Genomic DNA, 144,179 nt, shown 5'->3' with positions numbered 1-144,179 from the left:
AATGTTATAAAACAGAAGCTGATTCTCCTGTTCAAGGTTCCAACATTATTAACTGTTTCAGAGTAGCAGCCGTGTTAGTCTGTATTCACAAAAAGAAAAGAAGAACTTGTGGCACCTTAGTCTCTAAGGTGCCACAAGTACTCCTTTTATTATTAACTGTGAGATTCAATTTTGAGGGAGTTTTGGTTTGCCCAATTCTTTTTTAAGCTCATCTGATGCGAGAGACAGGCTTTGTCTTGGAATGTGTAATATGGCTGCTGACCTTTGAGTTTCCAAGGACTGGCAATTATTTTACAAAATATTTACCATTTCTCTTCTGCACATTCATATAGCCGGGTATTACTTAGAGACAGAATTAAAAACTGAGTCTGAGGTGTACTCATGACAGCAACACACACAGCTTTAGGAGACAAACTCTATACTGATGTCAAATAGTAAGAAGCCTTTTAATTAACTTGAAATTATTATATTTCTTTGATAACATTTTTAACCTGGGAGTCTGATAAGTAAATTTGAAAATGGATTCTTATTTTTCCACTATGAAATCAACTACAGAAATGAGCCTTTTCCTAGCAAGAAAATTCAAAATGCTGAGAATAATAATGCTTACCAGTTACATGATGCAATTCTTCAAAACATTTTATTACCATTTATTTTTTTCAGTTTATGAAAGAGCACTTACTTCCTCAAAATTTAAATACAAAACTTAAAACATGCTACTGTTAACTCACAGGTTCATAGTATTCTCTAATATTAAATAAAGAATCTGATAAGAATACCCTCACCCCATGCAAAAAATAAATTTGTAACCCCCCCAACACCTCCAGAGGCTAAACTTGTGTGAACTGATGAACTAAACAACGTAACCTGAAGGTCAACAAACTCAGTTTATGTAGAGCTCATCACGAGTGCGTTTTTTTTCTTTCTAATCTTCACTAGCCTCTGGGAAGGAGAAGATCCTGTGATCATTGAAACACATGCAGCTGGTGGAGAAAAAAAAAAGGACAGCGGTATTTAAAAAGACACATTTTATAAAACAGTGGCTACAGTCTTTCAGGGTAAACCTTGCTGTTAACATTACATACATAGCACATTTGCTTTCGTTACAAGGTCGCATTTTGCCTCCCCCCACCGCGTAGCTACCCCCTCAACCTTCCCCCCTCCCTGTGGCTAACAGCAGGGAACATTAAATGTTCTGCCTTGAACCTCAAGAAGCTTTGAACTGTTGCCTAAAGTCCTAAACATATTGAATGGGAAACTATTTTGGGGGATTTGATAATCCAAGTGAATGAACTGGGCAAAACCATCCTTAAGACTAGAAGATGACCAGAAATAGATAAATAATGGAGGAGGGCAAATGATTTACCAGGTCTATGATTTATTGTTGTTCTATCTTTACAAGACTGATATTTTTATTAAGAAATAAGGGAAGAGCAAAGGAACATATATGTATTGTTTCTTTAAACCTATAGTAGGAAGCCAGGCAGAAGACTTTGGGGAAGTTCAAAGCAGAAATCCTACAGAAGAGGCAAGGAGAGAGAGAGAGAGAGAGAGAGAGAGAGAGAGCACACAACTTTAGGAACAATGGTATTTTCTGTTTAATAAATCCTTGCTGTTAAAGGACTGTATCTGTGATTCTTTATCATTGTCAAATGACAGCTTCAAGTCTGATCTCAGATGAAATGGGGAAACTAATCTTCCTCAATGATTTAATCTGAGCATTCTGGGCCACATCCTCAGGAAGTGTAAATCTGTGTAGCTATATTGAGTCCAGTGGAGCTACCCTGGTTTATATCAGTTTAAAGTTTGTCCTTCTATTTTGAATGATGATTTCAGTGGAGTTATCCAATGTAAATAAAAGCAGAATTTAGTTCCATTTGTCCTTTTCATGGATTTCATGCACCTGCTTTTTTAAAGCACCTTATGACCCTATTTTAGCTCCTTTCTAATCTTAATTGATTTTCCTTGATGCTTTCCATTGCTATGGTTGTTCTGATTAATTAACTTCCTAGCCTTTTCAAAGTAATCATGAAGATCCTATTAAAATGCCCTATCTAATCTCTTTACCTATGCTGTGACATACTGGGATGCAATCCAGACCAGCAAGGGCTGTCACCCCTGCCCAGCAACCTTGGGTGCCTTACAATACCTTGCTGGTAGTCGTCCCATCTGGACCTCTCAGAATCAGTCATCCAGCATGCAAGTCACACCCTGAACGTCTCTGTGTAACTGCAGCCTGCCAGTCACACTTGGGTTACAGTGTGGCTCTCACCAGCCAATAATGTGTAGGGTGCGAATACGGGGTGCTTTCTGTTACATGTATGACTTATTTTCTTTAATAAAGGTGTATTTTGTAAACAAATCCTGGCTAGGTGTATGCTAATTTGTGCCTGATCACTACTTCCTATAAATATAGATAGATGGATGGATTAAATTCTTTAGATTTATCATTTTAAGATAATAAACAAGTTTAGGCATATGATAGCCTCTACTTTTGATGCCAGTGTCCAGTTCTGACCTCAAGTATCTTCCCTTTACTGAGTTGTGCAGAATTTTAGGGGCTTTCCAGGTTTGTTTCTGGAGAAATCAGTGACATGGAGTCTGGGTACATCCCAAGTGTGACTTGTTCTATTTACACATTCATACACTAAATCAGGAAGGAGATGATCAAACATCATGGATCGGCATCCCTCCTTTCAGGAATTTCAGCCCAATGCCTATGCCCAATTCCCAGGGAGCAAGTCTGCCTCAAGAATTGACTCTAGTCAAGAGCACAAGGCAGACAACATAAGCAACTCTTGTTGCTAATACAGATTCCTCTGTCCCAAAATCTGTTGCGGCATCAAACTCTTGCATAACCCAAAACAACAACACAACCTGCCTCCCCGAGATTCAGAACCTGATCACATGCTAAGGACATGTGTGTGGAAGACTGTGTGTAGCAGTGCCATCTGATGACAGCTGCCATAACAGTTAATATATGTGGTGATAGTAACCAGGTGATTAAACTAAGGACAAATGTAGCAAGAAGTAATATCACATTATTATTTATATGTATATCACCACTTCTTTACCACCTCAGTTGCCACTAATTAGTTCTCCTAAATATGAAATTCTTCCCCCTCCCCTTCTTCGAAAATTAAATGTACCTAAGGCCCAGGATTGGCAATAATCAAGCCAACACTAGTAACTGTGTGCAAGGTACAGTATTCATTACTCTGCAAGTCTAGAAATGGGCACTTCTCAACTTCCTCGTGAGAGTCATAACAGTCTTTCCAATCTCTGGAAGGTTTTGTGATTTTGATCCTTAAAAATGACATTTTTATGTATAGTACAGCCACTTGAGGTTATTTTTAGTTACATTGTAGCGGTCTTGGAACCCTACATGTTTGGCTACAAAAGCACAGATTTGGCCACCTTTACTTCTGATGAGTAGTATCTTAATCTGTGTGCAATCTCATTGAAATTGTGAAGTAAAATAGTACTCACCATGAGCAAAGCAGGAGGGGGAGGAAGGCACAGTCTGGTCCATAATAACTAAGGCACATGGTTTTACTGGCAAAGGATGCTCCCAATAGAATATTTGAAAACTCTCTAAATCCACTGTATGTACGTATTTATTTATTTATTTGCTGTGAATATATGGCTGTGTAGTAGGGTATAAAGAATTTATCAGCACTCCTTTGGGACAGCTAGCACAACTATTTAATGGCTTCCTCATTCATAGATAATGTTTTTATCCCGAACTCATAACACCGCAGACCATGATATGCATATATTTCAATGCATATATTGTCTCAAAGAGCCTGCTCCACGATACAGGTGAAGCAAATATCTGATGACCCAAGAGGGATTATACTTCTTCACAGGATGGTGCAGGTTCATGCTCTTCCTTGTGTCTTGTCTAGAAACGTACAGTAGCTGTGCTCAGGGGAGTGTGATTTTGACTGTTCTTTGCATTGGGATCCAGGAACAATTTAGTTCAGTGGTGGGCAACCTGCAGCCAGTGGGCCGCATGTCAGTGGCTGCAGTTCGCCATTGCCGGCCAATGGGGAATTGCAGATGGCCATGCCTGCAGACACTCAATGTGCAGCCTGCGGGCTGCAGGTTGGCCACCACTGATCTAATTCATCATGTTTATTTCATTAGTATAAATTTCATATTAATAGATCTTTTACACAGACATATCTGATATGGAGCTGCATTGCAAAACTGTACTTAGTATTTCTGTCCTTTTTCACATAAAAATGTCTCTCAAGCATTATCAATTCAGTGAGAGGATGATTTCTATCTGCATATAATCATTCACAGTATTAATTTTTCCTTAATCTTAAATAGCTGTGATTCGGAAAGGAAGTTAACCAAAACTCTGAAAATATGTTTTGAATTTTATCTTCTTGACTTACAAAGCTAGGGTTTAAATATGCTTCTGAAAAAATATAATAAGGAAGGCATTGATATAACAATTATGGGATCAAATTATGAAGTTAATTCCATAAAACTATTTTGCTTCAGCCAGGTAAAATATTTGCTCATTATGATATATACTATTGTCACTTTCTTTCATTGTGTTACAGTGTCAGCACTTGTGTGATGCTGATAATTACTTACATTTATGTAGTATCGTTCATTGGAAAGAATCCCATGAACTTTACAAACTGATTTACAGGAATTGCTTCACCCACTGCTGGTACGGATCCCGCTCTGAAAGGTAGCATCAGTTGACTAGTATACAGCAGTGCAGGAGGAAGCAATCAAATCAAATAAAACAACCTTATCCAACTGAAACTATACTAGGAATTTTAGGTAGATGTGTGTCCTAAGAACACCCCCAATGCCAGAGGGCAGGGGGCTCCCCGGAATTTAGCAGTAAGCTCAGCTGGCCTGACTAGCTGAGTATAGCCCAACTCACTGTTATCATAAAATCTATCTAAAAGGTGTCATGTAAGGTAGCATATGTAAACTGGTAACATGCTGCTCACTATATTTTTGGGTGGTGCATGTATGGCTGATATATGAACAATTATAAATAGGTGCTTGAAATATGTTCTTAAAATGTGTTTAGCAGGGTGGCCTTAAGTCACCCCCCCAACAAAGGAACAAAGTCCCACCTGCTTGAATGTGTCTCTAATATAAAAAAAGAGGAAAGAGAGAGAGAGACAATAGAAGTACATTTACGTAAGAGGTAAACAAAGCCATCAAACTAGCGAGTGGGGGAGACAGTCACTTAAGTATCATGATGGGGGAAGGAGACTGCAAAAATTAACAGCGTTCACACCAAGCTGAGCCCCCAGGACGGCTTCTTGACTCTGAAAACAAAAATAAAATGTTGAAGACTTAAGCAGAGAGAGACAGCCATTTTGGCATCCTTCTCCTCAAGAGACCAAGAAACCAAGCATGTTGAGGTCTGTGTTGGATCATGTCTAAGAGCTGACCACCATGCTGGAAATAAAAAAAAATGTGGTGGGAAAAACTGCTTTGAATAAAAGGGTTTAAATTCAAGTAGAATTAATTAGAAGTGTATTTATACTTTTGTTTGTTTGTAAACACTTGTGTTCCAATTTTTCCGACTTGGTGTCATTTAAATATCTGTTCTTTGTTAATAAACTTAATCTTGTTTTATTACACAACTCTCTCAGTGCAGTGTTTCCAACTCAAGAATAAAATCCACAGCCAAATTATTTTTGCTTCAGCCTGGTGTTGTGTACTGTCTGTTTAAAGGAATAGGGTACTTGATAGAGCTTAGCGAGTGTAAAAGTGAGAAGGAGGGAACACTGCAGAGATGATGGTTTTCAATAGACTCAGGACTGAAGGTTCTTTTGGTGTCACCTTTCTAGGAGTCATCAGTCCGGTGGAAGCCAGGGAGAGGTTATTCTGCTGTAAGCAGACTGCTGGTGTCAGTGCTCTGAGCCAAAGCTGCACGGCACAGAAGTATCCGAGGTTACAGAACATGTGGTGACACAACCCCTTACTGGTATGGATGAAACCCCAAAGTGTCACCAGGTGTGAATGCAATTACCCCAAATTGATAACACTTCTATTCTGGCAAAAGATGCAAGGAGATCTTAAACAGTCATATGACAGGACCTCCGTTTAATATCTCTGGGGCCAACCAGAGCCAATCCTAAGGATTTTCAGAAAGAATATCTGACTGCAGGTGGCACCTTCTCGGCTTGTCATATGACTGGCTGCCATCAGTGGAAGTTGGGGCTAAATCTGATGCACTTTATCAGGCTTGCAGGAGCAACATGAAGATCCTATTACCTGGCTGCAGCCAAGAACAGAGAAAAATGGGTTACCTGGGCCCCTGAGTCACTTGTGAACTGGCCACTCCTGAAAGCCTCATAACCACAATGGAGGAGAGGGAGGAGAGGAAAGAGAGTTTTCCTGCCTCCAGGCCAGCCTGCCGACATTCAAGTTTGAGCTCAGGAGCTCCAATCTGTGTTGCCTTTGGTCTTCGTGCTGCATTTGCAAGCCAGTTTGAGTAAGTGGAGTGTGATTCAGAACTACCACTACTCACTCTGCCTGAGACTATGCTGGCAGGCTCCTTATGTCGGGTGTGTGTGTGAATGAGAATCATAGGACTGCCCCTCCCAGAAAGGAGCACTGAAACTTGAGCACCCATCACCCTGAGAATGAGGGTGGATATTTGGAGATGCTGTCCTTAATAGTGATGCAGCAACAAGAGGTGCTTTCTCCATCCAGCCTTGAACATAAGATTGTATGTACTTCTCTCCCCAGGTCTCGAAGTGGTGGAGATCAGATGCTGCTTCTCCCCTCCCTTCCCACACCAATTAAGTCTGAGGTATGGTATACTCAAGAACTGGTAGGTGTGTATATGTAAAATTGCCCCCAGTGGGGCCTGAACTCATGGTTAGAGAATGAGTGCTGAAGGTCCCTATGGTGGAAGTGGAATGAGAGGGGAGCAGCTGGATGAATGAGAAGAGGGCAAGTGATAGTCAATAGACATGTCTAGACTAGGAAAACAGGTATATTTTAAACATGTGTTGGCTAACATGAGTTAAAATAGTCAATTTTTCTTAGTGGAAACAAGTACCTTGGGAGTGAAATTGAGTGACTGAGGACAGTGACAATGGAAGGAGAGTGGATAGGAAGAAAGAGGGAGAGAGAATAGTTGATATCTGGAATTTGTTTTCCTGAAACATATTTCTGGATATACAAGAGAGAAGCTTGAGATAGATGGTGTCTACATAATGTTTTCAGTTTGTTGGCAATATGGATGTTGGGAAATCATATTTTAAATGGCTATCTTGCCAGATCTTGCCATTTCAGTGGAAAGAGTCCTTTTATATGTGTGATATTTGTGTCAGAGATAGTCCCATACTTTTGACAAGTAAATACAGCTTGACTGGAAGAGTGACTTCCAAATATTATGGTAAAAAGAAAAGGAGTACTTGTGGCACCTTAGAGACTAACAAATTTATTTGAGCATAAGCTTTCGTGAATCATAGAATCATAGAATATCAGGGTTGGAAGGGACCTCAGGAGGTCATCTAGTCCAACGCCCTGCTCAAAGCAGGACCAATCCCCAATCAAATCATCCCAGCCAGGGCTTTGTCAAGCCTGACCTTAAAAACTTCTAAGGAAGGGGATTCCACCACCTCCCTAGGTAACGCATTCCAGTGTTTCACCACCCTCCTAGTGAAAATGTTTTTCCTAATATCCAATCTAAACCTCCCCCACTGCAATTTGAGACCATTAGTCCTTGTCCTGTCCTCTTCTACCACTGAGAATAGTCTAGAACCATCCTCTCTGGAACCACCTCTCAGGTAGTTGAAAGCAGCTATCAAATCCCCCCTCATTCTTCTCTTCTGCAGACTAAACAATCCCAGTTCCCTCAGCCTCTCCTCATAAGCCATGTGTTCCAGACCCCTAATCATTTTTGTTGCCCTTCGCTGGACTCTCTCCAATTTATCCACATCCTTCTTGTAGTGTGGGGCCCAAAACTGGACACAATACTCCAGATGAGGCCTCACCAATGTCGAATAGAGGGGAACGATCACGTCCCTCGATCTGCTCGCTATGTCCCTACTTATACATCCCAAAATGCCATTGGCCTTCTTGGCAACAAGGGCACACTGCTGACTCATATCCAGCTTCTCGTCCACTGTAACCCCTAGGTCCTTTTCCGCAGAACTGCTGCCTAGCCATTCGGTCCCTAGTCTGTAGCTGTGCATTGGGTTCTTCCGTCCTAAGTGCAGGACCCTGCACTTATCCTTATTGAACCTCATCAGATTTCTTTTGGCCCAATCCTCCAATTTGTCTAGGTCCCTCTGTATCCTATCCCTGCCCTCCAGCATATCTACCACTCCTCCCAGTTTAGTATCATCCGCAAATTTGCTGAGAGTGCAATCCACACCATCCTCCAGATCATTTATGAAGATATTGAACAAAACCGGCCCCAGGACCGACCCCTGGGGCACTCCACTTGACACCGGCTGCCAACTAGACATGGAGCCATTGATCACTACCCGTTGACCCCGACAATCTAGCCAACTTTCTACCCACCTTATAGTGCATTCATCCAGCCCATACTTCTTTAACTTGCTGACAAGAATACTGTGGGAGTCCGTGTCAAAAGCTTTGCTAAAGTCAAGAAACAATACATCCACTGCTTTCCCTTCATCCACAGAACCAGTAATCTCATCATAAAAGGCGATTAGATTAGTCAGGCATGACCTACCCTTGATGAATCCATGCTGACTGTTCCTGATCACTTTCCTCTTGTGTAGGTGCTTCAGGATTGATTCCTTGAGGACCTGCTCCATGATTTTTCCGGGGACTGAGGTGAGGCTGACTGGCCTGTAGTTCCCAGGATCCTCCTTCTTCCCTTTTTTAAAAATTGGCACTACATTAGCCTTTTTCCAGTCATCTGGGACTTCCCCCGTTCGCCACGAGTTTTCAAAGATAATGGCCAATGGCTCTGCAATCACAGCCGCCAATTCCTTTAGCACTCTCGGATGCAACTCGTCTGGCCCCATGGACTTGTGCTCGTCCAGCTTTTCTAAATAGTCCCTAACCACCTCTTTCTCCACAAAGGGCTGGCCATCTACTCCCCATGTTGTGATGCTCAGCGCAGCAGTCTGGGTGCTGTCCTTGTTAGTGAAGACAGAGGCAAAAAAAGCATTGAGCACATTAGCTTTTTCCACATCCTCTGTCACTAGGTTGCCTCCCTCATTCAGTAAGGGGCCCACACTTTCCTTGGCTTTCTTCTTGTTGCCAACATACCTGAAGAAACCCTTTTTGTTACTCTTGACATCTCTTGCTAGCTGCAGCTCCAGGTGCGATTTGGCCCTCCTGATTTCATTCCTACATGCCCGAGCAATATTTTTATACTCTTCCCTGGTCATATGTCCAACCTTCCACTTCTTGTAAGCTTCTTTTTTATGTTTAAGATCCGCTAGGATTTCACCGTTAAGCCAAGATGGTCGCCTGCCATATTTACTATTCTTTCGACTCATCGGGATGGTTTGTCCCTGTAACCTCAACAGGGATTCCTTGAAATATAGCCAGCTCTCCTGGACTCCTTTCCCCTTCATGTTAGTCCCCCAGGGAATCCTACCCATCCGCTCCCTGAGGGAGTCGAAGTCTGCTTTCCTGAAGTCCAGGGTCCGTATCCTGCTGCTTACCTTTTTTCCCTGTGTCAGGATCCTGAACTCAACCAACTCGTGGTCACTGCCTCCCAGATTTCCGTCCACTTTTGCTTCCCCCACTAATTCTTCCCTGTTTGTGAGCAGCAGGTCAAGAAAAGCTCCCCCCCTAGTTGGCTCGTCTAGCACTTGCACCAGGAAATTGTCCCCTACGCTTTCCAAAAACTTCCTGGATTGTCTATGCACCGCTGTATTGCTCTCCCAGCAAATATCAGGAAAATTAAAGTCACCCATGAGAACCAGGGCGTGCGATCTAGTAGCTTCTGCGAGTTGCCGGAAGAAAGCCTCATCCACCTCATCCCCCTGGTCCGGTTGTCTATAGCAGACTCCCACCACTACATCACTCTTGTTGCTCACACTTCTAAACTTAATCCAGAGACACTCAGGTTTTTCTGCAGTTTCGTACCAGAGCAGTCATACTGCTCCCTTACATACAGTGCTACTCCCCCACATTTTCTGCCCTGCCTGTCCTTCCTGAACAGTTTATAACCATCCATGACAGTACTCCAGTCATGTGAGTTATCCCACCAAGTCTCTGTTATTCCAATCACGTCATAATTCCTTGACATCACCAGGACCTCCAGTTCTCCCTGCTTGTTTCCAAGGCTTTGTGCATTCGTATATAAGCACTTGAGATAACCTGCTGATTGCCCCTCATTCTCAGTATGAGGCAGGAGCCCTCCCCTCACAGACGTTCCTGCCTGTGCTTCCTCCCGGTATCCCGTTTTCCCACTTACCTCAGGGCTTTGGTCTCCTTCCCCGTGTGAACCTAGTTTAAAGCCCTCTTCACTAGGTTAGCCAGCCTGCTCCAAAGATGCTCTTCCCTCTCTTCGTAAGATGCAGCCCGTCTCTGCCCAGCACTCCTCCTTCATGGAACACCATCCCATGGTCAAAGAATCCAAAGCCTTCTCTCCGACACCACCTGCGTAGCCATTCGTTGACTTCCACGATTCGACGGTCCCTGCCCCGGCCTTTTCCTTCCATGGGGAGGATGGACGAGAACACCACTTGCGCCTCAAAATCCTTTATCCTTCTTCTCAGAGCCACGTAGTCCGCAGTGATCCGCTCAAGGTCATTCTTGGCAGTATCATTGGTGCCCACGTGGAGAAGCAGGAAGGGGTAGCAATCCGAGGGCTTGATGAGTCTCGGCAGTCTCTCCGTCACATCGCGAATCTTAGCCCCTGGCAAGCAGCAGACTTCTTGGTTTTCCCGGTCAGGGCGGCAGATAGATGACTCAGTCCCCCTGCGGAGAGAGTCCCCGACCACCACCACCCGCCTCCTTCTCTTGGGAGTGGTGGTCGTGGAACCCCCCATCTCAGGACAGTGCATCTCATGCCTTCCAACCAGCGGAGTCTCCTTCTGCTCCCCTCCCTCAGACGTATCATCTGGTCCACTCTCCGCATTAGTACCTGTGGAGAGAACATGAAAACGGTTAGTTACCTGTGTCCGTGTTGCTGAAACCTGGACATTCCCCCTTCTTCCTCTGGAGGTCACATGTTGCCAAGCTTCTTCACTGGCCTCTTGACTCCTCTGTGCAACCTGCTCTAACTCTTTAGAGCTTTGTGCCCGTAGCTACAGCTCACTTCATTGGATGCATGCAGTGGAAAATACAGTGGGGAGATTTATATACACAGAGAACATGAAACAATGGGTGTTACCATACACACTGTAACAAGAGTGATCAGGTAAGGTGAGCTATTACCAGCAGGAGAGCGGGGTGGAAAAAACCTTTTGTAATGATAATCAAGGTGGGCCACTGCATGCATCCGATGAAGTGAGCTGTAGCTCACAAAAGCTTATGCTCAGATCAATTTGTTAGTCTCTAAGGTGCCACAAGTACTCCTTTTCTTTTTGTGGATACAGACTAACACGGTTGCTACTCTGAAACCTGTCATATATTATGGTAATGCCTAAACACTTCAACCAGGTTGTGGCCCATTGTGCCAGTTGCAATACAAGTATAATAAATGACAATCTATGATCCAAAGAGCTTACAGTCTAACAGAATGGATAAAACAGATGGATGAGACAAAAACAACAAAACTCAACCAAACAAAAAATGGTCTAAACTAGGATTAGGTGGGGGAGTAGTAGTGCTCACAGTTTTTCACCCACTTAGCCATTATCAGGTTGCAGTTTACAGTGTGCATTAGGTGGATGAGTTTTTAGGAGGGACCTCAATATGGAGAAGAGGATGGCTTTACAGATTTTGACTGGGATCTTTTTCTTCCATCATGAGTGGCTTGGGAGAAAGCTGTCTTCTCATAAGCAATTTCACACTATCAAGATGGGCATCATTGGAGGATCAAAGGCAGGATTCTGTCTTGCCATGATAATAGGTTACATTAGCTTTGTTATGTTAAAAGTATTCAAATGTGTGTAAGGTTTGTTTGTCGTTGGTTTGTTTAAGCTCCTCCTTCATATAATATATGTGGTGTGTCCATTAGTAGATTTGGGCAAGTCCATTCATGGTTGCCTCCTTTTGCACTCCAAAATCTGATGACAAGTCATTTTTTTTTTAAGACAAAAGTAATTCCATACTTGGGGGCGATGAGGAAGCCATTTCCAAGATAAACTACTTCTCTGTGCAACTAAAACAGTTATACCTACAATTCACTTTTGAACAGAGACTAGCCCCATGGAGAATTTCAGCCCCAAAAGTGAATGTCTTACACAGTTATAAACATCTAAAATAGTGTTTTATAAATTATTTTGTGTACTACAGGTACAGCTACAACTATTAGAAATAAGCACTAATCATATAGCAAATATTATCCCACGATAATAGCAATACCCACACACAGAAATACATTTATTGTAATCACCTAAAATAATCATTTTAGTTGTTTGCCTTTTAAATGTGTTAAGTGTGTTATGGTTATTCCTTAACTGTAAGTAAATAACATTTAATGAATGCATTATATAGTTACAATATAGTAAATTAGCAAACTAATTAATCCAAATCTCAGTAAAGAGGAAATTAAAATAAGAGCTAGAAGTGGATATTTTAAATAACAAGAAAATGTTTTCCTTTTTCATCAGACAAATGATGAATGGAGGCAGCCAGCTGACTTTAAATGGTTATCAACTGCAATTGCTGTTTCACATGAACATGGAAACAATGAGACAAGTCTCAAGGAAGGCAGATAGGTCACGTGGAACGCTGCCTCGGCTGCTCCCAGCTGAGATTTCTCTACTCCAGCCCCAGGAGGTATCTTCACTGCTCCAGGCACCATGAAAGCCATGAATACTGAGGTGAGCATACATGAACAGGCATCTTGAATGTATGAATAAAAAACCACTAACATTTGATTTAAAATAAAATTCCTGACTTTGGCCTTGATTTTGCAAAGACTTCAGTACATGCTTGACTTTTGTACTGAAATCAAAGAAGTGTAGGAATGGAAGGGACCTCAATAGGTCATACAGTCCAGTTCCCAGAGGTCAAGGCAGGACTAAGTAATAACTAAATCATGTATAAGTTTTGTGTTGAATCATTTATGTAGTAATGTAAGGCCCTAATGTAGCCACCCTCTCTGTATACAACTCCTACTGATTTCATGAGGGGTTGTCTGCTGATGGTTTGCAGGATGAGGCCTTTAAAGACCATGAGTTAAATTTTGACCAAACTGAGGTTGATGAGAGTTTTTCCACTTCAGTGGGGCCAGGATTTCACCATATATGTTTAGCTATGGTCCCTAAACCAATAGAAACTTTGTCATTTTAGTTTATCTGGTGTGAGGATGATGCAAGTTAATAATTTTACTTTATATTATCCAATAGGGTCAACAATGGCGCATGAAAAATCTATATAATTTCCATCTAAAGAATTACAAAGTATCACTACAGAATATCTCTACAGAAAATGAAGCTATGGTAAAATAATAATCTCTACAAGGAAATATTTCTTCTGGATTATAGAATCAGAAAAGATTAGGGTTGGAAGAGACCTCAGAAGGTCATCTAGTCTACCCCCCTGCTCAAAGCAGGACCAGGACCAACCCCAACTAAATCATCCCAGCCAGAGCTTTGTCAAGCCAGGCCTTAAAAACCTCTAAGGATGGAGATTCCCTAGGTAACTCATTCCAGTGCTTCACCACCCTCCTAGTGAAATAGTTTTTCCTAATATCCAACCTAGACCGCCCCCTCTGCAACTTGAGACCATTGCTCCTTGTTCTGCCATCTGGTACCACTGACAACAGACTAGCTCCATCCTCTTTGGAACCCCCCTTCAGATAGTTGAAGGCTGCTATCAAATCCCTCCACACTCTTCTCTTCTGCAGACTAAATAACCCCAGTTCCTTCAGCCTCTCCTCATAAGTCATGTGCCCCGGCCCCTAACCATTTTTGTTGCCCTCCGCTGGACTCTCTCCAATTTGTCCACATCCCTTCTATAGTGATGGGACCAAAACTGGACGCAGTACTCCACGTGTGGCCTCACCAGTGCTGAATAGTGGGAATAATCACTTTCCTCTATCTGCTGGCAATGCTCCTACCAATACAGCCCAATATGCCATTGGCCTTCTTGGCAACAAGGGTACACTGCTGACTCATATACAGCTTCTTGTCCACTGTAAGCCCAAGGTCCTTTTCTGCAGAACTGCTGCTTAGCCAGTCTGTCCCCAGCCTAGCAGTGCATGGGATTCTTCCGTTCTAAGTGCAGGACTCTGCACTTGTCCTTGTTGAACCTCATCAGATTTCTTTTGGCCCAATCCTCCAATTTGTCTAGGTCCCTCTGGACCCTATCCCTACCCTCCAGCATATCTACCTCTCCCACCAGCTTAGTGTCATCGGCAAACTTGCTCAGGGTGCAGTCCATCCCACCATCCAGATCATTAATGAAGATGTTGAACAAAACCAGCCCGAGGACCAACCCCTATGGCGCTCCGCTTGATACGCTGCCAGTTAGACATTGAGCCATTGATCACTACCTACTGAGCCTGATGATCTAGCCAGCTTTCTATCCACCTTATAGTCCATCCAAGCCATACTTCTTTAACTTGCTGGCAAGAATACTGTAGGAGACCATAATAAAAGCTTTGCTAAAGTCAAGGTATATCACATCCACCACTTTCCCCATATCCACAGAGTCAGTTATCTCATCATAGAAGGTGATCAGTTTGGTCAGGCATGACTTGCCCTTGGTATATCCGTGTTGACTGTTCTTGATCACCTTCCTCTCCTCCAAGTGCTTCAAAATGGATACCTTCAGGACCTGCTTCATGATTTTTCCAGGGACTGAGGTGAGGCTGACCAGTCTGTGGTTCCCCAGATTATCCTTCTTCCCTTTTTTAAAGATGGGCACTATATTTGCCTTTTTCCAGTTGTCCGGGACTTTCCCCGATCACCACAAGTTTTCAAAGATAATGGCCAATGGCTGTGCAATCACATCAGCCAACTCCCTCAGCACCCTAAGATGCATTGCATCTGGCCCCATGGATTTGTGGATGTTCAGCTTCTCTAAATAGTCCTTAACCTGTTCTTCCACACTGAGGGCTGCTCACCTCCTCCTCATGCTGTGCTGCCCAGTGCAGCAGTCTGGGAGCTGATCTTGTCTGTGAAGACCGAGGGGAAAAAAAAGCAAAAAAAAAAGCATTGAGTACTTCCGTTTTTCCACATCATCTGTCACTAGGTTGCCTCCCCCATTCAGTAAGGGTCCCACAGTTTCCCTGACCTTCTTCTTGTTGCTAACATACCTGTAGAAACCCTTCTTGTTACCCTTCACATGCCTTGCTAGCTGCAAATCCAATTATGTTTTGGCCTTCCTGATTACACCCCTGCGTGCTCGAGCAATATTTTTATACTCCTCCCTAGTCCTCTGTCCAAGTTTCCACTTCTTGCAAGCTTCCTTTTTGTGTTTAAGCTCACTGAAGATTTATGTTAAGTCAAGCTGGATGCCTGCCATATTTGCGATTCTTTCTGCACATTGGGATGGTTTGTTCGTGTCCCTGCAAGAAAGCTTCTTTAAAATATAGCCAGCTCTCCTGAACTGCTTTCCCCCTCATATTAACCTTCCAGGGGATCCTACCGATCAGTTCCCTGAGTCAAAGTCTGCTTTTCTGAAGTCCAGGGTCCGTATTCTGCTGCTGTCCTTTCTTCCTTTGTTAGGATCCTGACTTCTTTAGGATCAGTTCCCTAGGAAGTTTTTGATGGACATTTTAAAAGGAATTCCATTGAAAATATCTATGTTTGAAAGATATAATTACTAGTAATTTCCCCCCTCTCCTTAGAGAAAGACAGGGATTGTACAAACTGATATGGAGAGATAGAAGCTGTTTTATCTTTCCATGTGGAGGAAGTCGATACAATAAACACAATCATTATACCTAAATTGAATTACTTGCTAAATATATTACCCTTGATGATACTGGGATATTTTTTCACAATATTTAATTAAGCATGTATGGATTTCTTCCAAGAATGGCCAAAAAATCCCAAACAAAACAAACAAAACAAAAACCTCATAGTGAGGTTTCAAGCTGCCTATTCAATGATTGTATAGGCCTCCTTCTGTTGGGTTAGACTCTGCAATGGCATTCTAAAAAAAAAAATGAATGCTGGGCACCATCTGGAGTGAAGCCTGCTGAACCAATCCTTAATGATCATGAAAAAAACCTAGCATGTAGGGGAGTAGTAAAAGGTAATATCAGCCTAATCATTCAACAAAGCAAATGTCTTTGAGAGCTTGTTGATAGAGTAACCCATTCTAGTTCCAGAATTCCACTATTTCAATGAATCCCCTTCTTCATACTGCCAAATCTTTCTTTTGGCGGCATGGTATTTCTTGTGGTAATTCTTTTTCTTGTGAATGTCATAGGCAATATTGATCTTAAATCATTGAGAACCCAAATCCTATTATTTCTTAGACAAACTCATACTTACATTGAAGTTCCTTAATAGGCTACAATGAGATTTTGCGTAGCTCCTGCCCTATGCACCAAGAAAGCTTCAGTTGAAGAGCTGCCTATCTTACCTATAATTTTACCTGAGTGGAATGTACTTAATGGTTTTGCTCTCACAAGCAAGGAGGCAGCTAAATTAAGAATTAGTCAGAGATATTTTGCAGAAAAAACCTTCAGACAATCTCAGCCCTGTCCATAATATTAGTATAAGTTTAACAACAGTCCCATACACCTGCATATCAGGATCCGCAAAAAGAACAGGAGTACTTGTGGCACATTAGAGACTAACAAATTTATCTGAGCATAAGCTTTCGTGGGCTACAGCCCACTTCATCGGATGCATAGAATGGAACATATAGTAAGAAGGTGTATATATATATATACAGACACAGAGAACATGAAAAGGTGGAAGTAGCCATACCAGCTGTAAGAGGTATGGCTACCAACTGTAAGAGGCTAATTAATTAAGATGAGCTATTATCAGCAGGAGAAAAAAAACTTTTGTAGTGTTAATCAAGATGGCCCATTTAGACAATTGACAAGAAAGTGTGAGGATACTTAACTTAGGGAAATAGATTCAATATGTGTAAGAACCCAGCCATTCTCAGTCTCTATTCAAACCCAAGTTAATGGTATCTAGTTTGCATATTAATTCAAGCTCAGCAGTTTCTCATCGGAGTCTGTTTTTGAAGCTTTTCTGTTGCAAAATTGCCACCTTTAAGTCTGTTACTGAGTGGGCAGAGAGGTTGAAGTGTTCTGCTACCGGTTTTTGAATGTTATGATTCTTGATGTCAGATTTGTGTCCATTTATTCTTTTGCATAGAGACTGTCCGGTTTGGCCAATGTACATGGCAGAGGGGCATTGCTGGCACATGATGGCATATATCACATTGGTAGGTGTGCAGGTGAATGAGCCCCTGATGGTGTGGCTAATGTGATTATGTCCTATGATGGTGTCACTTGAATAAATATGTGGACAGAGTTGGCATCGGGCTTTGTTGCAAGGATAGGTTCCTGGGTTAGTGTTGTGTGGTGTGTGGTTTCTGGAGAGCATTTGCTTCAGGTTGGGGGGTGTCTGTAAGCGAGGACTGGTCTGTGTCCCAAGATCTGTGAGAGTGAGGGATCATTTATCAGGATAGGCTGTAGATCTTTGATGATGTGCTGGAGAGGTTTTAGTTGGAGGCTGAAGGTCACAGCTAGTGGCATTCTGTTATTTTCTTTGTTGGGTCTGTCCTGTAGTAGGTGACTTCTGGGTACTCTTCTGGCTTTGTCAATCTGTTTTTTCACTTCAGTAGGTGGGTATTGTAGTTTTAAGAATGCTTGATAGAGATCTTGTTGGTGTTTGTCTCTGTCTGAGGGATTGGAGCAAATGCAGTTGTATCTTAGAGCTTGGCTGTAGACAATGGATCGTGCGGTGTGTCCTGAATGGAAGCTGGAGACATGTAGGTAAGTATAGTAGTCAGTAGGTTTCCGGTATGTGGTGGTGTTTATGTGACCATCGCTTATTAGCACTATAGTGTCCAGGAAATTTGTCAGCTCCTTTGTCAGCATTTTTGATTATGATGTCAGAGTTGTTCCTGAGGGTGTTTATGGCGTTGGGTTCAACACGGCTGAGGTTATGGGGCAAGTGGTGCTGCTTTTCCACAATTTCAGCCCGTGCACGTCGGTGGAAGCACTCTTTATAGAAGTCCAGTCTGTTGTTTCGACCTTCAGGAGGAGTCCACCCAGAATCCTTCTTTTTGTAGTGTTGGTAGGAAGGATTCTGTGGGTTAGTATTCAGAGTAGCAGCCGTGTTAGTCTGTATTCACAAAAAGAAAAGGAGTACTTGTGGCACCTTAGAGACTAACCAATTTATTTGACCATAAGCTTTTGTGAGCTACAGCTCACTTCATCCGATGTGTAAAGTACTCCTTTTCTTTTTGTGGCTTAGTATGTTGTTCAGAGGTATGTTGGAAATATTCCTTGTGTCGGAGACGTCGAAAGTAGGATTCTAGGTCACTGCAGTACTGTATCGTGGGCCTGGAGGGACAAAAGGAGAGGCCCCGAGATAGGACAGACTCTTCTGCTGGGCTAAGAATATAGCTGGAAAGATTAACAATATTGTTAGGTGGGTTAAGGGAACTACTGTTGTGGCTTCTTGTGGCATGTAGCAGTTTAGATAGTTTAGCATCCTTTTTCCTTTGTAGAGAAGCAAAGTTTGTGTTGTAAATGGCTTGTCTAGTTTTTGTAAAATCTATCCATGAGGAAGTGTGTGTGGAAGGTTGGTTTACTATAACTTAATGAAAAGTGCTATAGGAGTATTCACGTGTTCTTGAGATGTCATGAAGAAAGACAGAATTATACTCATGGCTGCCTATAATGGTCCCTTTTTTGAGGGTGCTACTGGAAGAATGGTATTGACCTAGTGGATTAGCACAGCTTAGTTTCTGGTTACTTCGTACTTACATTCCCAAATGAGAAACAAAATGTTTCTGAATGGAACCAAAAATAATAGCCAAGGGGCAAAAACTAGGCACAGTGTGGAGCCCTAATGCACTGGGGGGATGCATATGAAGATATATATGGATAGACCTGTGCTCTTTGTGTGTCCCAAAATGTACCCAGTTCTCTAGACATTCACAAATCTAGAGGGCTGATCCCACACTACCCAATGGAACAATTACGAAGCCCAGTTTATAGAAATTTAAGGTATTTCCTGACCCATAGACAGCTGGTGTGTGTTTATAGGATGATCTGACTGGAAGACAGAGAGGAGATGAGTAGTTTGGCCAAAGCTACAAAGCAAGTCAATGGCACAGTTAAAATCAGAACTGAAGGCAAGAACAGGCTCTTCCCACATTTGTTTATCACAATCTTTGGACCACATTGTGGCCCTTATCCTAAAAGGGCCTTCTGGGAGCTCTCAGGGTGCAAATAAGAAAATATATATTAATCAGTAATGAATTCCTGGGTCTTGTTCTTTTGTTTCTTTCATTGTGCCTCTACATAGAGATAACAACCCAGGTCATTTATCTATTAACTATTGCATAAACTTAACTGAACAACCAGTATATTTAAAACTCATTGTCTTCTTATGATCCAGTGTTACAGAATTATTATACGATGTTCCAAAATATTTGGTTGATTTATATATTTGTGTATATATTTCATCAATTAAAGTTCTGTAGTAGTTTAATTTTAGAAAGTTACAGCCAAGGAAGAAATTGTTTAAAAATATTTTAGCATTTTTATTAAATTGGTACTTATTAAACAATCAGAAATGGAAATAAATTAACAAATAGCATAAGAATTACTTATGTACAAATTGTATTCAGTTTCCAGTTACATAAACAAAACAAAACCGTAAGTTATTGATGCTTTTCACACACTTAATTTAGAATGACTTCATTTAAAAAAATAATTAAATGTTGCAAAATATTAGTCTTCTGTGTGGACTACTACTATTGGATATATATCAAACAGAAGTTAAAAACCTGCAAAGACGTTTGGTCTCTACTGTTTTGCTACTTACTGACAGAGTATAATGAGTTAAGGATGGAGAGTCAGCCTTAGCTTTGGGTTTCCTTTGCTTTTGTTGGTTTGTGTTAAAGATTTAACATTACAGAAATGTGTTTTTGTGTATGTAAATATACAGTCTACTCCATAGCAATGTAATATCAGCTTAACATCAGCTGCTTGAGCTTAACATCAGTAATGAGAGCAATAAAGACCCTTCATGCATATCTTTTGATTCTAATGACACATGCCCAGCCAATCAGCATTGTGGGAATATCTGCATTAAATATCATGAAATTAGATAAACTGTATATCTTCTCTTACAGCTTTGAAGATGATATTAGAGACTGCATGGTTGAAGTAGATTTGCATGTAAATTTGCACAGCTTCAGTAATCGTATATGTGAAGTTGTTTAATGCTTATGAGAAGAAAAATAATGAGGTTTAGAAAATCAATTGGATATTCTGAAATCCAGTTTGAGGGGGTTTCAATTAAAAATAAATAATGTGCTTTGTTGGGGGAAACTTCAAGTTTATTTGCATGAACCGGCTATCTCTTTCATCTCTCTGTTTCATATCAAGGTTCATAAGAAACATATTGTGTGATCTGCATATGCTTGGTGGTAAAAGAAAAAAAAAAGGTCATCTGTGGCAGAAACCTGATTCTGCAAACAGTCACTCATACAAGTAGTCCTTAACTCATCTGAGCAGCCCAGTTAAATCCAATGGAGGAGTACTTAAGAACTAGATCATGCCTTCTCAAGGCACAGCCCTGAGAAAAAAGGGGGACATGCAGAGTTGCACTGTCCCGGAGTTCTGAGAAGCATTGTGCCTCCTGGAGCTCCTCAGTACACAGAGGAAGCATACCCAATACTCCACCCTTTATGGGTGCAGCTTGTGCCCCTTGCAAACCTGTTCCACTCTCCAGGAGAATGTACAGATGTAAGCTTTTTCCCCCCACTTTAGGATTCTGTGTACCTCCAAGGCAACAGGGACAGTGCAATTCCTACACTCCCTGATAAGCAGAGTGCACATGGGAAAGCTCTATGCCATTTCTGACAAACTATGCACCCATGTAAGGGCCAATTAGAATCTGGCTTTAGACAAGGAAGCATTCTTCCCACATGTGCAAACATTCAATATCGTGCCCTAGATCTTTTTGACCTTGCATGGTTTAGGTGACTCTTTACAGGCTTATTTCCACAAAAGGGATAGACCATTTCTGCTCAGAGTAGTACTGAAGGGCTTTTTTTACATAAAACATTTATTAAAATCCATCTACTATTCACCTCTTTTTAAATTAGCTACAGCTGAAAGATAGGTCTCAGAGAGACTTTTACATAGACTGTAGATTATTAGTAGGTACATTCTACTTCTTGGACTAATTTCCTTAAATTCTGTTAATTTAAAACAAATAAGAATTCTCATTCATGTTACTCTCCAATATATTACAACTATTTAAAAAGAAAAAATAAATTTTAAAAATAAATCCATCTTTGTACCAAAAAGAGCTCTGCAGGAGTAAGGCCTGCTACACAGACCCCAGTAGAAAAAGGTCTAAGGAATGTATTATGAGATCACTTCCCCTGCAGAACTCAGTGACTGCTAAGGGGAGTTGGGTGAGCTCTAAAACTGATCAACCTGGGTGACTGGTAATGAGAAGAGGCTTGCTTATACTGGAGATAAAGGGGAAAAAAGTAATTGGAAATCAAATCTGAGACAAAGATACTGATTAAAACAAAGATTGCAATGGCAAGAAATGTAGAGTGATAACTAAGAGAACTAGAGGAGTGCTTCAAATGTGAGGATACCGAGTGCGCTATGTGGTAAGGACCTGCTGTCTTCCCAGATTGTACATCACTGTCTAGTTCCTCCTAAAACAACAAGTTAAGGAGAACCCAATTTTGAAGGGAGATATTATAGAATTCCTTCCAGGTCTGAATAGGCAAGGCATCTTAAGAGTGGAACCATCTTTAAAAATCTATTGAATGCTAGGAACAGACTTTTTTAAAAATGAAGTCACCTTGAGAAAACTGAGTCAAATACTCCATTTTCGACCCGAGACTTTCCACTTAGTAACTAGCTGATTTAGTTTTCAGGAAGAAGGCAGCATTTGTGCTTTTTCAAATTATGTCAGTCAGAGGCAGGTTTTCACTAAAATGCACAGTGAGGAATATTTATTAATCCGTGCCCATACTCCCTCCATGTGATCTCTCCCTTCCATCAATACTTCCATTCCCTCCTTTTTCCCCACTATTACTAGTCATGTGGTCTACCATTAAGAAATGACATGGAAGGAGGTGTTTATTCATTTCAATGAAGGCCATCAATTCCACGATGCTATATTTTATGGAACCTGCTATGGTAAATTGCTGCTCAGAGTGAAGTTTTTAGAAGGACAGGTCAATCATTTTATTGTTAGAGCTGGGTGAAAAAAATTTCAGTTCAGCTGCAGTTCTGAGAAATCAGGGGGGAAATTGTTTTTGGTTGAACCATATCTGAAATTTTAAAGATTTTTTGGTGACTTGAAAATGTCTATTTGTCTGTTCCAGAGCAGAGTTTCAAACCTAGGTCTCCCACATGCCGGGAAGCACCCTAATTGCTAAGATAGGGGGAGCAGCAAGAGCACTTCCAACACTGCCTTCTTGAGCTGTTTTGGGATTGGCTGAATCGATTTGTGTAAGTTTTATGAATAATTTCTGGTGAACCAAAACAGCACCTTTTTTTCAAATAAACTATTTGTCCAAAAATGTCATGCTGTTCTATTTACAGCTCTGAAAGAGAACTGGGCAATATCCCTACTGAGATGGCAGTTCAGTGAAGGATTTGTATCTGCAGAAACAAGAATAATATTCTGCAGATATCCATCCATGTATATCAGAGCATATGTATGACCCCACAGCTGAGATAGGTGCTAGAATGCTTAATTTGAGAATCCTACTAGGGCTTTCCCTCCTGTGTTGCCTTTATTGGGCATTAGTGCCCATTAAAAGCATTTAGAGGTACAGATTTTTTGTAATGTAAACCACAGGCCAGAGACCTAGTTTGAAAATATTTCTGCACTTTTCCCAAGTGAGAGTAGACACCTACACGAGTATGCTTGAAATTACCAATTTGTTTGTGACAGTGATTGAGGTGAATGTTGATTACTGACAGAACACTGGTGATCCTTTCACTGAAATAGATGTTTTTGTGTATGACTCATTCATTGAATAATTTCCATTAATTTGTAAAAATAAAAATTTGTTTTTTACAAATTCACAGACAGAAAAAGGGCAAAATTCATTAAATAAATTATTAGCTACAAATAGCACACATCTAATTATAGTTAGAATATATGTCTTCACATAGCTCCGCTGGTTGTATCTAATTTCTGTTCTAGAGCATCTCTGCATTCACAGCCTTTGCCTTTCCTATACATAATGTTCATTGAAAGCTGGTTATTTTTCATGGGATATGCTGCAGATACAGGCAAATATTAAAACAGCAAGGCAATATCTTATAGGACTCATTTTGTATACCATTTCTCTTTAATCTTCATTACCTATCTACCTAATGTTCAGATGTCTTATATCTCTACCTTTCTTTTTGTTTGCCCCTCAGGAGGTCTTTTTCCTGAGTCTCTGTAACTAATACATGTCTACCTTAAAGAAATGTCTGTTTTAAATACACACAAAGAATAGTTCTCAAGGAATTTAGGGGGAAAAGGCAAAGATGATCAAATGATCAGATCCCTAATATCATTTGGATACTCTTCTTTAAGAATGCAATATACTAAAGGACTAACCAACTTTATTTGCTTTTAACACTTATTGGAATATTGGTCTCGTTGTGCAACCTTAACAAGCCAGCCAGGAACAGTAAGCCATTACCTTGATGAAAATATTCATTTCAGCTCTTCATAAGAATGAAACTGAGAGAATTCATCAGGTGAACAGCAGTGCTGTGAATATATATCCATGTGAATAGGTTCAAAGTCATGTGTTGCAGAGTCAAACTGCACAACTTGACAGGTATTGAAAGAGGCTAATTAATCACCTCCAGCATCTGTTAAGGCAAAATATATTTTCTTTAGTCTTTCAGCAGGGAGTTTCTGCTTCCTGCAGTCCTCCATATCATGCAGTGTTCATACTCATTAACATGACAATAGTCATAGCAATCCAGGGAAACAAAGAAGACGGATTACTACTGGATTTGGGGCCTCATCCAAAGCCCACTGAAGTCAATGACTTTAATGCACTTTGGATCTGGCCTTTGTTGTGGCTGCCTGTGCAGGGCCAATCTGGGGAAGACAGTACAGAGTATGTGCCGGAGGCAGTGTTCACTGAGTGCGATATGGGGATTGGCTTGCTCATTTGGCAGTGTTCTCTGTCCCACAATGGCTATTGTTGGTGATCAATTTCCTGTCTCTCTGCTAGAACTCAGAGACCAGTGATGGGGAAATGCACGCTACTCTTTTGATTTTATAGATGGACGTGCTGACGCTCAACATATTTCCTGACTCCCAAGCCATTGGTTTATGGTAGAATGTCTTAGGTCCCAGTGTTACTGAGAATATGATTTTACTGAAGGGTACACAAGTAGAATTTGACACGTGTTCTGTATTGCACTGTTAATGAGCAGACAACTGATTCTGAAGGGCTGGATGACCCCGCTATCCACATACACTCCCATTAGAAAAGTTGTCAGCTCTGGAAAATTTAAGATAGATCTTTCTTAATGACTCCAGGGACCATTTATTTCACACTCCTCAAGAAAACTTCACAAGGTGGTTGAAAGAGGCAATTGTAAAATGTTATCTGTTATGTGTGTGTTAATTAAGTATATTAATGTAATTTCATGGGTCTGTACTCTTCTTAACCCTCCAGTGCTTTGTACACATTAATTTTTAGTGCACTATGAATTTACCTATACATTAAAATAATATTGTAATGTATTCCTCCTTGGTGACTCTGGATTTTTTAATTCAACTTTTATTGTGTTTGTTTCCTTTTCTATGTTTATGAATTAAGATAGTAAGTATGTTAGCTTGGCTCTGTTTCTGTATATTTTAGAAACAAAAAACAAAACCCACGTTAGAGAGATGCAGCTTCCGTAGGATTTTTGTTCATTTTTAACTGAATGATTTTTTTTTAACAAAACTTAATTCTGAAACATAGAAATAAATTATGTTTCAACAGCACAGGTTGTGTCAAATTAAAATGGCAAATTGCCACTCTCAAACTGGAAGCCAGCCAAACACACCGTGAATGATAATCTTTACTACCCCTCATTACAAACAAATCACCTAAGCTTTGGGTCAGGATAGAATTCCTGATATTTTGGGCTATTAGCTACCAAGTAAAATTTGTCAACAGAAAGTCTAGTTGATGTGATTAGTTGTATAATAAAATAATGCTGTCCACTCTCAGAGAACCTTTCATCAGAGCTGTACTGAAATTGAAACAGTTAACCAATCTTTACAACACCAATGAGAGACAATTTCACAGATGGGTATACTGAGGAACATATAAGATACAGATACAGAAAGGAACACTCTTGCCCAAGGTCACTGTGAATAAATGATTGAGCCAGGAACAGAACAGAACCCAGGAATTCCAAATATCAGTCTCCTGCTCTGAAGCTTATCTGAATCTTTCACTGGTATAATAAAAATGGGATAAGGGGAATGTCCAAACCAAGGACAAACCAAGGACATAAAGCCAGAAAGATTTTTTTTTTTTTAAAATCTTTTTTCCATAAGTCAAATCCCTTTTTTCCAATGATGGACCGATGCACCTGTTATTCTAGAAAACTTACTCCCATGGAGAAATACTATGAGTTCCTGGATAAAGAACTTCTGGTGATCAAGACTGACTTTGAAGAGTGGCAACATTACTTAGTAGGATCTCATCACGTGGTCCACGTGTTTACCGACAATAAAAACCTGGAGTACTTTCTTAGGGCCACAGCCTGAAACAAAAGCAGCACCAGTGGGCCTTGTTCTTGTCACAATTCAACTTTACCATTACATACAGACCTAGGACCAAAAATGGCAAAACTGATGCCCTGTCTTAAAAGGGAGACTATAGTACAACCTGCAAGGCCTCCACCAGGAACTGACCCACATTCTCAAGATTGAAACTTCCTTAATGCAGCCTCCTACCAGAATCTATTCACATTAATCCATTCTGCCTCTGCCTCAGGCATTCTCCCCAGAGAGCTGGCCAACATAAACAAAGAGCCACATGATACCCAGGCAGGAATCACATTCAGGAATGACCATCTTTACATTCCCACATATCCTGCAAGAGTGACAGTCCTATAGGTATGTTATGACTCCCTACTGGTGGGACACTTCGTATGCTTTAAGACCCCATGGCTGCTGTCCCACTTCTTCTGATGGCCTCAAATGAAGCCCACAATACAAGCATTCATTGCTTCCTGTGATGTGTGCACCTGTGTCATGGCACAGTGCCGCAAACACTGCAGCCTTCTCCAACTTCTATAAACCCTGTCCAACCCTGGGTGGCTATCATGAAACTACTAAAATCCAACAGTCATGGGATCTTGACTGTGGTTGACCACTTTACAGAGATGGCCCACTTCATTCCCTGGTCATTCAGACTACCCTCAACTGAGGAAACCACCCAGCTATGGATAATCCAGATAGTCCATCTCCATGGGCTCCCAGATCATGTTGCCTACCATCAAAGGTCATGATTAATTTCCTGGTTCTGGCATGAAAACCCTATGCTTACTGGTGGTCTGCACACACGTCTCCTCCTACTACCAACCCCAGTTGAGCAGCCAGACAAAAAGAGTGAATCAGACCCTTGAACAGTACCTGTGCTATTTCAATAATTACCAGGCTGATTGGTTCTCACTTCTGTGTATAATAACGCAGACCAGGCATCCATGAGTCAAAGCCCTTTTTTCCCCAATGATGGTTACCACTCCCAGTTTCATCCAAAACTACCCACAAGCTCCTCTAACCTGACCACCTTAGATTGGCTACAATAAATCTATCAAATCAAAGCAAAAACAGACTACAGATAGTACATAGTTCAATGTTGTCAGCACAGCTGCACCTATTCAGTGGGGAAAAAAATATGGCTCAAGAGAGAGCATGGAAATACCCTCTCATAAACTTGTCTAACAATTCCTTGGCCCCTATCTAGTCCTGGCACAAATTAAACTGGTTACCTGCAAGCTCCACCTACCCGGATCCCTTAGAATTCACCAGGGTTCCAGATATCTCTTCTAAAACCATATTCAGAGAACTCATTGCCCCATAGGACCCAACTACCCCCTGCCAGTGCGGATACAGGACCATGAGGAATACGCCATTCACTAAGTCTTAGATTCCAAACTTAAACTAGGTACATGCTGATATTTAATTGGGCTATAGCCCAGAGGGGTGCACTTGGGATCTGGAAGAAAATGTACACACACCCAGGCTGGTACAAGCCTTCCATGAGAGCCATCCTGAGAAGCCCAGCCAGCACTCCTAGGGGAGAATGTGATATCAAGATCCATGGATCTTGAACCTGGGTCTGTATGGTTCCTGAGGGTGGGGACTGCTCCAATCCTCCTCCTGGTTAACATCAGTTAGAACCAGATTCCTTGAAGCCCAGCTCAGATAAGTAGGTTCAGCCTTGGGCCCTGACTGGTGAAGCACTAGATCGCCTGATTGGCCTGCTCCCCTTACTTAATCCAGAAGGAGGAACAGGCAACTGTCTGTACAACTGAGTTCCACCCTGCTTTGGACTGCTCACTCACCACTACCTAGTCTTGTCTCTTGATCCTAATTTCTGGTATCTGACGCTCAGTTTCTGCTCTCAGCTCATCTCCTGATTCTGACATCCTGGTTTCTTGAATCATCCTGATTCTTGGTATCTGACTCTCGGTTCCTGACCTTGTGGTTCTGAAACCCGCAGGCATGGGGACCCGGCCCTCCTCCCTATTCTAACCACTAGGTCTGACTGCCTAGGGCCCACCTCTAACAGTCATGTTTTGTCAATTTTCTCTTGAAGTCAGAAAGATCCTATGCAGAGAGAGAAATGGAGGCTAGTGGACGGTTTGAAGAGAGAGGAAAAGGTGGTGAAAAGATGGCTGAGATTGCTGGCATGAAATTCAACTAAACTGGAGAAGTAGAGTTGTCTCTGTGTATATCCTCGTGTAGGACACATTACTTCCGTTTAAGCTTGAAGTGACAAAAGTCTGGAAACCTGTATGAAGGTCTACACTAGAGAGAAAAGGTTGCACTCCACTCATCAGACAATATGAAAAACATTGTCTTTCTATCTCCTGAGAAGTTTCTCCTCATTCTTGGAGGACATAGATATCGATGTGAAGGTAAATGTGATCATAGAATTCTTTCCCATTTACTACATTCAGTACTCTCATCTAAAGTAGATTTCACTTGAAAAAAATACTGTATGTAGATCACTGAAGCTACTCAAGTTACTCAGCTATTTTGCTTTACCATCCTAAGCATCATGATCTTTCACAATTTGAAGGCTAAGTGACTGAGGCGAAAATCTCAATTCACTGCACATTGCAAAAAAGCTTAAAACTCCTTCTTATTCATTCCTCAACTCGTTACCCTTCACTTGAATAAGCAATAATTTAAATAGTACAATCAGCAGAATGAAATACATGCTGGTACATTCTGTATCTATCCCCTTCTCTGTATTATTGATGTTGCTAGAAGAAGTTTGCATTTTTATCCTCTACTCATTATTTCATTTGACTACACATCTAGTGTACTTTTCAATGTATTAATATTTACTTCTGCTAATGTTATGATCTTCCTATTAAATAACATTGAGTCAGACTTAATAAATACTTGTACACTTTTATGTAAAATTATCTTGCAAAACTCGTATAGGCTCCATTCTAGATTGCAATCTAGATTGCTCCAAAGACAATATAAATTCTCAGGGGGGATTCCTGGCTCAATTGAAGTTAATGGGAGTTTTGCCATTGAACTCAAACAAACTAGGATTTCACTTTCAGATATCAGGGGAGAAGCTGACCACAGTAGGATGGGGGTTAAGAATAAACTACCACTCTATGCAAGTAATTATCCACTATGGTGATCCTTCCTTTAGGTAATTGCTTTGTGTATTTTGGAACTCAACAAAATTGTCTCTAGTGTCATGAACACACCATATATTCTTACATAAACTCATAGGCAATAATAGCCTAGCCTAGGGCAAGATTTTGATATGCTTACTCCATTAACTTCAATTGGACTATTTGAGTAGTCAGATACTACTCAAGGTGAATAAGAGTGGCAAAAACTGGAAGTGAGCTGTTTGTATTGCAAACATTTGCTGCAGTTGGGGTCATTAAAATGTGTTAGTGAAATTGGAGCAATTTTGAGGGGAGAAAGGACTCAAACATAGAAGTGTTCAAAGCTTCAGCCAGGAGCATTCATGTGAAAATTCCTGTAGCAGCAGCAAGGGCAATCACCTTCTCCATCTCCACTGTCACTACATAGGCCATGTGCGCTGGAGGATTGCACACAATCCTGAGTTCCATTCCCAACTTCAACAGTCTTTTAATAATATTTCCCCCTATATCATAGTTGATAATTATAAGTCAGTTATGCTTCACAATACTTTTATGAAACAGGTACATTTATTCTTATTTTGCATATGGGGAAATGGAGTCTTGGAAAGAAGTACCTCGCCTTGTCCAGAAAGTCTAATACAGTCTGAGAATGCCAACTGACATGAACAGTTAATTTAACTTCCCCCACTATCAGAAAACTGAATCATTCTTACATATGCAAAAAGACACACAAGACAAAAAATGAAAACCCAAACTCTATATGATCAGGTATGTAGAAAACTCAGTTCAAGGAGAGATTAGAAATGATGGATAAAGGGGAATTACCACAATATCCAAAATAAACAGAACCTAAAGGTTTAAAGTCAGAACCGCACAGATCTTGTGTCATCTATTATGCATACCAGCTGTCTTTCCAATACTAGCAAAACAGATAGCTCAGCAATCTTGTCTCCTTCGGTTTCCCTGCCATTGCAGTATTGACTTCACTCACTTTTACACATTTCTCTTCCCCATGGTGCACAGTCAGTGACTGATTTTTTTCTTAGGCAATGCTGGAAAGAATAAAGTCCCTAATAATGACACAGCATATAGTCTTGCACATTTCCTAAATGGATTTACTGATCTGTAAGTTTCTGTCAGCACCATAGTTATTGTCACAAAGTAAGTGCATGTTCGTGAATATCTTTGGTCAGATCATTTTTGGGATTTTTCTACTTGTGTCTGTGCCGGGGTCTGGCAAGGAATTGGGGGATTCTGTAGCCCAGTTTTGTCAAGGAGTATCCCATCCCATAAAAATTCACCATTTTTGTTGTGAATACTCTGACACGCAAGCTTAAAATTAGCCTTCTATGAATATTTGTTCAAATAAAAACATGATCACTTGAACAGACATAGGAAGCAAACACCAAACGGGTTTTCTAGCACAATCAACATGAATTCATTGCTGTCATCAGTATTAACAGTCCTGGAATTACTTTTCCATTACTTCTCTATACTACTCCCTTACCTAAAATGTTCTCAATGCAGGATGATTATAATGCACCAAAGACATTTGTGTAAGTATAAGAGTTGAAACATCATTGGAATCCTCTATAGTGCCGTCATGTCAGTGTTCTAGCCTAGCCAATAACAGCATGTGATATCTAAAATGTAGATGATCAATCTAACAATATTAACAACGCAAATGCAACAGAATCAGATCAAATATTCGTACATTTTAATTAATGAAGTAATTATATGTAGCAATATATAAGATGAGACTGGAATTTATTATGCAAACTATGGTTAGCAAATTCAGTAAAAGGGTGTAAATGAAACCTACACTGATTTCCCACAGGTTATAAGTATTATCATCCAATCCTTTCCGAGATGTCACACAATTCTTACCAGTGAAAATAAAGTTTTGAATTGGGGAAGATGGTTAGGGAACCTTACTAGTTCAATTTTACATCAGTTAATTGTAAAGGTGGTGTCTGATTCCCCTGATATCTCAGCATTTAGTTCCATGTGAAGTGAATTACGATCAGATCAGTAGTCATCCATTCTGCTACGACAGCTGTGAGGATAAAGTCCATTAATATCTTGAGGCATTCAAATACAAGGTTGGTGATAACAATGTAAGTAAATAGCTAGATAAGGATAAATGGCTTTACAGGGTAAGTGGCAGCGGAGAATCAGGCCCAAGGAATTAAGTTCCTACTGGTGCAGTGATCCCAGGTCAATAGGACCACTCAGAAAAGCAATCTGTGCACCCAGAAATCACTGCATAAGCAATAGGTTTCTTTAAAAATGGCCATGCTCATCTAAGCAGACTGAATTAGTGATTATTGGTACTTTTATAAATTATTGTACCATGAATTATCCCAAGTCTACTTCCTGGGGTGACAGCCAGTATGATGTGTAGTTTAAATAGACCCAGATGGAGACTGAGGCTAAGTGAATCTGATTTAATCATACTTACTGTTGAAAAGTAATAAAATTGGATTAAGCGTGCCCCCTTTTTCCCCAGTGTTTGCACACTGGGTCATCTAATATTTTAAAATGGAAAGGAGTCACCCAGAGGACATTACTACATCATTTTTGGTCCACATTTCAATGAATTAAAGCAGTTAAAGGTTGGCATCTGTCATCAGGATGCTGTAGTCTACTCCATTCATGTTCTTTAGCAAAGTCAAAGGCCAAACATTGAATATACATTTTTTTTCTAATTGAATTTTAAAACTATACAGCTTAATGAAGTCACTGAAGTGCGTACAATCATATTATCTAGTGCTTCTGGAAAGCTTTAGCTCATTTGCCTTATAACTAAAGAAAAACTGTGTCGTCGTAGAAGTAATAAACATAGGTAATTATGCATAATTATGGAGATTAGGTTCCAATTAAGGTTCAAGTTCTGTAATAAGCGCATTGAAAAAATCTTTTTACGTTTTTAGTGGCACTAATGAATATCAAGGTAACTCAAGGTAGAGCATTCTTATGGTAATGGGCAGAACGATTTTTAGATCCAGGTGGTTTACATGCACTGTGGTGTTTTAGAAGCATTAAGACTATATCTACAATATGGAAATGATCGACAAAAGTTTTGCTGACAAAAGTGCTCGTGTAGACAAAGTCTAAGTTTTAAAGGGCATACTTCCTTTTGCTTCAGCATTTTTCCCATAGCGGCATCACAGAACAGAAAAAGAGTTTTTATATCATACAGCAACACTCTGTTAGCCACTTTGAAAGTGGCAAAAATAAATAAACAAGTAAAAAAAAATCTGTTTTGCATTTGATAGAAGAAATTGAAGTGTTTTTTTCCATTCCAGTCATTTGTACATTTGCCTGTTCTGCTATGCTAAAATTTGATTCTAAATCTTATTCTCCGTGAACTCCCTCCCATCATTTTACATACAATGTGGAAATTAACTTGAAATAGTTCACATTTTGCTTGATTAATACAAGAAATTGGTGTAATTCACCATGCTAAATGTCAGTTATCCTCCAGGGATTGGGCCGGGGCAGTAAGAATGTCAAGAGCACAGAAATACTAGCACACAATTCACAATTTCATAAACAAGCTCACTTTTTGCTATATGCTTGATATCAGCCACACACCGTGTATGCAATGTTTGAGTTAAAGATTTTGGGGAGGCGTAACTGAAAACACTTGTCCTCCTAAAACCTCTTCATCAAGCAACCCACTACACAGGGGCTGAATGTGCTGCACCCTCCTATAAGATGCTTCATTTAACTCCCTACCACGAGGACCCAAATGGGTAGAGGATAATATAAAGCAATATCATGTATCATACAGGGAACATAGATCAACATAGTTCAGCAAAGCTGGAAGCAATGGGTTTGCAGAAGTTTTTAGAGGCAGATTAGGGTAATTAACATATTAAGTTTATTGAATACAGCATAGTCAGAGAAACACAGAAAAAAGTGGAAACACGGACATGTAATTGTAATACAAGAAAAGTTTCAGTAAGTATGTATGCATGATTCACAGCTTTGTAGCCTATGAGCTTTAAAGCTGCTTTCATTTAAATCAAGGGAAAAATTACAGCCCAACCAGGTGAGAATTCATTCAGAAGCTAGGGTGTGGGGAAACCAATATTCAAATGGAATAATGAGCAGCTATATCATCAAGAACCTTCACCTACCCTACACACTACATGTCCAAAAGTTTGGAATCTTCCAACCAGTGTCTCTTATTGAAATTGATTACTAACCCTCAACGAACCATGATCAATAAATAGTTGTGTCATAAACAAGCTAGACTTTCATAAATGATCATTTATGGTTCAATTATTCATACATTAGCCATCTGCTATTTTACTGGCTTTATTCATTTCCAGGGCATCATGGACTAAAAGAGCTACTACTATTATGATGGCACTTTTCACATGAAAAGTGATTAATATCATATCATTTTCTGTCCACTCTGTATGAGAGGCTCACATTGCAAACAGAAGTTAAAATAAATAAACAGTGATCCCTGTAATATTAAACTATGCCCTGGCTCCCTCCATCCAGAATCACTGGTTTATTCTAAACCATGGTTTTCAACCTTTTTTTGGGGGGGGACCCAGCTGAAGAAAATTGTTGAAGCTCATGACCCAATGGAGCTGGGGATGAGGGGTTTGCAGGGTGGGAAGGGACTGGAGCAGAGGGTTGAGGTGCAAGGGTGAGGGCTGTGGGTGGGGTCAGGAATGAGGGGTTCAGGGTGTGGGAGGGGGCTGTGGGCTGGGGCAGGGGTGTGGGAGGGGGGCAGTGTGCTGGGCTGGGGCTAGGGATGAGGGTTTTGGGATACAGGATGGGGTCCAGGTTTGGGGGGGCTCAGGGCTGGCGCAGGGGGTTGGGGTGTGGTAGGGAATCAGGGATCTGGGATGGGGGTGCAGGCTCTGGGGTGGGATGGGGGGTTGAGGCGCAGGAAGGGGTTCCAGGTTTGGTGGGGCTCAGGGCTGGGGCAGGGGATTCGGGTGCGGGGTTGGGGAACAGACTTACCTCCGGTGGCTCCCGGTCAGCAGTGCAGCTGGGGTGCAGAGGCAGGCTTCCCCCCTGTACTGGCAGCGCAGACCACATTGTGCCCTGGAAGCAGCCAGCAACAGGTCCGGCTAGGACCTGGCCGCTTCCAGGGCGCAGAGTGGTCTGCGGTTTCAGGCCAATGGGAGTGCAGAGCCAGTGCTCGGTACGGGGGCAGTGTGCAGAGCCTCATGGCCCCCCTGCCTAGAAGCCGGACCCACTGCTGGCTGCTTCCAGGGTGCAGCACGGTGTCAGAAAAGGTAGTCACTCGCACTTTTAATGTCCCAGTCGGTGGTGCTGGCCAGAGCAAGGCGACCCAGTGCCTTACATGCCGTGACCCAGTACTGGGTCACGACCCACAGTTTTAAAAACACTGTTCTAAACAATGCTTATATCTATCTAACCTGTAGGACCATGTATTTGTTCTGCCATTCAGTGAAATCTCACTGCTAGATGTACCCAAAACCAGATTAAGGCACATAATGACATGGTGCTGTTCTAGCCCTGCCCACACACCGTGACAGGGAGCAGTATGCCCTTATCCTTCCTTCACCAGGAGTGGCAGCAGACCCTTACCAAGGAAATAGCAGGTGTGGCAGAAGCAAGCTCCCTCGAGCTCACTCTGCAGCTGGGGTGGGTGAGCCAAAATAAATGACACTGTTTCCCTTGCAACCACACAGAGCATTCTTTTGTTAGGATGGTATTGGTGGGGTTCCCAAGAGCAACGGGTCATGGTGTTAACACTCCAGTGAAATTCATGGCGTAGATCAGCCATCTCATTGCTATTATTGCAGGGTGTCTGCACACTCAGGCAGACAACTCTGCACTGGTTATGATTGAGTAACACTTTCAATTTTTGTTGTTGTTGTTGCAATCTTGGGGATTTTAATTTTTTTTTTAAATGAAAGCTGAGATTCTCTTGTAATCAAATGATTCCTGTTATTGAAGACCTGGACAGGCACCTGTAACTCCCATGCTTTAATCCAGACCTGAGTGATTAGAAGCAAGTTTGCCTTACTACCAAGAGGACTATGGGCCTGGAGACTTGGCCTTTACATAATGTTGGTGTGCTTGGGTGAAAATATCAAAGAGTCAAGTAATTTATTAGTGTATGGTCGTTTTAATTGACTATGGCCTCAATCATACCAAAGGGGTTCGCCTAAGTGGTGGGTGCAGCTTTGTGTCCTATTTTCAACATAAGCTAACAGGTTCTTTCTCTCACTTGTGTTTTCTCCTGAGAACATCATTGGGGCTTAGGTGAGAAGGAAACCACTCTGCTTGAGCCAGTTCCCACTGAACACATATGTGGCAACGTAAGTGGGGGAGAGAGACTGATGCAGTACAAGACCTTAGTTCTTTAATAGCCTTAAAGGGAGTCTGGTATGCAAGGACATTGACAGATATGAAGCACACTGGCAAAGAATGGTGTCCCTTGCTTTGTAGCTGAATTGAGAAACAAAGGGTAGCTGTTAAAATGTCAACCTCTGCTTTTCTTGCTTCTTTTTCTTCTACTTTATTATTCTTTCATTGTGTGATTTTCTTTTTTGCAGAAGAAACATGCCATGTATCATTATAACTGTTTTTTTCCCTGTATTTCATCTGTTATTTTTTTAGACTGTTTCATTAAGTCCATGCTTAATTTTAGGCATGTATGAATTTTAGTCCATTTGAACTCTGTGGAACTATGCACATACCTAAACTTAAGCATAAAAGTAAGTCTTTGCAGGCTCAGGGTCTAATTTTGGTGTATCGGTTTCTATAGAAGAGCCAACAGCAGGCCAATGTGACATGCCTGACAGGGGAGGACTTAGTATTGTGAGATAATTGTCGGTTATACTGGGACATACAGTACCAGGCAATAACCTGCCTGAAGCTCCCCCAAAAATGTTTTCCTCAGGGAATCCCACCATGTTAACAGCTACCATCTGTTTCTCATTTTCAGCTACAGAGCAAGGGATAGCAGCCTTTCTCAGACTGCTTCATATCTGTCAGTGTTCTCAGTGCAGATTTTCCCTTTATCTATTGGAGGCTGTGAAAAGGTCTTGTTCTCTGTACTGGCTCAGTCGCCAGATGACAGTATCTCAATGGTAGTGCAACACTGGGGTGGGCTAGAGTTCACTTCATTGCCCATCTCCAGAGGCTAAAAAAACCCAACTACCATAGAAAAGTAGCTGAAGTCCCAGAATTCAGTCTCTCTGAATTTTCAGCAAGGATTGCTCCCCACATTCAAGTCCCAAAAGGAACTAAAGAAATAAATTTAATTAACAATTATTAACATCTTATGAAAAAGAGACATAATTAATAATAAATAATAATAATTAATAACAATAACAATAATAATAAATCATAACTTAAGGTTTGCAACATAACATGGCTATTTTATAATCTATTTACATTATACAGTTACTCATAAACATAAATAAAGAAAACAAATTACATCTAAACACGTCAGTCCCCACAGAAACACAGTGAGAAGGAACTCAGAGTTCCCAAAGCTTAGGTTGAGTTCTCAACCTGAGTCTTAGTTAAGAGTTTTTGATCACCATATGTATCCAATCTGCTGAGTCAAAAACAACATCTTCCCTCCACTTGGTTGTAGGAATATTCAGTTAGAATCCATGCAGACTCTTCCTCTTCCTCTGCTGAAATCACAGTTAGACAGTTAGCTAACTGATTAACCAACCACTCAGTTAAATGTATAGATTTAAAAAAAAAACTGTTACAAGAAGTGCAAGAACTGAGAATAGCAAAATATAAATGACTCTTTCCCCATTACTACATTTAAAGAAAAGCTGGTGAATCAGACTAGTTAAGACAATTCAACTAAAACAGTTTGGCTAAAATCAAACAACATTCAAAGCATACAATTAAAATAGAAGAAATTATTTTTCCCTTCCAATTTCCCCTTTCTATAATTAATATTGGCCCTACATCCCTGTTGGCAGGTTACCAATATCACTAACCTGCTGCAAAATGCTTCAGAGTTAGGGAAGACAGCCTGCTTTCTACAGCTGGGCTCAGTTTCTCCCAACTCACACAGGGCACATGGCCCTTTTGTAAAGCAGCTGCCCTGACGGCTTGCCCTCATGGAGACTGACCCCAGCAACAGAGAACTTATTGGAGCAGACCCAAAACTACCAGACCCCAAAGCTTTTAAATCTAGAGAGCTAAATCTGACACAACTCACTCCTACCCTCCCCAATGGGTCTCTTAAAGAAATATCTCCCTATTAGGCACATGGGTTACAGTAACTGAGGAACGTTGCTGCTCTATATTGGGGCCTCTACTTCAGCTTAATTTCTGGTATGTCTTAGGGTACATCTACACTGCAATAAAAGACCTGCAGCTGTCCTGGGCTCATGGGGCCTGACCTGTGGAGCTATACAATTGCAGCCTCTTACATTTTGCATGGCAACTTCCACCTTCTCTGCATGTATATATATATATCTTCTTACTATATGTTCCATTCTATGCATCTGATGAAGTGCGCTGTAGCTCACGAAAGCTTATGCTCTAATAAATTTGTTAGTCTCTAAGGTGCCATAAGTACCCCTGTTCTTTTTGCGAATACAGACTAACACGGCTGCTACTCTGAAAATTGCAGTATAGATATTCAGGCTCAAGCCAGAGGCCATCTCTGAGACCCCATGAGGGAGAGGGTCTCAGAGCCCAGGCTACAGCCCAAACCTAAATGTCTACACTGCAATTTTATAGCCCAGCAAACCCAAGTCCCAAAGGCCAAACCAGCTGCCCTGGGCTAGATGCGGGTCTTTTATCAGAGTGCGAACATATCCTTAGTGCCTATGCTAGCTACTAAACTGCCTCCAGGGCCAGGTTTACACCTTTTGCACCCCTAGACACAGCATCTTCAGCACCCTCCACTCACCTACAGCTGACCTTCATGTTTTCTGTAAAAAAATGAAACTTTTCACCCACTTTTTACTTTTGCCTACTGTGCCTATTTGGAAATCTGGCCCTGACTGCCTCTGCCACCAGCAGCTATGCATGGTACAGTCCACTATGGAGTACTTGCTATGTTTGCTTTGTGTCCATTCTTTGCGTACGAGCCTGCACTTTCAGGGAGGTGTGACTTTGAAGCATGTTTGCACTTTTAAAAAAAATCATATGACTGTCGCAGTCTCTGTGCACTTATGTGGATGCATACTTACATTGTGGAAGATCAGCCTGTGGTGCAATATGGACACATTTGTATATCTGGGCACTGTGGCATATTGGGTTGTTCCTACCAATAGTCATCTTCATTTGTGCAAAAGCAAAATGGGCCATACATTTAAACTATTCAGACTTTTTTTCATTTAAGTCATTTTAACAGGAGCCAATGAATGTAATATGAGTTACAATACATACATATAATAAAATACATTAAAATAACATTATTGTAATTTAGAGACCTATGGTTGTCACTTAAGCCAACAAAAGGACTGAATCTTCTATTTCAGGAGCAAATTTTCAGTACAACAGGAGAGTGCAGGCTTATTGCCTTCACAATGGAGCCTTGGAATCAGGAGTTACAAGCTACACCTTACACTTCTGTGAATTTGTTGGTTTCTCTCAACCTGGAAGCTCCTTAAATGTGTGTTTTGGATGGTGATATTAAAAATAGGAAATAGTGGTAACCTGTGCTGTTATGTTTCAGAGTAGCAGCCGTGCTAGTCTAAGGTGCCACTAGTACTCCTTTTCTCTTTGCGAATACAGACTAACACGGCTGCTACTCTGAAACCTTCTCATTATGCAAGGCACTGCATTTAGCCATATGGAATGGAAATCTATCAGCTTCATGAAAAAACTCGCACAGATACAGACAGACATCATCTTCCTTTCCAAATATAAATTGGTTAGTCTCTAAGGTGCCACTAGTACTCCTTTTCTTTCTGTGCTGTTATAACTCTCTCATAGAAGCAAGTGGGGGACACTGCTGTCTTGACACTGGAACTGATCTATGGACTTTTCAGTTACAGGAAATGAACCAACTCACCAAACACTCAACCAAAACATGTTGGTTCGGTTCAACTTAAAACATTTATGTATGTATGTATCTATTTGTGGTGTTTGGTGTTTGCATCACTGTTCGACTGTTTTTCCTGGTTTTTTAATCAACTACATTTCTAAATAAAATGTCATTGTCAAACAGTCAAAATGTTTGATATTTCCCAATTTTATTTATTTATTTTGGGCTGAAACTATTAGCCAAATTTGACTCAAATATACTTTTGCTGAAAAAATTCTCCTAATTGTACCTGACACATTCAAAATTGAAATCAGCAAGAGTTCTACATGTGGAGGGTTCTGCACAGTGCAGAGCTCTATTGTTATAACACTTTTTCAAAGGTACTGTAACCTTTTCTACAATCTATATACAATGAACTGTAGAGGGATTCAAATGAAAGTTTGTTGTGTTTGTCATTATATGACCGCATACAGTACAGCCCCAAGCCTGCAAAGGACTACTTTGGTTTAAAAAAAAAATAAAAAAAACCAGGAATGCCTCAAGGCCGGGGCTACAGATGGTCAGCAACTGGAATTTCCATTCCACAGGAACCTATGATGTTTTGAAAATTTTGTTCATCCTGAAACAGAAAGAAAAGCTTAAATTTTAAATTTTCCTGTAAATTGAGATTTTTGAAAAATTGCTTTTAGTCATTTTGTTTTGATTTTGACATTTTTAATTTTGGTTTATTTCATTTTTATTTTCTCTTTTATTTTATTATTATATTTGTTTTAATTTACTATATATAAATATCTATTTATTTAACCTTATATTGCAAATGTATATTTTACTATATATATATCTATCCATCCAATGCTTCATAACATTTAGTTTTTTTAGATGAAATTTTAATAAAATCAATATTTTCCCATGGAACAGTTCAATTTTCATTAATTGGCATTTTTTGATGGAAAAATGTTGCACTGGTAAATTTTTGACCAGCTGTGGCAAAAAAGTCTTTTATAACATGATCATAAATAATATATGAGGTAAAAAATGCCATATGTGCATCCAAAGCTACAGAAAAAAATGTCATGTGATTTGTATTTTATTGTATTATTAGATTTCGAAATAACATTGCACATTGTCCAATTATCAGTTTGGTCTCAATCCTGCAGCTAAATCCATACCCTTATGCCATTGAGGACGATTGGAACCATAATGTACATGATCAACTAAAGAAAGAGTATTGGAGCCCACTTGCACAATGGAACAGAGTTAAGCCTGGCACTAGAGCTATAAGTGACTCTGCTTACTTTAGTGCAATGAAGAGCTCAGCTGTACAACTATATTGGCAGAGGGTGTTTATTTTGCTTACAGGGAAGAATATATTATAATTAAGAAAAAGTGTTATTTCTTGTTTCATTTACCAGTAATTTTCAGACTGGTATGAAAAATCAATTCTCTCCTCTTCCCCCATTTCCCTATTGCTGTCTCTTGTTGCCACTTTAGGATAAATCTCTTTTAAGAGACCATCAGCAGGAGATCAGTTCTTCCCTGACCTCTGCAAACTAATCATTCAGAAGAGGTCCCAGGTGGCATGTTGGTGCTCATCCGGAGTGCAACTCAGCCATTGTATGTCTCAGCAGATGGTTATATCAGTGTGCAGTGAATCATGACATTTCAACTGTGGGCTCTTTTTTGCTGTTCCCTCACTAGAGACCAGGTCAAGTTGGATCAGATGTGCCAATCAATCACTCTAGCCACTTACAGTAAAACGATAATGGTTATGATGGACTGAAATCAATTGCTGTCCTTCAAAGATGTTTATGATTTGACCTCACCCTTCAAAAATTACGCTTGCCCTAATATTGCTGGTAGCTTATTTTACTTGTGATTAAAATTCTCGGCCTATTACTTTTTATATAAATATGTATCATATCACTGTTGAAGGGAGTAATGAATCTACATTCAAATACTGATTCTTTTTATTGTAGGCCTGATGATTCTACTACAGAACTAAACCGTGTCTCTTATTGTGCATCAGGTGAAACTATCATAAAAAGAAGTGCTCATTTGAAGAAAAGAACCTGTGACTAAATATTGCTTCACAATAAAACACATCCTTCAAATGTTGAAGATGGGGAAAAAATCTAAAATATTTTTTCCATGTAACTAGGCTGATGGGGCTAAGTCTAATATTTAATTCATTTTTTACATGACAGAGCATGTGGGTTTGAAATGATGGGTTCACTCTCAAGTTCCTTACTAATTCTATGCATAGCCACCTATAAATCTGATTTCTTCAGAAAGAACAGGAAGTTTTCATGCCTTCTCACTCAAGAATCTTTAATACCTGCTATGTTTGCTTCTTTTCCATTTCTATAAACCCCTCATTGCTTGGGCTAGTATTGCAGCTCCTGTTTCCACACAGTCCAAAAAAGTTAGTTATTTAAGGCACTGATTCAGGAAAGCTTCCCTGTCTGGGAAGGGCTTTTAAACATGTGCTTCAATTTAGAGGCGCATGGACATACTTAACTGATTTGCAGGACCAAGGCCTGTGCAATGAATCTTATTCAGACATGTGACGGTGCACAAAGCCTACACCAGACTGGAAGGGTTAACAAGTTGTTATGTGTTCACATGGCCCCACCCCACCACACCTGCAAAGCATGTCAGATCAGGAGGAAGAGTTCAAAATGGTAGGAGCTCAGATCAGTAGTAGGCAGTTCTAGAAAGAGGACAGATCTCTCCAGGTCCTAGAGGGAGGCCTGACTGAGAATAGAGCCTGCTCCCATGCATATGGGCTATCCAAGCACCCTGAGAGAAGGTTGGGCTGGACTATAAATATCTGCCACATGACACTCTCTGGTCATTGGCCAGAGGACATAGACCTGGGCTGCAGCTTGCCAGATGCCCCTGAAAGAAGCTGCTTGCATAGGACTGGTTTTTTACTTCTTTTATTTTCTTCCTTGCTTCCATCTTTCTTTTTTTGTTTTCTCTCAACCTCAGAAGTGGAGAACCCCAGACAAATTCAGCTGGAGGGTGGAGTTTCTGTCTTCAGGCCAGTGATGCTAATCACTCCAACCTGGATGACTGGATCCTATGTGAGAGCCCATGATGGCATAACACCCCAAGGGAGCACTACAGAGGGACTACTAGACCCTTCACAAGACACTACAGTGCTGGGTGTCATATAAGTAGATATAGATAAATGTTTGCCCTTCTGAGATTTCACAAGCTCATTAGAAACTCTGAACCGAGGATGGGAATGGACTGTGGAAATTATGTGTGTGTGTATGATTAAATCAGCTTGCATAAAAATAGTTGTACTGGCTAGTGTTTATATGTGCTACTCTGTACATGGGACCAGAACTGCTCTGATGTGTATCATTTCCCTTATAGTGCTAGTAGAAATCCTACTTTAACTCAAGTGGATAGGCCTTCACTTTAGGGGCCCACTCTAGCAAACTGAGTAGCTTTTAGCATGTGAATAGTCTCACTGGCTTCAAAATTCCAGCCTTCTGTATATTCTAGTATCATTTCTATGAATAATATGTGCTGGCAAAAAGGTGTAACAAAACAGTAGAAGTAGGGAAAGACTTATTTCTAATGTATACTTGGGAATCAGAAAGTTCCAGAACTTTCTAATTAATTTTTCAGGTGTTCTGTTTTGTTTTTCATTTTTTCTTGCATTTTTATTAATTTTTATTCTCATAAATGAGTGCCAGATGAAATGATCCATATGCCAGTGGCATAGGGTAAACCCTTCTCAAGTTGTTCTGGTGGCCTATATCCAGTTCTCTGAATCTAACCTATGACTAAAGTATGCCTCCATGTTTACATTAGACCTCAGCGAGGGTGGAACTTATGCAAGACATTCATCCGATATAGGGTGTAAATTAAAATAGGTGTTAAATTTTTCATATTTCCTCCAGGCACTAGTCCTTAGTGCATTGATGTCATAGAAAGTGTAGACAAACAAGTTGCAGGGATAACTCAGTACATAAGTGATGTTAGAACTTGCTTGTGAGCACATTTTACAGTGAGTGGCAAACAGCAGGAAATCAGTATTTGGATCAGACATCTTGTCAGGGTCAGACTTTGTTCCCTTCCTTGTCTAACAAAATGGAATAAATATTTATTTATTGAGATTGATAACATGTAATAAGCCCCTGTCTGCTACTCTGGGGAGCTTTAGCCACCTGGGCAAAAAGAGGGCCTTGCACCGTGCCTTGAAGGTCAGTAATGCCTCACTATTTCAGATCAAAGGCAGATGCTTGTTCCCCAGCTCAAGGCCCCTCATGGAGAATGCTGGAGTGTCAGCCCCCTCTCTGTTAAATATGTTGCAAATGATTCTATGTGGCATTGACAAAGAGGGCCATTAGGCTTTTTCCCTGGACAATAATGCACGTGACAGGAACTCAGAAAATCAAACCAGCCGTCTAGAACCAAAACAAACTAGATGGCAGACTGGAAGGGTAGGCCAGTTCTATTTGCTTAGTCTATAGCACAGAAGCAGTTGCTGATGAAAGAGATAGATCAAACCGTATAGACACCAATAGTAATAGAGGGACCATAATGATTATAGAACACTGTTTTGAAGGTGTTTATCCTTTAAGGTTAAACTTGTTGACAAGTGACTGAATCATTTTATATCCTCTTTACCTATGTGGACAACTGCAATATTTTCGTTTCTGTCCAGTTTAATTATGATGCATTTTAAACATCTCTGATATCCTTATAGGCTCATTACAAACTGAGTCAAATTACTGTATTTAAGAGCAACAACATGGCAAGTCTGTAATGGCATATTAATGCCATGCACAAATGGCATAAGAAGTTAACTGCTCACATAGTGTTCTGAAGGAACGCACCAATAAATTCTGCTCTGACTTGTGGTGCAGCAATTGCTAAACATCCATGAATAAAACCAAGTGGCCTGTGCTGTGAGGCGCTGTCAAATAATAGTGGCTCCAGATGTCATGCACAGTTGTGCTTCCTGCTGCAATGTGGATACAGAGGTGATTGTGGGGAGAAGGAGGGAGGTACTTCAAATACTGCAATAAACCCAGAATACATTTTGTTTGCGAATACCTCCTGCAGACTGAACGGAAGACTCATCTCTAAGAGGATTCTGAACTGTTTTATTCTCTAGAACATTAATGTTTCACATTTAAATATGTTAGAGCAAATGCTTGGAAGCAGCCAGATTTCAGCTCCATAGGCTCTGGAAGTAATCCAGGAATCGGGCAACAGACCTTGAGTAGAAACAGGCTGAGGGCTACTGCACTGAAGCATAGCACTAAATCTCTTTCATGCCTGACATTACTAATGAAGAACTTCATTATCACTCAACATTTTGTAAGATCTGATTTGTTCCCAGTGAGTTATCACTGATATTCTGAACAGAACTGTGCATTAAGTCACAGAGTTTTGTTATCACAAACTGAACCCTGAAACTCAAAGTTCCAAGGGATTCCCCATCCCACCCCTCAAAGGATCTTCTCTGTGTCTCCCAATCATTCCTCAACCCACCTGTGACCAGACTCATCTGCTTAGTCTTCGGAGAGCTTCTGGCCTTTTCAGGCCACATGCATTTTTAGTGTGAGTGAACAGTGCTCTGCCATGTTTTCATCCTGGATCTTCATCACACCTCTTTGTGACAGGTTCGGTCATAGGGATCCCCTTGGGACTGTCACCTGATGTGCTGAAATTACCTCTGAGCCCATTTTCCTGCCAGCTTGGGACTTCCAGAACCCTGTCTTGTTGAGCCAGACACACTAGACTGCTGCAACACAGACCCAAGGTTTGGTCCATGCCCCCAGAGCTGCAGACTAAACTGGAAACAGCTTAGCATGTTACCTATCTCCAACACCCAGACACCCAGTTCCCAATGGGATCCAAACTCCAAATATATCTGTTTTATTCTGTATAAATTTATACAGGGTAATATAATATAATAATTTATACAGGGTAAATTTGTAAATTGTTCTCCCTCTATATCACTGATAGAGAGATATGCACAGCTGTTTGCTCCCCCAGGTATTAATCACTTACTCTTGGTTTATTAATAAACAAAAGTGATTTTATTAAGTATAAAAAGTAGAATTTAAGTGGTTTCAAGTAATAACAGACAGAACAAAGTAAGTCACCAAGCAAAATAAACCATGCAAATCTAAGCCGAATACATTAAGAAACTGATTACAGGTAATATCTCACCCTCAGAGACGTTCCAATAAGCTTCTTTCACAGACTAGACTCCACCCTAGTCTGGGCTCAATCCTTTCCCCTAGTACAGTCCTTGTTAGTTCCAGCAGACATCTCAGGTGGTAAGTAGGGGTTTTCTCATGACTGGCACTCTCTTTTCATAGAATCATAGAATAACAGAGTTGAAAGCGACCTCTGGAGGCCATCTAGTCCAACCCCCTGCCCAGAGCAGGACCAATCCCAACTAAATCATCCCAGCCAGGGCTTTGTCAAGCCTGACTTTAAAAACTTCTAAGGAAGGGGATTCCACCACCTCCCTAGGTAACACATTCCAGTGTTTCACCACCCTCCTAGTGAAAAAGTTTTTCCTAATATCCAACCTAAACCTCCCCCACTGCAACTCGAGATCATTACTCCTTGTCCTGTCATCTGCTATCACTGAGAATAGTCTAGATCCATCCTCTTTGGATCCACCTTTCAGGTAGTTAAAAGCAGCTATCAAATCCCCCCTCATTCTTCACTTCCGTAGACTAAACAATCCCAGTTCCCTCAGCCTCTCCTCATAACTCATGTGTTCCAGTCCCCTAATCATTTTTGTTGCCCTTCGCTGGACTCTCTCCGATTTCTCCACATCCTTCTTGTAGTGTGGAGCCCAAAACTGGACACAGTACTCCAGATGAGGCCTCACCAATGTCGAATAGAGGGGAACGATCACGTCCCTCGATCTGCTGGCAATGCCCCTACTTATACATCCCAAAATGCCATTGGCCTTCTTGGCAACAAGGGCACACTGTTGACTCATATCCAGCTTCTCATCCACTGTCACCCCTAGGTCCTTCTCTGCAGAACTGCTGCCTAGCCATTCGGTCCCTAGTCTGTAGCGGTGCATTGGATTCTTCCGTCCTAAGTGCAGGACTCTGCACTTGTCCTTGTTGAACCTCATCAGATTTCTTTTGGCCCAATCCTCCAATTTGTCTAGGTCCCTCTGTATCCTATCCCTACCCTCCAGCGTATCTACCACTCCTCCCAGTTTAGTGTCATCTGCAAACTTGCTGAGGGTGCAATCCACACCATCCTCCAGATCATTAAAGAAGATATTGAACAAAACCGGCCCCAGGACCAACCCTTGGGGCACTCCGCTAGATACCGGCTGCCAACTAGACATGGAGCCATTGATCACTACCCGTTGAGCCCGACAAACTAGCCAACTTTCTACCCACCTTGTAGTGCATCCATCCAGCCCATACTTCTTTAACTTGATGACAAGAATACTGTGGGAGACCGTGTCAAAAGCTTTGCTAAAGTCGAGGAATAACACGTCCACTGCTTTCCCTTCATCCACAGAACCAGTTATCTCATCATAGAAGGCAATTAGATTAGTCCGGCATGACTTTCTTTTGGTGAATCCATGCTGACTGTTCCTGATCACTTTCCTCTCGTCTAAGTGCTTCAGAATTGATTCCTTGAGGACATGCTCCATGATTTTTCCGGGGACTGAGGTGAGGCTGACCAGCCTGTAGTTCCCAGGATCATCCTTCTTCCCTTTTTTAAAGATTGGCACTACATTAGCCTTTTTCCAATCTTCTGGGACTTCCCCCGATCGCCATGAGTTTTCAAAGATAATGGCCAATGGCTCTGCAATCACATCCGCCAATTCCTTTAACACTCTCGGATGCAACGCATCCGGCCCCATGGACTTGTGCACGTCCAGTTTTTCTAAATAGTCCCGAACCACTTCTTCCTTCACAGAGGGCTGGCCACCTCCTCCCCATGCTGTGCTGCCCAGTGCAGTAGTCTGGGAGCTGACCTTGTTCATGAAGACAGAGGCAAAAAAACTGCAGTACATTAGCTTTTTCCACATCCTCTGTCACTAGGTTGCCTCCCTCATTTAGTAAGGGGCCCACACTTTCCTTGGCTTTCTTCTTATTGCCAACATACCTGAAGAAACCCTTCTTGTTACTCTTAACATCCCTCGCTAGCTGCAACTCCAGGTATGATTTAGCCTTCCTGATTCCATTCCTACATGCCCGAGCAATATTTATATACTCATCCCTGGTCATTTGTCCAATCTTCCACTTCTTGTAAGCCTCTTTTTTGTGTTTAAGATGAGCAAGGATTTCACTGTTAAGCCAAGCTGGTCGTCTGTCATTTTTACTATTCTTTCTACACATCGGGATGTTTTGTCCCTGTAACCTCAATAAGGATTCTTTAAAATACAGCCAGCTCTCCTGGACTCCTTTCCCCCTCATGTTATTCTCCTAGGGGATCTTGCCCATCAGTTCCCTGAGGGAGTCAAAGTCTGCTTTTCTGAAGTCCAGGGTCCGTATTCTGCTGCTTTCCTTTCTTCCTTGTGTCAGGATCCTGAACTCGACCATCTCATGGTCACTGCCTCCCAGGTTCCCATCCACTTTTGGTTCCCCTACTAATTCTTCCCGATTTGTGAGCAGCAGGTCAAGAAGAGCTCCACCCCTAGTTGGTTCCTCCAGCACTTGCACCAGGAAATTGTCCCCTACAGTTTCCAAAAACTTCCTGGATTGTCTGTGCACCGCTGTATTGCTCTCCCAGCAGATATCAGGATGATTGAAGTCGCCCATGAGGACCAGGGCATGTGATCTAGTAGCTTCTGTGACTTGCCGGAAGAAAGCCTCGTCCACCTCATCCCCCTGGTCCGGTGGTCTATAGCAGACTCCCACCACGACATCACCCTTGTTGCTCACACTTCTAAACTGAATCCAGAGACTCTCAGGTTTTTCTGCAGTTTCATACTTGAGCTCTGAGCAGTCATACTGCTCCCTTACATACAGTGCAACTCCCCCACCTTTTCTGGCCTCCCTGTCCTTCCTGAACAGTTTATATCCATCCATGACAGTACTCCAGTCATGCGAATTATCCCACCAAGTCTCCGTTATTCCAATCACATCATAATTCCCTGACTTTGCCAGGACCTCCAGTTCTCCCTGCTTGTTTCCCAGGCTTTGTGTATTTGTATATAGGCACTTGAGATAACCCGCTGATCGCCCCTTGTTCTCAGTATGAGGCAGGAGCCCTCCCCTCTCACACGCTCCTGCTCGTTCTTCCTCCCGGTATCCTGCTTCCCCACTTACCTCAGGGCTTTGGTCTCCTTCCCCGTGTGAACCTAGTTTAAAGCCCTCCGCACTAGGTTAGCCAGCCTGCTCGTGAAGATGCTCTTCCCTCTCTTCGTTAAGTGGAGCCCGTCTCTGCCTAGCACTCCTCCTTCTTGGAACACCATCCCATGGTCGAAGAATCCAGAGCCTTCTCTCTGACACCACCTGCGTAGCCATTCATTGACTTCCACAATTCGACGATCCCTACCCCGGCCTTTTCCTTCCACGGGGAGGATGGACGAGAACACCACTTGCACCTCATACTCCTTTATCTCCTTCCCAGAGCCACATAGTCTGCAGTGATCCGCTCAAGATCATTCTTGGCAGTATCATTGGTGCCCACATGGAGAAACAGGAAGGGGTAGCGGTCCGAGGGCTTGATGAGTCTCGGCAGACTCTCCGTCACATCGCGAATCTTAGCCCCTGGCAAGCAGCAGACTTCTCTGTTTTCCCGGTCAGGGCGGCAGATAGATGACTCAGTCCCCCTGAGCAGAGAGTCCCTGACCACCACCACCCGCCTCCCTCTCTTGGGAGTGGTGGTCGTGGAACCCCCAACCTTAGAACAGTGCATCTCATGCCTTTCAACTGGTGGAGTCTCCTTCTGCTCCCTTCCCCCAGAGGTATCATCTGGGCCACTCCCCGCAATGGTACCTGTGTAGAGAACATGAAAACGGTTACTTACCTGTGTCCGCATTGCTGGTACATGGACGTTCCCCCTTCTTCTTCTGGAGGTCACATGTTGCCAGATTTCTTCACCATCCTCCTGTCCGTGCTGTGCAGCCTGCTCTGAATCTTCAGAACCTTGTGCCTGTAGAAGCATATCCTGACGTCTGTCCAGGAAATCTTCAGTTTCTCTTATGCAACGCAGGGTCGATACCTGTTGCTCCAGACCTTGAACCTTCTCTTCCAATATGGAGACCAGGTTGTACTTTGTACAGACAAAGTCGCTTCTGCCCTCTGGAAGAAAGACAAACATGGCACATCCAGTGCAGGTCACAACAGTTGAACACTCCCCATCCATATTACCTTCCTACTAGGAGCTTCCTCAGGAGATGCAGTAATTATTCAGAGAAGTCGTTAGGGTGTAAGCCTCAGTGGGCTCACTCCAGGCGAACTCCCAGGCAAACTCCTGCTGTTTGCTTCTCTGCTGTCCCCCGCCGCTCAGCTGGTTCACGGAGCGCCGGCTTTTTTTAAACAGCCAGGCTTGCCTGAAACAAACACTCCCAACTCCCGCCCTTTTCAGCCAACCAATCAAGCACTTTTGTCCTGCTCCACCCCCTTTTATAGCTTTGGCACAAGGTGGGAATCTTTTGTCTGTGCCTGTCCCCACCCCCACCTCATCAATGGAAAAGTACAAGGATTAAGATGGATTCCAGTATCATGTGACATGGTCACATGTTCCGTGAGACTCTAGCCTCCATTCTTCCTGGGCTGTCCCAGGAAGGTTTGCAACTAAACAGAGCCATTTACAGTTCATTGATTCTGAAGCACACTTAATGGCTTCCACTTAATATGTTTCATCAGGAATATAAATTTATACCTTATGTTCCTAACTCCAGACATAGAAATAATACATGCAAACAAATATGATGAACACACTCAGTAGATTATAAGCTTTGTAATTATACCTTACAATATACCTTCTGCATAAAGCATATTCCAGTTACATCACATTCACACTCATAAACGTATTTCCATAAAACATATGGAGTGCAACGTCACATTCTTATCTGCAGTACTGTCTCCTCTGTCCTCATTTCTTCTCTTCCCACCAATTCCAACTCCCCTTTTATTGTATCCTCTTTCTACTTCTCCTGTTTGCACTATACACTTGACTCTCCTTCTCACCTCCACACTTTACAAGTCCATTCCCCTCCATTTTCTCCTAATCCCAAACCATTGCCTGGGTTGGGATATTAATATCTGACTTCTCTTCCATTCCAACTGACTCCAGCCCCTATCTCTTCACCTTCTCATTCATTCTCCTCCTTCAAACAGTGCTTCACCCAACTCTTCTACCCCTTCCACCTCTATGTTGATGTCTTCTACCTCCAAGGAACTTAAATCACTTTTGAAAATGGCTCTCTCTGGCCCAATGACTATTTAAGTATTTATACCAAGTGGCACAACTTCAACAGGAAGGATTGAGAAAGACCCATGCCAGAATGCCATGGTAGACCAGTAGTTAGGGCATTTCATGGAAGGTGAGCAGGGACTTGAACCCACGTCTTCCCGCTGACAGGGACTGGGGATCTGAACCATGGTCTCACATCCCAGATGAGCGCTCTAATCACTGCGGTATATGAGGAGGGCACCCCACCACCTCCTTCTCCTTAATCAGAAAAACTAGTGAAGTGACTTGGGAACCTAAGTGTGGGAGAGGGTTCACAGCTGAGAATCCTGAATGGAGAGTGGCACCTCCCTCCTGCCTAGTGTGAGAGGTGGCACTTAAGTAGGAAGTTCCCTGCTGATCATGGTGGCCCCTGTAAGCTTCTTTTTAGGTGCTTAGCTCTCCCCAGCATTGTATAGGGAGCCTGCACACCGAACTTTGGGTTCGGAATTCCACCAGCTGACAAACACCCCAAAGTTAGCAGCTTTTAGCCAAGCTCTACACTGATGGGCATACTTAAGTCCCAGATGTGTACATGTCCCTGCAGGCTCCCTCTGCCCCTTTCAGGTGTCCACATTATACTCTCCTGGATGGGAGTATTATGCTGTGTACATGTGTATACCTGCGTCCACACTGCCACTATCATTACAAGACATTAATACTGGCAGTATTAATGTCTTGTAATGTGCTCTGTGCATTATAGGGAAACACACTAGGAACCTCTTTCTGTGTGTTTTTGTACTGTCCTGTGCCTTCACACATTCGCCCATGGCAGTTCCTGCTCACATCTCTTTCCTGCCAAACTGGGTGGAAGATATGGAGCAAGTAGATGATCTGGTTCTGCACCTGCTCCTTACTGTGGGACAAATGTTTATGTGATGGAGTATGTGATTGTCAAGATGCTGGATCAAATTTGGGCAGAACTTTCTGACACATCAAAACTAGCTGAGTTTGAGGGTGAGTGTCAGGTCATTTGGCTCTCATGGTACAGATAGGGTGAATGCAGCAGGTATTGCCATGGTATGCCATGGTGGCCCATTGCTTCTTGTCCAGGAGAACCAGCATGGTGTGGTGGGTTCACATTGTTTTGGAAACCTGAGATGATTAGTAGTGGCTTCAGAACTTGCAAATGAAGAAACAGACCTTCATGGAGCAGTGTGAGGAGTTTGCACCAGAACACTTGATCCAGGGAAGCCCTATCAGTTTAGAAGCAGGTTCCTATTGCCCTGTGGAAGCTAACAACACCAAACAGGTATAGGTCCATTGCCTTTCAGAGTGGTAAGTCCACCATCAGAGTCATGGTTGTGTAAGTTGTGAGGCAATTAATACTATGATCTACGCATAGGTCGTTTCCATAAGATACATTCTAGAAATAATAGCTGCATTTCAGAAGATGGGGTGCTGCAGAGAAAGAGGTTGCACTTGAAGGGGGAAGAAACAATATTTTTCTGTATTTTATGCCTGTGCCAACTGTTATTTTGAGAGACCCTGCATGTTTGCTCCTAAATTGGCTTATGAAAATGTATCCTAACATCAATGATCCTGGAAAAAGGAATTCATTTACAAATTCAGTACCTTCAGTACGGTTGTGGAGTGAGTGTTTGGTAGACTGAAATCTCGGTGGCACTGCCTATGCACCCAGATGAATGGCAGTAAGGCAAGCCCCATTTGTGTAATTGTTGCTTACTACACACTACATAACATTTGGGCAAGTGTTCCATCACAAGTGAGTAAGGACAAATCTGGTTTACAAACTGTATACAGGCAGCAAAATCCCACCCATGTGCACACTGGTCCTGGTTCCCAGTAGGCAAGGGAAATCAGGGATGACATATTCCACACACAACAGCAGGGAGGCAGATGATGACATCTGCTTGTGCCAAGGGACACCTACACATCCTGTACAGCTGCTGGAATCATATTTGTGGAGCTATGTAGCTTGGTGAGAGTTTTGTTCCCCTGTATCCAAAGGACATTTGCTGTTCATTCCTGTGACATTGCACACAGTAAAGACACATATGACAGGCACCTCCACTAGGCTAGCACATTAGGGTTGTGTGGTGGCTGAGTTGTAATGTGGTCATTGTACTATGTTTTGTCTTCACTGTTCACACTTGCTTATAAACCTCTGTTAGTAGGAGCACTCAAGTTCTCTTAATGACCTTATGAAGATTTGCTTGTGGGGAGAGGGATATGCAGCTGTTTTTTTCCCCTAAACTTTTCATTCATTGTCAGATATGATAACTGTACTTAGTGGCTGTTATAGAGCACTAATTTCAACTATGGTTGAAACTGATTCAGGTTTTTTGGGGGAAGGTGGGAGCTGTTTATGCAGCAAAGTGGCAGATGCTGTCATTTCCTATATTGTAATTGGAATTGTGTATCAATTTTCTCACCTGAACTGAAGCATAAAGACATTGGTTGACTCCCTTTTGTGTTTTAGACTTTTGTTGAGTTGAAAACTAGCAGTGCTTTCTCAGAGCACATAGCACTAATTGCACTTTCCCCTTCCCTCCAGTGTATCCATGGGGCTTCAGATATTGCTGAAACTGGGGTGGTGGGGACAGACTGAAATGTGTTTGAATGGTGTGTTTCAGAGTAACAGCCGTGTTAGTCTGTATTCGCAAAAAGAAAAGGAGGACTTGTGGCACCTTAGAGACTAACCAATTTATTTGAGCATGAGCTTTCGTGAGCTACAGCTCACTTCATCGGATGCATACTGTGGAAATTGCAGAAGACATTATATACACAGACACCATGAAACAATACCTCCTCCCACCCCACTCTCCTGCTGGTAATAGCTTATCTAAAGTGATCATCAAGTTGGGCCATTTCCAGCACAAATCCAGGTTTTCTCACCCTCCGCCCCCCCACAGACAAACTCACTCTCTTGTTGGTAATAGCCCATCCAAAGTGACCACTGTCTTCACAGAACGCCACTAGCCGTCACCTTCAGCCCCCAACTAAAACCCCTCCAACGCATTATTAAGGATCTACAACCTATCCTGAAGGATGACCCAACACTCTCACAAATCTTGGGAGACAGGCCAGTCCTTGCCTACAGACAGCCCCCCAACCTGAAGCAAATACTCACCAGGAACCACATACCACACAACAGAACCACTAACCCAGGAACCTATCCTTGCAACAAAGCCCGTTGCCAACTGTGCCCACATATCTATTCAGGGGACACCATCACAGGGCCTAATAACATCAGCCACACTATCAGAGGCTCGTTCACCTGCACATCCACCAATGTGATATATGCCATCATGTGCCAGCAATGCCCCTCTGCCATGTACATTGGTCAAACTGGACAGTCTCTACGTAAAAGAATAAATGGACACAAATCAGATGTCAAGAATTATAACATTCATAAACCAGTCGGAGAACACTTCAATCTCTCTGGTCACGCAATCAGAGACATGAAAGTCGCTATCTTACAACAAAAAAACTTCAAATCCAGAGTCCAGCAAGAAACTGCTGAATTGGAATTCATTTGCAAATTGGATACTATTAATTTAGGCTTAAGTAGAGACTGGGAGTGGCTAAGTCATTATGCAAGGTAGCCTATTTCCCCTTGTTTTTTCCTACCTCCCCCACCCCCAGACGTTCTGGTTAAACTTGGATTTATGCTGGAAGTGGCCCACCTTGATTGTCATGCACAGTGTGGGGAGAGTGGTCAGTTTGGATGAGCTATTGCCAGCAGGAGAGTGAGTTTGTGTGTGTGTGTGTTGGGGGGGGGGGTGAGAAAACCTGGATTTGTGCTGGAAATGGCCCACCTTGATTATCATGCTCATTGTAGGGAGAGTGGTCACTTCGGATCAGCTATTACCAGCAGGAGAGTGAGTTTGTGTGTGTATGGGGGTGGGGGAGTGAGAAAACCTGGATTTGTGCTGGAAATGGCCCACTTTGATTTTCATGCAGGTTGTAAGGAGAGTGGCCACTTTGGATAGACTATTACCAGCAGGAGAGTGAGTTTGTGTGTGTGGTTTTTGGAGGGGGGTGAGGGGGTGAGAGAACCTGGATTTGTGCAGGAAATGGCCCACCTTGATTATCATACACATTGTGAAGACAGTGGTCACTTTGGATGGGCTATTACCAACAAGAGAGTGAGTTTGTCTGTGGAGGGGCGGAGGGTGAGAAAACCTGGATTTGTGCTGGAAATGGCCCAACTTGATGATCACTTTAGATAAGCTATTACCAGCAGGAGAGTGGGGTGGGAGGAGGTATTGTTTCATGGTGTCTGTGTATATAATGTCTTCTGCAATTTCCACAGTATGCATCTGATGAAGTGAGCTGTAGCTCACGAAAGCTCATGCTCAAATAAATTGGTTAGTCTCTAAGGTGCCACAAGTCCTCCTTTTTTTTTTTGAATGGTGTGTAACTGCCTAGCACCATGATATTATAATTTCATGTGCTGTAACTTCTGGGCCTTGATCCTGAGAACCATCTTCAGTTCATCATACTTAGGGAGGAAGAGGAGCCACATACAAGTCAAGGAAACTATAACATTTATTAAAAGTACTAGATGGAACATATAATTGAAATAATTTTTAAAAGAAAGCTCAATCAGAAATCTTTTAAAAATTGAAGGAGCATAATTAGGAACACCAGCCAAATGTTGTTGCCTCTATACATATCTCCTTGCCCTTCTCTTGACAAGGGGGAAAATCACACTTGGGAAAACTCAAGGATGCCTCCTGCAAGGGACATGGGGGATGAGCACTGAGTGGGGTTCTAGGGCTCCCGTAGGCACACCATTCCCCTCGTGGACACTTTGGGATGTCCCCCTGTGAGGGGTTTTGGGTGCCAGTGGTGAGTGAGGTCCTGGCTTCAGGCTCTATGTTTTCCTTCTTGTCACTTGGTGAGGGAGTGGGGGGTCCTTGAAAGAGGCTTCTTCAGCACACCAGCACCCTGGGCAGCAGCTGTGGGAGGAAGAGGTGGCAGTTCATGGACAGGTTCGGTGGCCTGAGCAGCAGGTGGAAACCAAACTCAGGTAAATGAGCCTCTCCATTAGGGAATGCTCTTTTTCCCCAGGGTGTGTCTCATGCTCCATTAAGAGCCATATTATGTGCCCTGAGGAATTCAAACTCGTCCTGGTTTTCTCTGTCCATCTGTAGAAACAGCTCTTCTAGGTCCTTCTCCATCTGCCTCTGCTGTCTCCTGGATGCTGTTCCTGTCCTCCTGGCAAAATTTCTGGTTTCCCTCTGTCAGGACCAGGGGGATGAGTTTCCTTACCAGAGTCCGGGGCTCACTGGTTCAACCTTCAGGCAGGCTAATGTGCCCCGCTGTGCTTTGGCCGAATCATCTGATTGGCCAACCTTCTTGATTGGCTGCAAGGAGCCAAAAGGACTGCATTTAAGCTCAGGAGCAGCAGGTCACTGGCTGTTCAACATGCCTGCATCTGCAATTGTTCTTGTGGCTGCCTTGTTTCCAGCTTTGTTCCTGTCCTGCTTCAGTCCATCCCAGCCATGTTCCCTTGCCTGGTTTCTGATTCCTAGCTCTCAATACTGACTTCTGATTCCAGCTCTGCCATTGGCTCTGGTTATTGGCTTCTAACTCCAGATCAGACCCCTGGCTCTGGCTACTGACTCCTGATGCCAGCTCTGGTACATGGGTCTGGCTCCTGGTTTCCATCCTCCAGCTCTAACTACTAGGCTGGGCTCCAGCACTAACAACTAGGTGAGACCGCTACATTGCAGTCTTACACCTTCTCAGGAGCCAAAGGTCTTGCCAATTAAGAGAGAAGGACAGCAATATATATATATTTTTGATGTTGTTTGGAAGAAGCAGAGAAATCTCCCCCTATAATATAAGTTTGCTGTAGACGACCACAATTTTGATAGTTTTCAGTATTCCAGGAATGCGACCATTAAAGTATACTTAATTCTCAGACAACGTTTACAGCCCATGAGGAAGGAGCAGAAGCTACTGAAAAATGTACTATTTTTAAAAATTAAATGTTCTTAACGGGGGAATGGCAGTTCATTTGTGGGCCTATGTTACCAGTTTGCAATATCTTCCTTAAAGGCTGACCAACATTTGGATAACATAAGAGTTTTCAAGGTACCAGAAGAGAAAGAGAGGTGGCTTTCTAGTCCTGTGGAGGAGAGCTGGCAATCTATGCCGGAGAGATGTTTCTGATAATGGTCACTCCTCTACATATTACTGAATGGAAGTATTTGTTCAGCTATGACAGTGACCAAGCAGATTTGCACTGCTATTAAACTTCAAGATGCAGCTAGAGATTCTGCTACACCAGAAATTTGCTTACTGGTATGGGAAGCAATTCAACTGGAAATTGAGTATACTTTCGGCTAGCATACAGTGCTTCCATACAAAGGGAGATGTCAACCACCAACACACCTCCTCCCCCAGTATCACTAGAAAATCCTGCTCCAGTGCCTGCCTAATAATGATGAAATTAACAGGGAAAGAATGATCCACACCACAACCTTATTTGGCTCCCTGAAATTTCAGATCAGTCCTTCACCCATCCACTGCAAAGGAACACCACACAGTGTTTATTCAAATGCCAGACCAGATCATTCTTCCACCCCATTTCTCCAGGCTTCTGCAGCATGGTTCAATGTGGGGAGAGGTCAGATATAGGGATGATAAAATGTTTGTAATCTTCCAAGAAAGGACTACTGTTGTGACAGATTTCTGTTATCAATCTGCTGCCACATCAGGTGATCAGGCTGATGCCACAGGATTGTTTGGGGTGGTGGTGGGGGGGGGAGATGATGAAACACACCAAGTGCCTAAATTTTAAAGCTTTATTGATAAAATAATAAAATAACAGCGGAGATTGATGGGTGCTCCGCACATCACTCAGAGGAAGGAAGTGTTTGTGCCCCAAGCCCTAACCAACTTCCATACTCACACACTCACTACCTGAGACTGGCCAGGCCTGGGTGTAACGTAAGAAGAAGGGCATGGATGGTGGTGGACGGGAGTTCTTCTCCTGGGCCCAGGTCGTCCAAGGTCCGCTGCAAATCTCCCCATTGCTCCAGATCTCAGGAGGGTTTTAAGTCCTGGGCTCCTTGGGGTGTGGGGGGGTATTCCACTGAGGGGCCTCTGCTTCTGGTGCTCTTTGTGCCAGTCCAAACTGGCTTGCTGTGGCCTCCTCGGTTTCACAAAACATCCCAGCTGTGGAGACTTTGTTTTCCCTTCTATTGGCCTTCACTGTTGCTGTCTCATTTGCTCTCACTGTTCTTGCTGCTATCTCTGCAACTCTGCTCAACTTAGTTCTCCTCTTCTCACGGCTGGGCAGCTGCTGATTTCTTGTCGAGCCCATGACCTTGGGCTGGGGCCAGCATCTTATCTTCACATGGAGCTAGCTGAAGTGTTGAGTTAACCCATTCTCTGCTCTTCTTTCCCCCCCACCCCATCCCGGCCTCTCGTATTCTGCAAAGGAAACTTCCACTCTCCAGTCACACATCTTTGACCCTCCCCAAAAATGCTTTGTGATGCTTGCAACAGTGTTAGCCACATACAATGCTGATCTGCATTTCCTGGAGACTCCCTGAGGGAGGGAGCCGTTGGGGTGTGACATTGTGACTAACTTTTCCTCACATAGCCTTTCTGGACCTAACCCCAACCCAGTCCTTTCCATGTGGCTCCCATTTGTAAGGGGACAGCAGGATGAGGAATGTATGGCGGAAGCAAAGAAACTGTGTAATCATCCAAGAGACAGAAGGCAGCTGCTACTAGCTTTAGACAAACAACTATCAGTCTTCTACAACTATCCCATTACCAGCCGAGACCTTTCTAACCCGTTCCATCCCTTCCCTGCATCCACATGGACCTGGGATCATCACTGCCAGACAGGCTAAGAAACACACAGACACAGGAGCACGATGGCTTTTTGTTAATATGTTTTTAAGACCTAGATTTAGCAACATGTATAATGGGGGTTCATTGGAAATCACTCAGATAATTGATTTATAACTGTGTCTTGCTTGGGGAACATTTTGCGGTGGTGCGGAGCAGGGTGCTGAATGGAGGGTGGAAGCTGGAGGTGTTTGGTAAGGGGATGGGATGTGACAATGCTGTGGCTTCTGCACTCCAATTCAAACTCAGGAAAAGTCAGTCCACAGTACTTCAAATGCTCTTGATCTTAAAATCAGGAAGATGACAGGAGACAGTGGTGGGGATCCATTGTAACTTACCTGCTCCAGGTTCTGTTTCCTGCCTCAGCTTGGAATCCTTGGATTCATCAGGTGGATTCCTCAACTGGCTCCTCCAGGTGGACATGCAGAATCACATGCTCTTTATCCTCTGTATCTTCGAGGGCATCCTCCATGGCCCCTGCTGTCTCCATGCCTTGGACCTCATCAGCAATCCCATCAGCAATGAGGCCAGTGGGGTTGAGGGGATTGTGATCTGCTTCAAGGTCTGTACTAGAAGCCCGTGACAGCACTCAGTCAGGCTCCTCGTAGAAGGGACACACACATGACAAGCCCTCCTGGAGTGACTGTTTGAGTTTTTTGGCCTCCATTACAGGACCTTCTAGTCTTTATCCTTTCCCAGCACTGGGCTGGAGTCCACCCAATACCCATCATCTCCAATCTCTGCAAAATTCCTGGTACAGGTGCATGTTCTTGCTAATCCAGGTGAAGTTGTGGAGGATGGTGTATTCTGATCATGCACTAATCAGCACCCAGGTGTGGTTGGCAGGCCAAGTGGCTGTTCTTGGAGCAGGCTCAATGTTCACCTGTATTGATCTGTAAATAGTGCAGTTGAAAGCTGTTCTGATGTGGCCTGCACAACACGCCACTGCCACTGAAAATGGGAGACAGAGACCTTTATAAACTGGGTATGGGAGAGGAAGAAAAGTGTTTAGTGTGTTGGTAAATTGAATAGTCAGTTGCTTGACCACACTTTGGTTTGGAATTAAATATGTTCAAGGGACCAGATAATCAATATCAGTCCAGTTTATACCTAAATGTCAATAATATAGTAGAGGCAGAAAGGATCAATACAATACCAGTTTCTGGGAAGCTGTCTTGTGAAGAGTTGTTGATTTTGCCTTACAAAGGAAAGCTTGATTACAGAGTTACTCATTTCAGGTCGTAGGATGATTTTACAAGTTACCCAACTCTTTACACTAACACTTAAACATTCAGTTTACTAAAGAGGAAATATTAACATCAAACTATAAATAAAACTGTACAAACAGTCCAGTTTCTTTTTTCTTCCTTTAATAAAATAGCAAGAGATAACAGTCAGTTTCAACAGAACAAGCAAACAGTCACAAATTCTCCTCATAAAGTACACTGAAAGAGCAGTCCTTTGCATTTGACTTGCTGTTCTTACTGAAGTCTTTTTCCTTTTTTCTTTTAAGCCTCTTGGGTGCCCCCTAAGCATGTTCTATAGTTCTAATGGGTTTATTGTTTGTTTGTTTTGTTTTGTCTAAGAGTTCTCCAGTGTTTTGTCTATTCCCTTGGGGCAAAACCCCTGCCAAGAATCTTCATAGACACATCTGTCAGAGTAAACACATTAATGTATGTGACACCAATAATTACCCTTCACTCTTGTTGTTTTATGTAATATTTTCTAGACATTTTTCATTTCATGTTATAGGTTACAATTTGGTTGAATAATCAAGAATGTCATTCTTTATTTAACATCTTGTTTTTTTCTCTTTTTGGAAAGTTAAAGGAATCTTGGCTAGCAGTCGGAGTGAATATGTTACACTATTATCATTCTTCTTCAAGCTCCTCTGCCCATTTGTCATGGAGTGTGGGGGAGTCAGGGCCCTGCACCCCCATCTTCCTGTGATTCCCCGTGACTCTCAGCCAGCCAGTAAAATGAAAGGTTTATTAGACGACAGGAACACAGTTCCAGACAGAGCTTGTAGGTACAAACAGGACCCCTCAGTCAGGTCCCTCTGGGGGGCAGGGAGTTTAGACCCCAGCCTTGGGGCTTCCTCCATTTCCCCAGATTGCTCCAAACTGAAACCCCCTCCAGCAGTCTCACCCAGCCTCCCCCCGGCTCCTCCTCCAGCCTTTGTCCAGTTTCCCGGGCAAAGGTGTCACCTGGCCCCAGCCCCCCTCTTGGCTCTGGTTACAGGCTCAGGTATCATCTCTCAAGAGAAGTCACCCCCTGCTATCCCATCCCCAATGCAGACAGTCCCAGTAAAACTCCCCTGCGGCATTCCTAGGTCAATCCGCCCCGTTCCCTACTGCATCACACCCTTATTCCTTTGTCCATCTCTTTTCAATTTTTTGAGTTACAAGCTGAGATGCTGGGCCTGATCATGTACTCTGCAACACTGACTTAAACAGGATTCTGCTAATTTAGGCCAGGTGAAGATCTGGCACATTATCTGTATGGTAAACATCTTTTATACATATGCAATGAAATAATACTTTTCACTTCTATAGAGCCCTTCATCCTGGAAACCAAAAGCACTTTACAAAGTGGGCAAGTATTAATATTCCTATTTTACAGATAAACTAAAGTCAATGTTTTCCGATCTGGGGTGTTTGAGGTTAGGCATGTAGGTCCACAGCTCTAGCAGATGTATACTGGTGTGGCTCCACTGACTTCAAAGGTCCCTAAATCCATATTTACAAACCTAAGTGGCCTGATTTTCACTGGTGATAATCCCCACAACCAAATTAATATACATTTCCAGTGGCCAGCACCTCCAGGGGCCAGCAACCTCTATTTAAGGTGGTGAATAGATATGAATTTGAATACCTAATTTCTTGCATGCAATCTAGACAATTTTAGGCTAAGTGACTTTCTTGAAATCATACAGCAATCCAGGAGAAGAAAACTGAATAAAAATATCTTTACTGAAAATGAAAACCATTTACACAAATTAATAATAAAAATTAGTAATGAATTATTATGGAGCCATGGTAGCTTAATAAAGGTGCTCCAGTTGGTTCTAAAATAAGTAAAGAAACAGAACCATAAGAAACACACAATTAAAGGCATTTTGCCTTCTTGGTTATGAGCACGATACATGCTAATCACAGAAGCCACACAACTTTTTTAGAATTTTAGAGAAGATAATGGGCAATTTTTTCAAAAGAATCTAAATGACTTAGATGCCTAAGTCTCATTTTCAAAAGTGATTTAGGCACTTAGAACTAGAATCACAAGGGGGGCTTAGGCATCTAACTGCCACTTTAGGTGCCTAACTCCAACATTTAGGCATTAATGATATTCAGAAACCTCCGCTCAGCTCCTTCCTAACCCTGGAGGGGCCTAAAATCCCCATACCCACTAAATTTGTGCTGTTGAGCATGCAGAAAGCCACCTAAGCCCTGACAGTACCAAGCAGCTCATCACCTAACTCACAACTAAGCCTTGGCAGGATTCACAAACCAGGTATTCCTCTGTGTCTGTGGGCCAAATCCAGTTGGGGTGCTCAGAGGCTATCTGCCAGAAAAAAAACAAAGAAGGAGGAAGGACTGGAACCTGGGTCTCCCAGGTGAATATGCTAACCTCCGGGCTACGAGTCAAATGACCATCTCTCTGGCCCGGTGACTATTTAAATATACACTGTGTTGTTGGAGTGTACCATTGTAGTCTACATATGAGAGTCCATGTGTTTCAAAAAGAAAAGGAGTACTTGTGGCACCTTAGAGACTAACAAATTTATTTGAGCATAAGCTTTCGTGAGCTACAGCTCACTTCGGGATGAAGTGAGCTGTAGCTCAGGAAAGCGTATGCTCAAATAAATTTGTTAGTCCCTAAGGTACCACAAGTACTCCTTTTCTTTTTGTGAATACAGACTAACACAGCTGCTACTCTGAAACCTGTCATGTGTTTCAGTGCATCTTCTTGTGCAAATATAAATTGATGAGGGATCCACAGATCTATCTGTACATTGAGCAGACACGGCCACAAGTTTTTACCATATCCGGCTTTCTTTGCTCAGGAGTCTTTCACTTTTTCTGTTTCCTGTTATTGTTGGCTCTAACCTCAGACTAACAGGGCTACCACCTTCCTGATCTATTGGCAACCGCAGCTTCCCATGCGTTTGGGTTGACTTGGCCAGCTCTGAGAGTGTCCTTATATCATTTTTGTTGGCCTCCCAGAATACGTGCTTTGGTTTTAAAACTGTCCCTAAAATATAGCTTTGGGGTATCACATATCATCCATATGAACAAGGCAACGAGCCCAGTGAAGCTAAGCCGGTATAATTAGGGATTCAGTGCTAATCATGGAGCACTGGTCCAGAACTTCAGTAGTTGCTATACTGTCCAACCATTTGATGTTACAGATGAGACACAGTGCATTTGAAAATGCCCCAGTTGCTCCAAGGTCCTGGCATAAAATTGTCCATGTTTCTCAATGATTAATGTGATTGCATAATGGACACTAATCTTGGTGTGAAGTTGAACACTTCTCACATTCCATAGGCAGTGCCAAAGTCGACCATAGACAGAACTGGCTTTAGAAAGCTCTGTGTGATGTCATCATTGATCATGGCACAATCAGGTAAAATGCTGCCAAAATAGCATACACACACACACACACACACACAGAGAATGGAACAGCTTCAACAGCAAAGATTGAGAGGGAGACTCACTCCAGAATACCTTATAGCCCAGTGGCGTGAGAGCTTGATTCAAGTGCCTGCTTCATATCAGACAAAGTTAGGATCTGAACCTGTGTCTCCCAGGTGAGTGGTTGAGATAGGAGCAGCACTACTGCTTTTCTTGAGAAAGTGTTGACTTATCTGACGTGCTTAACTCCAGGAGAGGGTTCACAGGTGTGAATATCAAATGGAAACAGGTGCCTTCCTTCAGGCTGCAGTTAGGTTCTTAAATGCCTTTAAGGGGCAGGGCTTAGGCCCCACCTCTTTCCTTGGCATTTCCTACTGGCTAACTTAGGTGGCTCTCCACTCAACTTGATGGCTTTTGTGAGTCCCTTTCTAAGGAGCCTAACTCTCCTCAGGCACTGTAAAGAGAGTCTAGGCACCTAAAGGGGGATTTTGAAGCCCACTGGGTGGTAGATCATTTAAAAAATAGATATTGCAATGCTTAGTGTTACAACACATATGCCCCTTTTGTAAATCTAGTCTGTAGGAGTCTAAGTCCCACCGGAAGTCAGTGGGACATAGGCTTTTAAGTTACTTAGGCACTTTGGAAAATGTGACACTCAGTATATTATATACAGAAGTTCTTCACTTTTAACTAAAATTCAGTTCCTTTTTTAGGTCATTACTCTGCCAAAAGAGCTAATCTCCAGATTCCATACAGATAAAGTAACAGTTACCAAAATTTGTTTTCTGGTTTATCTGATATAAATAACTAGCTAAAGAAGATGAAAAAGCTTCAGAAGTCCATGTGAAGTCACTCATTTCAATGGGGCCAGAATTTCATCCTTGGTGTTTTGATATCTGTGCCAGCTGATGATTGCTTCTTACCAAAATATGAATAATTTAGGAATGATGTCACAGTACTGGAAAACTCTGAGGGGGGTGACACTGACTTCATTTTCAAAAGCAGAAACTAATCACTCACTCTCCCTATCAAGACTGATTAGAACAATGTATGAGCACAGATATTTTCCATATCCCCCAGACATCAAAACAATCCAAGAAACTGAAAAACAAAGAATCATCAAAGTAACAAGTATGCAAATTTTGAACAATTAGAGCAGAATTATGTTGTACAGAAATGGTATTGTTCTTTAATCCATAAATAATCAAGTGATCAAACAATTTTACAGAGAAGTGTGTATTAAAATGTAAACTGTCACAAAGCTAAGTCAAGAAGTTCCTGAAAAGTGGTGAAAGCAAATGGTTATTTTTGGATCAAAAGTCCCATTTATAACTTTATAACTCTATCTTGAGTATCTCTCACATTACTGAAATTTTAAATAAATATGACACTTAAAGAAACAGAGTTCCGTCTATAAAAAAATCAAAACAGTCTCTATTTAAATTTTAGCTACAAATCTATATTTATTATTAGAACTGGCTGAATAGTTTAAAAATTATTTGTGAACCTTTAATGAATAAAAATTATTATGATTCATGGGACTGGATTATTTGTAAGTAAATATTCAGGAATCATGAAAATTTAAAGCATCGCATTAAAAATATTACAGCCAAACCAATCAGAAGTAAAACACAATGGTAATTAAATATTCATGGTAAATAGGCCCAATGGCCTGTGATGGGCTATTAGATGGGGTGAGATCCGAGTTACCCAGGAAAGAATTTTCTGTAGTATCTGGCTGATGAATCTTGCCCATATGCTCAGGGTTTAGCTGATCGCCATATTTGTGGTAAGGAAGGAATTTTCCTCCAGGGCAGATTGGAAGAGGCCCTGGAGGTTTTTCGCCTTCCTCTGTAGCATGGGGCACGGGTCACTTGCTGGAGGATTCTCTGCTCCTTGAAGTCTTTAAACTACGATTTGAGGACTTCAATAGCACAGATATAGGTGTGAGGTTTTTTTTGTAGGAGTGGTGGGTGAAATTCTGTGGCCTGCGTTGTGCAGGAGGTCAGACTAGATGATCATAATGGTCCCTTCTGACCTAAATATCTATGAATCTATGAATCTATATCAGATGATATAACCATAACTGGAGATGAATGCATGGCTGTGCTGATGGCATCAATAGGAGAGCTTTGGCTTCCTTAACCATGGGATGCTGTTCTGGGAAGAAGGACTGCTGGGAAAAGATGGGGTCCACTGACCAAGAAGGGAAAGAACAACTTCACACACTGACTCACCATTCTAGTTAGGAGGGCTTTAAAGTAAATTTAAAAGGTACAGATGAGAAAAAAAACAGGTAAGAATAAAAAGGCTACCTTAACAGAGGACTAGATTTGGGATCGGGGGTCGGGGAGAGACACGGACAATTAGAATAAGGTCATAGGAGCAACAAGAGGGAAATCAGTTCTGGAATCTGCTCAGCATCTTAGATTTCTGTACACAAATGCAAGGAGTATGGGGAATAAACAGGAAGAACTGGAATTATCAGTACGTAAGCTATATTTTGACTTAACTGGCATTACAGAGACTTGGTGGGATAAATCTCATGACTGGACTATTGTTGTAGAGGATAATAGCTTGTTCAGGAAGAACAGGCAGTGGAACAAAGGAGGAGCTATTGCATCATACATTAACAATATGTGCGCTTGGTCTATGGTACAGAGGGAGGCTGGAGGCAGACCAGTTGAAACTCTTTGGGTAAAGATAAAATGGGGGAAAGAAAAGGGATGATATCATAGTAGGGGTCTACTATAGACCACCAAATCAGGAAGAGGAAGTGATGAGGCCTTACCAGAACAAATAACAGAAAGGTACAAAACACAAGATCTGGTATCAATGGGGAACTTTAACTTACCAGAAAAAGTAATACTGCAAAACACAAAATGTGCAATAAGTTCTTGGAATGTATTGAGGACAATATTTTATGTTTCAGAAACTGGAGGAAGCCATTTGTGGCACTGCCATTTTAGATTTGATTCTGACCAACATAGAGGAAATGGTTGCAAATATGAAAGTAGAAAGCAATTAGGGTGCAAGTGAAAATGAAACTAACCCAACAAAAAGTAGAAACATGGATGAATGGCTAAAGAGAAGTACAAAAGAATAGCACAAGCATGTACAGACAATATTAGAAAGGCTAAGAATCAAATAAGCTACACATAACAATGGTTGTAAAAGTCAATAAGAACAGGTTCTTTAAATACATTAGGAACAAGAGAAAGACAGAGGAAATGTAGGTCCTCTATTTGCTGGGGAAGAAAAGCTAATAACTGATGACAACAAGGAGGCTGAGGTGTTGAAGACCGACTTTGCTTCAGTCTTCAGTAAAAAGACCAGCTGTCCAACACAATTAATATAAACAATAAGGGGAAGGAGTGCAACCCAAAACAGGAAAGAACAAGGTTAACAAATATTTAGTTAAGTTAAATGTATTCAAGTTTGTAGGGCCTGATGAAATCATCCTATGTTATTTAAGGAATTATCTGAAGCAATTATCTTGGAGAACTCATGGAGGAGGGGTAAGGTCCCAGAGGACTGGAGAAGGATAAATATAGTACCTATCTTTAAAAAGAGGGCCTGGGGAATTATAATCCAATCAGCCTAACTTTGATACCTGGAAAGATAGTGGAACAAATTATTAAACAATCAATTTGTAAGCATCTGGAGGATAATGAGGTTATAAGAAATAGCCAGCATGGATTTGGCAAGAACAAATCATGCACAATCAACTTAATTTCCCTCTTTGACATGGTTGCTAACCTAGTGGATGGGAGTGGCGGGGGGGAGGAGTTGATGAGATCTATCTTGATTGTACTAAAGCTTTTTGGCATAGTCCCATATGACATTTTCATAAGGAAACTAGAAAAATGTGGTCTAGATGAAATTACTATAGGGTGGATGGACACCTGATTGAAAGACCATACTCAAAGTGTAGTTATCAGTGGTTCACTGTAAAACTGGGAAGGTGTATTAAGTGGAGTTCCCAAAGGGTCAATGCTGGGTCTGGTACTATTCAATATTTTCAATAATTACATGGGTAATGCATGGAGAATATGCTTGTAAAATTTGCCTATGATGCCAAGCTGCAAGGGGTTGCAAGCACTTTGGAGGATAGGATAAGAATTCAAAATTAGCTTGACAAATTAGAGAATTGGTCTGGAATCAACAAGATAAAATTCAAGTAAGACAAGTGCAAAGTACTACAGTTAGGAAAGAAAAATTAAATGTACATCTACAAAATGGAAAATAACTAGTGAGGTATTAGTACAGCTGAAAAGAATTTGGGAATTATAGTGGATCATAAATTGAATATGAGTCAACAATATGATGGAGTTGCAAAAAAGGCTAATATTCTGGGGTGCATTACAGGAGTATTATATGTAAACCACGGGAAGTAATTGTCTAACTCTACTCATCTACTCATCAATGGTGTTATGCTAATAATTCCTCTGGGGTCTCTCTCGCTTCTCAGTGAAATAGATGAACAAACCAAAACCGCATTTCCAAACATCTCCAAACTTGAGCATGTTCAGAACCTGATCCTGTTCTAAACTTTTTTGTTTAGATCCATCTCTAAAGTTTTACTTTTTCCTTTTGTTGGTGGAGTAAGAGGGCTTCTGTTCTAATATGTTGCCATTGTTCTCTAGACACAATATATATTAAGTAATTTCTCTCTCCCACTGGCTATTGAACTGTTGTTTCTTCACAAATTATTTTAGTCCTGCTGCTTCTAACTCCAGCATTTTGCACAAGACCTTTCCAAATAAATTAGTCCGAGTTCTTTAAATATGTAGGACCTTATTTGCAAACATTTGCATCCAAGTTGCACCTTTAAAATTAGCATCTACAAATAAGGCATCTGTGTAACTCAGATAGCTGTGTTTAAAAATATGGCCCTGGGTGTGTTTACTGTAATCAATTAGGTAGTGATTTTTAAGGTGTAGAGTTAACAATCTAATTTCAGCCATTTGTTCTTTCAAAGATTTCTTCTTAATTTGGAGGGAGCTCTGAGTCCAGATATTCTGTCTGGGCCAATGAGATAAGGCTTCAATAAAAAAAGCTCCAAAGCACTTGGGACAAGACTAGATAATTCAGTGGTTCCAGCATTGGCCTGCTAAATGCAGGGTTGTGAGTTCAATCCTTGAGGGGACCATTAGGGATCTGGGGCAAAAATTGGGGATTGGTCCTGCTTTGCGCAAGGGCTTGGACTAGATGATCTCCTGAGGTCCCTTCCAACCCTGATATTCTATGATTCTGTGTCTACTGCTCTAGAAACACTGGTCCAAGCAGGATTAGAGGTCAGGCCAGTGGCCTGGATGCACCAGTGATGCAGTCAGAACCCACTTAGCCACGGTAAGGGAGGAGCAACAGCATAAAGTTCAAAAGCTTGAACGACAACTGTGTAGAACTTTTTTTTAAATGAAAAAGAATACCAGGTGGAGAAGAGTTGTAAATCCACTGAAGCATGGCTAAGGACATCAATGAACTCTTCTGGAATGTTGGCAGATCTAGGAGAGTAGCTCAGCACTATGAGTCCAGAAAATATTTGACTTTGGGATTTGGTGAGCAGCCTAGGGATGGAGTGAGGGATACCAATGGGTATCTGTTACGGCATAACAGATCAGAATTTTTCAGCTTGTGGTTTTTCTGCTGACAAGATGCTTGTAGCTCAAACTCAAAAGTGGGAATGCACGGAGATGCAGATTTTTAGAGGACAGATTTTCTTCTAGCATTTTGGAACTTCTGCTTTTAGTTCCAGTCAAAAACAGGTAAAAATTCTCTTTTGGGTTAATTTCAACTCTGGGGCAAAGATGGGATCACTCCTTATTTTACTTGAACCATTTGCTGAAGCCTAATTTCACCATTATAAAATCATTTTTTCATCGCTCAAGTATCAGACATAGAAATTCAGTGTAGAGGATATTTCTAGGAGTGATAGAAAGAATCATGCCTTACCCCTGTGAGAAAGCAAATTCACATGTGGATTTCCTCACACAACCCTACATCTTTGGTAAACCTAGGTCGATAGAATAAGTTAACATCTGAGCTACCTGCCATAAAAGAAAATGCAGCTCACCTGTAGCACATCTCTCCTTGCATTTACTGTTTTCTTCTTCCCCTATTATTTAACCATCAGTGGTCTATTGCTATTTTTTATTTCTTCACTATCTGAGTTTGATTCATGATGCTATATTCCATTTTCATTAACGGGGATGTCATGGGATTAATATTCAAAGATTTCCTTAGGCTCCCCTGCACTTTAAGGTTATACAGGGTGGGCTGATAAGGAAATTATTAGGATCCAGTAATAAGTTCCTATTAAAAATTAAATGTCAAAAATATCTTTTCTTCTTCACTTCTTTTTCAAGTTTCCTTAGTTATAGAAAGGAAGTGCTAAATGGAGAGAGGGGACCAGGGCTAATTAAGCTTAGTTACATGGAGGTCTCAGGGGAGGGAGATTTCTGTTCCCCTCAGGTACTGGGGAGAGGGCCTAAAAGGCATGGAAGTGCTGTAAATGGATTGTTGCATGGAACCGATGGAGGAAACTTAAAATAAAAGGGTGCAGTGAAGTCACAACCACTGGGCTCTGTGCCTTTTCCACGTGGAAGAAGGTGGGAGAGGAGCCACACCCTATGACAGGGGCCTAAGATTATAATGACACTGGGTGAGGGATGTAATACTTTCACCCATGTTGACAGTAACTGTAATCACAGTGGAATTATGCACTTTCATTCTGTATGCTTATATTTGTCATGATCATGGATATATTTATACGGAGTTTAGTCAACTAAAACCACAGCTCAAAACACTCCTGAAATTTGATGGGGGCTCAAAATCTGAACTTTGATCCATATCCATATATCTTTATCCATATATATATATATATATATATATATATATATATATATATATATATATATATATATATATATATATTTTTACACAAAATCCTAAATCTGAACTCTGTTGACTTTTCGCATGTTTGAAATCTTGATGTGTATCCAACTGTTGTTGCTGGGGTAACCTATAGATCTACATATGCTAGGTTTTGTTATACTCTCTGTAAAAAGAACAAGACATTAAGGGCCATAGCCTCAGCTGATGTAAGTCCATATATTTCTATTGACACCAGTGGAGCTATGCCAGTTTATACCCGCTGAGGATCTGGTTTTCAAATATTCATTTCCATTACAGATGATGAAAGGTAAAAATGTATACATTTTAAATAAGGACTATAGAAATTGCCCTTACTAGAGATGGGCATGCATTAAAATATACAGCCACCAAGAATTCCTATGTCTTCCTCTGAAAAAAAGACCACGGCTGCTACTCTGAAACCTAAGTACACCTAGTCATTCCAAGTGAGTATTTTCAGGAGTAATACTACAGCATTAACCTATAATCATGAGCTGACACATATTTTGGACACTATACTGTATGCTGCATGCCAGTGGGATCAAGTGCCTTTGCCTACGGTTGTGTCACTTGGATTCAAATACAATATTTATTGTATAATCTATTTAGAATATTATTTTTAAAACATGTTCAAAGGCATCCTCCAGGGCATTTGCACAGAGTTGGTTTTCTTTACGGAAGGTAAATTTTAGGGCCTAATTCTATCTCTGTACATGTTTATATCGGTTCATCATCGTGGTATCTAAGCACTTAAAGAAATACATAGTATTCCATTAACATCAATGAAGCACATGCATGCAAGAATGTGACATTTCCTATTCTTGTCATAATCAAATTTTAACCCCATTGGAGTTTACACCAAGGAATATTTAAGTCTCTTGTAGATGCTGTACATATCTCAATCTGTTTAAGACACAGGCAATTGAAAATTCAGGAAATCTGGCAGAAATCACCCATTCCTTCCAAATAAAGCCAACCAACCCATAAATGTGCGGACAGAAACAGGTGGAAAATATTTCCAACATGCCATAGAATTACAGTAATTTATAATTTATTTTCCATTGCACCAGTGAATGAGAAGAAACTAATTTGTGTTTGGAATCATTATCCCTCCATTCTGATGTGAGCTTTCCTGTGAGAGCTCTTTGATCCCGGCCTTTTCTATAATCAGTCCAATTCTATTCTGATTTCCCTGAAAAGTTCTCTTCCCTTCAACCATTTTCTCCTTTCTGACTTTATTTCTGTTGACATTGCATTCCTGAGCCCTTGTGCCTTTTCTGGGCTAATTGGTCCGGGTGGATTAATTTGGTATCTAATTACATAACTGTTTTTTTTTTTATTGTGCTATGAGTTTTTCAGGGTCACACCGAGTGAACTGCCCTCAGACTTTTTTTTTTTAAATTTCAGAAGAACTTGTTTTATTCTTTTATTTTTTAAACTGATCATGGGTTTAATCAAGCTCCCTTTGAAATCAGTGCTCATTCCCATTGACTTCACTGGGAGCATGATCAGGCCTGTAGCATATAAATTGACATGGTACTTTATGGGTACCATAATGAGCACATTATGGGTACAGTGTGTTAAAAAGCATATGCAGTCTCCAGGCTGTTTGAAATACTTGCAAACAAGAACACTTTTCAGTCCCACTTACTCACACACAAACATGTGAAAAACCACAAATACATCCACATTTAACCGTTACTGCAATGGTTACATTTGTTCAGATATAGAAAAGACAGGATTTGCCTGATAGTTTTGTCCATGGGGCTCAACTCTCCAAATAGTCCCCCAATAGGCAACTGGGTTACACACACGAGTATAGACTAATTGTATGAGCAAGGCTTAGGCTTCATGTTGGAAGAGCACATTTCTTGGGTGTGATGCACCTAAAGCACTGCTCAGCAAGAAAAGAGTTATTGTGTGGCACTAGAAAAAGCCATAATTTTTTAAAACTAATTCTGAAACATTACTATGTGAAATTAGGTCAATCTGATAGACAGAATTAATTATTCTCCTTACTTCTATCCTCTCAGATGATATACTGTTTTGTACAGATCTTTGAGAGCAAGAAATTATAGGAACAAATTAGGAACCAGGATGATATCATAATGTACTTCTTCCCTAATTAGGGAGATATCAAATACCTTAAATGTAAGCAATAAGAGTTATGACATGACAAGCAAATATTGTAGTGGGACAACAACATGGAGAGCAATGGGAGGTGGGGAGTAAAGCAGGGAGAAAGAAATAGGGGCAAAGAGAAGGGAGAGAAGGAAATGGACATACATGGGGTATATAGTCAAAGGAGGGAGAGAAGACTACTAAAAATGACTTATGGCTTTCCTCAAGGTCCATGCACAGATGATGATTCTGCATAGAACAGAGGAGTACTGCTCTCTGCCTCCCCCCACTCACTGAAACCTACCACAGGGACTTAGTAGGGTTCCATCTCCACAAATGGAGAGTGGTAGTGTGGTCAGGTAGCCAGGTTACCATGGACACTCTCCAAAATAATAAATAAACTTTGTAGGGGAAGCTGGTGTGAATAACTGCAGATGGGGGGATGACCCTCATTATTCTGGAAGCTTCTAAAGGCAGCTTCAATGTGGGGAACACCTGGCAACAGTTGATACCTTTTCCTGAATCAATTTACCTGAAAGCCATGTGAGTTTCACAGCATCCAGGAGATCATGGGTTTGAGCCCTCTGACTTCTCACATGGGGGTGGCAAAGCACTCACAGAATTACAAGGGAAATCTGTGAGCTAAAATTGAATTGAGTTTCTATTTCCTCATGTGGGAATAAACTACATAAAGGAAAATTTGGCCTAGGTGTTAGAGGAGTAAGGAAAAAAAGACAAGACAGATAGGGAAGGGTATTTATGAGTAGGTAAGGGAACCCTAGATTTGACTTCTGTCCCCTGGTTCCAGAAAATATGGCTCATTCTGATTCAGAACTGGATTCTTCACACCTGGTTTTCTATAACGTAATATGATCCCAATCCATGTCAACCCCCCATAATCTGACAGAATTGACATAATGGGTCAATGCTACTAGTGTGGGAATGATCCTGGTTATTTTATCCTAATCTCCTTGGTTTCTTGATGTTCATACATTCAGAGGAGAGGAAAATGCCCTCTTCTAAAGTAACTCTATTGGGAGGAGGGTTGCCTTTTTCACATTTTAGGTTCAATAGGCATGTGTGTAGACACAGATTCGTTTCAAATGCTGGCACTTACAATTTTCAGTTCAGTTCAGAAGGTACTATTGAATTTGGAAATCTTCCCTAGATTTGAATGGGCTTTGGATCATGCCTCATTTGTGGGTGTTCCTTTCTTTCTCTACTTGTGCCATGAAATATGAAGAAAAACAAAATCACTAGTGTACAGTAAAATGTGAAGAAAAGAAAAATAACTCAATGATTTTTGCTACAAATATGTTTCAAAGTCCTTCTTTATTCAGGGATTGAAATGTTTCTAATGTTCCCATGAAAAGTTTGCATTTCTTCAGAATCATATTAGTTGATGTGTTAGATTTTTCCAGAATGGTTTGTTCCGACAGTCAGGACTTAGGCATGAGGCCAATGACCTTTGTATCTTGTGTGCTCCTTTACCTGTCTACCGCATAATGAACAGTATCTTTGATCGTGAATTCCCTCTCCAAATCTTTATTTTCTGCTTTTGCTCCATAAGAGTATTAATATTTCCCAAGGCAGTTACACAACAATGTTTTAGCCATTTATCAGATTTGTTTGGGTTTAAGTTTATTTCTTGTTAGCAGTGTTTGTTGTGGGATTCTTTTTTCGCAAAAACACCAATATCTTGTTAAAGTATTTAAACTATATGCTGAGCAATTCTTCCATATACATCTTACAAATATCTTTGAAATCCAAATGGTTTTCAGGGATTTCAGAAACTCGTGCATTAATACAACATTTCTCACTGTTGCCAATTACTCGTGAATGTCCTGATTTCCTTTTCTTTGTGCTTTGGGTATTTCTATTTTGGCACATAAGTATTAATAAGTGCAATTAAGCAGGCATGTGGTGCCAGTGATTTACTACTGTGATAGAAGATGGATTTTCTGAAGAAGTGATGACAAATTCAATATTAATCAGCAGGCCCATTCAAGTATCCATTGCCTGACACCTATCCCCTGTGTCAAAGGGTTGAGCAACTTGGGGCATCATGCATGACCAACAGATTTTCAGGAATAAAGGCAGCCAAGAAAAAAGGTATGTGCATCAGATGTGGTTGGTAAGAGCAAAAGTCTTTCATTTGTATGTACAGAAAGGCACAATATTGAAAATGTGGCTCCCCCAAATCCCTATAGGGGTAACTAAGGTTTTTTTGGGGCCTTCAGGGTTTAGTTCTTTAAGGATTCATGAATGGATCCCTGCAATCTAATGTTCAGGCATTTAGAATGAACTAGCTTTTGTAGCATTGCTCAGAGTTTCAAGTTCCATGAATTAAAGTCTCCAAGGACAATCCCTCCTGGCCCCCTTCACTCTTATTCCTTTCCATCTTCAATTTATAATAATTTTCATTTTGCATTTAGTATTTAGTACCTCCCAACCTAGGGTTACAGAGCACTTTACAAAACATAATTAGTTTGGACTCATAACACTCCATTGTACAGACTGGGAATCCAAAGCACAGTTATACACAAACCCTCAGATCAGATGGGAAAACTGCGGCAGAGATAGAATAGAACTCATTTTTTTCCATATCACCACCTGCTTTTTAACCACAAGACCCTCCTTCCTCCCTGAGTTTAGTCTAAGAATAGTCTAAAAAAAATCTATTGTATTTTTCTTAATTTCTCAAACTTCCTCCCATTCAACTCCCATACAAAAACCTTTTAATTGCTTACTCCTTCCTAATATAATAAAATCTTAGGAGGAACAGTGTCAAGTAATTACCGCCTTGAGGGGTCAAATTCACACCTGGAGCAAAAGTGCAACTCTATAGCATGTTGACTATAATTTGGACCTGAATTCTTCCCTGTGCCTTTCTATCAGATGCTCAGGTGAAATGGCTTAAAGCAAATATTCTGAATTTCATATTAATAACTAAGGCATAGAAGGGCACAGAAATATGTCCTTCAAACTTAGGTATGTGTGTTATATAGACTGAAGAAACTCCCAGAGCATTAGCAATGTGTGTAAACCATGTTCTCACAGCATATCGGTATTGAAGCTTCCTGTAAGGAAAGAAGCCCTGATGATAATCTCTCCTTCATTTCCTAGGCTTCTTTTGCTATCCTTTTCCATGTCAACTATCACATTCTCTCATTTTCAAAGACTATCTCTTCCTGCCAAGATCTAGGGATTCATAATACAGGGCTTACATCTGGATAATTCAGATTCTGTAATGATTAATCCATTATATTCTGCGAGAGTTTCACTTTGATTCTAATTTTACCAGAAAATGTCCTTTTCAATTTTTATAGTTCCTAAAAATGTGACAAGAATTCTTTCTGATTTGTAGTTCATACATATATACTTTATACTTTTATTCCATATTTCTTAAATGTTGCAAAATCTGAAATTAAAAACTGACTAAGCATCTATCCATCAGACAGATCAAGTTATGGGACATTTATAATAGGGCATTGTAGCAAAATGTTTTCAAAGGTGAAAAAACAAGGGATTCAAACCTTCATTATTTCTCTCTATAACTGTATTCCAGTTTAGTTTAATTTTAAAAAAAATCCTGAAACAAACTTCCTTTGAAAAACAATTATATTTGTGTCTTGTTAAACTTCATAGTTCTCTATACAGAAATGATTTTAAAGAATATTTAGTCTCCTAGTTGAGAAAGTATAGATTGTGAGCTATGAATTGACTGTTAGTTGTAATCAAAATATATAATTTCTTAAATCCATAAACAATCCCCCCACTTCATGTATAGTAGGTGCCCAATTCTGCTCTTTTTATATCCCTCCTTAAAACACATTTCTTTCATTAAGTTCTCAATTACTGACCTCACCTTTGGTGGCGTCTCTACACTATCTTGCTCCTAAACTGTTGCCCCATGCATCTGATTGCTGGAGGCAGAACATAAGATTCTTGGAGTATGAACTGTTATTTCTGCATGTGCATTTATAGTGCTGTAAAAATATACAATAAAATAATTGCTCTTGCAAGAAAAAAAAATTGTTTGGGAAAAGTAAGTTAATACAAAGTACACTGTCAAAGACTGCCAGAGGGAACTATCTTTAGAGAAAGGCTCAGACAGGAAAGACATAAAGTAAATACTTCACTAATTAGCTACGATACTGTAGGGATTAAAGACAATTGGCAAATTATTTGCAACTGAATTAAAATCAGTTATAGTTGGTCCAACTTGGGTTTATATCTTTAATACAACTTTAACTTCAGCAAAATAAAGGTTATTATTAGTGTTAATTATTACAATTCCTTACCAATATTGGGCCCAATTCTGACCTGGCTCAACTCCATTGAGACAGATGAATTTCTGTCTGCTTTCATCATAGCTGAATTTGACTCTTTACTTTTAGGTTTACTTTAGGACTATTCAATACTTTAAACTTTCCTTCAATATCTTGATTGAAAGTCCATTGAAGTCAATTGGAGTCTTTCCATAGTGGGCTTTGGATCTGGCCCCAAATTCTGAATCCTTTCACTTCCCCCCCCCACCCCACCATCCATTCCCTGGCCATCTCTATTTCCTTTCAGTTCCTTCCAGAGCATCCCAGTATTTATTAACTGATTTAACCATCTATTAATACTCTCTGGAATTGTGTCCCTTTGTTATGAGTTCATGGGATTTCCCTCCACACACTATAGGAGTGACCATCAGGCCTGATTTTTTTCTGGGAAAAGCTCTTAACTTTCTGTTTATAGAACTGAATGAATCATTTGCAATGAATTTTAAGTGAATTTAGCCTGTTGTTTTGGGCCCAGAAAATCATGATTTTTTCCCCAAGTTCATTTGTTCAAAAATTATTCTAAAATGGTCTTTGCCTCATTCACCACTTTGATTAGTTATGACTGGTCAAGCAAGTTATATAGTATAGTTTTTGTTCCCTAACTTCCAGCAATACTAGTCACACACGCTGCTTTGAAATTCAGTTTCTCTGATCACTTAAACCAGTAAAACAAAATTGTGGGGAATGTCTATGGAAAGTAAACACAAAGTGGACATGGATTTGGCTGAAGCAAATTCATTTAAAAAATGAGAAAGAATGTTCATTATTTTATGTTATTCATTTTTCCTTAGCCTGTATGGTGTCCTGAATTCTGATAGTCCTGTTAGTGATTCCAAATTACCATTGTTCACTTCTAATTTTGATGAGCAACTTTATTTAATTTATTGCACCTATACAAGTAATGGACAGGTGTGAATAAAAACAAAGCCCTTATCCACTGTGATTACCACTGAAAATCCAACAAATCATTTTACAGGAAAAGACAAAACATCACCTCTGATGTCACCAAGCCCTTTAATTATTTCTTTTTGGATTACTCTTCAGTTTTCCACATAGCTTCAATTGCAAATGCCAAATTGGTGGAGAGGTAGCTCATTCTTTGTCATTTTAATATAATGGCTTTTAGAATTCTGCACATTTGAGAAAAAACATCTCAGCACAATTTGCCATTGTTTTTTTGTAGATGTCCACTGGTTTGAATCAAACAGCTTGTTTTCAACACTAAAATATTCCTATTAAAGTATATCAACAGGATATCAGTTATCACTTATCTGAGATAATATAGAAATATCTTATTCTACATATAAGAAAAAACCTATTGTGCCACAGATATCATTGTGTTCTACTGTTACTAAATATTTATTTTGACAGAAACCACTGTACACAGTACAGATCCCATAGTGTTTAAGTACATAAAGGACCATTAGATCATCTAGTGTGACCTTTAGTATATCACCATTAAATTTCACCTACTGACTCTTGTATCTTCCAGATCATCTTCCAGAAAGGCTTTCCAACATGATTTGAAGACATCACACGATGGAGAATCCACCAGTTTCCTTGGAATTTGTGCCAATGGATAATCACCCTGTCATAAATATAAAGGGAAGGGTAAACCCCTTTAAAATCCCTCCTGGCCAGAGGAAATCTCCTCTCACCTGTAAAGGGTTAAGAAGCTAAAGGTAACCTCGCTGGCACCTGACCAAAATGACCAATGAGGAGACAAGATACTTTCAAAAGCTGGGAGGAGGGAGAGAAACAAAGGGTATGTGTGTCTGTCTATATTCTGTCTTTGCCGGGGATAGACCAGGAATGAAGCCTTAGAACTTTTAGTAAGTAATCTAACTAGGTACGTGTTAGATTATGATTTCTTTAAATGGCTGAGAAAAGAATTGTGCTGAATAGAATAACTATTTCTGTCTGTGTATCTTTTTTGTAACTTAAGGTTTTTGCCTAGAGGGGTGCTCTATGTTTTGAATCTAATTACCCTGTAAGGTATCTACCATCCTGATTTTACAGGGGGAATTTTTTTTTTATTTCTATTTACTTCTATTTCTATTAAAAGTCTTTTTGTAAGAAAACTGAATGCTCTTTCATTGTTCTCAGATCCAAGGCTTTGGGTCTGTGGTCACCTATGCAAATTGGTGAGGCTTTTTCTCAAACCTTGTCCAGGAAGTGGGGTGCAAGGTTGTGGGAAGCATTTTGGGGGGAAAGACGTGTCCAAACAGCTCTTCCCCAGTAACCAGTATTTGTTTGGTGGTGGTAGCGGCCAATCCAAGGACAAAGGGTGGAATATTTTGTACCTTGGGGAAGTTTTGACCTAAGCTGGTAAAGATAAGCTTAGGAGGTTTTTCTTTCATGCAGGTCCCCACATCTGTACCCTAGAGTTCAGAGTGGGGGAGGAACCTTGACACGCCCTATTTCTAATTTGAATTTTTATGGCTTCAAATTCCAGCCATTAGTTCTTGCTATGCCTTTGTCTGATAGATTTAGGAGTCCTTTAAATTGAGATCTTTAAATTTTTCATTGTAAGGCATTTTCTCTAGTCTTTGAATCATTTTTGAAGCTATTTACTATACTCTACCTTATTTTCCAACATCAATTTTTAAAAAAAAATTGTTGGATATCCATCTTCTTAAACTCCCTTCCAAAATCTACGAACTGTTCTATAATCTGGTGAGTTCCAAATGATTCCATGATATTGGTCCAAAATGTATCATCACAGTGGAGACTTGTCAGGCGATTTCAAAATCCATTCAATCTTGCAGTTACATCTCATATTTTCACTCCAGGGAGATAGCACACCATTCTAGATTCATAGATATTTAGGTCAGAAGGGACCATTATGATCATCTAGTCTGATGGCCTTGTGTTCCTTACTAGATTCTCTGTCCATTCTTCTAAATATGGAGTTGCCAGTGATGATTGTTTGCCTCCTTAGGACATCTCTAGGTAGCTACTGCCTTCAAAGGACACCCATCAGGTAGGTCTTCTGTAGCTCTCTGTTCCATTCCTCCAGAGACTGGGTCCTTGCCAGATATCTCAATGATTCAATACTTTTAGGTGAGTTGAATACCTTCTGGATATCTTTCCCCTGCTGGTCACAAATCACCAAGCTGCTGCCTCTGGCTTTACTCTCTCCAGTTCCCTTATCATCCATCTTTCCCTTGTGATGGCTATGGAAACAATTTCTGAATCTGGTTGGCCAAGTCTTTATTTTCTCAGATGGTACGCTGTTGAAACCTATGCTTTTAGCCCAGATATTTTCTCCTTCAGACTGGCCATCAGCTTTCACTTCACACACCAGAAATCTATTTTTTATCCAGTGAAAGGATGGGTGAGCATTCCTATCCCTGTTTTAGAGGTGGATAGGAATAAACTAAGACAAAAAAGGTAATGTGATTTGCCCATAGTCAAACAGAGCTAGACTCTACATTTACAATTTACCCTGAGTAAGTGGAGCTGTCCATAAGAGATACTGTCAATAATATTCTGCCAAAACACAAAAGAGATCATAATTTTTCACCAAAAATGCATTCTCCAAAATGTTATATTACCTTTATAGTTTTCCAATGTCTTTAGCCTATTGGTCATACCATTTTGTTCATCTTTACTGCTTTACTGGACAAGTCAATTGTGGAAGCATTCCCATTGGCTGGAGAACATTCTAAATATAACATTTTATAATGTTAGATTACTTCATGTGAAACACACTGAAACTACTGTCAAACTGACTATATCTTGTAGGAAATTAAGCTGCATTATCTCGCACAATGCAGACTTTTTAGCAGCAAGGCAAATCTAGGGGATAGTTGTCAGAAGATAATCACAGCCCTTGTGAATTATAGATACTTGGCTAAATCTTATATCTTTTACTGCCGTGGGGTTATGGTTATATTATGACAAACACACCACTTGTGTATTATTTACTCTTTATTTTTAGTCAAGGGCGATAGTATTGCAATCATCTAACTGAAATACCTCAAGTGAACATTTCTTTATGCTATTAAATTTCAAGTTTTAAATAACCACATGAGAGGATACAGTTCAGCTAGAAAATTCCAAAGCTCGGTTACCAAGAAATAACGGTTTAAGGTATTTCTAAAACAATATCCATGTTAGCTAATATTGCACAGGTAAACTAAACAATGTGCATGCCTACCTTAAATTATAATAAGTAGTCTTAATATTCATTTTGCCCTTTCTCTCTTCAGAGCTCTTCACACACATTAACTAATTTCAAGCCACAAATTCAGATCATTGTTAGCTGAACAGAAATAAAGTAGAGTTCTGTCACCACTTCAGCCACTGAGAAGATGGAAAAGGGAATTGGAAAAGCTGGAGTCTGATATTTTTAGCATTTTTTTGAATATGACAGAGTGAATAGTGTTAATCCAAAATACATAAAATTTTATTTAAAAATAAAAAAGGTTGCTCTTATTAAAATACTTCAGCTATGGAGCAGGGTTGATAATCAAATCAATATATTCATGAATAATGTATAGACATATTTTGTAATATTTTTTCTAATAATTTGTTCAAAGGTTTTTTTCTAAAATGTATTTTCCCAGTTTTGTTCTTTAATAATGTACTAATGGGGTTTAGGCCAGTGTCCACACACTTCTCAGAATACTGGACCTAAGTTCTGTGGAGAAATTCTCTGATTCCCTTGAGTGTGGCAAGCTGGAAATTCAACAGCAGCATCATTTACATTAAAATCCAGAATGATTTCATTGTTTAATGCATTCAGTGTAAAAACTGCTGTGTGCTTTGCCTTTAAGAATCCTGGTAGTGGTCCACAACAGAAAGTGGACTCCAGTTGAGGTATGTGCAAGTGTGAACTGCACTATGGGATGGATCTTAGGGTATGTCTACACTATGAAATTAGGTCGAATTTATAGAAGTCGGATTTTTTAGAAATCGGTTTTATATATTCGAGTGTGTGTGTCCCCACAGAAAATGCTCTAAGTGCATTAAGTGAATTAACTCGGCGGAGCGCTTCCACAGTACCGAGGCTAGAGTCGACTTCCGGAGTGTTGCACTGTGGGTAGCTATCCCACAGTTCCCACAGTCTCCGCTGCCCATTGGAATTCTGGGTTGAGATCCCAATGCCTGATGGGGCTAAAACATTGTCACGGGTGGTTCTGGGTACATATCGTCAGGCCCCCGTTCCCTCCCTCCCTCCGTGAAAGCAAGGGCAGACAATCGTTTTGCGTCTTTTTTCCTGAGTTACCTGTGCAGACGCCATACCACGGCAAGCATGGAGCCCGCTCAGGTAACCATCACCGTATGTCTCCTGGGTGCTGGCAGATGCGGTACTGCATTGCTACACAGTAGCAGCAACCCATTGCCTTGTGGCAGCAGATGGTGCAATAGGACTGGTAGCCATCTACCTGTCTAGTGCATCTGAGTTGAGAGTGCTGTCCAGAGCGGTCACAGTGGAGCACTCTGGGATAGCTCCCGGAGGCCAATACCGTCGAATTGTGTCCACAGTACCCCAAATTCGACCCAGCAAGGCCGATTTAAGTGCTAATCCACTTGTCAAGGGTGGACTAAGGAAATCGATTTTAAGAGACCTTTAAGTCGAAATAAAGGGCTTCATCGTGCGGACGGGTGCAGGTTTACATCGATTTAACGCTGCTAAATTTGACCTAAAGTCCTAGTGTAGACCAGGGCTTAGTGTTAGCTACTTTTGTGTCAGATAAAGTACTAGATACACTCGTACTACATAGAAACCAAGTTGAAAACTGAAAAACAGAGGGAATTATGTTTCAAACTGTACTGGACACCTTCTGGAACAGAAGAAACACCCCAAACAGTGCAAAGCAGCAATCCTCTTGAGAAGATGTTATCAAGATTTTAATACTTTTCTCTAAGGACTTGCAGAAATAGAGGAAGTCATTTCAATGTTTAAAGGAAACAGTTATCAACATACAACTATGGTGTCTAGGCTAGGCTACAAATATGGGGGACAATGAATAATAATAGTCTACCACTGACCTCAACAAGGCCTTACAAACACTAAACAATTTGGTTTTGATCCTTTATCCTTGCAAACTGACTTATAGGAATAATCCCAGGAAGGAGGAATACCAGTATTTTACAGGACTGCAGGATGGGCCCTAGAGCTTCACAACACACCAAAGTGGTGGGTAAGTATTATCTTCCTTTTACAGATGAGGGGGGGGAAATGAGAGAGAAAGAAGTAAATGGCTGTTTCTGCCTTTTTTATCCTCATTGAATAGTACCTAACTTCTCAAAGTACAATTTGAACAGCAGTGCAGGTAAGAGTGGCACACCTGGGCTCTAAGTGACTTGCCTAAATTCATACAGCTAGTCTGGCAAAACTAGGAAAAGACGCAGCTCTAATTGTTACAATGAGTGAAATTCACTGAGTAACAGGGCTTTGTGTGAAGGACTGAGGGGGAAGAAATGTGGCCTCACAACTTGCAGTTAAGGCTGTACTGCAAATTATCCCCATGGTACCATTCCTGTCTGTGGATTATTATTATCCTGTTACGATAGATAAATTCATGGATTAAAAAGCCAGAAGTGAATATTGTGATCATCTAGTCTGACCTCCTGCTTAACATGGGCCATAGGACATTCCTGAGTGAATTCCTGTTTGTACTGGAGTATATGTTTTAGCAAAACTTCCAATCTTGTTTGAAAATTTCCAGTGAAGGAGAATACACTTTAGTAAATTGTTCCCTCACTGTTAAAAATTTACACTTTATTTCCAGTCTAATTTGTTTCTAGCTTTCACTTCCAGCCATTGGATTTTATTATACCTTTGTCTGCTAAACTGAAGAACCCATTTTTATCAAATTTCTGTCCCTTGTAAATACTTATAGACTATGATCAAGTCACCCCTTAACCTGATGTTTGTTAAACTACATAGATTGAGCTCCTTCTGTCCATCACTATGAGACATGTTTTCTACTCCTTTAATTATTCTGGTAGCTCTTCACTGAACCATCTCCAACTTTTTCAACAACCTTCCCAAACTATGGGCACCGTATTGACACAGCATTCCACTAGAAGTCACACCAATGCCATATACTGCGATAACATAACTAAAGCTGACCAGGAAATGACCATTCCCTTTTGCTACAACTTTCAAGGTTTCATAATCTGTTGTCATACCACAATGAAACAAAAACGAAGTCTTTTGAACACTTTTTTGTGTGAAAATATAATTGTTTCAAAATATCTGGCTTTTGGATCTAAAGCTAAGGTTTTTGATTCAGGGAGGGTGGGTGTGGGTATGTTAGTGCTGGTCAGGGATGTGATAATAGCAGATTTAAGTTCCCACATTGCCTGCTTCTGACAAGAGTTTTTTGTCTTAGGTAACTCTGAATCAAATAGATTAGGTACTTGAATGTAGGTTTTCTACATCCCAAGCAAGTGTCTTAACCAACAGCTATAAAGTGTGCTCATGTCTCTCACTCCCTTTCTTCCTCCAGACCTTCTTGACAAAAACTTAGTTGAAAATGTAGCATTCCAGTTTAAGCAAAATTTCATTTAATCAAAAATGTTTGGTGCACTCCAAATATAACCCTCCCTACTCCTAATCATATTCCTGTTTAAGCATCCAAGGTTTGCATGCGTCCTTTTTGGCCGCATCGTCACACTGAAAGCTCATGTTGAGCTAATTATCCATCAGGACCCCCCCACAACTCTTTTTCAGCCACTGCTTCCCAGGATAGACTCTCACATCCTGTAGGTATGGCAAGCATTCCTGGTTCTTAGATGTATGACTTTATATTTGGCCATGTGAAAATGCATACTGTTTGTTTGGACCCAGCTTACTAAGTGATCCAGGTTTCTCAGTATCAGTGACTTGTTTTTTCATTATTAGCCATTCCCCAAATCTTTGTGTCATCTGCAACTTGATCAGTTGTAATTTAATGTTTTCTTCTAGGTTATTGATAAAAATGTTAAATAGTGTAGGGCCAAGAATCAATCCCTTTGGGACTCCACTGGAAACACACATGCTCAGTGATTATTCCCTGTTTTATTTGAAATCTATCCTGGAGCCATTTTTAACCCACTTAATGTGTACCATTCTGATTTTGTATCATTCAGCTTTTTTAATCAACATTGTGTGTAGTACAAAGTCAAATGTCCTACAGAGGTCTAAGTATATTACATCGACGCTATTAGCTTTATCAAACTTGTAATTTCATAAAATATATCAAATTAGTTTCCCAAGTTCGATTTGCCATAAACCCATGTTGATTCACATTAACTACCCTCTTTTAATTATTTATTAATTGAGTCCCATATCAGCTATTCAACTTTTCTTCCCAATAGAGGCTGTTTCTATAGTACGAATATGTGTAAGAACTTAAAGAACTCTACTTTCAGGACATGTTTGGGAAAGCAAAGCATATGTAGAGAAATGAATAGTGCCTGAATGTTGACCTGTCTTGGATCTCTCTCTTTATGTGCTTGAACATTGATGTTGTGTCAATTCCTACAGTTACATTAAATCAGAAATTAAGAATATTGGAAGTGGGGGGATGGCAAAACAACCCCTCCCCAGAGGGTGAGTGAGTGAGTGAGAGAGAAATACTCATGTCCTTGAACTGGACATTCTTTAGGTCACAATGGGAAAACTACAAATTTTCAACTTCGTTAAGAGGAAAACAATATAAAAACTGCCACACTATGAGCTGTAATGGGTAAAGACCACCGTATGCTCCAGCAGCCTCTGGCTATGTCAGCAGCAAACTGAGAAGACCATGTCAAATCCTAGAAGTGCTCCAAAAGCATCTTAACCCCCACAAAATGTCATATGAAACATATCATTTCAACAAGTATAATGATGAATCTGGAGAAAAAACTGAGCAAAATGGCTGACTCATGTGACTATAAAGTTTTAATATATGAACTAATTTGTGCTAGATTAGTAATTGGGATGAAAGATGCAGGAGCTTCAAAAATAATGCTTACACAGCACATGCTAACTCTTCCCAGAGCTATAGACATGAGTCAAAGTACTGAACAAGCTCACATCTAAGTGTAGAGCATAAGTAGAACAGAATCAGAGATCATTCACCAAGTAGCACAGGGACAAATACTTCAAAATTCATGCAAAAGTAAATGTACAAATACAAAGCCGAGGAGATAAACAAAATTCAAAAGAAGGTGTGTGGGTACTATGGAGAAAAACATAATGGAAAATGGCCTTAATATGGTCATATTCAATAACTGTCACAAAAGAAATTATGTTACAGCTTGACAACAACAAAAATCAAAGAAAAATGCATCATATTGAGGAAGCAGTGACTCTGAAGATGAGATTTGCATGTATATGACATTAATTCATTGCAAACCAGAAAGAACAAGTGGTTTGTAAAACTTAGACTAGCCACAGATGTAAAGACCAGGCAGTAGCACACAAACAAACAAGAAACTGAATGCCAAATTGACAGTGGGGTATCATTGAATGTGCTGGGCTAAAAGACTTCAACATTATGCAAGAAAAGAAAGAGAAATTGCAACCAAGCAAAACCAAATTAAAATGATTGTGTCAAACTATCCTAATGCTACTAGGACAACGTAAATTATAAAAGCAAGATACCTAGAAAATGGAAACAAGATGAAATTTCAGGTAATACAGACAACCCAGAAAACACTGCTGTCATCTAAAACAAATGAATCCATGAACCTAGTGACACTACAGTTGGGACAAACTATACATACAAAAACACACAAGCAAAAAAATCATATCCTGTGTAGACAACACACTGGCATCCTTGCAGCAAAGCTGTAAAAGATTACCATGATGTTTCTGAAGGACTAGGATGTCTTTCAGGAATCTTACACCTGGAAATAAATAAAACATTTTAGCCAATACAATTCCTGCTTCACAATGTATCAGTTGCATTAAGAAGGGAAAAATGAAAGTGATAAATCAAATGGGAAAAGAAGGCATCATTGCTTAAATCACAGAGCTCATGAGTTGGATAAGCAGCTTTGTAGACCTTGAGAAGCCAAACAAGATGAACATTTGCATAGACCCAAGAAACTTAAAAAAGCATTAAAAACAGCTCACTGCCATATGCCTACAATTGTAGAAATATTACCTGACTTGGCAAAAGAAAAAATGTTCTTTGTACTTGATGCCAAAAAAAGATATTTGCAAGTGCAATTGGATAAGGAAAGTAACTACTTTACCACATATTAGACACCAGCAAGTATTACAGATGGTTGATAATGCAACATGGAATCAAATCTGCAGTGGAAGAATATCAACATCTCCAGCAATATATAATAGCAGGACTCATCACAACTAATGAGATTCTGGCATACAGATTCAGAGACAGCATGATGGAAGCTATGGCAGATCATGACAAGAACCTAATCTGTCAGCTAGAAAGAGCCATGGAAGTAAATCTAAAATTAAATAAAAGCAAACTAAAATTTCCATTGACTGCAGTACCACATTTGGGACACTTGATGACCCCCCCCCCCAAGGGTTATAAACTGATCCCTAAATGTTAAAAGCAATCCACACCTAAAGATATTAAATCAGATCAGAGACTGTTATCATTTGTAAATTATCTGACAAAAATTTCTCCAGGTCTGTCAGATGTGTGTGAGCCCCTGAGGACTCAGATTCAGCATGGACATGGTTACCTCAATACCTCAGCCATCACGAGTATCAAAAAGCTGGTGACCAACAATCTTACCCTGAAATACTACAATGTGAAAGAAGATGTAACCATATCATGTGATGCCAGTGAGATGGTTCTTGGGCCATCACTCCTACAAAACGGACAGTTGGTAGCTTTCACATTAAGGTCATAATTTCAGGCAAGAAGAGACCACTGGATCATCTAATCTGAACTCCTGTATATCACAGGCCATCAACACCATCCAACACTCACATACAAACCCAACAACAAAAATTACACCAAAATATTACAGCTGTGTCCAAGACAGAGAATAGGAGAATAGGAGAATAGAAGTGTCCCAGTGCCTGAGGCCTTCCTCACTCCATGCTGCAGACAAAGGTACTAATGGCACAAAGATATGCCCAAATTGAAAAGGAATATCTTGTAAATAGTGTCCATATTTGAAAATTTGAACAGTATGTTCAAGGATGGGAAACCATTTGAGTAGAAAGTGACTATAAACCATTAGAGAGCATTTTTAAAAGCCACTTGTAGTGAAGCAACAACTCACGGGCATGGTGCCTCCTGCTGGTTATCTGGGAATTAGCTCTTTTCCAGAGTACGGCGCACCCTCTGCAGGTGGTGTCTCACCTGCCGCTGGCCCCATGTCCCTCCCAGGCCCCAGTACCTCTTTACCTCAGGGTTTCCCCTCCCAGGGGAACCCCTAACCCCCTAAACCCACCTTGCCTCAGTGGCTACTGCCAGTCATCATCTAGCCCCCGCTCACTGGGGCAGACTGCAGTCTGTAATGGCCACTCATCATTGACAAGGGGTTAGGACCTGCTGCCTTTATCTATCCCCGGGCTAACCCTCTGCAGCCCTAGTACCTTTCGTAGGCCTTCCCCAAGGCCTGAAGCCTGGGGGTTTACCAGGCTGGAGTTCCCCAGCTCCTCTTGCCTTTCTCCAGCCCTGCTGTACTTCAGGTACCTTCCTCTCAGGCAGCTAGCCCTTCCCACTTCAGGACTAGAGTGAGACTCCTCCAGCTCCTGACCCCCAGCCCTCTTATAAGGGCCAGCTGGGACCTAATTGAGCTGGCCAAAGCTGTGGCTGCTTCCCCAATCAGCCTAGCTTGGCTGCTTTTAATTCCTGCCTAACGGAGTGGGGCAGCTGCCCCACTACACCACTACTAGAGCCACCCAAATGCCTTCCGTGTACGCAACACGACAGCTTACATGTAACCTACAAGAAAGAAACTGAGATGTATGTAGTTGTCATTTTATCTAGAGCTGCCCTGCAGCATGAAAATATAGCAATTTAACAAGAATATGAGATCCTCAAGCTCACAGAAATGCAGAAAACACAGAAAGACGTAGAAAGTGTCAACCAAGCCAGTTATGTGCCACTTTTAAGTCAGGGCTGAGAAAGAAACCCATTACAAGTGCTCACAACTATCTTTCTGTCAGGATGACCAGACACCAGGCAAGAAGTTCCAATTGCCTCTCAAGAATATGGGAACTATCAAGACATACTGTGCATCCAAGTTAACATCATACATAAAGGTAGGTAAATCATAATACCCAGATAACTGAAAATAGACATTTTCTCAGTAATATATTGGAGCCATTCTGGAATAGATCTGTGTCTCTAAAAAGTCATAGATAATGTATACTGGCCAAATGTGACCAAGGATATCCAAGCCCTGGTGAGCAGTTGTGATACTGTGGGGAAATGCAGGCCAGGCAGCAAAGAGAGATAATGAAAATACGCAGAATTTCCAACAGACCTGGGAGCAAAGTAGGAATGAACTTTTCACCACAAACCACAAACATTCCCTCATTATTGTAGACTACTATTTGGGATTCCAATAACTAGATGAACCATCAGGCACTACTGTAGTGATTATCATAAAGCAATGAAGCATTTTAGCAGTCATGGTATCTTAAACTGAGTAGTTTCAGAAATGGATCCCCATTTATTTGCAGTGAGTTTGTGCAATTTACCTGAGAATGTGAATTCAATGCCACAGCATGAGATCGCTGTACCACAGCCAATCAAATTGCAAAGCTGAATTGGCAGTTAAAATTGCTAAGAATATAAAGAATGCTGAAAATATATAGTGAGTCATTTTTGAATGGAGAAACATTCCCACAGAAAGCATTAATAGCACCCCATAAAAAAGTGATGTCAAGGCATATGCATGCTTTGGTTGACAGCCCCAAGATTACTACAACCAGCAGTGGTGGAAGGAGTAACACAAAGAAAAAGAAAGACACACAAAGGCCAAAGCCTACTTTATGACTGACGAGCTAAAGACCTTCCAGAGCTACAACTGGGAGACCCTGTCAATATCTGACTATTTTCTCAGAACAAATCATGCACTCAGAAGTGAGCTAGGTGTGCTGAACAGCTAAATCTTCACTCATATAATGTAGCAGTGGATTTGATACACATGATTTTTCAGCTGCTCTCTGTGTACTGAAAGGCTGTTCAGCAGTAGGTGCTGCCCAGCATCAATAGTGCTGATCTATGACCATTGGCTGAAGGAGGGAGAGGTGGAGATTCATGTAAATTGGTGAAATTGGAATGGTAACAGTGAAACACAATGATAAGGTGCATATAAATATTTAATTTGTTTGGTAATTATAAAGATTTAAATAGTTAATGAAGATAGTATTAAGTGGTCATAGTGAAGGAAAACAAAATGGCGGCTGCAGGGAATCAGAGCTGTGAAAACCAAATTGGCAGTCTCAGAATGGTCTGACCAATGGCAAGCAGGTAGATTGTGGTGAACTAAAGGTCATTCCAAAAACTGAAAGGGAAGGGTGAGCCAGGTAGAACTCAAGACTTCAAACAGGTTTTCAATCAAGTCCACATTCTAAAGGACTTGAAGCTGATTGATGGGTCAACTATATATTAAGACAGGGAGCTGACAAGCGTCAGTAATGTGTCATGTGAGTGGAAGGCACCGGAGCATTTGAGAAGAACAGCAGAGTTGTCATTGGTTGAGAAGACTGAGAAGAACATCTAAAAGTGCTGAAACACTGGAAGAATGGAGCTGATACCAATCACAGGACATAGAGCAGAAGGACCACTTAGAGGGATGAGAAGACATCAGGGAAAGTAAACATGATGATTTTAATAGAAGAGTGTATGTGTATGTCTGAGTTAATAAAGCTGGATGTCTGTGTATGTGTGTGTTTATATATTTAAATGCCTGGCTCTCAGCATTCTGCATGTGACTAGTCATTACATGCAGACTGTAATCCCTTAAAACTATGTTTAATTGTTTAAATAGCATACATATTGGATATCTGAATATGCATATGTGTTGATAGAGTTAGTTTCTATTCTAATATATGTATGTTATGTTAAAAAGGTTTATGGTTTACTCTTTTGGTATATGTATTTAGACTTATTATATTAGGGAATATTATGTGTTAAATAAAGGTTATTTTGTTTTTGAAGAAATTATGCCAAAGTGTTAATGCTTTGTGCAGAAGACTGTATCTTTGTCCTCCTAAGGGTTAACAGAACTAGTCTGTTCTAGGGAATTCTCTGGTAAAACCTGGGCTATTCCTCTATGGTGGGCCACGTCCTGTTACGTCCTGAAATAGACCAAACTGACAATTGGGTTGTTAGGGTAGAAAGACCATTGTCGGGTGCCTTGGGTCTGAATTTTCGGGTAACAGATTGTCATATATTTCATTGAAACATCAACTACATTCACCCACTGTGCATACAAGACAAAAACATTGACAGGGGGAGGGTGAAATAAGCATTCCTCTGTGACTTGATCAGCAGGACATGGAAGGAAAACAGGCTGACAAATAACTGATAGATATCAGAACAGACTCTCAAAATACCAAAATACCACATCACCAGAAGAACCAAGGGAACCAAGTTTCCTGTCATCACAAGAAAGTCTTTCACTAGCTACAACTCAAACCACCTGCAAGGTATTTGTAACACTTTGTACAATAGTAAGACATGAAATAAAAACCCTCCCAAACCAGATGAAAATACTTTAATTGACAAGCAAGTTAACAAATTGAGAGAGAGAGAGAGAGAGAGAGCGAGTGCTGATGTTAAGTTACACACATGGGGATAAAGACTTTCTGAGAATGTAATATAATGTTTAAGTATGTAAGCAGGTTATGGGATTCATGTTAAATGTTGCTATCTCAAATATATGTGATCAAAGGAATGTTACAATAAATAGGCTCTGATGAGGGGTTGTTATATTATGATTTATGTATAATTGGCTAGAGAACTTTTCTTTCAGGAATTGCTTGATGAGATAGAACATCATATATGGAAGAAGGAGTAAAGCCTGAATGTTTCACTGTCTTGGCTGTCTCTTTTCATGCTTGAACACTGAACAACTCCCTACATGGCAGTTCTGAGGCACTAGATTTGTAAGTACAATGGCTCCTCCTTCACAAGGCCCTAAGTTGGTGTGTAGATTAGAACTAGCTGAAGTATGGGATTTCTGGTTCTTGGGAAAATTTGCATTTTTGAAATTTGGTTTCATTCTGACACAGTATTCTTCCCAGAGCCAGGATAATTGCTCAATGAATTTGACATTTTTGTAAATGTCATGGCTGCTAATAGCTGGCCCTGGGTTCCCTGGCTGGGGGCAGTTCTGGACTCTCGTTTCCAGAACAGACTATTTGGAAATTCTGAAAGCCCTCACATAGCATGTGTGCCATGAAGCCTGGAAGACTAGTCTGCCTGACTCTGTGACAGTTCACACAGTGGGGTTTTCTCTGTCTCTTCATCTCTCAGAGCTGTGGGGGACAGAGAGTCAAGGTGCTCTGCTGGCCCTCTGTGAAAGCTTTTGTCAATTTTACAGGCAGAAAGTGAAATTGGCAATAGTCTTCCAGGCAATCAAAGAAGGAGCCATCATTTTGATTTTCCCAGTGGAAAACTGATTTTTTTTCAGCAAAATTTTTCTTGTGGAAAATAGTGGTCTTATGGAGAAGGCCTTTTACCAGTAAATTATTCCAAGAAAAATATTTAACCATCTCTAATGTAGACACCTTCTGCAGTGCACAGGGGTTGTAGAGGCCTTAATGAAGCCTGTCTCCTCACTGTCTATATCAGCAGTCTCACCACAAGGGTAATTGTTTGGGGGCTTACAGCATTCCCCTACACCTGGTGAATTCCACCCCAAATTAATCCTTAAAAAGAAGCTGTGCCTTGGACCTCTCTAATTTTACCATTTTAATGGAGTTTACATGCAGAGTAAATATAAAATGTCAAATGGCATAGTAAATAGGTTTTGTCTCCATAGCTACCTTTCAGTGGCCGTGAGCACATTGGCTGCTCAGAGCAGAAGCATCACCCTCAGACAAAAAAGCACCAAAAATATCTAAATCTGCCAAATCTACATAGGCTTGCATAAAGGATGATATTGTACTTTATTTTTAAAAGGATAGTCCAGTGCTTTTAATTATTTGCAAAGAATATTTGTATAAAGATGAAGGTGCGTATATGGTTTTCTAGTCAGAAGAATGATTGTGAAAAGATCGAACATCAGACAGGTTTCATGCACATTAAAACATCCCCTCTGTGCATTTCTACTATTCCTATTTCAACATACTCTATACCTTGTTGAATGCTGTTCTTTCTTCCATCATGCAATATAGAAGTCCAGATTGGCAGCTGTTTCTCTTAAAAGTTTGTAAATGTTGACATCACATACAATTTAGTTGGGTTGCTATAGAGATCTCTACAGGGACACAAAAATAAAAGGAGAAAAAATTAATCTGCCTTGTAGTCTTGTTTCTTAGAGTGCACCTCCTATGGGGAGAATGCAATCATTAAGTCATGTTTACTGTGTTTTCCCTTAAACCTTTGATGTTACTGATGATATCATCATTGTTTGATCTTTTTCAGGTGTGGAAAACAACAAAAAATAAGTTCCTTAATCTCCACAAGTAACTGACAGATGCATTGTGAGCTGCACCACAATTTTTGTTTTTCTGTAGTAGCTGGAAGTTTACATTCTCTCTTCCCACTGTATCAGTGAACCCACTTTGCGGGAGGGTAAATTACTGAAATCCACAGGTCTGGATTTTATATGTGGTGCAGAACAAAAGAATTTGCTCTTAAATTAACATAACACTTCCCTCCGATAGAATGACAGCAGGGAAAGAAAATATTTTTTATCACCAGGAGATGTGTTTAAGGAAAGCTTTAGCATAGACTTTTTCTAACATCTATTATTCTAACATATAGTACCATCTAACTGGTGGTAATAGACAAATCAAGCAAAATAATATATGAATAACCAAATTGTTTATTAGTCTGTATTTAATAAATATTTAAATTATATCTTTATAATAGGCTGTAGTACTGTACGATCAGAAATCTATGAACAACCATTGATTCTGTACCCCAGTTTCTTTAGTACTAGCCAGGGATTTGTAATATGAACTTTACTCTTACATAAGTATTTGATTCAGACATTAAGGGATGGATTAATTTTTGGTTTACCTATGTACATGTACTATATATTCATTTATATGTAAATTCCACAAGTTTTATCAAAGGAATATTGGAAATATCTGAATGCTAATGTACCCCAAAAAGATGAGACTAGATACTGGAACTTAAGTGGAGCTGGGCCGACATATGCTATTTGGAAAGGAGCACAGGAAAAGATTTCATTTAATGATGTGGCGTTTTTTTCTGTCTACTGCACAGAATAGTTTTGTTGGTTTATACTAGTCAGGAACCATTTATATGCAGTATGTGGCACATGCAATGTGGGAGAACTAGTTTATCACAGTTTCCTTATCTTGATGCTCTTGATAGTATTAATTCTGCTGTCCCCACCATCAGATGCTTTTGCTGCAACTGCACACTCTCAGGTGATAGGTCAAGGGGCATATTCTAAATCTTCACTTGTCAAGATGAGAAAAATCAATTTTCTCTTCCATAAAGACAAAATTGCGAGTGCAGTCAAGGTGGGTGGTATAATATCTTTTATTGGACCAACTTCTGTTGGTGGGAGAGACAAGCTTTCAAGCTTACATAGAGCAGCTCTTCAGGTCTGGGAAATATACTCAGTGTCACAGTTAAATACAAGGGCGAACAGATTGAGATTAGAGAGATGAGGAAGAGTTGTGCATGCCAAGCCCTAGGACGACCTGTTTCCAGTAGAAGGACCTTGCTAAACAGTGGCAGGAGCTCCAGATCACATCGGAACTCTGTGCTGCTCCAGAGAAGAGCTGCAGTGTTTCACCGCTGCCAAGAGAAGGAACCTTTCACTGAGTGATGGCAAGAGGCCTGACTCCAGAGTGTGGGGAGGAGGCAGACAGGCTAAGTTTAACTCCCCCCTCCCCTAGACCACACACAGCTTAGGGAGGATGACTAATTGCTGTTAGTGATCAGAGCAGGGCCCTACACCAGGCTGATATGGTTGTGCTAGTGGAGTGCTGGCTGTACCAGATGTTCAAACATAACAATTCCTGCAGCACAATGCACCCCATCCCCAACTTTCCTGGAGGAATAATGATGGGTGTGGATGTTTTTACTGATCTTACATCTTTCTATGATGGAGTCAATTTTCTTTTTACTGATCTTACATCTTTCTATGATGGAGTCAATTTTCTTTTTACTACGTTAGCTTTTTGTTTTGTGCATGTGAAGGGTTTTTTTATCAGATACAACAGACACTGATAATACAGTATGACATTCTATCTGTACAAAATGCATACAGAACTGAACAACTATCTTCCTATTAAGAATTCAAAGTATTAAAAACAAAAATGTAAAAACCATATAATACAAACTGTCAAGGCTGACGTGGATACATCTGAATGCAGTCTCAGCCTTAACCATTTCCACATATCCATGTGCATTTAGCTCCTCTTAAGCAACTCAAATTATTAGGGGATTTGTGCTTTGAAGCTGTATTTTCATTGTTATTACTGATGTCTAACTACTACTGGCTTCTGTGGGAATAATAGCAATACACAGAATGAGGGATGTGACCCTCTATATTCTTATTCAGCTTTAATTATTTTGTTGCCCAAACTCTGTGCTGAATTTGGGGTGTCCGTCACATGCAGATCAAGTTCAGCCATGCTGCATCTTGTTCAAATGTCTTGTGAACGTGGCAGGCTATCCTTTTAAGTATACACACCACAAAATTGTTAAAACCACTCACACATTAGCATTTTATTATATATTTTATGTAAGTCAAGAGACTAGGGAATTAATTTTGATTTTTTTTCTTAAAAATAACTCTCATGAAATGCAATAGGAAAATTACATATGAACATTTTTGTGTTTGCTCAGATTAAATTAAACATGAAAAAAATGAAAATGCTAATGAAATAAGCTGCTGGGCTCTGATAAGTGACTCTGAGCAACTTCAAATGTTTCCATTAGAGTAAATCACAGTACTCTACAATGTTGACATGTGTTATCTATTCAGCCACTGCAACATGGTGCCCATTTTGTTCCATAGCACGTTATGCTGGTCTGTAGAAACCATAAGTCATTGTTTCTCTAAAAACAATAGAAACCAAAAGTTCAAAGTTGTTCTGGAGAGACTGTGTTATCGTCTGACAATGCTAAAGATGGTATGTATACTCATTGTGGCTGTGTAAGTATTTGGTGTTATTTGCATCATATCATTTTCTAATTACTAATTAGAGATTAGTAAATAGTGTCTAAAAATGACCAACACAAAGCCAGCCAAACAAAAACAAGAGAAAGGAGTACTGAATTAATGGTATAAACTGAAAAAGCTTATGCTGAAACACAAATGACAAAAAGAAAGCTAAAATACTTCTCAGTTTATTAAGGTAAAATGCAAAACTAGATTTCATATTTCATAACTGATTATATTGTACTGAATGTTGGGGCATCAACTAAGGCGCTATAAAATCCAAGCCTACTCAAGTATATAGTATTTGAGCAATCTGAACTCAGTTGTTACACATGGAGTTTGAATCAGCCTTACTTGATGTTAATAGAAAGCTAGATCATTGAAATTCATTTATCCCTTTTCCCAATTAGGTCTTGCTTCCCTAGAAAGTGCCAACACCTACACCTGAATTCTATTAGTTACTAGCAATTACATTTTCCATCATATGAGTATAGTCGTATGTTATGACTATAACCTTATGTTTTATCATTTGTATTTAACCCTTAAACAGCCACGGATTCTACTAATCACTATGTTTCTGCTTACAAAAATGTTAATTCAGTCACTGAGCTTTTAAAGCCTTCCTAATTAATATGGAAATGTATTAATCAACCCAGGACTCAATTACTGGTAATAATCACTGAGGATTAGGTGGATAATTTGACTACTGAAAGACAGCAGTACCATTCGGAAAGGGACCGCAGATTTATTAGGTAGAACAATCAAAGTGGTCTAAATGATAGAAACCAAAAAGCATAACAGCTGAATAGGAATGTTCACATCTAGAGTTCTGCTTGGTCTTAGTGAAATGACTGGTGATGAGTTCATTCTTTCCCTAACACACAGGTAGTTAACTATAAAGTCTTCATCTGTGTGATCAGAATTCTTGCCACTAGCCTTTTGTTGAGGAACTGATTCATACAATGAAATAGCACTAGATATATCAGGTAAAATCAGTGACTGTAACCATTTTTAACCTGGGTTTAGATTTGCTTTGCATCGTCAGAAGGTATTGGAGAATCTAGCCTGTTAACTATATATATGCTCCATTTTTTAATTATAGATTTCATTTAGACGGTAATTGCCAGGATTCTTTTTGTTACTGATTTTTGCACCCAGTTCTTTGGCTGATCCTAGATCTCCTTGAATTTTACAAATTAACTTCCAGTAATTCAGTGGATTCATTAGATAATTCCCCTTAGACTCAGTGGATGAATATAAACTGGAATTGCTAATTTATACTTAATCAGATTTTGTAAGATTCTTATGCTTACTTTTTTATGATCAACTATATGGACAAGGTCTTGTTTTGATTCCCAAAGGTACAAACACCCTTCCCCTGATTTGTTCTTATAAAAGGCAGATTTTAAAAAGCTGTTCAGGAGCTGAGTCATTTTAGCACCCTTGCTGATGTTGTAGCCCTCATTAATTAAAGGCTGAATTTCTTTCTAATATAGTGAACATTGATTTATATATTTTGGAAAAAACAAGTATTAAACTATTCAAAATAGCTACATTTACAATAGTATTTTGGTATATCTTGTTCTAAGCACAGGGAATAACACAACTACTATGATAACATCTCACATAACAGCATAATAAATGTGGGTTTTCTAACTGTTTAACTCTGCTTTTTACCTTGGTATACTTCTAAAATCCTCTTTTTTATTGTATTTAAACTCAATGTCTGACATTAATTCATTCTGATGATATGTTAAGCAGGGATAGTTTGAGAGCAGAGGGACATGGAGAATTGAGATACCCTACATTCCTCTTATTTATTATCACAGTACCCAAAGAATCAGGATCAGGAATTGATCATGGTTCGTGTTGTACAAACATATGCAAAGACATTGTTGGGTGAAAAGCACAGTCTATGCCAGTTACTCAGCTTAACTAATTGAAAGCTTTAATAAAAAAGTTTTTTTAGGCAACATATCACCACCTTAATCAAGCATAAAGCATAAGTAAAGTGGGTAGATCATGATAATATAATGATCAGTTACTCAGTCTTGGGATACAGGTAGGCTGTTTCTGTCATCATCTATTCCATGCTGACCTAATCTGGTGAAGATCCTGCATTTCTCCAACCCCCAATTTGTTAAACATACATCCTTTATACCTTGTCTCATAACATCACACAGGTACAGATTATTAAACTATCTCATCTATAAACCTTTTATTCTAAATATATTTTCATATACACTAAACCAAAATACTTGTATCTGATACATTTTTACTTATTCTGATAAAAATCTAATTGGGACCTCCTTATTTATCTTATTTGAGACATTATTATCCTTCTCATTACTCAATCCAGCTGAGCTTCGTTGCTATCATGTATTTAATTAGTTCTTAAAACAATTGACTTATTCTTAGTTGTTTGTGTCTTGTGGCCTGGGAGTTCTGTTCAGTCATTATCCATCCTTCCTAGTCTTCGTTACTCACATTTGTCTGGTTTGCTTTGGCTTGTTATCTGCACAAAACAAGTATCCACTGTTGGTGAGACACAAGCCAAATTTTTTTATTTTTGTACCTTTAAAATTGTTAGCGGAGTTGTAAAAGCTATGTCAACAAGACACAAACCCAAAACAGGAAAGTTCCCTTTTACATTTTCTTATACCACTACTAAATATATATCTACTGTTAAAATTATTTAATTCATGCTTATCTAACACATTTCATTGTCCATTTCTTTACAACATGGTTCCTGCTCCAAACAGTTTACCATTTAAGAGGGCAAGTGACCTTGGGAGAGGATTAGACAATCAAATATATAAATTTTTACATACAACTTTTATGATTATAAATAGATAAAACAAAGCACTGGCTGCCCAACGGCTCCCTCAATTTAACCATCAGTCAGGCACAAGTAGGTCCCCAGGAGAGATTGAAATGAGAAGATTGTGGCCTCATGGATTAATTCAAGGATGGGTGTGTCATTAAAATGTGGCAACATAGAAGACTGAAGAGAGACCCACTTCCAAAATGAGACTTGGTCATTGTGATGCAGAGAGTTGCAACGCCTGACTTTTAGGGGCCTAAAACATCACAGGAACAACAATGGGATCCACAAATCCACAAATGGGATCCTGAGTGCTAGGCACTCAGGCGTCTGTTATCTTACTTTAGATGGCAAAAATGTGCCAAAGGTGTTAACTTAACCTGGTTATGGTCCAGCATTAAATGGTGTAAAGCAAGATTCAGGATTTGGTGTGCCGAGACCTCAGCCTGCTTAGTCCCATGGCAAAAACACCATTAAAAATTCTTTTAATCTTTCTTTAAAGATTAAAAGAAGGAGGAAAAACATTTCAAAGGAAAATTATTAAATAAGACTTTTATTTTAACAACACCCTTGTTCCCTTTCCCTTTAGCTGGAGAGAGTGCATAGAAGGTAAAACAAACCCTTGTTTGAAAGTCTCTTAGATGGTATCAAAGATGGTAATAGCAGTCCTTTGGGGGATAGAGAAGAATTTAGTTGAGATGAGTTGGAGCTGCTGTTATAAAAGTCTGATCTCGTTTCATCCCTGGTGGTGTTTGGGACTCAGTAGAGCTGGTATCATATAGGTCCCTCTCTCTGGCCTGGTCTGGTCAGGACATGTCTCAGGATCAGGATGACGAAGGACTGGAGTGCCAGGAAATGGCTGGGGTAGTAGTCATAATGATGAAGCTCTCTCCAGTTGCCAATTTTTGTTCTCTTCAAATTCTCTTTCTTAAGGATCCACAAAGGGAATGATAGGGGAAATAGTCCATTCCCTATTTATTTTGTCCATCAATTAGGCCTAGTTTCAGACACACCAATTTTGGTTCACAAATTTTTGGTTCCACGCTCTTCTTGTTTACCAGGCATTATTTTAACACAATCCTTAAATTATATTAGTACGCTTTTCTTGTTTGTTCTAATTTAGTTTTTCTCTCTCCCCTTTTTAACCTTTCCCATTAACATTTATTATTAAAAGTTATTGTGACACATAAACCTTCACATACTTTTTATAGTTAAGCTCACATGTAATAATTAGAATCATAGAACCACGGGGTTATAGGAGATCAAAAGGGTCATCTACACAAACAACAAGGAGTCCGGTGGCACCTTAAAGACTCCTTGTTGTTTTTGTGGATACAGAATAACACAGCTACCCCCTGATGCTTGACACCACATAAAGGTCATCTAGTCTACCCCCCTGCCAAAATGCAGGACTTGTTGTGTCTAAACCAGGAACTGGCAACGTTTGGCGTGCGGACCATCAGGGAAATCCACTGATGGCGGAGACAGTTTGTTTACCTGCAGCGTCCAGAATCACAGCTCCCACTGCCGGCCGTTGCATCGTTTCAGGCCAATGGGAAGTGGCGCAGGCCGAGGGATGATCCCTGGTCTAAACCATCCCAGAGAGATTACTTCTTTTAAAAACCTTCAGTGAAAGAGCTTCCACACTTCCCTATGCAGTTTCTTCCATTGTCCTGCTGTTCTTACAGTTAGGAAGTTTTTTTTTTCTTCTGATATTTAAACTAAATCTGCTAAACTGTAGTTTGAAGCCATTGCTCCTTGCCCTGACCTCTGTGGCAGGAGAGAACAACTTTTCTCCACCATTTTTTATGGCAGCCTTTCAAGTATTTGTAGACCTCTATCATGTCTCCCCTTAATCTCCTCTTTCCAAACTAAACATACCCCGTTCCTTCAGCCTTTGCTCATATGCATTCCATTCTTTTGATCATCTTTGTTGCTCGCCTCTGGATCCTTTCCAGTTTCTCTACATCCTTTTTCATTGGGCTTAAAAAATTATTTTACAACAATTCCACTATAATGAATGGGGAGAGATATGCACCAAATAGTAGGATTGATAGAGAAATCCCAGCAAAATAGATAGAGAACCTCCTAAACGAGCCAACGGGAAATGCTGACAAGAGAGGTGTGCCCTAAGCCCCACCTCCTCACTGAGATAGGAGCCCAAGTCTGGACTACCAGGAGGTACATATTTCTGCTGGCAATCCACAGGTGAGAAACTAACTATTGGAGTCAGGTTGCTTAGGCACCAAACTTGTTTCTTGTGTGACTAAGTAAGGCAGGCACCTCACTCCACACAAAACAACCGGGTGGGGAGAGGGAAGAGGAGAAGAAGGAGGTGGTGGTGGTTGTGATGGTACCCACCCTTTAACTTTTAGCTCTCAGATTCCACAGGAGTGTTTGAGGGAGCCCCACATCAGAGTGTCCCTGATAAGGTCACACAGAAAGAGTATGGAAGAGGTGACTGAGGAAGGAACCCTGCCAGACACCATTGTGAGTGAGAGAGGGTCAGAGGAGACCTTACCTGACAGGTTGCTGAAGGAGCAATGGACAGAGTGGTAGGAAAGGAGAAAGTCATAAAGCCCAAGGAAGAACAAGATTTCAAGGATTATGGTCCAGATTCATAAAGTTACTGAGGCAGCTAACTGAGTATTTAGGCACCTAAACCCACCATTTAGGCACTGCTAAGATTCTCAAGCCCTCACTCAGCTGCCACTTAACCCCACAGGTGCCTAGGTTTCCATTGGTCAGGTTGAGCAAAGCCACATAAGTCCTTATGCTGTGCTACAGCTAACGAGTTCCTTGGAGTCGCAGCACAAGCCAAATCCCCAGCAGCACTAAGCAGGATTTTCAAGCTAATGTGTTTTCCTATCTACCTTGCCAGTGGGACCCAATCCTATAGGTGTTCTCAGAGCACAGCCCTGGTGAGTATGCTAAACACCAGGCTATAAGGTATACCGATACAGAGTGTTTTTCAGTGTCTCCTGTGGAAGCTGTTCCACTTTGGCACAATGATTATTTATCCATTTATTTATACAGGGAGATTGACTCCATAGCCTGGTTGTTCAAGATCTCATCTGAAATGTGGGAGAGCTGAGTTCAAGTCCCTCCATTCTCCAGACAAAGCAGAGCCCAGATTGGATTATGGGTATCCACATCCCAAATGAGTGCCCTAACCACTGTGCTATTGGCTCTTCTGGGATTTCTCTCTGTGTTTTTTCATGAGAAAGGGCTAGCCTGGCTTAGACTCCTAACTCCAGGAGAGGGTTATGGTTCAGATTCCAGAGATGAGGGAGGCCTCTCAGTCAGGCACCTAAGACTAAGATCAGTGGGAGATAGGCATCTATGTACCTTTCTGAATCGAGCCTATGCCCTGCCCCTTACCTAACATTTCACTCCTGACTGGTTTAGGCAGCTCATCACTCAGTTTGCTGGCATCTGAGGATCGCTTCCCTTTGGTGCCTTAGGCTATGGCTATAGTGCAGCTTAAGTCAACATAAGTTATGTCACTCAGAGTTATAGCCACCTCCTTGAGTGACATAACTTGTGCTGACTTAAGCACCAGTGTGGACAGTGCTATGATGGTGGGAGAGCTTCTCCCACCACCGTAGCTACTGTCACTAGTAGGGGCTGGAGTAATTAAGCCAACGGGAGAGATCACATGCATCATCCTAGAGCAGCTACACAAAGAGGTTACAGCAGCATCAGTGCAGCTCCTTTACTGTAAACTCTCTAATGTAGCCAGACCCTAACTATCCCCATAGACAGAAAAACAGGGTACCTAACTTAAGACTGAGAATTCCAGTAGACTGCAATGTGCCTCTGGTTCAGGCATTGGAATGCTAATCCTTACAGCACATAAGAACCTTTTTCAATCTGGTCCCAAATAATAAAAAGCATCAGAAAGGAGAAGAGGGCATAGAATTTAGCCAAGATAAGATTGTTAGAAACTTTGATGAGCACAGTTTCACTGGAAAAGGCAGAAACCAGACTGGAGGGGAAGGAAAATGGGGTTGGATAAGAAAAACTCAGGACAATGGCTGTAAACCCGGTATGACCAAAGAATATGTCATGTTGTTCTGTAAGTATTGATTAAAATGATTGCTGCAGCTATTCTGTCTTCTGGTTAGGGATTTATTAAGAAGCTGGGTGTGAAAAGTGAAGAGAGAAGGAATGATGGATATTTCTATCCTGGATTCCTCTAAGATAAGATAGGAAAAGGATATTGAGCTCCATAGTTGAACAAGTCAGAGAAAGTTAAACAGTAAATTGATCTCTGTACGGGGTTAGCTATACTGTCATTTTATAATTTATTTCATTGACATCACTTTATTTTGTTGGTTGTTTTTTTTTTAAAGAAAACAATATATGTGCTATATATGTACTAAGTAGAAGTGGTATTCATAATAAATTGAACATATTTATTGTAATATGTGGAGTTCTTGATGCTTCTGAAAACTATGTTGTTCTTATATAAAAACATTTGTGATACAGTGAAATTAACATATACTAATGAAGATCCAATCCTGCTTTCCTGTTTGGATGAAAAATCCATTGAAGACAATGGGAGTTTTGTCCGAGCAAGGACTGCCATTTTGGGCCACAAAGTTCTACTGTTTTTGATCGGCATTGGTTATTCAGTGGATTCCTGTGTCCATCGGAACATCAGAATTTCCATACTTATTTATTTAGCATGTGCACAGTCATCTAGCCAAGCGGTGGCATCTTTAGTAGCATGATGCAGTTCTTCTAGGCCACCGCTGAACCTAGTCAGCAGCATTCATCAACGATGTGCATCATCATCTGTGTCGCACCGGTTGACTGCACAGAGACTTTGTCCAGTACAGAACCTGTTCAACAGGGACCATTGGCAACGGGGCAGGTCAAAACCAGATGGGTAAATTGTGGGGTCGGCGACGAGAGACTGGTTGGGGATTATAACAGATATCTGCCCTAACATTCTGGTGTAGCAGATGAGGCCATAATGGGGGACGTCACAGCAAACATCCACCTGGTGGTTTAAATAGGTCATTGTGCAGTGGCAGGCTTGAGTTGACACGTACTTTCTCCAGTGGCAACCTCTTGTCTGATAAAAGGAGGAGCAACATTGCTCAGAACTGGAAACCATGGGAATGGAGTCAGATGCAGGGTGCTGGAGATGATACATATGGTGGCAGTTTGGTGTGTGACGATCGACTCCAAACTGGTGAGCAGGACTCCACCACCGAACATGAGGTGGCAAGAGCTGATGCCCACAAAGTTGGAGCACGAGCATCCAATTACGAACCTGCCAGTTTGCTAAGAAGATTGTTGCACGTCTTAACTTTAGCTGCTGTCTTCTTCAGGTGGGCATGGTAACTCAGTGTGCGATTTAAGGTCACATGCTTCATGCTTCATGCTTCACCTTCTGACCATTCAGATAAACATTCAGTTCTTCGGTTGCACTGGCAAGATGAAGATGGAACAAACTGGAGACTGTATTACCATACTGGACCATACCATTAATCCATTTAGACCGGTATCCTGGCTCTGACAAGACTAGATGCTTCAGAGAAAGGTGAAGAAAACCCTGCAGCTGGCAGTTATGGAACAATCTGCCTTCAGGGAAAATTTCCTCCGAGCCATCATTAATTGGAGTCTGTCTGAAGTGTAGAAGGATGATGTATATCTATAACTGCTTGGAAACTGAGGCAGGGGGACGGGGGAGGACGGAGGCTTGTGAAAACATTCATGACATATGTGTCTCCTTTTGATCAGAAACTTTTGAAGTTATTTTTAACTCATTCCAAAAATCTTGGGGTTATTTTTATTTTTTTAAATCCTCGTTATTATAACTTGGTATTGTGACGGGGCAAGGCCAGATGGCTGTAGAAAAGTAGTGGGAGATAGATCTATTAGCCCCAGGCTAAACAAATCCCTGGTACCAGGATAAGTAAATGGCAACTTCTCCAGGTCAGTTAAGACACCTGGGGACAATTAATATCTTTCCAGAAGGCAGGGAAGATAGCTAGGTTGATTGGGACACCTGAAGCCAATTAGGGGCTGGCTGAAACTAGTTAAAGGCCTTCCAGATAGTCAGTTGGGTGTGCGTGTCAGGAGATGTAGGAGGAAGCCACGCTGTTGGAGGAATTGAGCAGTACAAATCATTCAGGTGCAAGGAAGGAAGCCCTGAGGTAATGGTGAAGTAGATATTGAGGAAGTGGGGGCTGCTGTGGGGAAGTGGGGGCTGCTGTGGGGAAGTGGCCCAGGGAATTGTATACATCCTATTTCCAAAAAGTCAGCTACCATAGCCGCTACTATAAGGGTTCCTGGGCTGGAGCCCGGAGTAGAGGGCGGGCTCGGGCTCCCCCCCTCCCATCACCGATGAATCACTGAGACTGGGAGACAACAGAAACTGTGCAAGGGAGGGTTGCTTCTCCTCACCTCCCTTGCTGGCTTATGATGAAAATGGCTCAGTAGTCTGTGACCCTTGTCTCTAGAGAGAGAAGAGCTATGTGGAGGGTCACAGTGAGCCTCGGAGGCTAGCAAAATCCTCCAGGAAGTGCAGGACCCAGGGAGACAAGGACAGAGTTTTGTCACTGTATGTTTTTGTTATCCCTATTCATGGCTTTTTTCCTTCTATCTTACTAACTTCTTGGCCTCAATATCTTGTGACTGAGTTTCATAGACTAATCCTGTGTTGTGTACAAGTATTTCCCTTTATCAGTTTTAAAATTGCTACTTCTTACATTTCTTATAATGTTCCCTTTCTCTTGTATTATAAAAAGAAGTGAACAGAAATTCTACCTTCAGTATTGCTTCCATCTTTCAGCTGCAGATTATTTCATAATTTTTTTCATAAATTATTTCTATAGAAATTCTCACAGCAATTATGGAATAAACGATGAACAAATATGACACAACCTGCTCCTATTTTTAATTCCTTTAGAAAACTCCAGAAAGTGTTGAAGCCTAAAGTTCCTACTGGAAGATTAATGATGGTGTAAACCATCAATGTACTTTCTGTGCATCACTTTTCAGCCTTTTGGCTAAGATCAAATGTTCATTTTGTGTAAATGCATAATAAAATGTGCACAGCACAGTCTGGTTTGAACAGGACTTTGAATGCCAACAGTAGTAATGTTGACATATTTCCATTTCAGCTGGAAAACAAAATCAACTTATGACATATATCTTGAGAAAATCCACACTGTTGGTCTTGCATTCATTTTTTGAGAAGAAGCAATTACATTTCCCAATTTCAACAATAAAGCAATCTTAAAACCTCTAACTGAGACTAGTTTCAATACTATAGATCTCTTAAATGTCTAACTTTGGGGTACAATAACTTTAATTCTGTATGTGTTTATGCATTTAACATGTGCAGTATTTCTTCAAGAGGGATTTACTGGCTGCATTCTATATCCTTGGCATAAATTGGTGCACAGAAGATCTATTTAACAAGATGATTTGCTTAACAGATCAGACAATCGCTCTGTTTTATCATTTAGTATGCAGGGGTTTATTCATGTAAATGGTTTTATTATTTTCAAGAGAATGTCACTGAATGTACAGAATTGGAATATATCAGCATATGTAGTACATGCATTCTGCTATATCCTGGAGTTTCCTGTACCCCTATATACCATGCTATGTAATCCCCAAATCAATCCAAATTCATGAATAAGATTTTGATATGGAGTAGGGAGGTGGGCTGCTTTCAGATATTTGGATGGAGAGAGGTACAGTCTCCTTAGGAGGGGTTGAAAAAATGCCAGTCGTTCTGTCTGCTGTGGCATCCTGCTCTTAACACATGACCAATTCTAATTGAGAAACCTGTCCAATTACCCATATGCTTGAGGTGGATCTTCACATATAATGCAGCAAGTTGGATCTGGTTCATCAGGTTAAGGGAAATGTCATGAGGCTAAAATTAAATCACTGAAAATGTACCTGTCTCTTATGGATAATAGGTTATGAAGATGGTATTGGGAAGGGGCCCAATGTAATGAGAACATACTACTGAGTCAATACTTTTGAAATACTGAAGGGAAATGAAAGAACCAAATGGCTATAAAATGAATACATTTTCTTAAAATAAGTGATAATTCTTTAATGAAAAATAATTACAAACACTTTGATACTTCAGCTGTTTACACTGCAATATATTCAGTATGTATTCTAACAGTAATAATGGTCTTCAGTGCCACATGTATCCTAAAAAAAAACATATTAGACCAAAAATATGTGACAGAGACCCCGGTATTATCTTTCAGGAAACCCAGAATTAATTGGCTCTGCCCACCTAAGCACTTTCCCCTTTTAATTTATCCGCCGAGGGCAGTATGATCAGTACAGTATCCTCTGTGTTGTTTTTATATGTAATTCAGTGGTTTTTTATGGGGCTCCAAACTTTCATTGTGAAGCAGATTTTTGTATTGCAATGTGTAGCTGATCTGTGGAAGTTGTCAGAGCTGAATGTTTTCAGGTCACTCAGGGCTCTTGTATCCAGGAAGGAGTAAGAGATAGTGTTTGTTTGTTTTTTGTTGGTGAGTAAAAAATTGGGTGTGTGGTGAGTGTCCCATTTCCTCACTTCCAACCTCAGCAATCCTCATCAGCAAGTACTTGCTCTGCTGAATCACACCACAATATTTGTCAGTATGACATCAGCAAAGATGGTGAAGCATGATTAGATTTTTGTTTCTAGTAAAATGGTCAACAGCTAAATAGTGGCTATGGATATTTAAATTGTCATAATTGGGCTGCAAAGTTTATCACCCTTTTGTGCTAAATGGTAGCAGTTCATACCCCTGAGCTATTCTTTCAGGCTGTCAGCAAATTCAGGCACACATCCCTCCATTAATTTAAATTCAGTTCATATTTTGAAGGTTACAGTCACTATAATAACTATAAAAAGAAAAGGAGTCCTTGTGGCACCTTAGAGACTAACAAATTTATTTGAGCATAATCTTTCGTGAGCTACAGCTGACTTCATCGGATGCATTAAGTGGAAAATAATAATAACTATAGTTGTTGGTCCTTAGTCTGAAGTAATGTTTTAAGGTTATGTACGTTAAATACCCCTTACACTAATTTAAATGTCCTTATACCTAATTTACCCATATGCAAGGGAATCTAAATTGGTCTGGGCTATGGTAGATGCCTTGCCATAGTTTTACAACTTGTTGGATGTATAGATGTGTCTGTTCTTTGCTTCTTTTCTAGTCCCACAAAAGACAGGGAGGATTACATAGGCAGGAAGCCAGGGGAAAAAACCCTCAAACTTCCATGGTAGCTTTATTTCAGCCTAATCCATATTTGGGGATGCTGAAATAAAGATGTAAGTAACAATGCAGCTATGTCACTCAGAAGGATAACCTTCAGAGTAAAGCCGGTTTTCATGTAGCCTTTCACCTTTTCCCAAAATCAGACTCAGTGATGGACCAAATTTCTTGCTTCTAAAGTCTCACTGAAGTAAGTGGAATTTCACCAGGAAAGAATTTGCTCCATCAGGTTTATCTGTCTCAATGTTGAACTACTTCAATTAATTCTCATGATGGTACATCACTTTGAACATGTAAACCACAATATACAGTCATAACGCTGGAAACCATTTGAAACTTTTCCAACCCTCTTCTCTCTTACACACCCACTGAAACAAATACCATTGTATATCTGTGATGAGGTATACAAATGTTGCACTGGGCCACAAGGATAAAGGGGCTGCTCTGGACTCAGCCAGCCCGGCCCCATCTGCGTCAGATGCACAGGCTGGAGGGAGAGTTCAAAGAAGTAGAACATCTCACTTGGGGGCAGCCAAGGAAGAGAGCAGACCTGCAACTTGCAGCTCCTGAGGAAAGAGCTGAGGGAAAGCAGGATCTCTCCCTACAATACCTGTCCAAAAGTCCCACCCTGAGGAAAGGAAGGACCTGCTTTAGGTATGCCCTGAGAGGGAGGCATTCTCTCACATGGACTCAGTTTATTTGTATTAATTTCCCTTGTTTTTGTTCTACCCCTGAAGGAGAGAGATGTGGAACTACTCTGGAGGGCCAAGGCATGAGAGGAGGCAGCTGCCACTCCAAGAGGTAGAGAGTTACTACACCCCATCCAGCCATAAAGAGGCACCACGAGATGAGCTGATCCTCTTCACACTTTCCTGTACAGTCTGAGAACTGTGGACAATAGAGTAGTGGTAGGAAGTGGCCTGGGGAGGGCAGCTTTAAGGAGCTCCTGGGTTTTGGGCACTTTTGTCACCCTCACAGGTCTCTGGACTGGAGACTGGTGGAGTAGGAGAGCACAGATTCCTCTGCCAAAATCCCTTCTGTCGGTCCAAGGTCCTAAGCCATGACCACTAACCAACACTCCCCATCAGTGAAGACCATCACAACATCTCACACCTCAGTTGTTATTTTTTTATTTATTTTTTTAAATGACAATTGCTTTTGGCATGGAACATCATCTCCCCATCCCCACCCATTTTTAGCATACTGGCTGAGTTAAGTTGATTACACTTGTGGGGGTGCTGAACATAAGTTGGGTATTTAAATAGTCATCTATTTCTATTGATATGAGAAATATGGATGGGATTCTAAGTCTCAATTTGAATTCTACCATGGATGTATGGGGTTAAATCAAATACCTACTTTTGCTTTTAGGCATTTTTGTAATATTCAAGTTGGTGTGAAAACACACATGTGACTTTAATTGGTAAAGTGAAACTTGAACGCAAGAATAAAGTATAATTTTGTTCAATGATTTTTTTATGAATTGTTTTCTTATTTTTTCAGCTTAAATGTTTGAAACCTTTTATAAGAAACACATGAAAATGCCAAAGAGGTTTTTAGGGTGTAATAAATCAGTGTTCTAATTATTTTAAGTTGCTTTCTAAGGGTATGTAACCCTAAAGAGGCAAATGCAGACAATACTACTACCGCCATCTAATGAAGATTTCTTTGCAGCTCAAATATAGACAGATATGCTTTAAAACTTTCTGTCCCTCAAAAACACTTTAGTTAAATTAGGGCTATGGTTAATTCACAATAACAATGCATAATAAGGACAGAGTGTCAGTAAGTCTCAACTGACTTAGTGTCACTGAGACTGACTGAGTGAAACTGAGTGTGTAATTAAATTTATTCAAGCAAAGAAACAGTGTTCCTCTAGGTCTATGTACAATACTAGAAAGTCAGCAAAAGAGTACCACTGGTTAAGGTAATTCTACAGTACGGAGAATCACCAGTGATTGAATGCAGGAAAACAATCCCCTTTCCGGGCTCTCAAAAATTTAGACTTCTTCCATTTCCTAAGTATGTTCACAGGAGCATAGGTGCAAAAGAGGAAAATATGGACAATGAGCATTGGGCCCTGTGGAGGCATTGTGGATGACTACACAGGGATAAAAGTCCTACTGCATAACCGCGGCTGGCCAGGATCAGCTGACTGAGGCTCATAGGGCTTGGGTTGTGAGACTACAAATTGCTGTGTATATGCTCAGGCTAGGGCTGGCTAAAGAGTCAGCTCATAAGAGAAGGGAGGAGCTAGTGTACAGGAGAGGGTGGTTGAGAGCCAGAAACACCCAACAAATATTCTCTAAACTGAGGCCAATTAATGCTCCAAGCCCACCTCCCATTCCCAGCCTGCCTCAAAAAACACCACCAAATATGAAAATGTACAAACAAAGAAAAAACCCTGCAAGAGTAAAACTTCATGCTGGCGGAAGTCCAGCAGCAGAGTGGGGGCTATCCAGTTTATTGCACGGAATGTAGCATGTACGATTACCTGCCTTGTGGGCAGGTGGTTTATGTGTGCATTTGGTGCAAGCAAGTCATGGCGCTCAGAGACCAAGTACAGGCTCTTCAGGCCAGAAGTGGATGAACAGGAGTAGCTAATGGAGACAGAGAGGTACAGTAGACAATACATTCCAGGAGAGAGTAGAGTGGTCCCAACCCTAGTCTGACTGTTTTTGTGCTGTTGAGGAGGATGAACATCTCAGAGAATGAGAACATCAAGCTGGAGAGGAGGGAAACGTTCCTATAGCTGGGACCCTCCTTCCAGATGATGTCATGGTACCCTCTTGCACTGAGAATACCTCTTTGGGAGAGGGAACCCCAGTCATTAGGAAGAGACAGGTAATAATAATGGGGGATTTGATTAGTATAAATATAGATAGTTGGGTTTGGGATGATTGTGGGAACTGCATGGTGAATTGCCTGCCAGATGCAACCGTGGACCTCTTGAGACATTTAAATAGACATCTGAGCAGTGCTGGTGGGGAGTGAAATGCCTTCAAGCTGCATGGAAACTTTTTAAAAAACACCATAATAGATGATCAAATTATATGTGTACACCAAATAAAGAAATAAAGTAAGAGGATCAAAAAAATGCTACCATGCCTGAACAACAGAGTTGTCATAAATATAAAGGGAAGGGTAACCGCCTTTCTGTATACAGAACTATAAAATCCCTCCTGGCCAGAGGCAAAACCCTTTCACCTGTAAAGGGTTAAGAAGCTAAGGTAACCTCGCTGGCACCTGACCAAAATGACCAATGAGGAGACAAGATACTTTCAAAGATGGAGGTGGGGGGAGGGGTCAACAATGGGTCTGTCTGTGTGTGTGATGCTTTTGCCGGGAACAGAACAGGAATGGAGTATTAGAACTTGTTTGTAAGTAATCTAGCTAGAAATGCATTAGATTTCCTTTTGTTTAAATGGCTCGTAAATAAGCTGTGCTGAATGGAATGTAAATTCCTGTTTTTGTGTCTTTTTGTAACTTAAGGTTTTGCCTAGAGGGATTTTCTATGTTTTGAATCCAATTACCCTGTAAGGTATTTACCATCCTGATTTTACAGAGGTGATTCTTTTACTTTTTCTTTAATTAAAATCCTTCTTTTAAGATCCTGATTGCTTTTTCATTGTTCTTAAGATCCAAGGGTTTGGGTCTGTGCTCACCTATGCAAATTGGTGAGGATTTTCATCAACCCTTCCCCAGGAAAGGGGGTGTAGGGCTTGGGGGAATATTTTGGGGGGAAGACATCTCCAAGTGGGCTCTTTCCCTGTTCTTTGTTTAACACACTTGGTGGTGGCAGCATAGGGTTCAAGGACAAGGCAAAGTTTGTACCTTGAGGAAGTTTTTAACCTAAGCTCGTAAGAAAAAGCTTACGGGGTCTTTCATGCAGGTCCCCACATCTGTACCCTAGAGTTCAGAGTGGGGAAGGAACCTTGACAAGAGTAAAAGAGGCAGAGTCAAAAAGACATCCTTTAAAAATTGAAAGTCAAGCCTACTGACAAATCTAAGAAACTGTCCCAGGTGAAGATGTCAATAGAGAAGCTTTTAGAACAAATTGATACATAAAACAGTAATAAGTCACGAGGACCAGATGTCATTCACCCAAGAGCTCTGAAGGAATTCAAATATGAAATTACAGAACAGTAGTGGTATGTAACCTATTGAGCTGTAACTGATGACTGGCAGATAGCCAGTGACGCCGATTTTTTTTTAAATGGCTCCAGAGGTGATCCTAGAAATTACAGGCCAGTAAGCCTAACGTTAGTATCTTGCAAGTTGGTTAAAACAACTTGTAAAGAAGAAAATTATCAGAAACATAGATGAACATTTGTAAAGGAAAATCATGCTTACCAAGCTATTATAATTCTTTGAGGGGGTCAACAATACGTGGACTACGGTGCTCCAGTGAATATAGTGTAAGTGGACTTTCAGAAAACCTTTGACAAGATACCTCAACAAACACGCTTAAGCAAAGTAAGGAATCATGAGCTAAGAGGGAAGGTCCTCCCATGGATCAGTAACTGGTTAAAAGATATGAAACAAAGGATAGGAATCAATGGTAGTTTTGACAGTGAAGAGAGGTAAATATCAGGGTCCCCTAAGGGTCTCTACTGGGACCAGTGCTCCTCCTCATTGTCATAAATGACTTGGAAAAATGGGTACACAGTGAGATGGCAATATTTGCAGATGGTTCAAAATTACTCAAGATAGTTAAGTCCAAAGCAGATTGTGAAAAATTGCAAAAGGATCTCACAAAAGAGGGGGACTGGGAAACAAAATGGCAGATGTTGATAAATGCAAAGTAATTCACATTGGAAAATATAACCCCAATTGCGCATACAAAATGATGGGGTCTAAATTAGTTGTCATAATTCAAGAAAGGAATCTTGGAGTTATTATGGATAGTTCTCTGAAAACATCTGTTCAATGTACAGCAGCAGTCAGAAAAGCTAATAGAATGTTCGGAACCATTAGGAAAAGGATAGATAAAAAGACAGAAATTTCCACAGTGAGAATCCTCCAAAGATTTACAGTTGGAGGAGGTCATGTCATGGTGTAAACTGAGTCCTCACCTCAAGCTGAAACTTATTCACTGACTTCTGTCCATTATACATAAGGTCTTCAAGTTTAACACGTAAAACTTCAAATAGAAATGTGGCAGTTGTACCTTCCCTTGTACTGCTAACGTTCTCAGGATAGAGAAGAACTTTCCAGCCTTTCTGACATAGAAATATTGTCTTTTTCACTATCAGGCAAATTCCCTGGTTCTGAGTCTACTTCTCCAATAGCTACTTCCTGATTCAGCCAAATAGACCTTAAGAATGCTTTAGAGATCATGCATTTAATAGTAAAATGCGTAATAGTGAAAAGATGCTGATTACATTCAGAGATGTATCTCTGTGGGTCTTCCTGTCCGTAAAGACATCGTGATCAAAATGTTCAAGTCTGAATGCCTGAAGTTAGTGCCCTAAATCTATGTTTAGGTCTGTCTTCCAAAGATACTGTTACAAGTCTCATTGATGTTATTGGAAGTGACTGGTACTCAGTCCCTTTGAAAATTAGTAACAAAGTCATGTTTATATAGATTTAGGAGCCTAATTTTCTGCACTCAGACTTGACAAATTTAGTTTACTTCTATATGGGTTAGATCAAGAGAAGGGGGTAAAAATATAAGCCACTCTAGTATTGATTGATCTAGACGTACCTGTTGCTTCTAGTAATGACATGTATGAAAGACCCGTTATATATCTCTGCCATTGTAATAGAATGTTGTGCCCAGAATACAAAGTCCAGATCACTTTGATCACTTTAAGTGAAGCATAAATATAAGAAGCATTTACAATAAAATTAGCATAGCAATATAAGACAAAGCAAAACCCTCGAGTTTTAAAACCTAAATGCTTGTATAAGAGGAAGAGGTTTGAGGATTATGAGATTGGGCCATTATCTGTATTTCAGAAACATAACTGGATACAACATTTATATCAGCTAACAGAGTGTAGAGGTCATATTGTGCTCTCAGTTATACTGGTGTGAATCTGGAGTAACTTCATTAACTTAACTGGAGTTATTCAGGATATACAGAATAGCAACTTAATAGAATCTGTCCCAAATGTATCAATATTTCTATGATGCATCACAGCATGCAATACTTTCTGTGCATGTATGACAAATATGCTGTCAACAAATTAGCCAAATTCTGATCTCAGTTAGTCCAGTGTAAATCTGAACTAATTCCACTTATGTCTATGGATCTACTCTAGAATTATACTGGTGTAATTCAGATCAGAATCTAGCCTTAAGTATTTGCAAAGAAGGTAAACATTAAAATAAAGAACAGCATAAATTGAATAAATAGCATGAAATAAAGAGCAGAAAGCACTCAGTCTAATTTATTTAGTTGTTTAAATGTCTTTTTCTAAAATCTGGTCTTTGTTTGTTTATTTGTCCAATTCCTAATTATAGCTGTTCTAATTTTTTTCCTGCAAAAGATTTTTACATGCAAAATATTTATACAGATCAAAAATTAGAAATGCAGAAGTGCTTTCTTGACCTTGAATCAATTGCTCAACAGGGCTGACCATCCACATAAGAAGGTGACAGTACAGCTAGCATAAGGAACTTATGAAGGATTCCTTGCCTAAGAGAGAACTTGGAAATTGATATGCTACAGAGAGAAGGTAAAAAATAATTAAAAAAACATGTGACTCATCTGCAAATAATTTGTGAGAATTATTAGCTCCAGACAGTAATGTTCCATTAATCTTCAAATACAAGTGAAAATGCATCAGTTATCCCTTTTTATGGCTTACTGACAGATCCAATTCAAACTACATTTTTTAGAACCCCCACATAGTATCTTAAAAAGACCCAACATTTATGCTGAAGAAAGAATTTTTATTTTAATTTTCTTTATGTCTCTGAACAAATATAATCTCACAAAGACGTGTGTGAGGACTCCAAGCAAGAGCCACACTTCTGAAACTTCTCTTTGTGCAGAAATTCTACTGAACATAAGAACATAAGAACAGCCATACAGGGTCAGACCAAAGGTTCATCTAGCCCAGTATCCTGTCTTCCGACAGTGGCCAGTGCCCAGTGCCCCAGAGGGAATGAACAGAACAGGTAATCATCAAGTGATCCATTCCCTGTCTCCCATTCCCAGCTTCTGGCAAACAGAGGCTAGGGACACCATCCCTGCCCATCCTGGCTAATAGATGTTGATGGACCTATCCTCCATGAATTTATCTAGTTCTTTTTTGAACTCCATTATACTCTTGGCCTTCACAACATCCAAGACTATAACATGGTTCAAAAAAGAAGTAGAATTCAAAATGTGTATGTAGGGAAAACAGGAGTTAATAAGACATTGCTATATGTTTTAGTACTATGTTTCTACTGTATTTCTTTATTAAAAAAAAGAACCTGCATTCATTCCTTACATAACACACTGGCAAAGTGTGTGCTGTGTCCCACACTAGTGGTTGTTGCGCTAAAGAATAACAATATACTCCTGCTACCAGCTAATGGAGTTATTCCTTTGGGTCAAGAGATGGTGCTGTACTGGAGGTTCCATGCTAATCACCCATAAAGGGTGTTTGTTTTTAGACTTGCTCATGCAAAACTCCCTTTGACCATAACAGAAGTTTTTGCATGAGTAAAGGCTGCACGATCTGGCCAGTTTTACATCGTTGTGGCTCCATTGACATGAATGAAGCTACTCCTGATTTACGCTGGTGTAACTCACTGGAGAATCCCCACAACGCTTTCTCAGCTCTCGTCCCCTAATGCCCCTACTCTACTTGTGCTATATTGATGACATCTTCATCATCTGGACCCATGGAAAAGAAGTCCTTGAGGAATTCCACCAGGATTTCATCAATTTCCATCCCACCATCAACCTCAGCCTGGTCCAGTCCACACAAGAGATCCACTTCCTAGACACTACAGTGCTAATAAACGATGGTCACATAAACACCACCCTATACCGGAAACCTACTGACCGCTATTCCTACCTACATGCCTCCAGCTTTCACCCTGACCACACCACACAATCCATTGTCTACAGCCAAGCTCTGCGATACAACCACATTTGCTCCAACCCCTCAGACAGAGACAAACACCTACAAGATCTCTATCAAGCATTCTTACAACTACAATACCCAACTGCGGAAGTGAAGAAACAGATTGATAGAGCCAGAAGAGTTCCCAGAAGTCACCTACTACAGGACAGGCCTAACAAATTAAATAACAGAACGCCACTAGCCGTCACCTTCAGCCCCCAACTAAAACCCCTCCAACGCATTATCAAGGATGTACAACCTATCCTGAAGGATGACCCAACACTCTCAGAAATCTTGGGAGACAGGCCAGTCCTTGCTTACAGACAGCCCCCCAACCTGAAGCGAATACTCACCAGCAACCACATACCACACAACAGAACCGCTAACCCAGGAACCTATCCTTGCAACAAAGCCCGTTGCCAACTGTGCCCACATATCTATTCAGGGGACACCATCACAGGGCCTAATAACATCAGCCACACTATCAGAGGCTCGTTCACCTGCACATCTACCAATGTGATATATGCCATCATGTGCGAGCAATGCCCCTCTGCCATGTACATTGGTCAAACTGGACAGTCTCTACGTAAAAGAATAAATGGACACAAATCAGATGTCAAGAATTATAACATTCATAAACCAGTCGGAGAACACTTCAATCTCTCTGGTCACGCGATTACAGACATGAAGGTTGCGATATTACAACAGAAACACCCCCCCCCGCCCGTTCCTCAGACGTTCTTGTTAAACCCTGGATTTGTGCTGAAAATGGCCCACCTTGATTATCATACACATTGTAAGGAGAGTGATCACTTTAGATAAGCTATTACCAACAGGAGAGTGGGGTGAGGGGAGAGAAAACCTTTTGTAGTGATAAACACCCATTTTTTCATGGTTTGTGTATATAAAAACATCTTCCGTATTTTCCACAGTATACATCCTATGAAGTGAGCTGTAGCTCACAAAAGCTTATGCTCAAATAAATTGGTTAGTCTCTAAGGTGCCACAAGTACTCCTTTTCTTTTTGTGAATACAGACTAACACGGCTGTTACTCTGAAACCCGTCAAGAAATACAGTGGGATATTAGGTGTGCACAAGGCCATGGTTGTGGAAAGAGTTAAATAATAGCATGCTGGCTTTTCTAGTAACAAGTTCTTGACTGTTTAAGTCAGTTAATGTTAATATTTATATTGACTATGACAGTCACATAATACTGTTACAAATTCTGCAGGAAAGCCAGTCTTTTTATGAACTGTTGATATCCTTTACTCCTAGAAGATTACATTAGCCCTAACTGAAACTCCTACATTTATCATTAATAATAAAAACCGAAAGTAGAGAGTGTGTGTGTGTGTGCACGCGCGCGTGTGTGGGGAGTGGATTACCATATTCCAATCTTATTCTATATAATTTACATGCATAAATAGTATCTTGGAAGTAGAACTGCATGTATAAACATGCTAAAGTAAGGAATTTTAATAATATTCATTTGGCTTATTCAAGATGGAATATGTTAATTATTTGAATATTACTTGAATATGTCACATTCATTTATTTAAATGCCTTCTATTGGAAATCATCAGTGTAAAACTCATGACCATTAAATTCCTACTGTAATGTCTTACCTTTATTGTTATTCAAGAAACATAGAGCAACAACAAGAAAGTTGCACTTATAAAGCATTTTGTTAAAAAAAGATGGACCCATAAAATGATCATGTCATAATTTTAAACAGCAAAATTTTAATGCATTTATGCTCCAGTTCTGCTCTTGGATGCTCATATACAGCTTTTTTTACCAACACAAGAACCGTATGTGTCTTGACCAGATGTATTCCCTCTTTTTACTGCCCATTTAAATAATTACCAGAATGAGCCTTGGCATTTTAGGATGATCCAGCAAAGCAATCTATCACCACTGCACACTCTGCTCCCTGAATTCTCATCTCTCATTCCTCTTTGCTTCCCGCTATATGCCATAGATGCTGACTTCCTACAGGATGAGGTGATTCATGCACAGGCCTAATAGAAATGATCAAGACCACTATTGTTAATAGAGCTGACAGGTTTGTTAGTTTTTTGGAATAGTAGGTTTGCCAAAAATGCATTTTGGTGAGCACCAAAACTATTCATGAATTTGATAAAATTTGCCAAATAGTTTTGGCCAAAAATTTATTTATTTCATTTATTATTAAATAGTCATTGGTCCAGAGAGATAGTGAGACTAACTCTATAACTTTGTGGCTAGGGCACTCATCTCAGAGATGGGAGAGGCAAGTTCATGTTCCAGCTTCAAGGACTATATAATTATTGATACACAGTGGACAGCTTCAACAGTAGAGACTGAGGAAGACCCTTATCAGAATATCACATAGTTCCCTGGCCAGGTCACTGCCCTGAAATGCGAGAGACCCAAGTGCAAATACCTTCGCCACATTAAGCAGAGGAGGGGGTTGAATCTAGGCTTCTCATACCCCATATGAGTGTCTTTCCACTGGGCCAAAAGCTGATAAGGAAATGATGTCCTCCTGTAGGCCTTTTGTGAACATAGTCCTTTAAAAACACCTGGAAACAAGATGTTTCAGGTCAAATTATAGGTTTTGTTCGACCCAAACCAGACTTTTTCAATTCACTTATTTTTTATTTATTTTTTTATTTTAAAATTTGTTTCAACCTGAACCAGCTGTTTTTCAGTGAACCAAAGAAATAAATTATTAACCCAACTCTAATTATTAACATTCCAAGACAGCAAGCTATGTTAAGATTGAGAGTATGTATCACTAATGTAAGCATGAAAAACATTACAGGGAGGTTGCAATTATGCATAAACCAAACATTAGAAACAGAGGAAATTCAAAGTTGAGGTTACATTTAAAAGAAAACCAAATATATTAAGGTAAGAAATTCATAATTAAGGTGGTCCAAAACAATCTCAACTTTGTCCTGGGACATGCAATAACCATATGCTTATGACTAAGGCATTTTAGTGTTTGTGGTGCCAAATTAGAAGAAACTGATCTTTAAAATATTATTTGGGATTTTTAACATCCTTTCTCCCCCTCATACACTCTATGTTAACCATTATGTGTGTTTGTTTCAATTAAAAATGTCATACATAAACAAGAAATCCAAAAAAGAGATTGCCTCCGTGGGACATTTCTAATGATCTGAAAATATGTGCTATCAATCATACATATTTAAAAAATAAATAAAATATTAACAGTAACTTTTAAGGGCAGATTCAACAATACATCAGAGCAGCACAAAACAGTGAAGCACACTGGCAATTTAACCTAGGTTTACAATTCTTTTGTGTTGCCACAGCAGTACAAAGCAGCTAATGTGTACTGGCAAGTTTGGCCCCTTAATTTGAAATTGACTTAATGGTTTAGAGGGCAGTGTTAATCAGATCAGTGTTAGGTGAAGAGCAGTGGGGGAATTCCAGCCCCGAAGTCTTAGTTAGTCTGTCCTTTAAGGGCCTCACCTGTTCTCCTGACACAGTGCCCCCAACAGCCTCGTCTCAGTGCATAGTGGAGCTGAAGTAGCAGTCATGGTGAACCTTCCCACACTAATGCTCAAGCTAGCATGCAGCATACATCTAACATGGAGGAGTTTTTAAAGAACAGTGATGCTCAGGTCAAATAATTTGTCAGTGAGAATACTTGACCCACGTGTCCAGTTTTCTTAAAACTATTGCCAATAGAACCAATAGAATTGTTTTTTATTTAAAAAAAAAACGAAATCTGAAAACTTTTAGCTGAAAACCCATTTTTTCTCATTTTTGTCCAAAACACAAAATCATTTGGAGTTTTGTGTTTGTTTTTTAGCAAACTCAAAATTTTCTGTAAAAATCAGACACTTTTTGCAAAAGGTTTGTTTCTTCAGAAACCCAATTTTCCAATGAAAAATGGTTGTGATGAAAAAATTCGGATGTGTCCTAATGCATACCTTCCATAAATGGAAGAAGAAAGGTGGATTTTGATTGGCTTCAGAGAGAGGTAAGGGTATTGATTCCAATGCTGTTTTCTCCCATCCTCTCCAAATGCATCAAGCAGCATTGGCTGGAACACCTTACCAGCCCTCCTTTGGTGGCTGCATCATTTCTGAACAATGTAAGTTTTCATTTTTAAAAAATATTGTGTGTGTAGCCTTTCTGGTTGTGCAGAAAGCCCTGCAAATGTGGAATTAATGCCAGGCTGTGACCTGTAGACAGGCAGCCTGTAACTATAGTTCCAAAATAAATGGAAGCAGCTCACAACTGTCAGTGGGGTTATAGTTCTGAAGCCTAAGGATGACATAAATAACAACACTGTTAATTATTTCACTTCTGATCATTGTAGCAGAAACATACAACTATTCTGAAACTGTGGGGAGAGTGTGAAGTTTGGGACTGAGTATGAAACTTCAATGACTATAAAACAACTTCTTCCTCCAGCAGATAACAGAACATGTTAGCCCATTAGGTTTGTTTGTTTGTTGTATCTAGATGATACGTTGTATCCAGATGATCATCTATACATAAAAAAATATCAAATATTTGCATTGACGGGGGTACTTTTTCTAGTATACTTTTAAATATTGCACAGATGGGCTTTGATGCTAATTTACCCCAGTCTAAATCAGGATAGCCTTATGGAAAACTCCTATTGAATTCAATAAGTATAAAACCAACAAGGTTCAATGGAAATTATCCTAAAAGCCTATATTATTTAGTCATACCCTTTGAATAGGTTCTTTGAACAATCCTATACCAGGGATTTAAATTCTATTGAACTTTTCATTAAGGGGTATCTCTATTGATGTCAATGGACTTACCCTCGTGTAAAACCAATGTAAGAGGAAAATTAAGCCCATAATCTATTGTGGAAAAACTACTTTATTGCCTGAGATGGGTGTGGTAACAGCATTTGCAAGAAGGCAATTTATCTGATGTTGCTCCCAGCAGAGGCTGTGATTTCATTATGCATTGATTTGACCATTCTTCACTCTTGTGATTTTCTATTTGCAGAGCACAGATAAGAAACACTGGTTAAGTGCATGGTAATAGAGAATCACAGAAATTAAAGATGGAAAAGACCTATAGCATCCTTTTCTTCTCCCTGATAATGCAGGAGTCTTCCCTACTGCTTCCACCAATTCCCTTATAAGATTATTTTATACCCTAATTAATTTAACAGGGAGGAATTTTTTTTCCTGATTTTCATCCTAAATTTTTGCTCAAGAAAATGTGAAGATGAAGATAAAGAACCACAAAATAAATGGATGAAACATGTTATTGGCTCTGCTAGGTAAACATTTTCCAGCAAGTCAATTTTACTTACACTTTTCATTAAAATTAAAATGTTGCAAAATGTATCATAACAAACATACATTTTCCAGGTGTAACAGAGGAAACACATAACATAATATTCTCTGCAAAGCACAAAGTATTACATTATTTGAATATCAGCTACAGGCAATGCCATTCTAAAAATACCCACAGTTCCACTGGTATTTAGTTCACATTAAAATTAATAGCAAGGGAGAAAGCATCAAACTGATACACAGAAAATAAAACATAATTACTAAATAATTAAAATGAAACACACAATAATTGTGCCCGTTATTTTAATTTCTCTGAATTTATTTAAGATCAAAATAAAAACAAGTGCCTGCTAATCAATCTGCTGAGAAGCCTAAGGCAGCAGGGGAAAAGTGTGAGTCAGTGAAAATGGAAATAAATTCATACTTGCCATCTGGTGTAGTTTACCTCACCGAGCTATCTTAGCCACATACTGCATTCTTCTCCCTCTCTTCTGCCCATCTTCTATGCTCTTGTACTGATGTTCTTTTGGCACATTGCCCTCCCTGTATAAGTATTTGGTCTCACCTGTTCTAACTATAGCTGCTGGTTTCACGTGCTGTCAGGGATGGTGCTTGGTCATTTTTCTCTGCTAGTTGGCTGAGGACTTCTTCAAAGTCTCTTCCTTCTTCTAGATGTTTCCTCTTCATGTTGTAGCTGCAAGGACTTCTTCAGAATAGTGTCAGCTGATTAGTCAACAGCACAAGGCTTACTCTACCTGATACTCCATGATTTTGCAGTACACTGGGAAATCTTCAAAAAGCTAGAGAAAGTGGAATTTCCTATGTGAAACTGGTATTCCACTGTGAGTTTTAGTGGTAGGCTGTTTCTCTCCATTATCATAGTTCAGAAACTGTCTCCATAGGTCCTCAAAAAGCCTCTTAATATTGTGATGTTCCAGAATCTAGACACAATTCTTTCTGACTTCCTGGCTTCAGGGTCTGCAGTAGTTTTATTTCCCCATGCTAATTTCCCCCCTACTGTTACTCACACCTTCTTGTCAACTGTTTGAAATGGGCCATCCTAATTATCACTACAAAAGTTTTTTTTTTCCTGCTGATAATAGCCCACCTTAATCGGCTGGTCTCGTTAGAGCTGGTATGGCAATCCTCATTTTTTCATGTTCTTTGTGTGTATATATATATATATATATATATATATATATCTTCCTACTGTATTTTCCACTACATGCATCTGATGAAGTGGGCTTTAGCCCACAAAAGCTTATACGGAAATAAATTTGTTAGTCTCTAAGGTGCCACAAGTACTCCTAATAGTTTTTAAGGTGCTGGTTTCTTCAAATTAAAAATTTCCATCAGATTGACCAATTGGATCATAATATCACATGTTGAGTGGCCAGACCTGATTGGATTCACAGGGACCACAGGGAATCACAGGATTCACAGGGACCAAGGAACACTCTGTAATTAAAGACTCATTGGAGACACCAACAGTCAATCCCGTAAGCAAAAAATAAATAAATAAAAAAGGCAGCAAATGATCGGTGACCTTAAAAGATGTTTAATAATCTCATAAGATTCAATTTGAGTTTCTCTGTTGAACACTTTATGACAGAAGGATGAGTCTCAGTGATATCACTAGAAATATTACACACAATACTGTGCTTTCTATGTTTTGGTTGATTTCCTACTGATGCTAACTACAGTCAGAATCATCTTTCAAAATGATTTCTTTCTAAAATGAATCCCATCCTATTTTAGGACCAAGCAATAATTTTAAATCAGTGCATCTTATCTGGTAGCCTAACACGTATCTTATATTTTCCATTATCCATGAGGTTTTTGTTGCTCACATCCCAAGTATAGATCAGCATGTTCACACCCAACTATATCTCATAATGAGACCTTATTGACAGATTTCCTCCCACTGTACAACAATTAACACCCAGGAAAGCTTACAAAATAGGCACTCGCAAAAGACATTTATCCTTAAGAAATTGTTTTTAAATAAAAAGATAACACATGTTCAATTCATTTGTCTTGGAATAACCTAAGCAAAGAGACAATTAAATGGAGACATCAACTGAAAGATTATTTAGTTTTTAAACATACTCATGAATAAAGTATGGGGGACCATAATTAGCAAATATAGAAACCAATGCTAACAAGGTACATGTAGATATGACTTATATTTTCATTGCATAGAATGCACATAACTCAATCCTCTATAATATTTCAAATTTACATGAACAGAGAATTTTCCTGGCTAATAGCCATTGATGGTCCTATCCTCCATGAATTTATCTAGTGCTTTTTTTGAACCTTGTTATAGTCTTGGCCTTCACAACATCCTCTGACAAAGAGTTCTACATGTTGACTGTGTGTTATGTGAAGAAATACTTCCTTTTGGTCACCTGCTGCCTATTAATTTTGTTTGGTGACCCTTAGCTCTTGTGTTATGAGAAGGAGTAAATACCACTTCCTTATTTACTTTCTCCACATCAGTCATGATCATGATTTTATAGATCCCTATCATATACCTCTTTAGTCATCTCTTTTCCAAGTTGAAAAGTCCCAGTTTTATTAATCTCTTCTCATAGCTAAGCTGTTCCATACCCCTAATCATTTTGTTACGCTTTTCTGCAGCATTTCAAATTTAATATTTTTTTTGAGATGCGGCAACCACATCTGCATGCAGTATTTAAGATGTGGGTCAACCATGGATTTATTTACATATTTTCTGTCTAAATGTATTCCTTTTCTAATGAATGTATTCCTTTCCTAAAGATTCCCAGCATTCTGTTCGCTTTCTTGACTGCTACTGCACATTGAATGGATGTTTTCAGACAACTATACATAAGAACATCAGAACATAAGAATGGCTGTACTGGGTCAGATCAAAGGTCCATCTAGCCCAGTATCCAGTCTTCTGACTGTGGCCAATGCCAGGTGCCACAGAGGGAGTGAACAGAACAGATAATCATCAAGTGATCCATCCCCTGTCACCCATTCCCAGCTTCTGGCAAACAGAGGCTCAGGACACCAGCCCTGCCCATCCTGGCTAATAGCCATTGATGGACCTATCCTGCATGAATTGATCTAGTTCTTTTTTGAACCCTGTTATAGTCTTGGTCTTCACAACATCTTCTAGCAAAGAGTTCCACAAGTTGACTGTGCTTTGTGTGAAAAAAATACTTCATTTTGTTTGTTTTAAACCTGCTGCCAATTAATTTCATTTGGTGGCCCCTAGTTCTTGTGTTATGAGAAGGAGTAAATAACACTTTCACATTTGTTTTCTCCACACCAGTCATGATTTTATAGACCTCTATCATATCCCCCCTCAGTTTTCTCTTTTCCAAGCTGAAAAGTCCCAGTCTTATTAATCTCTCCTCATACAGCAACTATTCCATACCCCTAATAATTTTTGTTGCCCTTTTCTGAAATGTTTCCAATTCAAATATATCTTTTTTGAGATGGGGCAACCACATCTGCATCCAGTATTCCAGATGTGCGCATATCATGCATATATAGAGAGGCGATATGATATTTTCTGTCTTATTATCTATCCCTTTCTTAATGATTCCCAACATTCTGTTTTCTTTTTTGTCTGCTGCTGCACAGTGAATGGATGTTTTCAGAGAACTATCCACAGTGACTCCAAGATCTCTCACTTGAGTGGTAACAGCTAATTTAGATCCCATCATTTTATATGTATAGTTGGGATTATGCTTGCCAATGTGCATTACTTTGCATTGATCAACATTGAATTTTATCTGCCATTTTGTTGCCCAGTCACCCAGTTTTGAGAGATCCTTTTGTAGCTCTTCGCAGTCTGCCTGGAACTTAACTATCTTGAGTAGTTTTGTATCATCTGCAAATTTTGCCACCTCATTGTTTACTCCCTTTTCCAGATCATTTATGAATATGTTAAATAGAACTTGGCCCAGTACAGACCCTGGGGGACACCACTATTTACCTCTCTCCATTCTGAAAACTGAAGTGACTCCAAGACGTCTTTCTTGAGTGGTAACCGGTAATTTAGACCCCCCTTATGTTTTATGTATAGTTGGGATTATGTTTTTCAATGTACATTGCTTTGCATTTATCAACACTGAATTTTATCTGCCATTTTGTTGCCCACTGACCCAGTTTTATGAGACTGCTTTGTAACTCTTCGTAGTCTGCTTTGGACCTAACTATCTTTAGTAGTTTTGTGTTATCTGCAGATTTTGCCACCTCACTGTTTACCTCTTTTTCCAGATCATTTATGAATATGTTGAACAGTACTGGTCCCAGTATGGACCCCTAGGAGACACCACTTTTCAACTCTTTCCATTCTCAAAACTGACCATTTATGCCTATCTTTTGTTTTCTATCTTTTAAGCAGTTACTAATTCATGAGAGGACCTTCCTTCATCCCATGACAGCTTAACGTGCTTTAGTGAGGGACCTTGTCAAAGGCTTTCTGAAAATCTAAGTACACTGGATCACCCTTGTACACATGCTTGTTAACCCCCCTGTCACTGTGCCTCAGTTTGTCATAGCTGAGAATACCAGATTCAGCAAAAACTGCCAAGAAATGGGGCACTCCCACCCCAAATTGGTGGTTATTGTTCCATAAGATATACTAAACCAGTAACAAAAGTAAACTTCTCTCTGACCACACTGCTTAATAAGAAGTCAGAAATGCAGTCTCCTTAGGTATCCCAGGTCTAGATTTAATGATGAGTGATTATTTAAAACCAATTTCATCAAGAAAAGCGTCCTTCTAATCCCAAGAGACCAGTCCAGGCCAATATATAACTCAGATCTTACCCAATAATCATGCTGTTCCCAATCCTTCAATATCTAATATCTAAAGTTTTATTAATAAGAGAAAAGAAAGAGAGTGAGTAAAAATGGTCAAAGAAATCAAGTGCATACACTCATTGCAAAGTTCTTGTAGCAGGGTTGAAGCAGCAATAGAATAAACTGCTGGCTTGTACAGTCTCTGGTAACTTCCAAAAGATTGGAAGGTCCACAGTCCATTGATTGTAATGCTCCGTTTAGTGTAAGTCCATAGTCCAGAGATCAGAAAAGGAAAGAGGCAAAATGGAAATGCTTCCAGGGCCTTTTATACTTTCTGCCATGTGGAGGGAAAGGTCTCAGTATTAGTTCATGGAAAAGTACAGGCCAAAAATGGAGTTCAGGTTCCATGAGCAAGTCACATGTCCTTGCATGCTTCGATGACTCACACACAGCCATTACTCATACACAGGAAGGCCCATCGGGCCAGGATGGGCTTCTTCTATGGTCTACTGTTAAAGTTGAGTGTCCTTCAATGGGCCATCAACTTGAATAGTCCATTCACAATGTGCTGGCCAGACTGGATGTAAACTAGCTACCTTGTGGGTGTTACAACAGGAATAAACATGTCCGAAATACTGGTACACAGTAAATATTCATAACTTTAGCTAAAAGATGATGCTTGCATATTAACAGACTAATCATATTCAGCAAATCATAACCTTTCCATTGAAATCTTACATGACATACTTTGTACACGATTTGTTGCAATTGTATAGCATTGGTAGTAACAATGATACACATTGTCATATTTAAATCATATCATAGAATCATAGAATATCAGGGTTGGAAGGGACCCCAGAAGGTCATCTAGTCCAACCCCCTGCTCGAAGCAGGACCGATTCCCAGTTAAATCATCCCAGCCAGAGCTTTGTCAAGCCTGACCTTAAAAACCTCTAAGGAAGGAGATTCTACCACCTCCCTAGGTAACGCATTCCAGTGTTTCACCACCCTCTTAGTGAAAAAGTTTTTCCTAATATCCAATCTAAACCTCCCCCATTGCAACTTGAGACCATTACTCCTCGTTCTGTCATCTGCTACCATTGAGAACAGTCTAGAGCCATCCTCTTTGGAAACCCCTTTCAGGTAGTTGAAAGCAGCTATCAAATCCCCCCTCATTCTTCTCTTCTGCAGACTAAACAATCCCAGCTCCCTCAGCCTCTCCTCATAAGTCATGTGTTCTAGACCCCTAATCATTTTTGTTGCCCTTCGCTGGACTCTCTCCAATTTATCCACATCCTTCTTGTAGTGTGGGGCCCAAAACTGGACACAGTACTCCAGATGAGGCCTCACCAATGTTGAATAGAGGGGAACGATCACGTCCCTCGATCTGCTCGCTATGCCCCTACTTATACATCCCAAAATGCCATTGGCCTTCTTGGCAACAAGGGCACACTGCTGACTCATATCCAGCTTCTCGTCCACTGTCACCCCTAGGTCCTTTTCCGCAGAACTGCTGCCTAGCCATTCAGTCCCTAGTCTGTAGCGGTGCATTGGATTCTTCCATCCTAAAAGCAGGACCCTGCACTTATCCTTATTGAACCTCATCAGATTTCTTTTGGCCCAATCCTCCAATTTGTCTAGGTCCTTCTGTATCCTATCCCTCCCCTCCAGTGTATCTACCACTCCTCCCAGTTTAGTATCATCCGCAAATTTGCTGAGAGTGCAATCCACACCATCCTCCAGATCATTTATGAAGATATTGAACAAAACCGGCCCCAGGACCGACCCCTGGGGCACTCCACTTGACACCGGCTGCCAACTAGACATGGAGCCATTGATCACTACCCGTTGAGCCCGACAATCTAGCCAGCTTTCTACCCACCTTATAGTGCATTCATCCAGCCCATACTTCCTTAACTTGCTGACAAGAATACTGTGGGAGACCGTGTCAAAAGCTTTGCTAAAGTCAAGAAACAATACATCCACTGCTTTCCCTTCATCCACAGAACCAGTAATCTCATCATAAAAGGCGATTAGATTAGTCAGGCATGACCTTCCCTTGGTGAATCCATGCTGACTGTTCCTGATCACTTTCCTCTCATGTAAGTGCTTCAGGATTGATTCTTTGAGGACCTGCTCCATGATTTTTCCAGGGACTGAGGTGAGGCTGACTGGCCTGTAGTTCCCAGGATCCTCCTTCTTCCCTTTTTTAAAGATTGGCACTACATTTGCCTTTTTCCAGTCATCTGGGACTTCCCCCGTTCACCACGAGTTTTCAAAGATAATGGCCAAGGGCTCTGCAATCACAGCCGCCAATTCCTTCAGCACTCTCGGATGCAACTCGTCCGGCCCCATCATCATACCCCCTCAAACAATTCTAGTAGATTGGTGAGGCATGATTTCCCTTTACAAAAACTACATTTACTCTTCCCCAACAAATCATGTTCATCTATGTGTCCGATAATTCTGTTCTTTACTATGGTTTCAACCAATCAACCTTTACTGTGAAGGTCAACTTTCACTATGCATTTCCTGGTTTTCAGACATTCGAGTTTTGGTCAGATCAATGTTCTACAATGGAAAGACATATCACCGCACAACCTTAACTCTGTTAACATTGTTTTATGTCATTGAATTCCTAGTCATCCTAGTCAAAGAAAAAGGCACATTGTTGGTAGGAGTGAGTAGTTTTGACAGATATGGCAGTTTCCTGCAATATCCTTGAAAAACCTTATTGAATGTAGTGTAAATCTCTTTGGAGTCCATTGTATTAACTTCGTTTTTTGCCATGGAGTATATTTAAATATTCCGTAGTTTGAGTGTTGCATTATTTTATTGTCCGGTGTATTGGTCAGTAGTGGATCTTTTAAAATGTCTAGAGATGGTATAGGTAGTGTTTTGGAGGTATGTGCCTTTTTAAAAAAAATATGTACAGAAAAAGATGTTCATTTTAAATTGTTAATCAAATCATGCTCTCAGACACCATCTTGTAAATAGAGTTTAATTTTGCTGAAGTCAAACGAGTGTAAATGAGAAGAGAATGGCACCCAGAATATATGATAGCACTATAAAAATCCAAATAAATAATTCTGTAAAAAGCATGCTGTAATTCCTGGTAAATGTTCAGCTACAACTTTACTGTTAGACGTGTAGATGATTAAAAGCTAAAAAAAAAAACCCTCTATATTGAATTGTGAAATTTTGGTAGAATTGCAAATCATAATAATAGATTTGAAGAGAAGGGTAATTTCTCCAACTTAATTAGCTATGAGTAACCTGAAATACAGTTCATCTGTTTTGGACCTAGAAAAATAAAGAACTGGTTATCCTTTGGAGAGATAATGCTGAAGTACCGCATTATGTAAGTTGAAAAGTAGAAAGTACAGAAAAAAAATTAGAAGGAAAAGGAATGTCTGGCATCAGGACCTGCAGCTAGGCCTGGAACAAGTTAGATGACTTAGAGCTGAACACCCTGATTGATCAGATGCCCTGATTGGCTGACAGGCATCGCCAGGGCTGCTCTTAAGTCCAGCAACAACACCCCCACATTGGCTGCTCAAGACTTATGTCCTCAGCTATCGTTCATGTGCCTGCTTGTTTCAGCCCTATTCCAACCCTGCTAGGTTCCCAAATCCTGGTCCTTGACTCTGGCTCCGATCCTCACTGCTGTTCCTGGACTCTGGCTCTAACCACTAGACCTTGCCACCTGCTGCTCTGACCACCTATGTCTGACCTAGATCTGACCACCCATGCTCCAGTCGGTGACTGGTATAGCAGCAAAAGATGTAAAGAATAATATTTGTGTTGTCTGTAGATATGGACTGAAGGAGATTCCTATGCACTGATGTAGTGCATAATGAATATATACCTAGAATCAGTCGTGTGGAGTGGCAGGATGCGTTCAAACTAACTGTTGGAGGCTGCACAAATGGCATCCTGCTGGCTGCAAATGAAGAGGGATGAGAAGGTTTGGCCCTTAACATGGAACAGGAAAAGAGTGGGCTAAGAAGGTTAAGTTTATATTTTGCCTGGAGCCAATCAAAACAGTGATTACAAGAGGTAAAGTTAGGTAGGTGTATTGACTTTATGTTGGTTGGTTACTTGTTTCCCTCCCATCATCATTAAACAGGATAGAGAGATTTATTTTTTTCCACAGAGAATTAAAGAAATTTTAAAAAATGAAAATATGGGATTATTTTTGAATTTCTTTCTGTCTTTGCTTCTTCTTTGATCAATGTGGGCAGGAGCCCTGAATTTAATTTTGGTTACACATAGAGATGTGCTTGTTGCATTGTATTTCAGGGACATAGGAATTATTAAGCAGAGTAGATGGGGAAGAACTGAAGTAGGTGCAGGTGGAACGTTTAACCCACTGATGAACCAACAACATAATGTCATGCTGAGTTTAAAAGGTGGAAGCTGACAGTTGGTGTTCAACTAACATTATCTGAAGCACGACTGTTTAAGGAAGAAGTTTAAAAGCTACTATTTAGCCAGACACCATTAAGGAAGTGAAAAGTGATTTTAAAGAGGCGTATTTTGACACCCAGTTGAGAATGTGCGTGCTGTTTGGACACTCTAAAATCAGGAATTATTCATAATACAGGGTATTTGTTGCAGAAGTTCTGAAAATGTGTTCCCTGTTCTGGGGGCCACATGTGCCTGTTCTTCTGAAAGTAGCTGAGCTGGCTGAAGTGGGGAAGCCTTGTACCTAAAACCCAAGGGTCATGAAATGAGATTAGCCGAGATGACCATAATAGTCCTTTCTGGCCTTAAAATCTGCTCACTCTGTCGCTCTGGTCCCAAAGAAAGGGGGAAGTTGGGAGACTGAGTGCCCTGCGCTCTCTGCCTCTCTGACTGCCTGGTTGGAAAGGCAGAAAGTGAAACTAACAAGAAGCTTTCAAGCGGACAGCTGTGGAGCTGAAAAATTGCCCTTCAGCACTCCTCAAGTGGATTCTTTTCTTGAAATCCCTTCCAGCAAACAAGCAAACTAAACAAACAAACACACAAAGAATCCAAAAAACTCACACAGTTTTGACATTTCTCAGCTGGTTCAGCACATTCCCCCCTTCCCACCTCCCAAACAAAAAAGTGAATATTTTTGCAGCAAGTGGTTTTCATCTTCCAGCCATTTCTAGTGTGAGGCAATAACATGAGAACATGTTCTCTTTATTAAGAGAACAATTCACAGAGGTGCCACAATTGCATCTACCATTCAAACCATGTGCAAACAAACTAACATCCTGATACCTCCTCCAAACTCTTCCCTCTTTCAACCTGTGTTCCTCCTTTCAAGCTCCATGAAGGTTGCCAGAGTACTCTGGACTCTGCAACATAATTCCTTTTCCATTTCAGGTACAGGTGCATGGAGTGGTGAGGGTCTGTTCACGTTCTCAGACTCACCTCTGTCACCTCAGTTCACTGAGGCTTAAAGTCAAAGCCAAACCTTTCTTTCCTTAATGTAGTGCACCAAATATCAGAAGAATACACGTCTGAGCCCGACTCATGGATGTGGCAGAACCAGGTATCAAAGTCTCTTTAGTATTGAACCCCTCCCTGACTCTCCTACAGTCATGTCCCCCAGAAGGGTCACCAAGAAACAACACCATGGTCTCCCTTAAACAGGAGATAGAAAGCATCAAAGCTATACAACATCTATCTGTTCTAATATGCTTTGCCGTACTATCTGCCACAGGTAGCCCTCCAAGAAGGTAGCAACTGCCAGATGGGTAAGAAAGATGAAGTGACACCACCATTTCATTTCCTGCACCCTCCTTCTTATGAACATATTGTACTTATATAAGCAGATTGTATTATTTTGCTTTATCCATAGATGCTTCTGATTAAACAGACTATGAGATTATCACTAATTTCACATTATGTATTCTTTTTCACTGCTCACTTGCAAAATTGTTAGCCATCAGCCTGATCCTTCTGGCCTTTTCAAGGGGCATTCAATACCAAAGCCAGGCAGGTGAACAGGACAGTCTTCCTGGGCACCTTCTTCCAGAGGACTGTAGTGCTGTGACACTTGGCTGGATTTTTGCTCCACTGTGTGTGTGTGCGCGCACATGTGTGTTGCTTGGTTTTGGTTTAGTTTTGTTTTCCCTGGGCCATTTTGGGTGGGTGCTGTGATACAGGAGGAGCGGGGAGCAGAGGGAGTGTGGTAGAAAGGAAATACTGTTTCAGCCCTAGGCTAATTAAGATATGGTTCCCTGTAGACTAGGGAGGGTTGCTACTGGTTAATTGGAGCACCTGTATAAGGCCCTGTCAGGAACCTAATAAAACCCCCTGCTTCAGGAAGTCAGGGCGTGTTAGGAAGGGGTTGAGAGGGGGCTGGGGCTTGGGCTCAGAGTATGGAGTAAACCCAGACCCCCTCCTCCACTTCTCTCCTCTATCACCTTTCTGGGCCACTAGCAGGGCCCTCGGTGTCCCAAGAGCAGGGGCAAGAGGTGGAGTCTTAGCCCCCCACCAAGAAAAGCATGAGACCCACCATACCAACATCGGCCATTTTGTGAAAGTGCCAAAACCATTTTTCGCCCTGGCCAACAAAATGGCTAATCTTTTTCAGAGTCACTACTTCCCAGGATAGAGCCTCACCGAGGGGTTTTAGAATCATAAAAGAATATCAGGGTTGGAAGGGACCTCAGGAGGTCATCTAGTCCAACCCCCTGCTCAAAGCAGGACCAATCCCCAATTTTTGCCCTAGATCCCTAAATGGCCCCCTCAAGGATTGAACTCACAACCCTGGGTTTAGCAGGCCAATGCTCAAACCACTGACCTATCCCTCCCCTCCTCAATCTTTTAATCATGGCCTACCTTCTTTGCTCCTAAATGCATACATTTACATCTAACCATGTTAAAATGCACATTGTTTGCTTGAGCTCAGCTTACCAAGTGATCCAGATCACTCTGTATCAGTGACATGGCATCTTCACAGTTTACTACCCTACGAATTTTTGTGTCATCTGCAAACTTTATCAGTGATTATTTTGTTTTTCTTCAAGATCGTTGATGGGGGACTCTGTCTTTCTGAGTGATTCTGAAAGAGATTTGGGGTCATGGTGGATAATCAATTGAACATGAGCTCCCACTGCAACACTGGGGCCAAAAAGGCTAATGGAATTCTAGTATGCATTAACAGAGAAATCTTGAGTAGGACACAATATTTTTACTCTGTATTTGGCACTGGTTCAACCACTGCTAGAATACTGTGCCAAATTCTGGTGTCTATAATTCAAGAAGGATGTTGAGAGAAGAAAAGAGCCAGGAAAATGTTCAGAGAAGAGCCAGGAAAATGATTAAAGGATTAGAAAACATGCCTTATAATGACAGTGTCAGGGAGTTCATCTATCTAGCTTAACAAAGAGAAGGTTAAGGGGTGACTTGATCAGTTTATTAGTACATAGTGCTGGGGAACCAATATTTGATAATGGGCTCTTCAGTCTAGCAGACACAGGTATAACATGATCCACTGGCTGGAAGCTAAAACTAGACAAATTTAGACTGAAAACACAGTATACACTTTTAATAATTTGGGTAATTAACCATTGGAACAATTTACCAAGGTTTGTTGCGGATTCTCCATCACTGGAAATTTTAAAACAAAGACTGGATACATTTCTAAGAGATATACTTTTGGAATTATTTGGGGGAATGTTTATGTCTTCTGTTATGCAGGAGGTCAGATTTATGATCATAATGGCCACTTCTAGCCTTGGAACCTATGGATCTATATAATTAGTTTCCTGAATGAGTTAGACCTATAAAGAGCATTAGAGCTCGTGATGCTGCTGCTAAAAATAGTTATTTTTTTCACATTGAGGAAGCATACAAATACCTTTTTGACAGATACTGACATAAGTCAGCTTGAAAGCTTCCAAACTCCTCCCCCATTTTATTGTAGGAACCATTCACAGACCAATATATATTTGGGGTGAGGGGGCAAGTAATGCAGGAAATATGCACAAAGGAAGGAAGAAAGACAAGGAAGGGGGAGGGAGAGAGAGAGAGACAGGAGATTAATTGCAGAATTGTGTAAAATGCTTTTAACGTGACATGAAATTGGATACATTTGCCTTAATACTATCTCACAGTAAGGAAAAAATATAAGTTTGGTGATGGGAACAGAAGAGCCAGGTAAGGTTGTAAAATAAGGCAAAAAATGAACAGAATGTTGGAAATCATTTAAGAAAGAGATAGGTAAAAAGACAGAAAATATCATATTGCTTCATCTCAAAAAAGATATATTGGAATTGGAAAAAGTTCAGAAAAGGGCAACAAAAATGATTAGAGCTATGAGCATATGCTATGTGAGGAGAGATTAATAAAACTGGGACTTTTCAGCTTGGAAAAAAGATGACTAAGGGGGGATATAATAAAAGTCTATGAAATCATGACTGGTGTGAAGAAAGTAAATACGAAAGTATTATTTACTCCTTCTCATAACACAAGAACTAGGGGTCACTGAATGAAATTAATAGGCAGCAGGTTTAAAAGAAACAAAAGGAAGTATTTTTTCACACAACGCACAGTCAACCTATGAAACTCCTTGTCAGAGGATGTTGTGAAGGCCAAGGGTTCAAAAAAGAACTAGATAAATTCATGGAGGATAGGTCCATCAAATGGCTATTAGCCAGGATGGGCAGGGATGGTGTCCCTAGCCTCTGTTTGCCAGAAGCTGGATGGATCACTTGATGATTACCTGTTCTGTTCATTCCCTCTGGGGCAACTGGCATTGGCCACTGTTAGAAGACAGGATACTGGGCTAGACAGACCTTTGGTCTGACCCAGTATGACCATTGTTATGAGGGTGTGCAGAAGGAGGTGAAAGTACGGTATAACCTCAGAGTTATGAACACCACAGGAATGGAGGGGTTTTGTAACTCTGAAATGTTTGTAACTCTGAACAAAATGTGATCATTGTTCTTTCAAAAGTTGACCACTGAATATTGACTTACTACAGCTTTGAAACTTTACTATGCAGAAGAAAAATGCTGCTTCTAGCCATCATAATTTAAATTGAACAAGCACAGAAACATTTCCTTACCTTGTCAAATCTTTTTTTAGAAAATTGTTCTTTTTTTTTTTTTACATTTAACACAGTACTGTACTATATTTACTTTTTGTTTTATATTATTTTTGTTGGTGTCTCTGCTGCTGCCTGATTCTGTACTTCCGGTTCCAAATATGTGTGTAATTGACTGGTCAGTTTGTAACTTTGGTGTTTGTAACCCTGTGGTTCTACTGCAGGGGTCAGTAACCTTTGGCACGTGGCCCATCAGGGTAATGGGCTGGCAGGCCACAAGACATTTTGTTTACATTCACTGTCCACAGGCACAGCTGTCCGCAGCTCCCAGTGGCTGCGGTTCGCCATTCCCGATCATCGTAAACAAACTCTCACAGCCCGCCAGCGGATTACCTTGATGGGCTGCAGGTTTCCCACAACTGATCTAGACCATTCCTGACATGTGTTTGTCTAATCTGATCTTAAAAATCTCTAATGATGGAGACTCCACAACCGCCCTAGGGAATTTATGGTTATGAGGAAATGTACTGTGTTTTAGACGTGTAATTTCGTGAGATAAATATGACTGTATTATGTACATCAGATGTGAATTGCAGTATGTAGAGAGATCAGAGATAGACTGTACTCTTGAACTGTAAACATATATTTGGAATTATGTCTGTTGAAATTGAAATTCCACTTTAAAACATTCACTAGAATCACAGGTCATCATCAGTCAGTTACGTCATCATCAGTTTTGTGGGACACAAATTCAAAATGTTCAAGGGTGTATCAGTCTTAAACAGCAACCTTGTCTTGGAAATAAAGTTGCCAGGAGCTCCCAAGAGTCCTCTATTGGAGAAAAGTCTATGTAGCTCTGGGTAAACTCTTTCTCTTTTAATTAATCCATGTCTACAGACAACAAGTATAATTACTACAAAAATGTCACTCTCACACACACACACACACACACACACACACACACAGCCTTGGTTTATATGGGACTGAAACTCTGCACTTCATCTGGAAACCCATAAGCCTCTACATCTTTAGCTAAAAGTTATGTCTTCAGCTTTCAGTAATTATAAGGTCCTATATCCTATGGGAACTAGCCACCAGAGGAGTAACATGATTACCAGAGTGTATTTAAAGGCAAATAGTTTTCCTTCTTGCTCTCCTCTTCAGTGTTATTGTTGCTGACAAAGTGTGACTCAAAAGTCCACATTCTGGTTGTTAAAAGAAAAGGAGTACTTGTGTCACCTTAGAGACTAACCAGTTTATTTGAGCATGAGCTTTCGTGAGCTACAGCTCACTTCATCGGATGCATAGCATATCGTGGAAACTGCAGAAGACATTATATACACACAGAGACCATGAAACAAAACTTCCTCCCACCCCACTCTCCTGCTGGTAACAGCTTATCTAAAGTGATCATCAAGTAGGGCCATTTCCAGCACAAATCCAGGTTTTCTCACCCTTCCCCCCCCCCACACACACATACAAACTCACTCTCCTGCTGGTAATAGCCCATCCCTCTTTGAAACCTCCCTTTATAATGCGCATGATAATCAAGGTGGGTCATTTCCAGCACTAATCCAGGTTTTCTCACCCCCCCCCAACACCCCCCTCCAAAAACCACACACACAAACTCACTCTCCTGCTGGCAATAGCTCATCCACACTGACCACTCTCCTTACAATGTGCACAGCAATCAAGGTGGGCCATTTCCAGCATAAATCCAAGTTTAACCAGGGAGATAGGCTACCTTGCATAATGACTTAGCCACTCCCAGTCTCTATTCAAGCCCAAATTAATAGTATCCAATTTGCAAATGAATTCCAATTCAGCAGTTCTTGTAGTTTTGACTCTTAATCCTTGTATTATGGTGTCATGTCCTATATCAGTTTCTCCTCAGTGGGAGGGAAGTACAAGAGAATACAGACAGAAATTATAACTCTTCATATACTTTCTGTTCGATGAGAGAAAGAGCAATTCAGTGGCTGTAGATAACTAACAGAAAAAGGTGTCACCCTGGTGTCACAGCCTGGATTTAGGTACCTAAATCTGTGAGAGAGACCAGGGCACAGCTAGCTTAGGCAGCTCCCCACCTACCATGCTGGTTTTTGTGACTCACATCCTAATGTTCCTGTCTTCCCCCATGCATTGCACAGGGACACTAGACACCTAACTCAGGCTTTGTGGATCCCATTGTTGTTCCAATGATTTTCTATGTGCCCAAAAGCTAGGTGCTGCAACTCTGAGCATTGGAATTTTATTTTCACTATAATGAAATCCCATTACAATCTAAGGTTCAAGGCACTCGTCCATTTTACTAGGACTTTGCATAATAGGAATTATTTACAGTGAAATAAAAAATATTACTATGCGTTCATGTTTCCATCAGACAAAGTCATACAAACAATCATTTAGTTGCTTCTCTAGAACATCTTTCATCAAAGTATTGTACATTATACTGAAATGGAATTCTTTCAAATCAATCAAAATTCAAAGATCCTGTATAGCTACTGATATGTAACTTGCTTAAGTACTTATAAGGCAGTGAAGAAAAGAATTCAGAACAAATTGTACCATTTTCTCAGTTATTCTGTTTCCTCCATTCCAAGTGATTGTGAAGATCCGATTTGCACAGTCACTGTGCCATGATTTATCAATAACTGTACAGTATATAAATCCCTCTATGCTGATTTGCCTGACAATCACTGCATAATTGTCCAGAGCACTGGATAGATCATTTTAACAATCCAGATAAATATTCACTGCTTATTAATTGTATTATGAATATGCAAAAATCCTCATTCACACTGGCTAGTATAACCCCGTATTCTTTTACTGGTTCCTGTATTTAGAAGTTTCAAGCAGTTTGTCAGTAACAAGGACAACAGCTTTATTTTTCACTCCCTTCATCTCAAACAGAAAAACTCCAAAGCTTCAAGGAGAGAGCTGGGAACTCAACATAGTGCAGAGAAACTGTGGAAAGGCAAATTGTTTATCAAAACATTAGAAAATCCTTTTGGGTCCCTTACTTGCCCGCATTTACGTATTCTTCTCTGCCCAGCTTCTTACCTGCTTTATACCATTAGGAAATCAACATTTTCCACATTTTTCTCCCATTAAAAATTTCAAAATTTGAAAAATGTCAAACCACTCCCATAAAGAGTGATACTGGAGTTTTTCTGAAGAGAAGAACCTTACTGAACTTCCAAGAGGCAAGAGGTCTAAGAATGGCAAAAGGAATAAGAAGGCAGAAAATAGCGAGGCAAGAAAGGGAGATAATAGGGAGAAGGAATTGCCCAAACACTAGTTTAAATTATTTAACTTAAAGCAATTTCATAGATTCAAAGGGACTGATTCTGCACCAATGGAAGTCATTGACAATGCTTCCATTGACTTTAATGGTGCAGTATCAGGGCCATAGATTTTAAAATAGAACGGACCATTCTGATCACCAATGCAGGCATTCCCAAACTTGGTTCGTGGCTTGTTCAAGGTAAGCCCCTGGCGGGCTGCAAGACACTTTGTTCACCTGAGCATCCGCAGGTTCGGCCATTTGCAGCTCCCAGTGGCCGAAGTTCGCCATTCCTGGCCAATGGGAGCTGCGGGAAGTGGTGGCCCGGCCCGTTTGGGAACCTCTGACCTAGTGTGACCTCCTGAATAACACAGCCCGTAGAACCTCACCCAGTAATTCTTACATGAAGCCCATAAACACTGTTTGAGCTAGAACATATCTTTTAGAAGGAAATCCAGGCTGAGATTCTGTGCTGCATCTTTAAGTGGTGCACCAGAGAACTTGCAGCCCAGGGGATGAGGGACTAAGGAAGCTCTAAGTTCCCTTTGCACCTACCTGATCCTGGGCTTCAACTGGAGCCCTTTTACCTGGTGAAAGGACTGGAATGGGGGTGTGGAGCTAATTCCCTAGTCTTCATTTAAAGACTTGATGGAGACCCTACCGCATCCCTTAGTGACTTGTTCCAACAGTTAATTTCCATCACTTTAAATGGTTTGTTCTTCTTTCCTTTTACTTTTGAATATTTATTTTTAAATTTCTCCAAAATTAGTAATATTAACATTCAGGTTTTTGCTTTTAACTTGATGATAACATTATCCCAGTCTACTAATATCCTTGGCTTTCAACCTCAGAGTTTATTTACAGTGAATACTTGGCCCTGGAAGTTTATCAGCCTCAGGATATGATTATTATCTCACAAACAGAAAGTATGTTCAAGTTATTATAACAATATACTGCAGCACTCAGGGCCTAATCCAAAGCACACTGAAGTCAGTGGAAGTATTTTTGGATCGGGTACAGAATTCCTATTGGATCAGGCTCTTGATGTACATTATTCTGACTAGTAAATTCCAACCTCACAAAAATCCTATTGATTTCAAAGACACTAAGATGCTGGTGTCATCTCCTGAAAATATTACAAATAAAACATTTATTCAGAGAAACTGTATAACTATATTTTTGCCTGTAAAATGCTCAGGTCGTAAACCTCTGAAGGATCCCAGGCTTTATTATGAAAATACAGATAAAAAACCTAAATATAAGGGCACAGCCAGGTGTTGCTTTATTTAAAAAAAATCTTTAATATCCTAAGCTTTAGGGAGGAAATAGAAGTTTTCAGACTATCTCTTTCTCTCTCTCTCTCTCTCTCTCTCTCTTTCTCCCTCTATCTCTCTGTTAAAATGTTCCGAATATTAACACTTAACTCAGTGCTGTAATTTAAAACAGATAAAGACTACATTGAAACAGTGCTGAATCGAACACTGTTAGAGATACTTTTTCCAACAGAAAGTTACTTGTCTGTTCTCATTTATGAGCTTGTGATCAAAGAGGAGGAAAGAGGGCATGACAGTGAAAACAGATAGTTGCCCAAACTTATCAGGGGCATCAAAAAGTTTTTCCGTCTGCATTACATTGATCTATCACATAGCTTTGGAATATTGCAGAGAAACTGGCAGTTGAATTGCAGTTTGGACTTTGTGTAGTTAAAACTACTAAACATTATAAGGTCATCTCTGAACATATTAACTGTACTACACTATTAAATTTCTGAAAATGAAATGAGTGTTATTCTGAATGAAGAATATGGGTCTGCAAGCAGTTGGGGGGTAATTTTCTTCCTTCCTGTTTGATTTATATGCATGCATAGGGATAACTTAATTCAGAAGAGATGCACAAGTAATTTATTTCCAACCACTGAACTAAAACTGGACAATAATTTATCTGACTTTTAATGTGATGCTGCAGCCAAGGCATAAATGACATTGAGTCATACTGAAGAGTTGTCATTTTGCTGTTTATCTTTGGCTTGGGGCACTTAGACATTTTCTTTGCAAACCTAAATTAAGTCTCTTTTTACACACATGCAGAGAACAGATTTCCCCTGGTCAGATATTAAATGAAAACCAAATGAGCAATAGTCATTGTTGACTGTTTTTACTTAAATTGGATAGCTACAGAGCTGCAATCAAAAACGAGGCGGGAAAATATTGCAGCATTACCAGGTGCCGAGCACAACTAAATACTCACCCTTATTCTTGCCATTCCATATAATCAATATATTTCATTTGGTATGGAATTTCAATTTCCTTCTCTTTGCAGTTTAGAAACAAAGAACTGCAAATTGCATTCTATCTGATTTTACTCAATATATTAAAAATACCTTTTATACCTTATACCTTTTCATATGAGTGATGCGGCTTGTACCGCATGAATGATAAATAGAGGGGACTCCATATCTTCCTCAGCTGCAATTCTCTTGATCTTGAAACGTTTTGTAAACAGGCAAAATGACCTCTTTAAATGGAGCAGATATTTCATGTCTACATAAAGATATCTGAAATAAGAAAAAAATACATTATATATTTGCTGCTTTAATTAAATATGAAGCAAAGTAACCCCAAAATGAAAAGAACTGCACATTTGACCTTGTTGATATGGATTCCAGCCCTGCAATAAGGTCAGCACTGCCACAGACTTTACAGAAATGGCACCATGGTGCCTGAGCCAAAGTACTCTGAACATGGAACTCCTATGGAAGGCAGTGGGAGATATTCTCACGGAGTACTTAGATAACCATACCCAATATTTCAGTATATGTTTTTCTAACTGTGTCACTAAGTTCAAATCATTGGGACTATATTGGTGAGCAGTTATAATGACATAGAACAAAACTAATAATGTTGGACTACTCAGAGCATTACAAGCTTATAGGGCAAAATGGTTAGTTCTTCAGAATTTGGTAGGTATATATATATATACACACACATTCAAAAATCAAAGTACAAATATAAGAAAAAGTAAAATAATTTTGACATTTTGGGCTTCAACCCAGACCAGGAAGGGGTTGTGTCACCACCTGCCCTGCAACTCTGGATGCCTTAAATGCTATGCTACTGTGGCTCATGGCCTGGATGCCAGCAGCCAGTCTTTAAGCATGCAGGTCACCGCTAGCCTCCACTGCCCAATTACTGTTTGTAGAATGACCCAATGCCCCTGTCCAGACCAGCATTTCCCCCAAAATTGTCTCCCTGCAGAGAAGAAGTCCTGTCTTCTCCTAGAACATTCACAGAAGTTAGTAAATTGACCCCTTTTTAAAGAGACAGAAACACAAGCTTCTTATCACAACTCGAGTTAACAATCACTTCAATCAGAGTATTGGGTTGTCTTAGATAACAAATAAAACAAGTTTATTTAATCAAAAGGAGATAGGGCTTAAGAGAGTTCAAGTATAAGGGATAAAGATAGAAAGGGTTACAGCCAAACAAAAGTAAAAATATACATTTTCTAATGGCTAAGACCTGACTTAACAAGCTACAGTCTTTGTTCAAGATAGTTCCCTCACTGATTTTCCTTTTCCAGCAATGGATGACTAGCTCTTAGTCAGGATCCCCACAGAATCCAAGGCACTAGTTTTCCTTTTCTTCTCTGGTGAATGACCATTTAGGATTCTCTTCTCCTCTTTTTATAGTCCAGTAATCCTTTAATCTCTCAAAGTTCATTGACCCTGCTTCAAGAGGCAGGAAGGCTTCCTGGAGTTCAGTCTCCATCCCCCATTGTGATTGTTAAATGATCACTTTTCCCCCTGCTTGCTTTTCTGTTGGATTTGTTTAGCTGGCATGCAAATATGATTCTCTTTGTCTTTGGTCATACCTTGCTCAATTTATATGGGAAATAGATTCAAGCAGGCGGAACCATATTCCTTTGATTGCAAAACAACAACAACAACAACCCCACAACTGTTTATCACCTCCCCCGACATCATTGGTTTAAACACATTTTAGTCACAATTCCAGCATGTTTCTATAATCCTTTTTGAGTTGACTGTACATACATCATGCAGGAATATTAATAATCAATTGTTTTCCAATAACATATTACATTACACCTTTTAGATACAGATTTTAACAACAGTGAGTTGAGGTATACTGAACTTGTCAGGCTAGCTGAAACTCACTTTTAAATACCCCTGTCTTCTGGCACAGGGATCCTCCTAGTGTCACAATAATACCATCCTACATTGACATAGTACCTTTCTTCTAAAATAATAAACCCAAACATAGGTTATGCAGGAAGGTTGGTGGAGTGATGTGAGGCCTAGGACTAGTAGACTCAAGCTGTTCTTAACTACCTGTGGGGGTAATGGTGTATTTGGACCTCTGTTATTTCTAGCTGCTAGGCCCAATTCTGAGCGGTCAGCTGACTTCCATGCTTGGAAGGGAGAGTGCAGTGCCCTCTCATTGATAGCTGTCTCTCAGCTGGGGTCACCACCCCATTCTGTAATCACTTTCCAGAGAATCCTAGTGAGCAGTGGGGCAGAAGCTCTGTACCTGTAGATGGAACTTGAGGAGGTTTTCAGCTACTGCTGAGCACATCCTCCCCTTCAAGATCTGAGATTAATTACAATAGTGCAGAGTATGGCCTCATAAAAAGTTCTGCCAGACTCCTTGACCACTAAGCATATGGATTAGGTTTCCCCAACGAGATATATTTTACTTTCCCCAACACACACCCCCCCAAAATTGTATTACTAAGATTCAGTCATTAATCACTTTGACCACTTTAAGTGGTCCTACTGTTTGTCATTTATATTATTAGTATATAGTTAGCACCACATAAGAATCTGGGCCCCATTGTATGAATCATTACACAAACAAGTAACATAAAGCCAGCCCCTGCCCTTGATAGTTTGCAATCTAGGATTTACACTTGTGACGTGATTCAAGAGCACTCCCTAGCCCAGACCCTATAGGTTTAAGACAGCAGCTGATTAACTCTGACATATTAGAGGGACCAGGGAAAATATAAAGGGCTGCCTGGGAGGAAGCAGGGGGAAACAGCTGGGTATGAGCTGGACCCCTGCCCACAGGATTCTATATGGCGAGTGTTGGTTGAAGTTCCTGTGTGTGTTTTGCTGCTGGTGGTTTTGTTCTGTTCAGACTCTTTATACGTTCTCCTAAAAGTCTCCCAGAAAGAAGGGACCACAAGTGACTGAAGGCTGCCCGACTGTTATATTTTGTGGGCTGAGAAATCAATGCACCAGCCCACTTAGGCATAGACAGCAGGTGGATAAAGAGACGGGGGTGGGGGTGGGAGGGAGAGAATACAGTCAGAGTAGAGAAAGGTGTATTGGCACAAGTTCACAGCCATAGAGGTCTCAGTGATAGGTGACCACCAGCTTAACCAGATGGCAGTTCAATCACAGCAAAGGCATTTGCTTACCTGTATTTTAGGCCCTGAGGTTGCAAGTCCCATTGTGCAGGTGGATGGGCCACTGCACTTACACAGAACCTCACTGACTCCAGCAAGACTGCATGTGTGCAGAAGGAGCTATTCACATGTTGCAGTTTGCAAAACAGGGGCCTTGGATTGGAAAGAATGTCCTTTTTTGCTTTTTGAAAGTACCTAGGACATTGTGGGAGCTTCTGAAAACAAGAAATAGTAAGCGGTGATTACAGACTGTAGGGCACTTTTGGCAAGTAGCTTCAAAGTTGGCTTTACTGACTTTTTCACTGTGATTTATGTAGTACATCATACATAGGATTTCTGGCTCTAGATATTTTCTTCATTGTTAGTAACTAGCAAGATTTGCTAAATCATAATTATGTTTTAAAAATAAAATCTAGATTTAAGCCAACTAAAAGCAAACAATATTCAACCAGCACAAAACACATAGAACCATGCAAGTGAGCTCATGTTCTGGTACTATTACTGGAAACCCTTGTTCTGTAGTTCCCTAACTTCCTCCCTTAGGTTTTGTCTTCATTGTGATATATCCTTCTAGGATGTA

Source organism: Chelonia mydas, chromosome 1 (assembly GCF_015237465.2).
Source record: "Chelonia mydas isolate rCheMyd1 chromosome 1, rCheMyd1.pri.v2, whole genome shotgun sequence".
NCBI classification, from domain to species: Eukaryota; Metazoa; Chordata; order Testudines; family Cheloniidae; genus Chelonia; species Chelonia mydas.
Note: the sequence above shows the minus strand (reverse complement) of the source record.